Source organism: Acipenser ruthenus, chromosome 41, assembly GCF_902713425.1.
Source record: "Acipenser ruthenus chromosome 41, fAciRut3.2 maternal haplotype, whole genome shotgun sequence".
Lineage (NCBI taxonomy): Eukaryota > Metazoa > Chordata > Actinopteri > Acipenseriformes > Acipenseridae > Acipenser > Acipenser ruthenus.
This window is the reverse complement of record NC_081229.1, coordinates 8657866-8801533: the sequence shown is the minus strand read 5'-3', so window position 1 is coordinate 8801533 and position 143668 is coordinate 8657866. Positions and strand designations below refer to the sequence as shown.

Here is a 143668-nt window from a genome sequence, read left to right as displayed (position 1 = left end):
GGGAGGAGTGAGAGGATGGGAGTGAGGACCAGGGGAGATGATGAGGGGAGGAGTGAGAGGATGGGAGTGAGGGTCAGGGGGGGATGATGAGGGGGGGAGTGAGAGAATGGGAGTGAGGGCCGGGGGGGATGATGCGGGGAGGAGTGAGAGGATGGGAGTGAGGGCCAGGGGGGATGATGAGGGGAGGAGTGAGAGGATGGGAGTGAGGGCCGGGGGGGATGATGAGGGGAGGAGTGAGAGGATGGGAGTGAGGACCAGGGGGGGATGATGAGGGGAGGAGTGAGAGGATGGGAGTGAGGGTCAGGGGGGGATGATGAGGGGAGGAGTGAGAGGATGGGAGTGAGGGTCAGGGGGGGATGATGAGGGGAGGAGTGACAGGATGGGAGTGAGGGTCAGGGGGGGATGATGAGGGGAGGAGTGAGAGGATGGGAGTGAGGACCAGGGGGGGATGATGAGGGGAGGAGTGAGAGGATGGGAGTGAGGGTCAGGGGGGGATGATGAGGGGGGGAGTGAGTGAATGGGAGTGAGAGCCGGGGGGGATGATGAGGGGAGGAGTGAGAGGATGGGAGTGAGGGCCAGGGGGGATGATGAGGGGAGGAGTGAGAGGATGGGAGTGAGGGTCAGGGGGGGATGATGAGGGGAGGAGTGAGAGGATGGGAGTGAGGACCAGGGGGGGATGATGAGGGGAGGAGTGAGAGGATGGGAGTGAGGGCCAGGGGGGATGATGCGGGGAGGAGTGAGAAGATGGGAGTGAGGGCCAGGGGGGATGATGCGGGAGGAGTGAGAGGATGGGAGTGAGGGCCAGGGGGGATGATGCGGGGAGGAGTGAGAGGATGGGAGTGAGGACCAGGGGGGGTGATGAGAGGAGGAGTGAGAGGATGGGAGTGAGGGCCAGGGGGGATGATGCGGGGAGGAGTGAGAGGATGGGAGTGAGGGCCAGGGGGGATGATGAGGGGAGGAGTGAGAGGATGGGAGTGAGGGCCAGGGGGGATGATGAGGGGAGGAGTGAGAGGATGGGAGTGAGGGCCGGGGGGGATGATGCGGGGAGGAGTGAGAGGATGGGAGTGAGGGTCAGGGGGGGATGATGAGGGGAGGAGTGAGAGGGGGTGACGGTTTGGGGAGTGAGGGTCAGCGGGGAGGGTGTGGGAGGAGACAGTGCTTTTAAAGGGGAGCTCACTACAGGTCTGAAACATTCCAGTCTTCACAAGCGTCTTCATCTTCTTCTTTGCATCGTTTTCAGTGTCAGTTGTCACACCCTGGGAGTTTTTTAAGAAGTTTAAAGCACCTCTGTGTCTCACTAGAGCTCTCAGAATCATGTCTGCACTCTGCTTCAGGTACACCAGAATGGAAACATTAACAACCTTCCCCCCTCCCCCTGAAACACGCTTTCAAAAAGTCTCCAGGATGTGACGACTGGCACAGAAAATGAGGTTGGCGTCCAGACCTCCCCCAGTGCACACGACAGTGTATAGGAGCTGCTCGAGTGTCCCAGGAACGTTATTGTTAGGCGTTGGGGTCGTGGTTAGGTCACAGTGGTAACCAGGCCTGACTGAACATGGCTTCTAACATAATAGCTCTCTGTAGCAGAGCAGGAGAGAGCACACAGGCAGCCAGCCTCTCCATGGAGTCCAAAACAGAACTAACTGCAACGCAAAGGGCCAGGCTTCAATACAGGAGGGACAGGCTCAATTAACAATCAGTTAAGCAATTCAGCCTGACCAGCTGCTTTCACAGGAACATTAACAGATCATTAAAGCTCAACATTAACTCTTTACTGGGAACATTTATAAAGTAATACATTTAACACATTTAAACATGACGATAAATATAATACTGATGCTGGTGTAGCTGTGGAATTAAACACATTTATACATGGAGATACAGAGAATACTGATGCTGGTGTAGCTGTGCAATTAAACACATTTATACATGGAGATACAGAGAATACTGATGCTGGTGTAGCTGTGCAATTAAACACATTTATACATGGAGATACAGAGAATACTGATGCTGGTGTAGCTGTGCAATTAAACACATTTATACATGGAGATACAGAGAATACTGATGCTGGTGTAGCTGTGCAATTAAACACATTTATACATGGAGATACAGAGAATACTGATGCTGGTGTAGCTGTGCAATTAAACACATTTATACATGGAGATACAGAGAATACTGATGCTGGTGTAGCTGTGCAATTAAACACATTTATACATGGAGATACAGAGAATACTGATGCTGGTGTAGCTGTGGAGTTAAACACATTTATACATGGAGATACAGAGAATACTGATGCTGGTGTAGCTGTGCAATTAAACACATTTATACATGGAGATACAGAGAATACTGATGCTGGTGTAGCTGTGCAATTAAACACATTTATACATGGAGATACAGAGAATACTGATGCTGGTGTAGCTGTGGAGTTAAACACATTTCTATTGCAGAATGTGAATGAAGGAAACGAGCACCAGTACAAAATAGGTGAATTCAAAATAAACACACAAATAAACACTATTTACAAGAGGGGCGGTCGGGGTCGGAGTTGGAGTTGGGGTTGGGGTTGGGGTTGCAGTTGAGGTTGGGGTTTGGGGTTGGGGTAAGGGTTAGCGTTGGGGTTGGGGTAAGGGTTGGGGTTGGGGTAAGGGTTAATGTTGGGGTTGAAGTTGAGGTTGGGTTTGGGGTTAGTGTTGGGGTTGGGGTAAGGGTTAGCTTTGTGGTTGGGGTTAGCGTTGGGGTTGGGGTTGAGGTAAGGGTTAGTGTTGGGGTTGGGGTTGGGGTTTGGATAAGGGTTAGCGTTGGGGTTTTGGTAAGGGTTAGCCTTAGGTTTGGGGTTGGGGTAAGATTTATCGTTGGGGTAAGGGTTGGGGTTGGAGTTGGGGTTGTGGTTGGGACTGCAGTTGGGGTTTGGGTTGGTGTTGGAGTTGTAGTTGAGGTTGGGGTAAGGGTTAGTGTTGGGGTTGGGGTAAGGGTTAGGGTTGGGGTTGGGTCGTGGTTAGGTCACAGTAGTAACCAGAGCTGACCTTACTGCTGCTCCTGAGTTTATCTTTCTGTGAGCCCAATCCATGAGATGTCTTTGGTATTTAAGTTGCTCAATAACTTGAGCTTGTTTTCTGTGACTGTGTTCCGTGTTCCTGATTTCACAGTTTGTGTGCTCTCTTTCAGAACGGCTACATCAACTTCGACAAGCGCAGAAAGGTGACTTTTTCATTTTGGATCATTGCAACTCATACTAACACACATGCCACATGACCCTTATAAAAGTGTCCCTCAGTAAAAGCACAGCAAAGTGTAATAAAGCACAGAAAAAGCATGGTACAGCACAGACAAGCAAGTGTAAAGCACAGAGAAGTATGGCATATTATGTAAATGTATTATTGTAAATGCACAGTATAACCATGAGAAAAACATGGCGGGGAAAATTCTAAATTACTGCAAATTTACTGTGGTGAACTTTCATAATGGTGTAGCTTACACTTGTCTTTCATTCCTCACATGATTGGCTCATCAGTGTTGCTGATGGAATGTATAAGAGCTGCATGTCCCTGTTGACAGGACTGTAGTGCTCTTTTACATACACACTGCCTGGCCACTTTATTAGGACCTGTCTGTCTGGGTGTGTTCTCCTCGTATACCCTGGGTCCCTTGATTTACTCTGGAAGGTGAGTGAATAGATTACTAGCAACAACCCTCCAGGCTACTTTCAGGAAGACACTGAGCCAGAATCATGAAGTTAGAGGAGCGAGACAGAGAGACTGCAGCCCCACAGTGATCTCAATGAGACAGAGAGATGCCACAGCCCCCACAATGATCTCAATGAGACAGAGAGACTGTGCAGCCCCACAGTGATCTCAATGAGACAGAGAGACTCTGCAGTCCCACAGTGATCTCAATGAGACAGAGAGACTCTGCAGCCCCACAGTGATCTCAATGATAGAGAGACTCCGCAGCCCCCACAGTGATCTCAATGAGACAGAGAGACTCTGCAGTCCCACAGTGATCTCAATGAGACAGAGAGACTGTGCAGCCCCACAGTGATCTCAATGAGACAGAGAGACTCTGCAGCCCCACAGTGATCTCAATGAGACAGAGAGACTCAGCAGTCCCACAGTGATCTCAATGAGACAGAGAGACTGTGCAGCCCCACAGTGATCTCAATGACAGAGAGACTCTGCAGCCCCACAGTGATCTCACTGAGACAGAGAGATGCCACAGCCCCCACAATGATCTCAATGAGACAGAGAGACTGTGCAGCCCCACAGTGATCTCAATGAGACAGAGAGACTCTGCAGTCCCACAGTGATCTCAATGAGACAGAGAGACTCTGCAGCCCCACAGTGATCTCAATGAGACAGAGAGACTGTGCAGCCCCACAATGATCTCAATGAGACAGAGAGACTCTGCAGTCCCACAATGATCTCAATGAGACAGAGAGACTCTGCAGCCCCACAGTGATCTCAATGACAGAGAGACTCTGCAGCCCCACAGTGATCTCAATGAGACAGAGAGACTGCAGCCCTGTCACAAAGACGGCCAGAGTGGGTGGCGTCAGACCAGAAGCAGGAAGGAATACAAACACAGAGACTTGGATTTTGGTTAGGCTGAGCGCGTGATCGCGTTCAGCATTTAATAAACAGCCAGAAAATAAAAGGTTTGAAACAACAAAACACAGGACACGGCACTTGTAGCCAAAATAAAAGGACAAACAAAAACGGACTAGACAGACAAAACACGGTGAGCAGATTTAACTATTACTATTATTATTATTATCTTTACCTCCGTCTCCAATCCCGTTCTCCACTCACCGAACACCAACCCCGACTGAGTGAAACTGTGCATCTATATATACTGTTGTGCTGGGATTCAATTACTAATTAATTACTCACTTGAATCCCAGCACGTGAATTCATTACGTGCAACCCCGTGCCACACATTATACACATTTTATCTGCACGTGAAGTGATGTGCCATCCTCGTGCCTAAATATAATTATACACTTTAAACACACGTGAAACACAGACCCGTTTATATCCCGTGTACCAATCTATACACCAACATTAACATACGCACGCAACATACATACACAGAACACACAAATGCACACAGGGGCGGGGCACTTTGCCACATATACCCCCCCTTGTGCGCAGCACACATGGCCTCAACGGCCACCTCCCCCCTTAAAAATCCAGCAGTCCAGGACAAAGTCTCGGGCTGGGAAGGGAGGCTCCAGTGGGCCCATGGCTGGCCATGCTGTCAGCACCCCTGCCGGTAGTGGCACGGCTGACAGCCTGTTGGTCCCGTCCTGCAGCGAAAAAGCTGCGGGGGCAGGTGGTCCCCCGACCTCCCCCTTCTTCATAGCCGGCAGCTCCCTCCTGTGGGGCTCCGACCACAAGAACTCCTGCAGCGAAACTGCTGCTGGGGAAAGTGGTCTCCAGACCTCATCCCCCTTCTTCGTGGCCGGCAGCTCCCCTTTCTGGGGCTCCGGCCACCGTACTCCCTGCGGAGGTACGGGCAGCAGAGGCAGCTCCAGCTCCTCTGCTCCAGGCGGTGGCGGAGGCAGAGGCAGCTCCAGCTCCTCTGCTCCTGGCGGTGGTGGTGGCGGAGGCAGCTCCAGCTCCTCTGCTCCTTGCGGTGGTGGTGGCGGAGGCAGAGGCAGCTCCTGCTCCTCTGCTCCTTGCGGTGGTGGTGGCGGAGGCAGAGGCAGCTCCTGCTCCTCTGCTCCTTGCGGTGGTGGTGGCAGAGGCAGCTCCAGCTCCTCTGCTCCTTGCGGTGGTGGTGGCGGAGGCAGAGGCAGCTCCTGCTCCTCTGCTCCTTGCGGTGGTGGTGGCGGAGGCAGAGGCAGCTCCTGCTCCTCTGCTCCTTGCGGTGGTGGTGGCGGAGGCAGAGGCAGCTCCAGCTCCTCTGCTCCTTGCGGTGGTGGTGGCGGAGGCAGAGGCAGCTCCTGCTCCTCTGCTCCTTGCGGTGGTGGTGGCGGAGGCAGAGGCAGCTCCTGCTCCTCTGCTCCTTGCGGTGGTGGTGGCGGAGGCAGAGGCAGCTCCTGCTCCTCTGCTCCTGGAGGTGGTGGAGGCAGAGGCAGCTCCTGCTCCTCTGCTCCTGGAGGTGGTGGAGGCAGAGGCAGCTCCAGCTCCTCTGCTCCTGGCGGTGCTGGCTCCCTCTGTTGTGGCGGCTGGGCATGTGCACGCCGTGCTGCCTTCAGCAGCATAGCGAGAGGCTGCTGGGGGACACCAGCATCCTGCCCTTCTCCCCCCCAAAAATTTTCAGGGGGTTGAGCCTGTAACTCCTCCCCTTCTGGCTCCTGGGGCTGAACCAGCAGGCATTTTCCCTCTGCTGGTGGCTTGGGTCCCAGGGCTGTGGAAGCCCCGACTTGCCTCCCTTTGGGCTGTGGACGCCCCGACTCCTCCCTGTTGGGCTGTGGACGCCCCGACTCCTCCCTGTTGGGCTGTGGACGCCCCGACTCCTCCCTGTTGGGCTGTGGACGCCCCGACTCCTCCCTGTTGGGCTGTGGACGTTCGGGCTCCCCCCACTCAGGCGTAGGACGTTCGGGCTCCTCCCACTCAGGCGTAGGACGTTCGGGCTCCTCCCACTCAGGCGTAGGACGTTCGGGCTCCTCCCACTCAGGCGTAGGACGTTCGGGCTCCTCCCACTCAGGCGTAGGACGTTCGGGCTCCTCCCACTCAGGCGTAGGACATTCGGGCTCCTTCCGCTTGGGCTCCTCCCATTTGGGCTGTGGATGCTCAGGCTCCTCCCATTTGGGCTGTGGAGGCAAAACCAGCAGGCATTCACCCTCTGCTGGTGGAGATGGGGACAGCAGGTACTCACCCTCTGCTGGTGGAGATGGGGACAGCAGGTACTCACCCTCTGCTGGTGGAGATGGGGACAGCAGGTACTCACCCTCTGCTGGTGGAGATGGGGACAGCAGGTACTCACCCTCTGCTGGTGGAGATGGGGACAGCAGGTACTCCTCTGCTGGTGGTCCTGCTACCTGGGCTGCTGTTCCATTTATGGTTGCCTCCAGGTAGCCGAGGACAAACTCCACACCTTCCTCCAAGGTGTTTGGGGTGTGTTCCTCCTGATATGCCTCCCATCTCTCACAGTCCATCATCCACAGGGCCTGGACGACTATGGGCAGAGACTGGGCCTCCAGCCCAGCATTCTCCAGGAACCAGCCCCGCAGTTTGATGGCGTCTTCTGCCATTGACTCTCTTTTTTTTCTTTTTTTTTTTTCCCCCAAAAACAATATTTGTAATCCTTTTTTTTTTTTTTTTTTTTTTTTTTTTTTTTTTTTAAACAAAACCCCTCCTGGTCTGACGCTTGGAGGCGCGGCTATCCCACTTCTGACACCACGTGTCACAAAGACGGCCAGAGTGGGTGGCGTCAGACCAGAAGCAGGAAGGAATACAAACACAGAGACTTGGATTTTGGTTAGGCTGAGCGCGTGATCGCGTTCAGCATTTAATAAACAGCCAGAAAATAAAAGGTTTGAAACAACAAAACACAGGACACGGCACTTGTAGCCAAAATAAAAGGACAAACAAAAACGGACTAGACAGACAAAACACGGTGAGCAGATTTAACTATTACTATTATTATTATTATCTTTACCTCCGTCTCCAATCCCGTTCTCCACTCACCGAACACCAACCCCGACTGAGTGAAACTGTGCATCTATATATACTGTTGTGCTGGGATTCAATTACTAATTAATTACTCACTTGAATCCCAGCACGTGAATTCATTACGTGCAACCCCGTGCCACACATTATACACATTTTATCTGCACGTGAAGTGATGTGCCATCCTCGTGCCTAAATATAATTATACACTTTAAACACACGTGAAACACAGACCCGTTTATATCCCGTGTACCAATCTATACACCAACATTAACATACGCACGCAACATACATACACAGAACACACAAATGCACACAGGGGCGGGGCACTTTGCCACAAGCCCCCACAGTGATCTCAATGAGACAGAGACACTCCGCAGCCCCACAGTGATCTCAATGAGACAGAGACACTCCGCAGCTCCACAGTGATCTCAATGAGACAGAGAGACTGTGCAGCCCCACAGTGATCTCAATGAGACAGAGAGACTGTGCAGCCCCACAGTGATCTCAATGAGACAGAGAGACGCTGCAGTCCCACAGTGATCTCAATGAGACAGAGAGACTGTGCAGCTCCACAGTGATCTCAATGAAACAGAGACTCCACAGCCCCACAGTGATCTCAAAGAGACAGAGAGACTCCGCAGCCCCCACAGTGATCTCAATGAGACAGAGAGACTCTGCAGCCCCCACAGTGATCTCAATGAGACAGAGAGACGCTGCAGTCCCACAGTGATCTCAATGAGACAGAGAGACTGTGCAGCCCCACAGTGATCTCAATGAGACAGAGACTCTGCAGCCCCACAGTGATCTCAATGAGACAGAGAGACTCAGCAGTCCCACAGTGATCTCAATGAGACAGAGAGACTGTGCAGCCACACAGTGATCTCAATGAGACAGAGACTCTGCAGCCCCACAGTGATCTCAATGAGACAGAGAGACTCAGCAGTCCCACAGTGATCTCAATGAGACAGAGAGACTGTGCAGCCCCACAGTGATCTCAATGAGACAGAGAGACTCTGCAGCCCCACAGTGATCTCAATGAGACAGAGAGACTCCGCAGCCCCACAGTGATCTCAATGACAGAGAGACTCTGCAGCCCCCACAGTGATCTCAATGAGACAGAGAGACTCTGCAGTCCCACAGTGATCTCAATGAGACAGAGAGACTCTGCAGTCCCACAGTGATCTCAATGAGACAGAGAGACTGTGCAGCCCCACAGTGATCTCAATGAGACAGAGACTCTGCAGCCCCACAGTGATCTCAATGAGACAGAGAGACTCAGCAGTCCCACAGTGATCTCAATGAGACAGAGAGACTGTGCAGCCCCACAGTGATCTCAATGAGACAGAGAGACTCTGCAGCCCCACAGTGATCTCAATGAGACAGAGAGACTCCGCAGCCCCACAGTGATCTCAATGACAGAGAGACTCTGCAGCCCCACAGTGATCTCAATGAGACAGAGAGACTCAGCAGCCCCACAGTGATCTCAATGAGACAGAGAGACGCCACAGCCCCCACAATGATCTCAATGAGACAGAGAGACTCTGCAGCCCCACAGTGATTTCAATGAGACAGAGAGACTGTGCAGCCCCACAGTGATCTCAATGAGACAGAGAGACTCTGCAGCCCCACAGTGATCTCAATGAGACAGAGAGACTCTGCAGCCCCACAGTGATCTCAATGACAGAGAGACTCTGCAGCCCCACAGTGATCTCAATGAGACAGAGAGACTCAGCAGTCCCACAATGATCTCAATGAGACAGAGAGATGCCACAGCCCCCACAATGATCTCAATGAGACAGAGAGACTCCGCAGCCCCACAGTGATCTCAATGAGACAGAGAGACTGTGCAGCCCCACAGTGATCTCAATGAGACAGAGAGACTCTGCAGCCCCACAGTGATCTCAATGAGACAGAGAGACTCTGCAGCCCCACAGTGATTTCAATGAGACAGAGAGACTGTGCAGCCCCACAGTGATCTCAATGAGACAGAGAGACTCTGCAGCCCCACAGTGATCTCAATGAGACAGAGAGACTGTGCAGCCCCACAGTGATCTCAATGAGACAGAGAGACTGTGCAGCCCCACAGTGATCTCAAAGAGACAGAGAGACTCTGCAGCCCCACAGTGATTTCAATGAGACAGAGAGACTGTGCAGCCCCACAGTGATCTCAATGAGACAGAGAGATGCCACAGCCCCCACAATGATCTCAATTAGACAGAGAGACTCTGCAGCCCCACAGTGATTTCAATGAGACAGAGAGACTGTGCAGCCCCACAGTGATCTCAATGAGACAGAGAGACTCTGCAGCCCCACAGTGATCTCAATGAGACAGAGAGACTGTGCAGCCCCACAGTGATCTCAATGAGACAGAGAGACTGTGCAGCCCCACAGTGATCTCAAAGAGACAGAGAGACTCAGCAGCCCCACAGTGATCTCAATGAGACAGAGAGACTCTGCAGCCCCACAGTGATCTCAATGAGACAGAGAGACTCTGCAGCCCCACAGTGATTTCAATGAGACAGAGAGACTGTGCAGCCCCACAGTGATCTCAATGAGACAGAGAGACTGTGCAGCCCCACAGTGATCTCAAAGAGACAGAGAGACTCAGCAGCCCCACAGTGATCTCACTGAGACAGAGAGACGCCACAGCCCCCACAATGATCTCAATGAGACAGAGAGACTCTGCAGCCCCACAGTGATTTCAATGAGACAGAGAGACTGTGCAGCCCCACAGTGATCTCAATGAGACAGAGAGACTGTGCAGCCCCACAGTGATCTCAAAGAGACAGAGAGACTCAGCAGCCCCACAGTGATCTCAATGAGACAGAGAGACTCTGCAGCCCCCACAGTGATCTCAATGAGACAGAGAGACTGTGCAGCCCCACAGTGATCTCAAAGAGACAGAGAGACTCAGCAGCCCCACAGTGATCTCAATGAGACAGAGAGACTCTGCAGCCCCCACAGTGATCTCAATGAGACAGAGAGACTGTGCAGCCCCACAGTGATCTCAATGAGACAGAGACACTCCGCAGCCCCCACAGTGATCTCAATCTGACGAGCATCTCTTGGATGAGCTTGAATCGTGTGCCTGCCTCTCTGCAGCGACTGAAACATTACTGAGTGAACGGATCCTTCGAAACACCTCCCAGCACCTTGTGCAGACTGAGATGAGCTTGAATCTCTTGTGCAGTCTGGGATGAGCTTGAATCTCTTGTGCAGTCTGGGATGAGCTTGAATCTCTTGTGCAGTCTGGGATGAGCTTGAATCTCTTGTGCAGTCTGGGCCACGTCAAGCTGTGATCAGGGAAGTGGAATCCAATATTAGGGACAGGTCCTAATTAACTGAACGGGCAGTGTATATCTAAAGAACCTCTTGCCCATGAATACTTGGTAAGGACAGTTCAGCACAAAGTGTAATAAAGCACAGAGAGGTATGGTGAAGCACAGAGAGGTGTGGTAAAGCATAGACAGAAGGTTCTGTAATGATATTTCTGCAATAAAGTTGCTGTATTATTCTACCAAAAAGGGATCGCTGGACTTAAAAACCTACATTATCTTTAAAATTCAGACACAGCATTTACTGTGCAGAATGACTGCGCTAAACTGTTATAGGGGAACCTACCTGAAATTCACATTGTTAGATCCGTTCAGTTCAAGTGGAATCTGTGTGTTTCAGGAGTTTGAGATCATCGCTCAGATCCGCCTGCTTCAGTCATCCTGCAAAAACAGCACCTTCCAGACTGATGAGAGCTTCATGCACTGGTACAGCAGCCTGCCCAGACTGAGTGAGGCAGAGAGGTAACACTGTACAACACTGCTGCAACCAGCTCCACACTGCACCATACAACACCATACACACACAGTACAGCTCCACACTGCACCACACGCACACAGTACAGCTCCACACTGCACCATACACACAGTACAGCTCCACACTGCACCATACACACACAGTACAGCTCCACACTGCACCATACACTTGATTGCTGTGATTGTGTCTTGTTGCTGTGATTGTGTCTCGTTGCTGTGATTGTGTCTTTTTGCTGTGATTGTGTCTTTTTGCTGTGATTGTGTCTTTTTGCTGTGATTGTGTCTCGTTGCTGTGATTGTGATTGTCTCGTTGCTGTGATTGTGTCTTGTTGCTGTGATTGTGATTGTCTCGTTGCTGTGATTGTGTCTTGTTGTTGTGATTGTGAGTGTCTTGTTGCTGTGATTGTGTCTCGTTGCTGTGATTGTGATTGTCTCGTTGCTGTGATTGTGTCTTGTTGCTGTGATTGTGAGTGTCTTGTTGCTGTGATTGTGATTGTCTTGTTGCTGTGATTGTGATTGTCTTGTTGCTGTGATTGTGTATTGTTACTGTGATTGAGTGTCTTGTTGCTGATTGTGTCTCATTGCTGTGATTGTGTCTCGTTGCTGTGATTGTGTCTCATTGCTGTGATTGTGTCTCGTTGCTGTGATTGTGTCTCGTTGCTGTGATTGTGTCTCATTGCTGTGATTGTGTCTTGATGCTGTGATTGCGAGTGTCATGTTGTGATTGCGAGTGTCTCATTGCTGTGATTGCAAGTGTCATGTTGTGATTGTGAGTGTCTTTTTGCTGTGATTATGTCTTGTTGCTGTGCTTGTCTTGTTGCTGTGATTGTGTCGTTAATGTGATTGTGAGTGTGTGATTGGTTGATTTCTGATTCACTCAACCTCCCCTATGTTCTTGTGTTTTTGTTGACAGCTACCGGCTCTCCTGTGAAATCGAGCCTCCTGGGGAACTAACCACTCCCACCAGGACTGTGAAACCAACCGTGATCATCACACACTGCACTGAGTGAGAGAAACTAAAATACAACGAGAATACTGAGTGTGACTGTGTGTGTGTGTGTGTGTGTGTGTGTGTGTGTGTGTGTGTGTGTGTGTGTGTGTGAGACTAGCATGATAATACTAACACTGAGTGTGTGTGTGTGTGTATGTGAGACTAGCATGATAATACTAACATTGAGTGTGTGTGTGTGTGTGTGTGAGACCAGCCTGACCATCACACACTGCACTGTGTAACACAGTGATTGTCTCTCTGTGTTGGTAGCCCTCTCTCCTCTCCCACTAGTCCTCTCTCTGTGTGTTGGTAGCCCTCTCTCTGTGTTGGTAGCCTCCTCTCCTCTCTCATTAGTCCTCTCTCTCTGTGTTGGTAGCCTCCTCTCCTCTCTCATTAGCCCTCTCTCTCTGTGTTGGTAGCCTCCTCTCCTCTCCTCATTAACCCTCTCTCTCTGTGTTGGTAGCCTCCTCTCCTCTCTCATTAGCCCTCTCTCTCTGTGTTGGTAGCCTCCTCTCCTCTCTCATTAGTCCTCTCTCTCTGTGCTGGTAGCCTCCTCTCCTCTCTCACTAACCCTCTCTCTCTGTGTTGGTAGCCTCCTCTCCTCTCTCTCTAACCCTCTCTCTCTGTGTTGGTAGCCTCCTCTCCTCCATCGCTAGTCCGGCTGGGGCAGGAGGGTTCAAGGCCTGGGACAAGCTGGGGTCCCCGCAGGGCGCAGGTGAAGGGTGGTCCGAGTATCTCGAGGGATCGGACAGCCAGCTGAAGCCAGTTAACCCCTTGCTGTCCAGAATCACCAAGGTAACTGTGTTATACTGTGCATTTATCACAGCTTACCATTGTGTAACATGTTTTTTGATATGCTTTTCCATGCTTCTCTGTGCTTTGCCATGCTTCCCTGTGCGTTACCATGCTTTCACTTTGCCATGCTTTCACTTTGGGAAACTTTTAAAATGTGTGTTTCTAAGTGTTGGGCGGCTCCCTCTAATCAAGTTGAGAGTGTGTTTGCTTCTCTCGCACTCTTTACTGTGTCAGGGGGGGTCTGTCATACAAAGAGTGCAACTTGATTAGAGGCAGACAAAGGTGCAGCAGATTTCAAAGCAAGTACAGGCACATTTACGAGGAACGTTTCAGTTCAAACACACACTACGTTATCCCAGGTTTTCCTGGATGTTTAAATCTGTGTTTTTGCTACTGTTGCGATCTCAATGGTAACGTCAATGTAGCCTTTTCCATGTAGAGTGCTGTTTTATAGGCTTTAGAACAGTGGTACTCAAACCTGGCCCTCGAGATGAAGTCCAGTCCTGGTCTTTATTTCAACCAGGTCCTCAATGAGTTAATTACCTCTTAGCACAGGGGTGGGCAATCCTGGTCCTGGAGGGCCGGTGTCCCTCCTGGCTTTTGTTCCAACTGTGCTCTAAATTACTTAATTAGACCAATAATTGGTAATAATCAGTACAATTAAGTAATTTAGAGCACAGTTGGAACAAAAGCCAGGAGGGACACCGGCCCTCCAGGACCAGGATTGCCCACCCCTGTCTTAGCAGCTTCAATGAACTACATTAGAACCTGCTTGGAGTAAAAACCTGGACTGGCACGGAATGGAGTTTAGAACCATAACAATGAGTATTGCATTGCTGTGCTGTATCCTGGAGTGCGTTCACTGAGCAGAGCGCTCCAGAGCGTTAGGGGGCGTTTCCTATTGAACGATGAGCAGCCTCCAGCGCTTCCTAACAGCAGCGAGTCGAGCTCAGAGCTGCCTCGCTGGAGGGCCAAAACGGACGACCTGCATTATCAGTGCGGTGGCTGCAAAATGATTGTATGACCAACACATAAGTAATGTTTTTGTTGTCATTTTGGCTTTTTAAAACTGATTATGATTATGATTATGATCCTTGTATTGGAAAAGGAAACACTGACTATTTATAACTTGACGAATCTGACCCGCGCCTCAAGATGTTAAATCAAAAGAGTCAGTAACTTCATCACACAAATACAGTGGTAGTAATTACATTTTTTTTTAAAACTTGTTTAAAGCAACTGTTTTAATACACAGCGGTGTCTTGCCTGCTATTAAGAAACTGCTCGCTCCTAACAGACCATTCTATAACTGCTAACATACGGTGTGCCACAAGAGAGCGCTCTGCTTATTACCCCTGTATTATTCTCCAGATCGAGGGTGTAGATAGCAGGTGTGCACATTTATTAAAACCATTGCAAACTCATTTTCAGAGTTAGGGACATTTTAGACTTACGAACAGCCTCCCTTCCCAAGGTGTGCGTAACTCTGAGGTTCTTCTGTAGTACATCAATTTGATATGATTCTATTAGTACCCGTGTATCTATATAATATAATCTGATCTCCTCTCTCCTCTCAGCACATGAAATCTCCCTCAGTTTCCTGTCTTGATGCTGTAGCCAACGCCCCTGGTTCTAACCACACCCCCTCATCCCCACCCTCTACTCTGACTCCTCCTCTGGGCTTTGTGAAGTCACACCGTCGCTCCGCCTCCTGTGGCTCGGCCCCGCCTCCTGGCGCTGTGAAAGCAGAGTCAGACATGCGCATCATCAGAGTGGAGATGGGCCTGGAGGATGGGAACATGTACCGGAGCATACTGGTGAGAGAGGGGTTTACAATTCAACACAAATTCATGAAAACCTTCTGCAGCAAAAAATACTCCTCCAGTCCTTTCATACAGCTTCTTAATGTATCTTCTATGGGTCTCCCTCCCCTTATCCTTTTAAAAAAAAAACAATCCCTCTCCCAAGCCCATCTTTCTGCCCCCCCTCCGCCCCCTCTTCCAGAATCCTGGAGTCACTAGGAGAGAGAGAGAGAGAGAGAGAGAGAGAGAGAGAGAGAGAGAGAGAGAGAGAGAGAGAGAGGGATAGGGGTGGAGTGAGGAGAGGAGAGGAGAAGGGAGGGATTGGGGAGAGGGGAGGGGAGGGCAGAGAGGGGGAGCAGAGGAGAGGGGGAGGGATAGGGGAGGAGTAAGGAGAGGAGAGGAGAGGGCAGGGGAGGGATAAGGAAGGAGTGAGAAGAGAGAGGGATAGGGGTGGAGTGAGGAGAAGACAGGAGATGAGAGGGGAGGAGAGGAGGGGAGGGATAGGGGAGGAGTGAGGAGAGGAGAGGGGAGGGATTGGGGAGAGGGGAGGGGAGGGCAGAGAGGGGGAGCAGAGGAGAGGGGAGGGATAGGGGAGGAGTAAGGAGAGGAGAGGAGAGGGCAGGGGAGGGATAAGGAAGGAGTGAGAAGAGAGAGGGATAGGGGTGGAGTGAGGAGAAGACAGGAGATGAGAGGGGAGGAGAGGAGGGGAGGGATAGGGGAGGAGTGAGGAGAGGAGAGGAGAGGGGAGGGATTGGGGAGAGGGGAGGGGAGGGCAGAGAGGGGGAGCAGAGGAGAGGGGAAGGGATAGGGGAGGAAAAAGGAGATGAGAGGGGAGGGGGAAGAAAGAAGAGAGATGGGAGAGGGGGAGGAGTGAGGGGAGAGGGGGAGAAGAGAAGAGAGGGGAGGAGTGAGGAGAAGAGAGGGATCATGTATTATTGTTGTTGTTATTCTAATTCTTCTTGTTTGTTGCCCCCAGGTCTCCAGTAATGACAAGGCCCCCACAGTGATCAGTAAAGCCTTGGAGAAGCACAACCAGGATCCCAGTAAAGCATCCCAGTATGAACTAGTCCAGATGCTGCCCGAGGGGAAAGGTGAGCCCTCCGACCTTCGACCCCCCCCCACCCCCAGTACAGCTGGTACCCCAGAGTGCATCCATGAACCGGTCAGCAATCCTGTTCAGTTTGACACGACAGCAGAGTTCCTTGGTTTACTGCATTCTTCCAAAGTTTAGTTTCAGTTTTACTTTTATTTCAAATGAATACAATGAAAATGACTGCTGTCTCTGTTGTTTTAATACATCTTTTCTTCCTTTCCTCCCCTCTTCTCTCTCTCTCTCTCTCTCTGCCCCCCTCTCTCCCCTCTCTCCCTTCCTATCTCTCTTCCCCCTTCCCTCCCCCTCTCACCAGAATTGACGATACCCAGTACAGGAAATGTTTTCTATGCGATGACATCATCAAGCGTGGACTTCCTGTTGCGCAAGAAGGGCATGGCCTCGCCCCAGGTTCGACCAGTGAGCTCGGACCTGAGTGCCACCTTCCCGCGAATCAAATCCAAGGGGCTGAAAATCGCGCGTGCATTCTTCTGACCTCACTTCCTGTCTGCTGAGCCATCATCGCAGGCGTGTAATCTGTGAACTCTGACCTCCAGTCCGTATTGACAGTACCTGACTGACCCAGCAAGCGGAGGAGGAGGAGGAGGAGGAGGAGGAGGAGGAGGAGGAGGAGGAGGAGGAGAAGAATAAGAAGCAGTGCTGACCAGGCCTGACCCTGAGACTGCTGCTGAACTTCATGAGATCAGAGCCAATCACAATCCAAGAAACTGAGACACAATGAGACACAGACTGAGAAACACACAGAGACACACACACTGAGAAACACACAGAGACACACACACTGAGAAACATACTGAGACACACAGATACAAACGAGACACACACATACACACAAATGCACAGACACACACACACACAGATACACACACAACCACTGAAACACACACTGGTACATGGACACACAGATGCACACACAACCACTGAAACACACACTGACACACAGACACAAATACACACACAGAGACACACACTGACACACAGATTCTTACAGACACACACACACACTTTGCAATAACGAGCGGTTGAGTCTTGCCGCTCTCTCTCTATGCAATCGGAGTGACTCTGGGTCAGAACCCCGCTGGACAGGCCCGCAGGGACAGAGGCTTCTAGTCTGCAGTAGTTAGCTGGACTCTGCAGTTTGTTAAGAGGAGTCGATGCCCTTGGCTCTGGCACTCACAGTGATGAGCCGCATCGAGGCACTTTGAACGTCACACACTAAAACTAAACAAAGAACTTTATATGAGAATGCTTGAGGACTGTGTGTTTATTAATAATGACCATGTTTGCTTCTGTTTATCAAATAATGTGCAATGCAGGCAGACAGACTGGTGCACTACACTGTCACAATGTCTGTATATTACTGAGGGGCAATGGTAGTGCAGGGCAGCTACAATGGCATGAGTCCTACAGTACCTTAACTTCACCCTTCCCAAATGATCTTCAAAGGTAATGCAGACAGTGGCACTACAGTGGCAATAACGGTTCTGTGTTATACAAAGGGGCAATGGCAGCACAAGTATAGGGCAGCTACAATGGGGTGAGGCTGGTAGAATGGGATCGCAGTGTTCCAGCTGTTGTAGAATTCAGAAAGTTAAAGTTTGTTGTCTGACTTCTGTTTATACATCCATGAGTAGAAATAATTGTGATTCCGAACTCTGTTGCAGATTTCAACAAAGATATTTTATTAGATAGAGTAGTGCAGCTGGGGGTGCTCTCGTTTCCTTAAGTGAACATCAAAGCCTCCACAGGAAACCAGAATGTAAGGAAGGAATTGTAATTCTTTTGAAGGTTTTAGCCCCAGAATGTTATCTCTGAGAAAACACGGGATCTCCTTTAAATTGCCATATGATGCATTTTAAAGCTTTCCCCTTGCCATCTGTCCTTCCTCCTCCAGCAATTAATATTAAACTCAAAATTGTCTAACCAACTGACTAACTAAATCTAAAACTCAGTTAATTTTGTAAACTATAGTTTCTCGTAAAGTGTATGTTTCTCCAACAGGTATCCCCTTCCTAAATGATCTTCCATCGCAATGCAGACAGCCAGTGGCACTGCAATAATTCTTCTGTATAATATTGTTCAGGTGTGTTATTGAAATGAGCAGGTAGGTGCAGGAGGTTGAGAAACGAGCCCCCTGGTAAATCTGCTGTGAATGAACTGAATCTCATCACAGCATCAATACGTCTCACCTGTGAGTCTGCAGGGTTACTAATAGGAGTTTGAACAATCAGCTCCCTGGTAAATCTGCTCTGAATGAACTGATTCCCATCATACACAGAAAGAGTACTTGGAACTGCAAACGCAAGTCAAAAAGGAAGTTAGAAAGTCCAGGAGAGAGATAGAAATGAACATTGCTAAGGGGGCTAAAACCAATTCCAAAATGTTTTTCCAATATTATAACAGCAAGAGAACATTCAAAGAGGAGGTTAAATGTCTAAGCGATACAAATGGCAAAATCACAGACGAAGAGAAAAAAATAGCAAATATATTAAATTATTTATTTTCACAAGTTTTTACAAAGGAGGATATGGACAACATGCCCCACATGTCGACCTGTTCCTATGCAGTTTTAAATAACTTTAGCATAACAGAGGCAGAAGTGTTAAAGGGACTAGGAGCTCTTTTAATAAACAATTCCCCTGGGCTGGATGAGATCCTCCCAATAGTACTGAAAGAAGTTATTTACAAACCGCTAACCAAGATCATGCAACAGTTTCTTGACACAGGGGTTGTACCGACAGACTGGAAAATAGCAAACGTAATACCGATCCACAAAAAGGGAGACAAAACCGAACCAGGTAACTACAGACCAATAAGCCTGACTTCGATTATATGCAAACTTATGGAAACTGTAATAAGATCCAAAATGGGAAATTACCTATATGGTAACAATATCCTGGGAGACAGTCAGCATGGTTTTAGGAAAGGGAGATCATGTCTAACTAACCTGCTTGATTTTTTTGAGGATGCAACATTGAAAATGGATATCTGCAAAGCATACGACATGGTTTATTTAGATTTCCAGAAAGCTTTTGACAACGTCCCGCATAAAAGATTAATTCTCAAACTGAACGCAGTAGGGATTCAAGGAAATGCATGCACATGGATTAGGGAGTGGTTAACATGTAGAAAACAGAAAGTACTGATTAGAGGAGAAACCTCAAAATGGAGCGAGGTAACCAGTGGTGTACCACAGGGATCAGTATTAGGCCTCTGCTATTCCTAATCTACATTAATGATTTAGATTCTGGTATAGTAAGCAAACTTGTTAAATTTGCAGACGACACAAAAATAGGAGGAGTGGCAAACACTGTTGCAGCAGCAAAGGTCATTCAAAATGATCTAGACAGCATTCAGAACTGGGCAGACACATGGCAAATGATATTTAATAGAGAGAAGTGTAAGGTACTGCACGCAGGAAATAAAAATGTGCATTATAAATATCATATGGGATATACTGAAATTGAAGAAGGAATCTATGAAAAGGACCTATGAGTTTATGTTGACTCGGAAATGTCTTCCTCTAGACAATGTGGGGAAGCTATAAAAAAGGCCAACAAGATGCTCGGATATATTGTGAAAAGTGTTGAATTTAAATCAAGGGAAGTAATGTTAAAACTTTACAATGCATTAGTAAGACCTCACCTAGAATATTGTGTTCAGTTCTGGTCACCTCATTACGAAAAGGATATTGCTGCTCTAGAAAGAGTGCAAAGAAGAGCAACCAGAATTATCCCGGGTTTAAAAGGCATGTCGTATGCAGACAGGCTAAAAGAATTGAATCTATTCAGTCTTGAACAAAGAAGACTACGCGGTGATCTGATTCAAGCATTCAAAATCCTAAAAGGTATAGACAATGTTAACCCAGGGGACTTTTTTGACCTGAAAAAAGAAACAAGGACCAGGGGTCACAAATGGAGATTAGATAAAGGGGCATTCAGAACAGAATATAGGAGGCACTTTCTTACACAGATAATTGTGAGGGTCTGGAACCAACTCCCCAGTAATGTTGTTGAAGCTGACACCCTGGGATCCTTCAAGAAGCTGCTTGATGAGATTTTGGGATCAATAAGCTACTAACAACCAAACGAGCAAGATGGGCTGACTGACCTCCTCTCCTTTGTAAACTTTCTTATGTTCTTATGTTCTTGTGATTCTAACTCCTACTGCTCCGACTGGAACTTCTGATCAAGAAGCCAAGACCGCAGAGGACACTTCAGGAACGGTGGTCAGCAAAGATCCATCTGATGCTCCTTCCTGAAGCGATATCCATCCAGAGAGAGAGACATCCACCACAGCACATGGTGGACTTTGTGACATAATAACAGGTACATTTAGATAACACTGAGTGAGTTATTCAGGGGCAGAATAATCCCCACACTCTGCAGGAGGTTTAGGCAGTCTACCCCATCCTTCTATAGTTTAGTTAAAATATACACTGTTATCCTGTTTGCAGTGTGGTTCTGTTAAAAAATAAAGGTATGGACAATGGGGGGTAAATAGGAAAACAATAATATGCCAATTAGTGTAGTTTTCTTCAGCTCAGAAAGGGAGGTGTAATAGGAGTTAGCAGTGGTACGTTTGTGCCACCTACTGGAGGCTGGAGAGAAATGTCAAGGTGGCCACTGAATAAAACTTCTGTCTGATATATATATATACTTGAAGTATAATACAGTAGTACACAATTGAAACAAGATAAGATTTTAACTGAACTGATGATATTGTGTGTATTTAAAAACAACTGCAAACGTCAGAACCTAATACTAAATGCAATTAAAACTACTTCCAAACTGAACTTGTTGAAACAAAAATGCAGTCTTTATTCCAACCAACACACCACACGCTGCCTAACCCTGTCACTGTACGTAATGTGCAGGAATCCTGTGCGCATGTATATGTAACCACACTGAATCCTGCGTGCACGTGTATGTAACCACACTGAATCCTGCGTGCACATGTAAGTAACCACACTGAAGCCTGTGTGCACATGTAAGTAACCACACTGAATCCTGCGTGCACGTGTACGTAACCACACTGAAGCCTGCGTGCACGTGTACGTAACCACACTGAAGCCTGTGTGCACATGTAAGTAACCACACTGAATCCTGCGTGCACGTGTACGTAACCACACTGAATCCTGTGTTCACGTGTACGTAACCACACTGAAGCCTACGTGCACGTGTACGTAACCACACTGAAGCCTGTGTGCACATGTAAGTAACCACACTGAAGCCTGCGTGCACGTGTACGTAACCACACTGAATCCTGCGTGCACGTGTATGTAACCACACTGAATCCTGCGTGCACGTGTACGTAACCACACTGAAGCCTACGTGCACGTGTACGTAACCACACTGAAGCCTGCGTGCACATGTAAGTAACTACACTGAAGCCTGTGTGCACATGTAAGTAACCACACTGAAGCCTGCGTGCACGTGTATGTAACCACACTGAATCCTGCGTGCACGTGTACGTAACCACACTGAAGCCTGCGTGCACGTGTAAGTAACCATAGTGAATCCTGCGTGTACGTAACCATACTGAAGCATGTGTTCACGTGTACGTAACCACACTGAAGCCTGTGTGCACATGTAAGTAACCACACTGAATCCTGCGCGCACGTGTACGTAACCACACTGAAGCCTGCGTGCACGTGTACATAACCACACTGAATCCTGCGTGGGACTGAACTGCTCCCTCCCTCCATCCCTCACCCCCCTAGAGAAAGGGTGCTCCCTCCAGTCCAGGGCAGGCTTGAGGCACAGACTGAACTGCTCCCTCCCTCCATCCCTCACACCACTAAGAGAAAGGGTGCTCCCTCCAGTCCAGGGCAGACTTGAGGCACAGAGACTGAACTGCTCCCTCCCACTAAGAAACAGAAAGAGTGCTCCCTCCTAACAAGGATACAGATTTACAGTATATGCTCACACAGCTGCTTCACTAAGGAATACAAACATGTCATGTGACCGAGGCAGCTCATAATGACGTATTAAAAGGGTGCCTGCTGCAGACATTTAAGACACAGCGTCGTTTCAAAGACAACAACAACAATAACGACACCAGTCAGAAGTTAACAACCCGACCGAGCCCCGCGGAGTTGTATTTAATTTATTTATAAATGGTGTTGGGCTCCCGTTGACAAGGCGTGGACGACAACAACAGTAAGTTGTGTTGTTTGTGACGCAGCGGTGTTGCGGAGACAGAATGAACAATCTTTGGTGTGCCTCCACAATACGGCCGATTCAATTTCCATTACAACTCAGACCTGTGACAGAAATCCTCTGCCTGCTGCTATATTATTACTGTTAGCCACAGGTTTTCAGCACGGTCCATGCTTTTTGTGTGCAGCACAGGTAGGTGATATTCTCGGTATGGGTGACCAGCTTTCCAAAGCTCAACACCGGGACACACTGTTAAATAATTTACACGTCTAATGTGTTAACCATTTAAATATAGTTTATTTAAATAGCCATCCTCTCTCTCGTGGTATTATCGGCCTTTTCGTTGTTGATGTGGTTTAACCTGGTGAACTCGGATGCGCGCAACCTCTCGATGCTCTCCTAGTGTCTGGGATAAATCCCGACTGAACTGAACAGATACTGTACGAAACTACACGTGATTGTAGATTCATATTGAATATAAACTACATGGAAACGCATTGCGCGCTGAGAGATAAGCACGTCTGTCTGTGTTAATGACTTTATAAAACAATGTTCTTGATTAAGCCCTGGTCACACCAGAACGAAAAACGGCTCCGATATATTGTACAGCAAATGCAATCAGCTTTTTAGTACACATGCCCACTTTTGTTTCCAGCAAGATGAGGAACATTAAGAAACACTTAATAAATAAGTAAATAAATAAGGGTCATAGGGGGTACGCAGGACGACTCAGAAATGCACAAATAAAAATGAAAGAGAAAATAATGATCTTGAATTTTTTTTACTGTATATATTCTCTAAACCACGATACTTATTTAATACTTGTTTAGCAGCTCAAAGTTAACCAATTTAAAAGACTAATTTCAACTTGTATCAGTGAAGCACAGTGTTTCTGCAGTTAGAAGTATAGGGCAGCAGTGTGGAGTAGTGGTTAGGGCTCTGGACTCTTGACCGGAGGGTCGTGGGTTCAGTCCCAGGTGGGGGGACACTGCTGCTGTACCCTTAAGTAAGGTACTTTACCTAGATTGCTCCAGTAAAAAACCCAACTGTATAAATGGGTAATGGTATGTAAAAATATTATGTAAAAAAATAATGTGATATCTTGTAACAATTGTAAGTCGCCCTGGATAAGGGCGTCTGCTAAGAAATAAATAATAATAAAAATATAAATGCTCTGGTAAACATTAAGGCATTGTCGACTCTTCTATGTGCTTTTAGTACTCGCACACACATGCATATATATATATATATATATATATATATATATATAGAGGTGCATTGGTCCCCCAGAAATCAGTATTTTGGAGAAATGTATTAACTTGCATCCAGTTCAGCCTTACTGTATTTAATGCTGTTTTGAGATTACTGATGCTTTTGCCACAGTGCGCACACATCAATGCCATTTCAAGGAAACATCGAAATTATTGACCAGAGCAAAAAATGTGTATCATCCTTGCAGGCAAAAGTGGAGGTGTTGAAAGCGATGGAAAATGCAGCACCGTACAAGAAAAAGAAAGATGCTGCTGCAGATTTCAACATTCCCACAAGCACTTTGAAAACCGTTCTGAAATAACGGGATACAATAATACAGGCCTGTGAACAGCAAACTGGGTGCAAGTCGTCAGCGTTTCTGATTTGCTCAATACCTGATGCTGAGGACGCCTTGCTTCTGTGTTTTAAAAATGCCTGTGATCAGAATGTGCCTGAATCTGGAATCACTATGAGACACACCCTGAGGAATGAGCACAGCAGCTGGGACATGCACATTTCAACTGCAGTTCATTTGCCATGTATACTTCTTAAAAGTTCACTTACAACTGTATTGTCAATAAAATGCACAGTACTTTTACATTTATAATACTTTTCACTGTACTGTAATTGAAATTTGATTTCAGTGTCACTGTAACTTCCAATAAAAACTCACAGTATTCATTTGGCTTTAGACCCCTGATAATCAGAATTAATGATTTTTTGGTCCCTTGAAATTCATATTAATGAGAGTTGACTGTATATATAATATATAAAAAAAAGTAACTAACATAACTGAAACAAATATGTTAGAACAGTTTGCACAAAATAATTCTACCATGACTAATATAACAGCGTTTCCATTACCTGGTAAACCTGTCAGACGGGTTCAGAAGCTAGTTGACTGGCAGAGACTGAAGCCGCTCGTCAGTTTGACTGGCAGCGATAGGTCTGTGACGGGCCTCTAGACCCCGCCCTTTAAAGGCACAGCCAATCGAATGAGTGTGTGATTGGGCAGTTCCAGGCTTGTTAACAAAGCAAGTGTGCGATGGAGGGAGGATTTGTTTATTTCCTTTTCATGCATGATTCTGATTGGCTGCCTCGTGTGTTGGTCGACATGAAAGCACAATGCAAAGTCTAGTCTAGATCTGCCAGTCTGGTCTTATGGAAGTCTCCTATCTCCTGTCTGTTCAGTACAAATGCTTTAATTCACGGAAACACTGTATATAGAATGGTTAAATAAGTTGAGTAAACTTTTTCAACAGATAAAATCCTTCTTGTAATAAGTTATTACGAGAAATTCTGTGTTCCTTCAATAGTAAAGCCACTCCTGCTATTAAGGCCAGATTGCGTTTGTCCCTTGAATGCTCTTCATAATACTGTATTTAAATAAATAAATCATTTTCTTTTTTTGGTAGCTACTAAACAGAATCCCGTGTGCTGCCATGGACAGTGTGGAGATGGAATCTGTCCAGATTAAAGAGGAGTTCCCTGAACTTGAACTTGTCCCCATTAGAGTGGAGTTCTCTAGGCTGGCTTCCCTCCCCATTAAACAGGAGCTCTGTGAGAAGCAATGTGACAGCAGTCAGTCAGAGGTCTCTGAGATTAAAGCTGAGCACAATGAATTGGAGATCCCCCAGACAGAAGAACCCCTTCCTGTTAAACAAGAAGAGGTGCTGGAAACTGTCCGTATTAAGCAGGAGCCCCCTGAAGTAGAGTTTGAGCACATGGAACCAGGGAAGGAAGAATCTGAGGACTTCAAACCAAACATCCCTGAGCTGGCGCCTGTACGCCTGCGGGAGTGTAGCGTGGTGCTGGAGAGAATCTGCGTGAGAGAGCAAGGCGCTGGAGAGGAAGGCTCTCCCAACAGCATGCAAGGAGGTGGAAAGGAAGACGGGCGCTCCCATTCAGAATGCAGTCTAGCAGGTGAGTGACTCCCAGTAGCTTTTCTTTTTTTTTTTTTTTTTTTTTTATAAATGTAGTCGTTGCCAATGATTTTTTATGATTTTCTCCCAATTTGGAATGGCCAATTATTTTAGGCTCAACTCACCGCTACCACCCCTGCGCAGACTCGGGAAGGCGAAGACGAACACACGCTGTCCTCCGAAGCGTGTGCCGTCAGCCGACCGCTTTTTTTCACACGGCGGACTCACCATGCAGCAACCCAAGAGCTACAGCGTCGGAGGACAACGCAGCTCTCGGGCAGCTTACAGGCAAGCCCGCAGGTGCCCGGCCAGACTACAGGGGTCGCTGGTGCGCGGTGAGCCGAGGACACCCTGGCCGACCTATATAGTCGGAATACACCGGAATAGTAGTACAGTATTCCATGTTTGATTTGGAAATGTCACATTGTAATACATAAGGAACAAAAAAGAAAAACAAAACAAAAAGGAATAACAGTAATTGTAATAATAACAAGAACAATACCTATAAAATAGTTTATTTAGAATAAATAAAACAGTAAAATAATTCTAAATAGTCAAATGACATTTAATATAGAAAAGTGTAAGGTACTGCATGCAGGCAATAAAAATGTGCATTACAAATACCATATGGGAGATACAATCTACATTATTGTGTTCAGTTCTGGTCACCTCGCTACAAAAAGGATATTGCTGCTCTAGAAAGAGTGCAAAGAAGAGCGATCTGAATTCTCAGGTTTAAAAGGCATGTCGTATGCAGACAGGCTAAAAGAATTGAATCTATTCAGTCTTGAACAACGAAGACTATGCGGCTATCTGATTCAAGCATACAACATTCTAAAAGGTATTGACAATGTCAACCCAAGGGACTTTTTTGACCTGAAAAAAGAAACAAGGACCAGGGGTCACAAGTGGAGCATTCAGAACAGAAAATAGGAGGCACTTTTTTACACAGAGAATTGTCAGGGTCTGGAACCAACTCCCCAGTAATGTTGCTGAAGCTGACACCCTGGGATCCTTCAAGAAGCTGCTTTTTTACGTTCTATTAAAATGCGTTTAAAACTACTGCAGCGTTGCACGCTACGAAACTGTTCTGTGTTAAATGCAGTCAAAACAGCATGTTTATTTTAACATACCAAACACAGTGCTTACCTTTAATTAGGATCTCCTCACTTGTATTTTCCCATCATTTCTTTGTAAATCAGATGTTTTGATGTTATTGTTTGTTTTCCTTCAGGATGTTTTCTGTGACACAGTTTTTGTGGCCTGCTTGTAACACGTGACACAACACGAGCACTGACACGAGACTTAGGAGTGGTGTTGGAAGGGGACTTATGATTGCAAATGCTGGGCTATAAAACAGAGTGGTTTTAGCAGCACAGAGGCGACTTTTGACATTCAGCGGGAGCTTACGACACTCTGAAGCAATAGAGAATAGTGTCAGAGGTTTGACTGTTTGACTGTTTTATGCAAGTGTTTTCTATTTACCCTTTTATTTTGTGCCTGAGTTCGACTCTGTTAGCTATTCAACGTCTCCAGTCTTGCAATAGCTGGTTTGGTACACTATTATTCAGTAACTTTTTTTTTTTTTTCTCTCTTCATTATAATCACGCCTAAGACTTGCTGTGCAGTCCAGCGTTGTATTGGTCTATTCATTTTAACTAGAAAATTTGTATTTTTAAATAGATGATAAGTATTTTTACAGCTGTTGATAGATAAATCACATCTGAAAATGTTTCCTGCAGCTATTCAAAACAAGCGCAAAGCTCTCAAGTTCAGCCGCAATAAGACAAACCCACTGTTTTTACTATGACAGTCAAAATGACAGCTGCGGTAGTTCTAGGTATAACGTATTATATCTCTATAAGTTTCTGAAACCCTGGGTCTACTGATGGTTTGAGATGTTTAATATATATTTAGGAAAAGTCAAAAAAGCACAGGTGCCTAGCTGCCAAATAAGTGGAGAAAAATGCATTTAAAAACTATGATGCGTCAAAAAGACCGCTGTTGTAGTTCTAGTGTTAAACATGCCATATAGAGACAAGAGAATATCATTTTAGATAACTGGATACGCCAGACTATAAAAATGTCATTTTTTTTTTTTTTTAATTTAGTCGTCGCCAATTTTTTACCCTGGTTTTCTCCCCAATTTAGTATGCCCAATTATTATCTGTATCCTCGGCTCACCGCTCTCAACCCCCCCGCCGACTCGGGAAACGGCGGATGGAACATGCGTCCTCCGAAACGTGCTCCTGCCAAGCTGTCATTTTTCACACTGCAGATCCACAGCGATGCCACCAGACCTATAGTGCCGGAGGACAACACAGATCTGGCGGCTCCACTGCAGAGCCACAGGCGCCCTATCGGCCACATGCGCGTGAGCCGTGGATTCCCCTGCCGACCTAAGCTCTCCTTACCCGGGCAGCGGTCGGCCAATTGTGCGCCGCCCCCTAGGAACTCCCGGTCACGGTCGGCTGTGACATAGCCTGGATTCGAACCTGCGATCTCCAGGCTATAGGGCACATCCTGCACTCCGCGCGGAGTGCCTTTACTGGATGCGCCACTCGGGAGCCCCCAAAAATGTCTTTTTAATTGAGGTTTAAAAACATCAACCGAGGGAGCTTCCTTTACAGCACTGGGCAGCTCATTCGAGGGCACTTCCCTTACAGCACTGGGCAGCTCATTCGAGGGAGCTTCCCTTACAGCACTGGGCAGCTCATTCGAGAGAGCTTCCCTTACAGCACTGGGCAGCTCATTCGAGGGAGCTTCCCTTACAGCACTGGGCAGCTCATTCGAGAGAGCTTCCCTTACAGCACTGGGCAGCTCATTCGAGGGATCTTCCCTTACAGCACTGGGCAGCTCATTCGAGGGATCTTCCCTTACAGCTGAACACCTTAACCCTTTGCAGACGGCCCATTATAATCTCGATCTAAATCGATTGATGATGTAATTGCTTTCTATGTGGTGACACGTGTGTTATTTTATTTTTTAAATTAGCATAAAAACCTTCGTCTGACTTCAGACAAACAAACAAACAACAGTTAGTCCGGTCTCTAGTTCAAGATCAATATTTTTATTTCATTTTTTATCAATGTGTTTTTTTATTTTTTTCTGCCGAACGAGTCAGCAACCACAATGCGTTCTGCAAGTACAGAGAATTACCTGACAGCATACTAAACTACCCAAAATGTTCCTAACAGAACAAAACCTTTACTGTTGAGAAATGTCTGTGCGACAAACTTCAGGCATGATAAACCAATCAAAATGTATTTCACTAAAGCCCCTAACCAATAGAGTTGAGTTTTTGGACGCAGTGCAGCATTTCAGTATCTGTGGTTGCAGTTGTTATTTGAGATTACCGTAGAACACGGGATCAAAGAGCAAGACCCCGAACGCTTACTGAGCCAAAAGAAATACGATGGAAGACATTTTCATAGAAGATGTTGATGGAGTGAATGCCAGGAGAAGACTATCCCCTGGATTCCGAGCTTCTCCTCACGGATATGAAGATTCTGCAGTGCATGAGTCTGGGAACGCTCTGGTTCTGCTTGTTGAGTTTTCAATAGATGTTAGTTATGTGAAATAAGCCCTGGTTGTAAATAGACTAATGTGTATAAGGATAGTACACTGTCCAATTGTTTAGTGTAGGCTAATGTGTTACGCTTTCAATTTTTCATCAGACTTTGGTGTTGTTACCCTTTATTTTTATTTATTTATTTATTTATTTATTTATTTTACATTATTGGTTACTTTTTTCATTTTGCCATTTATGAATTTGGTCCAATGTAGTATATTACTTGTATACTTATTAATTAGTTATTATAATTTATTTATTTATATTGAAAACATGTTTTTTTTTATATTTTACAGGCAAAGTGCACTAGTATTTTTCTGAAACCAATTTTTCTTTTAAAATCAGAAATATATATATTTTTTTTGTTTGCTGTTGCTCAGACATTATTCATATTCTAACATATGTATGTACATAAGTATACAGACTACATTTGTTAAGAATTAAAAATATTTTTAAAGCAATTAAAAAAAAAGACGAAGATGTGTGTGTGTTTTCTGCTTTTTGTTTTGCTTTCTAGTTGGGTAAATTCAGATTTGACTGAATATCAGAGTGTAACCCCTGGTATGTCCAGGTTTTACAAACACTCAGCTTTTAAAAAAGGTTTCACACTCGATGCTTTAAATGGATATATACATTAACTCACATAATAATCTAAAACCCTGCCATTTGAGGACATTTGTAAAAGATTATCTTTCCAAGTTAGATAATGTACCTGAAGTCCTGTAGCTCTCATCTGCGTTCTAGTTTGCGACTCAGCAGTGTGTGCGTGTTGTATCATTGAACCAAGGAGATAATCTTTTTGTAGATCATTTCTTCAGTTTATAGGGTGCAGTAGTATCCAAGGTGATTGTTAGAGTGGCATTACAGTTATCTACCAACTCTCTGACCGCTCCAGAGTGAGCACAATCTAAAACAGACAAACTTCCAGGATCTTTTTAGAAGTTTATAAATTTAGAGATCTAGTTTTAATACTGCATGGTGGCTGTTTCATAGAGTCGGGAAATAACATTTCAAAGACAACCGCATAGGAGTCTGAAATCGTTAGATCATTGATGGACAGATTCTGAATAATTAGACCACAAGAGATAACCAAGTCTAATGTATGGCCATGAATATGAGTAGGACCAGTAACATGTTGAATAAAACCCAAGGACTCAAGCAATGCCAGAAAATCTCTATCAAGAGGGTCTCTAGCGACATCAACACGTACATTAAAATCACCTAAAAGGAACATCCTCTCATGTTTAACAATAATCGTTGGGATTCAATTCAGTTCTAAAATCTAATGCTGATATAATTGTAATCTGGGTTTGTCAGGGGCAATAGACCTGGAACATTACAGGAGAACTTCAGAGTCAGATTTTGATCCCAGGGCTCGGTTTCACCAGCATCAGTCTTTACTGACTTTGCTTTCACACAGAAAGGCTTTATGTTTAACTTTGCATTTTTAAACTGGTGTAACCCAGAGCAAACCCCACAGCTAAAATGCACACACTTTAATCCACTTCACCACCTAGCCACATGCCCTAAGCCTACAAGCAGTACCTCTTACTTTCTTTCCTGTTCATATTTTCCAGGTTCCAGTCCAGCAGCTAAAGCGAGGGCGGGCACTGGAGAATATCCTGACAGTGGGAAAGGTTTAACCCAGCTAGGGCATTTAAAAATACACCAACAAACTCACACAGGAAAGAAACAGTATTGCTGCTCTGACTGTGGGAAGAGTTTCAGTTATTCAGGACACCTGAAAACACACCAGCGAATTCATACAGGAGAGAAACCGTATCACTGCACTGACTGTGGGAAGAGTTTCAATGTGTTGCAAAACCTGAAAACACACCAGCGAATTCACACTGGAGAGAAACTGTGTATCTGCACTGACTGTGGGAAGAGTTTCAATGTCTTACAAAATCTGAGAAGACACCAGCGAATTCACACAGGAGAGAAACCGTATCACTGCTCTGATTGTGGGAAGAGTTTCAGTGTGTTACAAAACCTGAAAACACACCAGCGAATTCATGCAGGAGATAAACCGTGTCACTGTTCTGACTGTGGGATAAGTTTCAGTCAGTCAGCACACCTGAAAACACACCAGAGAATTCACACAGGAGAGAAACCGTATCTCTGCACTGACTGTGGGAAGAGTTTCAGTGTGTTACAAAACCTGAAAAGACACCAGCGAATTCACACAGGACATAAACCGTGTCACTGTTCTGACTGTGGGAAGTGTTTCAGTCAGTCATCACACCTAAAAACACACCAGAGAATTCACGCAGGAGAGAAACCGTATCTGCTTTGACTGTGGGAAGAGTTTCAGTCACACACAATCCCTGAAAGCACACCAGCACATTCACACAGGAGAGAAACCCTAAGGACAATGTTCATTCAGAAAAAACAATAACTTTGCATTATGAATCCCTGTGTGATTACTGTGTTGTGTATCGCTTTTAAGAACATACATTTTAACCACCCAGCTGCCCATTTATTTTGGCAATTCCCCCAATGGCAGCATTATATAAGTATAAATATATTCTCACAAGAGTGACAAATTTGGACTTGCATGCGCTCCACATGGAAATCGCGGCATAAGCAGCTAGGTGGTTAAATGGTAAAAATGCTCTTCCACTCTCTTGCACTCTGATTGTGTCAGAAAGTGGGCGGAGACGCGGACACGTCACAAGAGGCTTCTCTGCTGTCAGTTTAACTCAGGCTGTCAATGCAGTCAGTGCCTGGGAGCGGGAATATGCAGAAAGGAAACTATTCTGCACCTCATCTGATGGACGAGTCAGGAGAAATTGATAACTCAGTGTGGGGAATGAGTTTCAGGGTTTAGCATTTAAACTGCATAGACTTGAAAATAAATAAATTGATGGAACGAGTATCCCGACCCCGGTATGTAGCATCCCAGAGACAAGACTGCACCGTCCTTACTGGACAACCGCCTGGAGGGTTTGTCTTGTAAATTCATCATGATTCTAAAACTAATAAATGATTATGGCCTATAATGCACCTGGATTCTGTGGGAGACATTTGTAGTTGTAATTTAATGTACCGTACCATGACATTTCAATTATTAACCCTATGAGACTTGAGATGCTGTGATGTTAATGAAGTTTGTCTTTCCCTTTCCTCCCCCCAAAACAGCCTAAAACTACTTCAAAGGACTAGATATCAGTAACCTGCCAGTCTTGCCTAAACAAACAAAGCTGATTCTTCTCTTTTAATTAAGAATGTCTGTCTGAAAGAAGAAGGGGAGTTGGTGACCTGTGTAGCTGCGTAGAGTAGGTTCCGTTAGCATTACAGATTCAAGATTGACTCAAAACCTCAACATAATTAAAGAAATTTAAAAAAAAGTAAAACGAAGAGCTAGAGACTGCGTTTTGGCTCGGTGGGAACCTGCCTGCAAGTCTAAAACAGCGTTTCATTCGGTTTGTACCCTCTGCTACTTGGATACCAAGACCAAAATCGCACAGTGAGTGCTGAAGCTGCGCGGGAATCGGATCCACGCGCTGTGACTGCTGAAGCTGCGCGGGAATCGGATCCACGCGCTGTGACTGCTGAAGCTACACGGGAATCGGATCCACACGCTGTGACTGCTGAAGCTGCGCGGGAATTGGATCCACGTGCTGTGACTGCTGAAGCTGCGTGGGAATCGGATCCACGCGCTGTGACTGCTGAAGCTGCGCGGGAATCGGATCCACGTGCTGTGACTGCTGAAGCTGCGCGGGAATCGGATCCACGTGCTGTGACTGCTGAAGCTGCGCGGGAATCTGATCCACACGCTGTGACTGCTGAAGCTGCACAGGAATCGGATCCACGCGCTGTGACTGCTGAAGCTGCGTGGGAATCGGATCCACGCGCTGTGACTGCTGAAGCTGCGTGAGAATCGGATCCACGCGCTGTGACTGCTGAAGCTGCGCGGGAATCGGATCCACGTGCTGTGACTGCTGAAGCTGCGCGGGAATCTGATCCACACGCTGTGACTGCTGAAGCTGCACAGGAATCGGATCCACGCGCTGTGACTGCTGAAGCTGCGTGGGAATCGGATCCACGCGCTGTGACTGCTGAAGCTGCGCGGGAATCTGATCCACACGCTGTGACTGCTGAAGCTGTGCGGGAATCGGATCCACACGCTGTGACTGCTGAAGCTGCGCGGGAATCGGATCCACGTGCTGTGACTGCTGAAGCTGTGCGGGAATCGGATCCACGTGCTGTGACTGCTGAAGCTGCGTGTGAATCGGATCCACGCGCTGTGACTGCTGAAGCTGCGCGAGAATCGGATCCACGCGCTGTGACTGCTGAAGCTGCACGGGAATCGGATCCACGCGCTGTGACTGCTGAAGCTGCGCGGGAATCGGATCCACGCGCTGTGACTGCTGAAGCTGCGTGGGAATCGGATCCACGCGCTGTGACTGCTGAAGCTGTGCGGGAATCGGATCCACGCGCTGTGACTGCTGAAGCTGCGCAGGAATCGGATCCACGCGCTGTGACTGCTGAAGCTGCGTGGGAATCGGATCCACGCGCTGTGACTGCTGAAGCTGCACGGGAATCGGATCCACGCGCTGTGACTGCTGAAGCTGCGCGAGAATCGGATCCACGCGCTGTGACTGCTGAAGCTGCGCGGGAATCGGATCCACGCGCTGTGACTGCTGAAGCTGCACGGGAATCGGATCCACGCGCTGTGACTGCTGAAGCTACACGGGAATCGGATCCACGCGCTGTGACTGCTGAAGCTACGCGGGAATCGGATCCACGTGCTGTGACTGCTGAAGCTGCGCGGGAATCGGATCCACGCTCTGTGACTGCTGAAGCTACGCGGGAATCGGATCCACGCGCTGTGACTGCTGAAGCTGCACAGGAATCGGATCCACGCGCTGTGACTGCTGAAGCTGCGCGGGAATCGGATCCACGCGCTGTGACTGCTGAAGCTGCGCGGGAATCGGATCCACGCGCTGTGACTGCTGAAGCTGCGCGGGAATCGGATCCACGCTCTGACTGCTGAAGCTGCGCGGGAATCGGATCCACGCGCTGTGACTGCTGAAGCTGCGCGGGAATCGGATCCACGCTCTGACTGCTGAAGCTACGCGGGAATCGGATCCACGCGCTGCATGGGAATCGGATCCATGCACTGTGACTGCTGAAGTTGCGCGGGAATCGGATCCACACGCTGTGACTGCTGAAGCTGCGCGGGAATCGGATCCACGCGCTGTGACTGCTGAAGCTGCGTGGGAATCGGATCCACGCGCTGTGACTGCTGAAGCTGCGCGGGAATCGGATCCACGTGCTGTGACTGCTGAAGCTACGCGGGAATCGGATCCACGCGCTGCATGGGAATCGGATCCATGCACTGTGACTGCTGAAGTTGCGCGGGAATCGGATCCACACGCTGTGACTGCTGAAGCTGCGTGAGAATCGGATCCACGCGCTGTGACTGCTGAAGCTGCGCGGGAATCGGATCCACGTGCTGTGACTGCTGAAGCTGCGCGGGAATCGGATCCACGTGCTGTGACTGCTGAAGCTGCGCGGGAATCGGATCCACGCTCTGTGACTGCTGAAGCTGCGCGGGAATCGGATCCACGCGCTGTGACTGCTGAAGCTGTGCGGGAATCGGATCCACGCACTGTGACTGCTGAAGCTGCACGGGAATCGGATCCACGCGCTGTGACTGCTGAAGCTACACGGGAATCAGATCCACGCGCTGTGACTGCTGAAGCTGCGCGGGAATCGGATCCACGCGCTGTGACTGCTGAAGCTGCGCGGGAATCGGATCCACGCGCTGTGACTGCTGAAGCTACACGGGAATCAGATCCACGCGCTGTGACTGCTGAAGCTGCGCGGGAATCGGATCCACACGCTGTGACTGCTGAAGCTGCGCAGGACATTTTTCATCTAAAAATACTGTTTCCCAGTTCAAAGACTGTGAGTAAAAATGACTCGTTTTTATTTCACTGCATCCATTTTAAATAATTCTATCCAAAAATTAAATCAAATAAAATGTCCGACGGGTGGAGATTTGGGACTGTGTAATTGATATATTAGTTCAGGGACTGTTTAATCTGAACTGTTCATTTGCATTAAACAAAGTGGGTTTTTTGGATTTTGCTTTAAACCACTGCTTTTGGATGTTGTTTTTTTGTCTTTCTACTCAAATACTACGCAGCAAGCGCGCCATCTTAAAAGTACTTGAACTATGTAAACTTATAATAAGATCCAAAATGGTAACAGTATTCTGGGAGACAGTCAGCATTGTTTTATCAAAGGGAGATCATGTCTAACTTACCTGCTTGATTTTTTTGAGGAATGGATAACTGCAAAGCATACGACATGGTCTATTTAGATTTCCAGAAAGCTTTTGACAAAGTCCCGCATAAAAGATTAATTCTCAAACTGAACACAGTAGGGATTCAAGGAAATGCATGCACATGGATTAGGGAGTGGTCAACATGTAGAAAACAGAAAGTACTGATTAGAGGAGAAACCTTGAAATGGAGTGAGGTAACCAGTGGTGTACCACAGTGATCAGTATTAGGTCCTCTGCTATTCCCAATCTACATTAATGATTTAGATTCTGGTATAGTAAGCAAACTTATTAAAATTGCAGATGATATAGGAGGAGTGGCAAACACTGTTGCAGCAGCAAAGGTCATTCAAAATGATCTAGACAGCATTCAGAACTGGGCAGACACATGGCAAATGACATTTAATAGAGAAAAGTGTAAGGTACTGCACGCAGGCAATAAAAATGTGCATTATAAATATCATATGGGAGATAGTGAAATTGAAGAAGGGAACTATGAAAAAGACCTAGGAGTTTATGTTGACTCAGAAATGTCTTCATCTAGACAATGCGGGGAAGCTATAAAAAAAGGCCAACAAGATGCTCGGATATATTGTGAGAAGTGTTGAATTTAAATCAAGGGAAGTAATGTTAAAACTTTACAATGCATTAGTAAGACCTCACCTAGAATATTGTGTTCAGTTCTGGTCACCTCGTTACAGAAAGGATATTGCTGCTCTAGAAAGAGTGCAAAGAAGAGCGACCAGAATTATCCCGGGTTTAAAAGGCATGTCGTATGCAGACAGGCTAAAAGAATTGAATCTCTTCAGTCTTGAACAAAGAAGACTATGCGGTGATCTGATTCAAGCATTTAGAATTCTAAAAGGTATAGACATTGTCGACCCAGGAGACTTTTTCGACCTGAAAAAAGAAACAAGCACCAGGGGTCACAAATGGAGATTAGATAAAGGGGCATTCAGAACAGAAAATAGGAGGCACTTTTTTACACAGAGAATTGTGAGGGTCTGGAACCAACTCCCCAGTAATGTTGTTGAAGCTGACACCCTGGGATCCTTCAATAAGCTGCTTGGTGAGATTCTGGGATCAATAAGCTACTAACAACCAAACGAGCAAGATGGGCTGAATGGCCTCCTCTTGTTTGTAAACTTTCTTATGTTCTTATGTTCTTGAACTGAAACAAGAAAGGGGTCTCCATGTTGAATATACTTAATTTAAAATAGTATCTGTAAAGTCGTTTTTAAGTTTCCTTTTTCATTGTTTATTTGTGTGGTTACTATTATAATTTTTTTTAAATTATAATTATAAGTAATAATTGAATTTTGTCACCGTTCTATTATATATTGTGTGAATGCGTGAATGATTGCATTTTTATTTAGAAAACTTCTGATTTTTGGTTTAATTCCTATATAATATATATTACTGTGTTATACATTGAAATACATTTGTAATTGTCCAATTAGTGTGTATCTACAAATTATAATTAAATATAGCGTTTTATTTATTTTTTATTTGAACTAGTCAGTGACTTCACTATATTGTGTGGGTACATGTTATGGAGCCACCTAGTGGTAGACATCTGAGTATTGCAGGCTGCGCTTACCATTTCTATTAAAATACATTTATTTTCATTCAGTTTGTTCATTTCATGTTCTTGAGTCCATTCTGAATTACTAGTACAATTGCACTGCTGGGTATTTAAAAATGAGTTTCCTGGAGAGCATTCCTGGGCATGCTGGTAGGTGTGCACAGTCTTTCCAGGATGGAGGCACCGTGCTATTGTGAACCATTCAAGATTAAACCAAATAGGAATAATAACCTGGTGGACGACAAGACCTGCTACCACTGAACTCAGGAATCATCTTCTAGAACCCGCGGTGTATTCAGTGGGTGTGCTGAAGAAGATAGGCACATCTTCCATTGGATAGCTCGGGTGGAAGTTACATAATCTTGCAGAGTTGTTTTAAGTATATTTTCTCAATAAAATGGAAATGTTTATTGTGTTTTGAATGAAGTTTCATTGGCTGTAGTTCACGCTCTTCCTATAAAAACTCACTAAAAATCAATTGTTTACAGTAGCATCTTGCGAATGGTGTCTTTTTTCAGAACACTCTGGGGAGCATTAAAGTACTTCAGAAACCATACAAACCTTTTTTTTAAGTAATTTTTATTAAGTATTCTCCTTAGAGATGCCTGTATGAAACACGTTCTTCTCTGACCAGAGGGACCTTACAATACTTCCTGAAAGTTTTGTTGAAAAATTTTGATGTTATTACAAGACATTGTTTCACCTGAGTGATTGCAATGACATAACACACGTTTTTTTCTCAGGGACTTTATAAGCAATGCTACTCTCGATTTTTTATTTTCTCAAAATAAATATTTATAAATAAAATAAGTTGCTCATTTCATTATTATCAGTAATAAGGGAAAAAAACGTACCCGATACATTTATTTGATGACATAGTATATGCTTAGATCCACTCGTTACTTGATATTTATACGTGGCGGCCATGACCTCTTCTACTTAACTGTCCAGGTCATTATCCAAACTACGCCATCAATAATTTAATGAGGAACAGAACCTACAATAACCTTATCTATATACCAACAATATTTGGGTACCCCACATAGAGCCCCTCTGAAATAAATGGAGAGACAAAAGAATGGAAATTGGTTGTGCTCTTTTCAGCAAAATATAATAGACAACAAAATAACAAAACTAAAATCAGTAATTGCTGCAGTGCAATAGAACAAAAACACAATCTTAACCATATATCCTGGACTAAAAATAATTGTTTACTTATTGTCCCCAGCGACACCTAGAGGAGAGATAGAGAAACGTCAATCCAGTTAATGAATAATATTGGGCTGCTCCACCCACTAAAGCCCAGAAGGGCAGTCAAACACCACCTGTGATAAAATAAACAAAAAGAAATCACACGTGAATAATTAAGTAAATATATGAAAGTGTACTTACAAAACAAATCACCACACCAGACTTAATAGTGCACAATTCAAAAGGAAAACACAACCCAGCACCCGACTTGATAAAATAGCGATGCTCTTCCTCGCAGCTCCTATAAACACACACACTAAAAGCTAGCTAAACACTGCACGGTACTATTAAAACTGTAAAGACATAAAACCGTGCGTATACACAAACTAAAATGAAGGGGACAATAATTACAAAAGCAATGTGCAAGATATAAAACACAGGGAAAGAAAACTACCGGAAACAGTGACTGGCAACGTTCCACTTCCTACAGCAAACAAAAGAAACCCGGTTACACCACACCACCACAACAAATCTAACACAGCAATTCCATTTCAAACACAGTTTACATTACCACGGGAGAGTCCGGAATACTGACATCCAGAGCATGTGCGCCGACTCACCCTGCACTCTACCAATAAACAAAACAATGAAACCAGACCACCACAAGAGTACTGTATTTAACAAAGATTAAGAGGGAGCAAAACAATAGTGCAACCAGCTTACCTCATCACGGGGGAAACATGGGAACACCAAAACACAGCTACATTCTACCCCCCCTATTTTGCGTCGACGCCCCCGTCACCAACACTTTTAACAACCACTGCCAGAAATACCAGGTAGTGACTCGACTATGCAACTGTCGATGCCTAACCTAGTAAGATTCACAGTCCTTACTGCTGGACCTGGAACGTCTTCAATGTGCTGGACTACAGACCTAGAAAGGTTGTGGGGATTAGAATGATGACCCGCAGTACTCCGTACGGTCTGTCGTAAGACCTCTTCTATCTCTGAGGCCGTCTCCTCATGTGCCACTAGAGACAGCTGTTCCAGTTTCTCTTCCTCATGTGGTAGAATAGGGGCCTCCTGAGGTACCGGGACTCTGCTACACATCATGCTCTCCCCATCCTCTGATGATGTATCTTCTCCTGCAGTGGGAAACTGTGAGGGGAACAGGCCAAAATCGAGGTTTACAGCAGGTGATATTACTTCCACAACATTGAAGTGGTCTTAACTCCCCTCGATGGACATGCCGAAACGTCCCAGTTCCATCCACAGGGGCAACAGAATAAGCTGCCCCCTGTCCTTGAGTGGACTGTACCACTTTATACACCATAGGGTTCCAAATATCCTGAATTTTATTCAGTCCTCTGACCCTGTGGTTCTTCAAGTACTCTGCATCTCCAAGTAAGAGATGTGCATGTCAATACCTCCCTGCATTGCTTGCTGTTCTCTGCTTAATAAAGTATTGGTATTAAACTCTTGTACTGAGTGCATCATTCTGCGTTAACCCATTCCAGAGACTCAGACCCAAGTGTTTAGTTCCTGCATTTTCTCCCCCTCTTCCTCCCCCATCGCTGATCTCTCTCTCTCTATTCCTCTTGAATCCCCCACCCTCTCTCCCTCCTCATCCACCAAGAACCTCGGTGTCACCCTCGACCCCTCCCTCTCCTACTCTCAGCACATCTCTACTCTGGCACCCTCCTGTCGCTTCTTCCTCAGCAACATATGCAAAATTGAGGGACGGCCTTTTCTTGGCAGTACCTGGGCGGTGTGATGCAGCTTCCACTTCCTGATTATTGATCCAACTGTGCTCACTGGGATATCCAAACACTTGGATATTATTTTGTACCCTTTCCCTAATCTATGCATTTGTATTACTTTATCTCTAACTTCTGTAGAATGCTCTTTGGTCTTCATTTTCCTTCAGATTCACAGCCTGACCAATGATCCTTCAACAGTGGGGTTTTTATCCAGAAAATGTGACAGCAACTTTAATGGTTCACAGGTGGAGGCCAATGGGAAGGTAATTGTGTCCTCGTTAGGGCAATTTCTTTCATCGATGTAAAATGGGAGCTTCCACAGCACAGGGGTTGAATACTTATGCAAGCAAGATATTTCAGTTTTTTATTTTTCTTAAAAATAATTCCCAACATAAAACCAGCGTCACCTTACAATAATTGATTTTGAGTTTCAGTGTTTTAAAATAAAATATCAAACAGAACGAAATTTCAGTGTACCATTTGTAACACTTTTGCAAGGCAAACTTACATTCATTTATAACATGATCATTTATATAAAGTAATACTCCCTCATAGTTTTATATTAGTACCGCAAAATAGCGTATTATATTTGAATTGAAAGGTTCTGGAGAGCAGCTCTCTCTCTCTGATCAAAATGTTATCCACCCCACGTCGTGTTGACGTCATATTCCTTCGACAGACAAGAACCAATCAAAACGCGAGACTGTTAAGTCGTTCCATCCCAAACACCGGACCTACGTCACACCTCAGCGTCTTTTCAAAGAGAACAACAAACAAACAAAAAAACCTGATTGAGCTCCGCAGAGTTGTTTTTAATTTATTTAAGATTTTGTTGCGCACCAGTTGACAAGGCGTGGGCGATAAAAAAAAAAGTAAGTTCCATGTTGTTTTTAATTCATGTTTCGTTGTTTGCGACGCAGTGGTGTTGCAGATCCTGAATGAACAAGCCATGGCGAGCCTCCTCAGCAAGACCGATTCAATTAACATTCAACTCAGACCTGTGACAGAAAATCTAACGGGACAGGAAGCCTCTGCCTGCTGCTATATTATTACTGTTAGTCACAGGTTTTTCAGCACGGCCAATTTTGTGCTCTCCTACTGGGCTAAATCCCGACTGAACTGAACAGCTACTGTACGAAACTACATGTAATTGTAGATTCATATTGAATATAAACTACATGAAAACGCATTGCGTGCTGAGAGATAAGCACGTCTGTCTGTGTTAATAACTTTATAAAACAATGTTCTTGATTACAATAGTACTTTTTAAAAATGTTATCTTGTTTTTACTGCAGGTGCCTTAAACTAAATGATATAGACGCGGTTGTTTTAAACTAAATGATACAGACGCGGTTGTTTTAAACTAAATGATACAGACGCGGTTGTTTTAAACTAAATGATATAGACGCGGTTGTTTTAAACTAAATGATACAGACGCGGTTGTTTTAAACTAAATGATACAGACGCGGTTGTTTTAAACTAAATGATATAGACGCGGTTGTTTTAAACTAAATGATATAGACGCGGTTGTTTTAAACTAAATGATATAGACGCGGCTGTTTTAAACTAAATGATATAGACGCGGCTGTTTTAAACTAAATGATATAGACGCGGTTGTTTTAAACTAAATGATATAGACGCGGTTGTTTATGTTATTTTGACAAAAGGTATTTAGAGTGTCGCGCTACAGGAAGTGGCTGAAAACCAGTGTAGGTGCAGAACGTGGTACATCATCAGAATGTGGTACTGGTACCAAAACTTGACCCGTGTGACATCAAAAAATGGTACGCTGTCAATGTTGTGATTGACTGCTGCACAAATCACTAGGAACAAGACAAATTTGTGGTTCACCCACAAAATGGTATATGTTTACAATGTTAGATAACACAATGTGTTGCTCATTAGTTAGTCACATACATTTGCTGAATTGGTAGAAAAAAATGATATTAAAATGAACTTTAAAGGTCAAACAGTACTTTGTATTTGTTCAGATGGACGGTTCCTTGTTTTCTGAGCTGAAATTATTTGCACAGCCCGGGCAAGCTCCGTACATGGAGTACCACGTTTTAACATGTACTGCAAAATAACATGACCTGGGACAATTTTAAAAGATTGAGAAATGTCGGGGCACTGGGATGCCTGGTCACCATGTTTTATTTATATATATATATATATATATATATATATATAGTAAGACAGCAGGGGGGGGTTAATTCCTCCCTGCTGGGTAACAAACTAGGATCCCTGCTGATGAGACGCTTTTTTTGTTGTTGTTGTTGCTGGTCCCTTGAAATTTCTATTAACGAGAGTTGACTGAATACATAATATATAAAAAAGTGACTAACAAAACTGAAACAAATATATCCGAACAGCTTGCACAATCTACAATAAAGCTAGTTGACTGGCAGAGACTGAAGCCGCTCGTCAGTTTGACTGGCAGCCATAGGTCTGTGACGGGCCTCTAGACCCCGCCCTTTAAAGGCACAGCCAATCGAATGAGTGCGTGATTGGGCAGTTCCAGGCTTGTTAACAAAGCAAGTCTGCGATGGAGGGAGGATTTGTTTATTTCCTTTTCATGCATGATTCTGATTGGCTGCCTCGTGTGTTCGTCGACATGAAAGCACAATGCAAAGTCTAGTCTAGATCTGCCAGTCTGGTCTTAGTTTAATAAAATGTATGTGGAAATACATTTTATTAAAGTAACAGATAAAATCCTATGATATTATAAATTTATTACAAGAAATTTTATGTTCCTTCAATAGTAAAGCCACTCCTGCTATTAAGGCCAGATTGTGTTTGTCACTTGAATGCCCTTCATAACAGTGTATTTAAATAAATACTTTTTCTTCAGCAGCTACTAAACAGAATCCCGTGTGCTGCCATGGACAGTGTGAAGATGGAATCTGACCAGATTAAAGAGGAGTTCACTGAACTTGAACTGGTCCCCATTAGAGTGGAGTTCTCTGGGCTGGCTTCCCTCCCCATTAAACAGGAGCTCTGTGAGATGCAATGTGACAGCAGTCAGCCAGAGGTCTCTGACATTAAAGCTGAGCATAATGAATTGGAGATCCCCCAGACAGAAGAACCCCTTCCTGTTAAACAAGAAGAGGTGCTGGAAACTGTCCGTATTAAACTGGAGCCCCCTGAAGTAGAGTTTGACCACATGGAACCAGGGAAGGAAGAATCCGAGGACTTCAAACCAAACATCCCTGAGCTGGAGCCTGTGTGCCTGCGGGAGTGTAGCGTGGTGCTGGAGAGAATCTGCGTGAGAGAGCAAGGCGCTGGAGAGGAAGGCTCTCCCAACAGCACGCAAGGAGGTGGAAAGGAAGACGGGCGCTCCCATTCAGAATGCAGTCTAGCAGGTGAGTGACTCCCAGTAGCTGTGACATTGTCATTCTAGATTGCGTGAAATCCACAGTGTGGTTGAGAGGGAGGGATCATATTGGTTAGATTACTTTAACCTGTCCAATCCGGCATCGCTTGGGACTGGAAAGTGGTGCCGGATTAGAGAGTTACTGTAAAACATTGAATACTGACCTACTGAACACTAAACAACTGTTTTACTGTACATTCACAGTGTAATAAACACAGTAATGCTTCAGCAAATTCTTCACCTGTTATTATCACAAGCCTGTTTAACCCATTCCCATAGAAAGACCTTCATGTGCTCGTACTGTACCTGCATGAGGATTCAGGTGCTTTCTGCTGCATTCAGGGTTACTCAGTGTTAGCTCTCTTGAGTTGGTGTTTGTTCAGCTTTTCTTTCACTTTGTAGACTTTTGACATTTTATTTGTTGTTCAAGAACTGCACGATTGAGAATGGCACCTGCTGGACGTGGTAGCATATACACAACACCTTGCTTTTGTACAGTAATCCGTCACATATCCACCCTAACCGTTTATCTGCCACGATCAATCTCTTCAGCAATATTTGTTTATTATTAAACAGAGAAGATTAGTTCAGAGATTGTAGATTCCACCAAAGTTTTCGGACACTGTGTTGTATGTGCTCCATACGCAACCATTGCTGGTTGTGTCATGTGAGCTGTTCAGTGTGTTTTATATGTAAATAAATCCTGATTGCCTGCAGGGCGTATCAACTTCAACCTTGATCTCTTGTCTGTCACTCAGCAGTGAGTGCAAGCACAGACGGCTACTCGCTCACAAGCATTAATACCCTGTATTTTCTAAACAAGGGATTTAGTGGAACTCCCTAATAAAATCTGAATCTCAAAACAGTAATTGTGCAATAATAATGCATCCTAGACGCAAAATAATCCATTGGACGGAAAAATATTTTGTCTTGCGTTCATGGGACTCACAGAATGGGAAAGGGACGCAGACATGCATATTCATGGTAATCTATTACGCTGCAACAAAATAACTGTAAAATACTTGCTTGTTCAAAAAAAAAAAAAGACTGTTCAGCAATATAACAGCCTTGATTGAGGTACTCTCCAGTCCTGTAGGTGGTAGCAATAAGCCACATGTTTGGCTTAAGCAGCACTGTGTTAAAAACGATAGTTAGTTTTAGACATTTCTGGTGCCAGACCACTGTCTGTGACAATATGTTGAAGCAGTTGTCAATTGTTTTTTTTTATGCTAAGCAGTCATCATGTTCTGACTGTACATGTACAGTAGTCTCTGTGGCACCTCCTAGAGAGGAAACACACTTTGGGTGAAACTGATTTTCCCCATTGGCTTAAGGAACAGGAACTTCGCTTAAAAGAACACCTGTAGTGATTTGTAACCTGATAACTCATTATCATTAAATTAAAATGTTTTATTCAGTCTTTTCAAAGGCGACTTGTCATCGCGAGAGTGTGTTGTGGTGCACTGATTTAGTTTATTAAATATTAAATCCTATCATTGACTCGCTTTGTATTTTATTTCCACGAGTGCACCTCGCTGCTACAAAATGGCATGCAAACAAAATCATGAAATGCGCCGCTGTTTCTCTTGCTGCAAAAAGTTGGAAACTGTTCGAGCTCTTGAAAAGAACCTGAAATCAGACACAAGTCGCAGAGCAGTCTGGTGTTCCCCGTTCTGGTGAGTTGCTTCACCATTCTGTTAAATAATGTGCATGTCTTGTATGTTGCTGCTGCATTTTCTTTCACGTGTGTAGGGGTGCTGTCAGTTTAGTTTGACAGTTTATTAACGTTAGTTTGTCTGTTACTTTATTATTATAGTTTATTACCATACACATACTTACTCAGTTCATGTCGTATGTTGATGCATCATGAGCAGTAATACATATGTATTTACTGATTCATGTTGTGTCTGGTGGTCAGCTCCGTCTTGAGCACTTCGCTTGCTTCCCGAGGGGGGTTCTCTGAGCCGGAGACTGCACTACAGTGACCAAAGACAGAAAGCATCGCAAGCAGTAGTAATGCAGAAAAACACAAACGGAAAATCCGTTCTTATAATTATGAATGGGAGATAAAGTACCCGTGGCTTGTTTATCGAGACGGCAAGATGTACTGTAGTGTGTGTGTGAAAAAGCTGCTGGGCAAAAAAATGCATATACATGCAGATGTACAGATTTTTAAGAGTCTTCGCTTAAGACACAGACGTGGCGATGCTGTTACTGGAATGCAGAAGATGATGAAGACAACAAACACTGCTTAGAATCCTGTCTCGTTGTCATAGAAACGGTCTACTGTTAGTATATACTAGCATGAAGAAGTGTGTCAGTATTCATATGCATATCTATACACAGACAGAGATCGTTTAAACTGTGATATAGCAGAGCATTTAAAAGTTCATAAAAATGTACCAAAATGCACCTTCCTGGAGTTTATTAGCCTCTGTGTTAACTGATCATTTAGTATCTGATGGATGGGGCGCAAAAATTTGGGGCATGTGCGTTTCAGGAACGCATGAACAGAAAAGCGAACGCGACCTCTGTATAATGGTATATAAAACAATATTAATTTATCTGCCTTTTTACATATCCGCCCTTACTCTGGTCCCATCACAGTTAGATATGCAACGGATTACTGTGTTTATTTTGTTTTACAGACTAGTTTTAAAGATAGAAATGAAAAATCACATGAGTCGATGCTGTAGTCAGATATACATTGATTTTAGGCAGAAGGGACAGATTCCAGAATAGCCAGGCTCTGGATTGTAGAGGGGATCACACCATTCATTTCAATAGGGATTTGATCGGGACCCCAAAATCATACCGAATTAGAATGCTGGTTTGTAGAGGGGCTGGATTAGACAGGGCTCTACAGCTATGGACAAAAGCTTTGTATCTCTTACAATTGTAGGATTGAGGCAGCATTTAAAAAATATATAAACATAATTTAGACCCTTTGTTTAGCATCATGTAAACAAAGAAACTACTAAATTACAGTACATTGCAAGATTCTACCGGAAGCCAGAATATTAGTACAGTATTTCAAATAGAGAGAATTGAATTAACAAAACACATAAACCCTGCATGTGTAATGTAATGCTATGGCATGGGGCTGCACATTTCTAATGCACCGTGATGTATATCTGTACAACAATAAACAAGATGATTCCAAACAGAGAGAGGGAGGGAGCCGTTCCAGTCTCCAAGCACATCATTGACAGCTGATGCGGATTACACTGCAGTTCAGTGTATGCATCTGTACAGACCCCAAGATTAGAAAAAACTCCATGATGAGAGAGATATCATTGTAATCTAATGCTGAGGAGAAAGATATATTGTAGGGTTTGTCAGGGGCAATAGACCTGAAACATTACAGGAGAACTTCAGGGCTCAGCACAGGGCTCGGTTTCACCAGCATCAGTCTTTACTGACTTTGCTTTCACACAGAAAGGCTTTAAGTTTAACTTTGCATTTTTAAACTGGTGTAACCCAGAGCAAACCCCACAGATAAAATGCACGTACTTCAATCCACTTCACCACCTAGCCACATGCCCTAAGACTACAAGCAGTCCCTCTTACTTTGTTTCCTGTTCTTGTTTTCCAGGTTCCAGTCCAGCAGCTAAAGCGAGGGCGGGCGGTGGAGAATATCCTGACTGTGGGAAAGGTTTCACCCAGTTTGGAAACCTGAAAACACACCAGCGAATTCACACAGGAGAGAAACTGTATCGCTGCTCTGACTGTGGGAAGAGTTTCAGTCGGTTAGGAAACCTGAAAAGACACCAGCGAATTCACACAGGAGAGAAACCGTATCGCTGCTCTGACTGTGGAAAGGTTTTCAGGGATTTAGGAACCCTGAGACAACACAAGCGAATTCACACTGGAGAGAAACCATTTAATTGCTCTGACTGTGGGATGAGTTTCAGTCATTCAGGACACCTGAAAGCACACCAGCGAATTCACACTGGAGAGAAACCATATTGCTGCTCTGACTGTGGGAAGAGTTTCAATCAGTCAGGATCCCTGAAAGCACACCAGCGAATTCACACAGATAAACTGTATCGCTGCTCAGACTGTGGGAAGAGTTTCAATGTGTTTCAAAACCTAAAAAGACACCAGCGAATTCACACTGGAGAGAAACCATATTGCTGCTCTGACTGTGGGAAGAGTTTCAATCAGTCAGGAGACATGAAAAAACACCAGCGAATTCACACAGGAGAGAAACCATTTTGGTGCTCTGACTGTGGGATGAGTTTCAGTTACACAGAAGCCCTGAAAGCACACCAGCAAATTCATCTAGGATATAGCCTGTATTGCTGCTCTGACTGTGGGAAGAGTTTCAGTTTTTCAGGGTACCTGAAAACACACCAGCGAATTCACAAAGGAGAGAAACCGTATTGGTGCTCTGAATGTGGAAAGAGTTTCATTAACATAGGAAATCTTGAAAAACACCAGCGAATTCACACAGGAGAGAAACCATATCTCTGCTCTGACTGCGGGAAGAGTTTCAGTCACACAGAATACCTGAAAGCACACCAGCGAATTCACACAGGAGAGAAACCGTATCGCTGCTCTGACTGTGGGAAGAGTTTCCGTTTTAAAACCAACCTTCATACACACCAACGAATACACACAGGAGAGAAACAGTATCGCTGCTCTGACTGTGGGAAGAGTTTTCGTGCTAAAAATGACCTTCAAGTACACCAACGAACTCATACAGGAGAGAAACCGTATTGGTGCTCTGACTGTGGCAAGCACTTCCGTCAGGCAGGAGCTCTGAAATCACACCAGAGACGAAGCCCATGTTCATTCAGAATGAAACCTTAACCTTGCATTATGAGTCCCTGTGTAATTTACTGTTTTGTGTATCGCTCTAGAGCTTGAATTTTAAATGGTCAGAGTGCTCTTCAACAACTTGCACTGTGATTGTGTCAGAAAGTGGGCGGAGACGCGGACACGTCACAAGAGGCTTCTCTGCTGTCAGTTTAACTCAGGCTGTCAATGCAGTCAGTGCCTGGGAGCGGGAATATGCAGAAAGGAAACTATTCCGCACCTCATCTGATGGACGAGTCAGGAGAAATTGATAACTCAGTGTGGGGAATGAGCTTCAGGGTTTAGCATTTAAACTGCATAGACTTGAAAATAAATACATTGATGGGAACGAGTATCCCGACCCCGGTATGTAGCATCCCAGAGACAAGACTGCACCGTCCTTACTGGACAACCGCCTGGAGGGTTTGTCTTGTACATTCATCATGTTTCTAAAACAAATGATAGTGTCCCAGTGATTGAATATTTTGCAATATGCATTGTCCATGCTTTTATTTTACCCTGCTTTTGTAAACTGCATCATATAATACAAGTGTAGCACGCATGTGTACGGGTCATAGGTACAGAAACTCAGACAGGTTTTATCCCGGCTCTTTCTTGCTCTTTTGCAGTGTTGGACCATAAGAGTAGTTAAAGGGCTCCTCTGTGGTATGATTGTGTGGCACCTGCAGATGTACAAGGGAGTGGAGAAATGTGTAACATTGTAGAGCTTACCAGGAATCGGCCCCGGTAGCCATGGCGACTTGAGGTGAAATGGCCTGATCACCATAGTAACACCAATATGTATTGGGGGAGAACGCCTCTCCCGAATTCCTGAGCTTTGGAGGCCCTGAATAAACAAGATCGGATTGCACCTGGACTCCAAGGTGAGAGGTTGAAGATGAAAAGTCCTTTGTGCTAGGGTTAGGTTTTCATTTAGAAGAGAGAGCTACGGGTAACAGCCTTACGAGAGCTCTTCACAATATTCAACAGGGACACCCCATAGTTTGATCAACATTATAAGAAACTTAAATCAAAAGGACATAAAGAGAAACTCGACCAACTGGGTTGCAATCGAAGAAAGGAAAAGTCAACAAATGTTGAACCAATAATGAATGAACTGATTCAGCCTGCTGCCACTGGTCAAATTTACAGCAAGAGTTTTCCAATCCACTGAGCGAGTCTGGGTTGTGTGACCAGGAATACAAGCAAATCCTACAGGCCTCTGACGCTGGGAAATTGAACCTCAGACATAATACATGTAACGGTGTTCAGTTTAAGGGCCGTGGATTCTAACTGAAGGATGTATAAATAAACAACAGATTGCTAAAGAATGAATTACGATTTCATAATATCCTATTAGAATTTACTGAGTTTATTGTTCTTTCCTGACTCATATATATTGAAACAATTCTAACCTGCATCGACTGCAAGACAAAGGAAACTTCTGGAGTGGAAATGTAGCTGTGCTGGACAGCAGCTGGAATTGAGTTCAAAACCAGTATAAATATGAGTAGTGTTAGAGCTCTTGTGAGATCAGAGAAAGAATAGAACACTGCACCCCTCTGCATCTCCAAGTAAGAGATGTGCATGTCAATACCTCCCTGCAGTGCTTGCTGTTCCCTGTTTAATAAAGCATTGGTATTAAACTCTTGTACTGAGTGCATCATTCTGCGTTAACCCATTCCAGAGACTCACCCCCAAGTGTTTAGTTTAGGCTCAAACTTCTTCCACACATTGTAATTGTTATATAAACAGAATACCACTTATGTAATCACAGAAGGGTTTTGTCCACTGGAGTTAGGATGTGTTGCAATGGAGCTGCACTGACTCATGCTGGAGGCTCATTGCACCATTATTAACATATGGATGCAGTGTCCAGTGTAATAAGAGATAACAGAAGACTGTTGCTAGACTGTTGTAGTGTTTTATTATTATGATGATGATGATGATGATGATGTTAGTGCTCTGTGCAGTAAAGGGTTACCTGGAGGTGTTTTGTGCAACCGGTCCCTGGTTTTCATGAATTGTGAGTGATGACATTTAGAATGAATTAAAAACACACAAAACAAATGCACTGACTGGCTTCTGTAATATCACAAAAAATACAACACAAAACAGACACATATAAAAAGCATCATTGCATTTAGATTTGAATACAACACAAAACAGCCACATATAAAAAGCATCATTACATTTAGATTTGAATACAACACAAAACAGCCACATATAAAAAGCATCATTGCATTTAGGTTTGAATACAACACAAAACAGACACATATAAAAAGCATCATTGCATTTAGATTTGAATACAACACAAAACAGACACATATAAAAAGCATCATTACATTTAGATTTGAATACAACACAAAACAGACACATATAAAAAGCATCATTGCATTTAGATTTGAATACAACACAAAACAGACACATATAAAAAGCATCATTACATTTAGATTTGCTTCCCCAGCCTTACATTTATATTAATACAGTTAAGAATAAAACGTGTTAGAAAACAATGGATCACCATCTCAAATTCACAACCAAAGAACATTCTGCATTGAAATGGAGTTAAAAAATGTTTTACTGACTATACCTTACTACTTCATATCGTTTGCATGATTTATTTTAATTGCAAATCTATATACTGCACTGTTTCAGTTTTGTTACAGGATACATTAGTTTATCTCTAATGTAATCACAGTTCTACATATACACTGCCCCTGTTCTGAGGCTATGTCCCAAATTCTGGGCTTCTCTGCTGTTCCGAATTCAGCTGAGTTTATGGGATGTTCAGCTCTACAGATGACAGCCCAGTTTCTAAGTCATGCTCAGTTTACCATAAAAATGTTCAACAGAACTGGATCGTGAATTCATTTAAGAGTAACCTTTAGTACATGAATCAAAGTTGACAACTTTTTTTTGACTCTCCCCAAATTTGAATTAGAAACAGAAATAACATTTAAATGTAAAAAAAAGCTTATTTCTTTATTACAATGAAGAAACTGCTTTGCACTGAAATAGATACAGTACATGAAAATGCAGGTGTTTTCCTTTATTAAAGGTTAATATCAAAATACATTTTGAGAAGGAACATGGTATTTCAAAAAAAGGACATCTCATTAGCTTATGTAATGTCCATCAATATACAGTCATGTGTAGCGGTTTATCAGACCTCAATATGAATAGAATAGTGGAATTCAACATATTTTATAAACCTATCACATGCAAATAAATAAATAAAAAATACAAAAAGGCCTATATCTGCTCTTTAGCTTATGGGTTTTAAGAGACCAGCGCCCTTCAACAACTTAACATGGATATTATTGGATTGCATTGGTCAATTACTCCTCATCTATTCCTGATAGTTATACTGTAGGCTAGCGTTGCTTGCAGCATTTCTGTGCAACTGCAAGATGTTTTTGCAGAATTCTACATGTAAGATTTCTGTTGGACTTTAGTCCCAATTACTGCATTCACAGTTTAGAGTTGGGCTCCAAACTTCACTGCCGTGTAAAAGGATTGGTTGTATAATTCTCTCACAATGTTAAAATGCCTCTACGCTTTCCCACTCGTGTCAACGTCATATTCCTCCGACAGACAAGAACCAATCAAAACGCGAGACTGTTAAGCAGTTCCATCCCCAAAACCGGGGCTGCGTCATACCTCCGCGTCTTTTCAAAGAGAACAACAACAACAAACGCCAGAAATTTAAAAGAAAAAAGATTGAGCTCCGCAGAGTTGTTTTTAATTTATTTAACATTTTGTTGCGTACCACTTGACAAGGCGTGGACGATAAAAAAGAAAAAGTGAGTTCCATGTTGTTGTTTTTAATTGGTGTTTGGTTGTTCTCGACGCAGTGGTGTTTTGCTGTTAGCCGCGGGTTTTTCAGCCGGTCAGTGTTTCTGTGCAGCGCAGGTATGTGATGTTCTCGTCATGGGTAGCTAGTAATGTCAGCGCGGTGTTGATGTGGTTTAACCTGCTGAACTCGGATGCGCGCAACCTCTCGATGCTCTCCTAGTGTCTGGGATAAATCCCGACTGAACTGAACAGATACTGTACGAAACTACACGTGATTGTAGATTCATATTGAATATAAACTACAGGAAAACGCATTGCGCGCTGAGAGATAAGCACGTCTGTCTGTGTTAATCACTTTATAAAACATAATGTTCTTGATTACCCTATATATATATTAATTTGATTTATTTATTAACTGCAGAAGCCATAAAGTAAATGATAGACGCGGTTGTGTTACGTTATTTTGACAAAAGGTATTTAGAGTGTCGCGCTACAGAAAGTGGTACATCATCAGAATGTGGTACTGGTACCAAAACTTGATCCGTGTGACGTCAAAAAATGGTACGCTGTCAGTGTTGTGATTGACTGCTGCACAAATCACTAGGAACAAGACAAAGTAGTTTACACACAGAATCCTACATATTTACAATGTTAGATAACAGAAGCTGTTGCTCATCAGTTAGTCATATATTTGTTGAATTGGTAAAAAAAAAAAAAAACAATTATATTATTATTATTTGTTTATTTAGCAGACGCCGTTATCCAAGGCGACTTACAGAGACTCGGGTGTGTGAACTATGCATCAGCTGCAGAGTCACTTACATTTATGTCTCACCCGAAAGACGGAGCACAAGGAGGTTAAGTGACTTGCTCAGGGTCACAAAATGAGTCAGTGGCTGAGGTGGGATTTGAACCGGGGACCTCCTGGTTACAAGCCCTTTTCTTTAACCACTGGACCACACAGCCTCCTATTAAAATGAACTTTAGAGGCCAACAGTATCATTTGTTCAGATGAGCGTTTCCTTGTTTTCTGAGCTAAAATTATTTGCACAGCCCGGGCAAGCGCAGTACATGGAGTACCACGTTTTAACATGTACCGCAAAATAACACGACCTGGGACTTTTTTAACATAACATTTACTGTTATACAGGCTTTTCAGCACGATAGGCTTTTTACAGTATATAGCGAATATTAATGGGCTTTTCCACATGGATAGACATTCTGTAATAACACAGGGATGTGGCAAAAACAATGCTGAAGCAACCTTATATAACATTTGTTATTTTGCACAGTTTAAGCTGTGTCTGAATGAACCACTCGCAGCGAGTCCAGCCTTTGATATGGAGACACTCCGCACTCACTTAACTTGAGCTTACATTAAACTATAATGTGGGCACATTTTAAGGTCTTTATTGTAAAAAGGTCTTCACAGAATTAAAAAAAATAACTTAATACAGTCAGTAAACTTCTTTAGTAACAAAACTAATCTGTACACAAAATATTAAGGCATTGTCGGGTGTTCAATATGCTTTTAGTACTCGCATACACACACACGCGCACACACACACACACACACGTGTGGAAGGCCGTCCGGGTCAGAAACACACTATTTAGTGCATCTTCAAATATTTAGTACATGCAGAGGCACTGGCCCCTCCAATAATCATCTCCAAAATATTGATTTCTGCCCTTTCTGTCACTGACACTCACACACTAAACGTATTTCCTCATAAAGTGCAGTTATGGACGTGTGTGTACTTGGTTTGCACATGTCCCGTCCCCCCCCCCCCCCCCAATAAGAAATAAGTAATAATAATAATGTGCAGTTAAGGACTGGCGCGTGTGTCCCTTTAATGTTTGAGTCCAGCTGTAGTAGTACAATTAGTGGATAAACCGCACATTTTAAAAATGATGCTATTTTATGCTAAACTGAAAACTGTTAATATACTAAAGGGAAAGCACTTGTGAAGCTGAATCGAGAGCTTCAATGCAGAGTTCCTGAAATGCAGTGTGATTTATTCGTACACCACATTGAGCCTGTTTTAACACTCGGGAATCGGACAATGCAATTTTTAGACAATAACAAAACATCTGATTTTTTTAAAATACAAAACAAAACACAAGGCTGCGCCGTCATATTTATACATTCTATTAATAATACAGTCATATTTATACATTCTATTAATAATAGTCATATTTATACATTCTATTAATAATAGTCATATTTATACATTCTATTAATAATACAGTCATATTTATACATTCTATTAATAATACAGTCATATTTATACATTCTATTAGTAATACAAAGCCTCTATACAAGCAGGGCTGTGCCCTGCCCCCGCTAATAGTGTGCAGGGCTCTCTCCTGCTGCCCTGCTGCAGGCTCTCTTACAACCGTATTGTCAATAAAATGCACAGTATTACTACATTTATAATACTTTTCATTGTACTGTCAATGAAATTTGATTTCAGTGTTACTGTAGCTTCAGTAGAAACTCACAGTATGCATTTGGCATTATTTTATTACTGTAACGTCAAGCTTGGCAAATGTCTGTGATATTCTTTGAGCGCTGGATGCGGAAGCAGGTATCTTGTTTGTTTATGTCCGTGTTATGTCTGTGTTGAAGGGACTATCTATCTGACTATCTGTACAGATCCGCCTCCTTTTTTTTTTTTCGGCTGCTATCGGTCTCACTCAGCCATTGAAAGCTTTTCTCTGCTTTTTCCTGAGAAAAAATGACTAGAGACCTGCGCTTGACGTCTTTTTGATGATGTCGGACCGGAAAGGGAAAATTGTAATGCTGGACCTGGTCCGCAAAGGGTTAAACTTTTTCAACAGATAAAATCCTATGATATTATAAATTTATTAAAAGAAATTCTGTGTTCCTTCAATAGTAAAGCCACTCCTGTTATAATGCCAGATTGCATTTGTCCCTTGAATGCCCTTCATAACACTGTATTTAAATAGATACATAATTATTTTTTCAGCAGCTACTAAACAGAATCCGGTCTGCTGCCATGGACAGTGTGAAGATGGAATCTGTCCAGATTAAAGAGGAGTTTTCTGAACTTGAACCTGCCCCCATTAGAGTGGAGTTCTCTGGGCTGGCTTCCCTCCCCATTAAACAGGAGCTCTGTGAGATGCAATGTGACAGCAGTCAGCCAGAGGTCTCTGAGATTAAAGCTGAGCACAATGAATTGGAGATCCCCCAGACAGAAGAACCCCTTCCTGTTAAACAAGAAGAGGTGCTGGAAACTGTCCGTATTAAACAGGAGCCCCCTGAAGTAGAGTTTGACCACATGGAACCAGGGAAGGAAGAATCCGAGGACTTCAAACCAAACATCCCTGAGCTGGAGCCTGTACGCCTGCGGGAGTGTAGCGTGGTGCTGGAGAGAATCTGCGTGAGAGAGCAAGGCGCTGGAGAGGAAGGCTCTCCCAACAGCACGCAAGGAGGTGGAAAGGAAGACGGGCGCTCCCATTCAGAATGCAGTCTAGCAGGTGAGTGACTCCCAGTAGCTGTGACATTGTCATTCTAGATTGCGTGAAATCCACAGTGTGGTTGAAAGAGAGGGAGCATATTAGTTAGATTACTTTAAAACCTGTCCAATCCGGCATCGCTTGGGACTGGAAAGTGGTGCCGGATTAGAGAGTTACTGTAAAACATTGAATACTGACCTAAAGGTAAAATGACAAAACTATCTGAACACTAAACAACTGTGTTACTGTACATACACAGTGTAATAAACACAGTAATGCTTCAGCAAACTCTTCACCTGTTATTATCACAAGCCTGTTTAACCCATTCCCATAGAAAGACCTTCACGTGCTCGTACTGTACCTGCATGAGGATTCAGGTGCATCTTGCTGCATTCAGGGTCTCTCACTGTTGGCTCTTTTGAGTTAGTGGCATACATGATGTTACAATTTACTAATAATTTGAAGGTATCTGGTTTTAAAACGTCATCATTTTTTCGATGTAGTATTAGAAATTTTAGGGTTGCCTCCCGTGTGTACGATTTATTGATTTAAAGGCAGCAAAATATGGAAATTGCACGTTCCTTTTCAAGAGTATGTCAACATCATTTTAAAAGGTTTACAAAACTTGAAAATGTCGCTGAATTTGTTGCGCAAGCTTGTTTTCAAAAAAAACTTTTTGTCTGCTTCCGTTTTGCAGCCAGCACTTTTACAGAACATTGCTACGTTTTTAAAGATGGTTTCAGTAGTGTCTTGAGTTTCAATGTTTGAATGCCGTTTGACCTTTGTCGTACCGCAAAATCTTCCAAGGTTAGCTGAAAGATATTCTATTTAAAAGAATGGAAATAAATAGAATATCTATGGTTAGCTGTACATGAGGCAATGCAGTGAAAACAAGCATCCATATTTAAACGAGGTATTCTCAACGCAGTAATAAGCTTTTTTTTTTTTTTTTTTTTTTTTTTGGTATTTCCTTGACAGACAGCCTTCTGCACGGCAGCTTAGAAGTAACAAGTTATTACAAGAAGCTGAGAAACCAGCAATACAGCTGTTGTGTTTCTGTTTGTTTCTGTTTGCACTTTTTGTAACATGAAACACTTTGTGCAGTTGTTGTGCACAGTGTGTGTTTCTGTAGGTTGTGTACGCATGTTTGCTTTGTATTTGTACTGTATAGACTACGTGCAACTACTGTTAAAATATAATCTACTAAAAGTACTCACCTTCACAGCACCATACTTTTTCAGTCTTGGCTACTTTGCTCTGCTGCGTAGAGGAGGTAGAGCCAGTCTTCTAGTGCAGGCGGAGCGGAGAGGTCGAGTGGGGGTGTAGGGAGAGATGAGGGTCTGGAGGTAGCTGGGTGCAGTCTGCTCAAGGCATCTGTAGGCGAGTACAAGAGTCTTGAACTGGATGCGAGCGATGATCGGGAGCCAGTGGAGTGAGCGGAGGAGTGGAGTTGCGTGGGAGAAGCGAGGCAGAGAGAACACCAGGCGAGCAGTGGAGTTCTGGATGAGCTGAGCGGACGGGTGGTGGTAGTCTAGGCGGGAGAGTACCAGGGCCTGGACCAGGAGCTGGGTGGCGTAGTTGGTGAGGAAGGGTCGGAATCTTCTGATGTTGCTCAGGAAGAATCGGCAAGTGCGTGCCAGAGTGGAGATGTGCTGGGAATCAGAGAGGCAGGGGTCCAGGGTGACTCCGAGGTTCTTAGCGGAGGAAGAGGGAGAGAGTGTGGTAGATTCCAGAGGAACAGAGATAGAGAGATCAGAGGAGGGGGAGGAGTAGGGAGAGAAAAGGAGGTCATAAAATACCATGATGAGAGAGATATAATTGTAATCTAATGCTGATATAATTGTAATCTGGGTTTGTCAGGGGCAATAGATCTGAAACATTACAGGAGAACTTCAAACTCAGATTTTGATCCCAGGGATCGGTTTCACCAGCATCAGTCTTTACTGACTTTGCTTTCACACATAAAGGCTTTAAGTTTAACTTTGCATTTTTAAACTGGTGTAACCCAGAGCAAACCCCACAGATAAAATGCACATACTTTAATCCACTTCACCACCTAGCCACATGCCCTAAGCCTACAAGCAGTCCCTCTTACTTTCTTTCCTGTTCATATTTTCCAGGTTCCAGTCCAGCAGCTAAAGCGAGGGCGGGCGGTGGAGAATATCCTGACTGTGGGAAAGGTTTCACCCAGTTAGGAAACCTGAAAACACACCAGCGAATTCATACAGGAGAGAAACTGTATAGCTGCTCTGACTGTGGAAAGAATTTCAGTGGTTCAGGAACCCTAATAAGACACCAGCGAATTCACACAGGAGAGAAACCGTATTGCTGCTCTGACTGTGGGAAGAGTTTCATTCAGTCAGAACACCTGAAAAGACACCAGCGAATTCACACTGGAGAGAAACCATTTTGCTGCTCTGACTGTGGGATGAGTTTCAATCAGTCAGGAGACATGAAAAAACACCAACGAATTCACACTGGAGAGAAACCATTTTGCTGCTCTGACTGTGGGATGAGTTTCAGTTACAGAGGAGCCCTGAAAGCACACCAGCAAATTCATCTAGGATATAGCCTGTATTGCTGCTCTGACTGTGGGAAGAGTTTCAGTTTTTCAGGGTACCTGAAAACACACCAGCGAATTCACAAAGGAGAGAAACCGTATTGCTGCTCTGACTGTGGGAAGAGTTTCAGTCAGTCAGGAGCCTTGAAAAAACACCAGCGAATTCACACTAGAGAGAAACCATATATCTGCTCTGACTGTGGGAAGAGTTTCAGCCACACAGAATCCCTGAAAACACACCAGCGAATTCATACAGGAGAGAAACCGTATTGCTGCTCTGACTGTGGGAAGAGTTTCAGTCAGTCAGGAGACATGAAAACACACCAGCGAATTCACACTGGAGAGAAACCATATATCTGCTCTGACTGTGGGAAGAGTTTCAGTCACACAGTATCCCTGAAGGCACACCAGCGAATTCATACAGGAGAGAAACCATATTGCTGCTCTGACTGTGGAAAGAGTTTCCGTTTTAAAACCAATCTTCATACACACCAACGAATTCACACAGGAGAGAAACCGTATCACTGCTCTGACTGTGGGAAGAGTTTCCGTACTAAAAATGACCTTCGAGTACACCAACGAACTCATACAGGAGAGAAACCGTATTGGTGCTCTGACTGTGGCAAGCACTTCCGTCAGGCAGGAGCTCTGAAATCACACCAGAGACGAAGCCCATGTTCATTCAGATCGAAACCTTAACCTTTCATTATGAGTCCCTGTGTAATTTACTGTTTTGTGTATCGCTCTAGAGCTTGAGATTTAAATGGTCAAAATGCTGTTCAGCTCTCTTGCACTGTGACTGTGTCAGAAAGTGGGCGGAGACGCGGACGCGTCACAAGAGGCTTCTCTGCTGTCAGTTTAACTCAGGCTGTCAATGCAGTCAGTGCCTGGGAGCGGGAATATGCAGAAAGGAAACTATTCTGCACCTCATCTGATGGACGAGTCAGGAGAAATTGATAACTCAGTGTGGGGAATGAGTTTCAGGGTTTAGCATTTAAACTGCATAGACTTGAAAATAAATACATTGATGGGAACGAGTATCCCGACCCCGGTATGTAGCATCCCAGAGACAAGACTGCACCGTCCTTACTGGACAACCGCCTGGAGGGTTTGTCTTGTACATTTTGTCACGTTTCTAGAATAAATGAATCACATCAATGATTGAATATTTTGCAATGTGCATTGTCCATGCTTTTATTTTACACTGCTTTTGTAAACTGCATCATATAATACAAGTGTAGCACGCATGTGCACGGGTCATAGGTACAGAAACTCAGACAGGTTTTATCCCGGCGCTTTCTTGCTCTTTTGCAGAGTTGGACCTTAAGAGTAGTTAAAGGGCTCCTCTGTGGGATGATTGTGTGGCACCTGCAGATTTACAAGGGAGTGGAGAAATGTGTAACATTGTAGAGCTTACCAGGAATAGGCCCCGGTAGCCATGGCGACTTGAGGTGAAATGGCCTGATCACCATAGTAACACCAATATGTATTGGGGGAGAACGCCTCTCCCGAATTCCTGAGCTTTGGAGGCCCTGAATAAACAAGATCGGGTTGCACCTGGACTCCAAGGTCAGAGGTTGAAGATGAATAATCCTTTGTGCTAGGGTTAGGTTTTCAGTAAGAAGAGAGAGTTACGGGTAACAGCCTTACGAGAGCTCTTCACAATATTCAACAGGGACACCCCATAGTTTGATCAACATTGTAAGAAACTTAAATAAATCAAAAGGCCATAAAGAGAAACTCGACCAACTGGGTTGCAATCGAAGAAAGGAAAAGTCAACGAATGTTGAACCAATAATGAATGAACTGATTCAGCCTGCTGCCACTGGTCAAATTTACAGCAAGAGTTTTCCAATCCACTGAGCGAGTCTGGGTTGTGTGACCAGGAATACAAGCAAATCCTACAGGCCTCTGACGCTGGGAAATTGAACCACAGACATAATACATGTAACGGTGTTCAGTTTAAGGGCCGTGGAGTCTAACTGAAGGATGTATAAATAAACAACAGATTGCTAAAGAATGAATTACGATTTCGTAATATCCTATTAGAATTTACTGAGTTTATTGTTCTTTCCTGACTCATATATATTGAAACAATTCTAACTTGCATCGATTGCAAGACAAAGGAAACTTCTGGAGTGGAAATGTAGCTGTGCTGGACAGCAGCTGGAATTGAGTTCAAAACCAGTATAAATATGAGTAGTGTTAGAGCTCTTGTGAGATCAGAGAAAGAATAGAACACTGCACCCCTCTGCATCTCCAAGTAAGAGAGTGCATGTCAATACCTCCCTGCATTGCTTGCTGTTCCCTGTTTAATAAAGCATTGGTATTAAACTCTTGTATTGAGTGCATTATTCTGTGTTAACCCATTCCAGAGACTCAGCCCCAAGTGTTTAGTTTAGGCTCAAACTTCTTCCACACATTGTAATTGTTAGATAAACAGAATACCACTTATGTAATCACAGAAGGGTTTTGTCCACTGGAGTTAGGATGTGTTGCAATGGAGCTGCAATGACTCATGCTGGAGGCTCATTGCACCATTATTAACATATGGATGCAGTGTCCAGTGTGATAAGAGATTAGAGAAGACTGCTGCTAGACTGTTGTAGTGTTTTATTATGATGATGATGATGATGATGATGATGATGTCAGTGCTCTGTGCAGTAAAGGGTTACCTGGAGGTGTTTTGTGCAACCGGTCCCTGGTTTTCATGAATTCTGTCTGATGACATTTAGAATGAATTAAAAACACACAAAACAAATGCACTGACTCGCTTCTTTAATATCACAAAAAATACAACACAAAACAGCCACATATAAAAAGCATCATTACATTTAGATTTGAATACAACACAAAACAGACACATATAAAAAGCATCATTACATTTAGATTTGAATACAACACAAAACAGACACATATAAAAAGCATCATTACATTTAGATTTGAATACAACACAAAACAGACACATATAAAAAGCATCATTACATTTAGATTTGAATACAACACAAATCAGCCACATATAAAAAGCATCATTACATTTAGATTTGAATACAACACAAAACAGCCACATATAAAAAGCATCATTACATTTAGATTTGAATACAACACAAAACAGACACATATAAAAAGCATCATTACATTTAGATTTGAATACAACACAAAACAGACACATATAAAAAGCATCATTACATTTAGATTTGAATACAACACAAAACAGACACATATAAAAAGCATCATTACATTTAGATTTGAATACAACACAAAACAGACACATATAAAAAGCATCATTACATTTAGATTTGAATACAACACAAAACAGCCACATATAAAAAGCATCATTGCATTTAGATTTGCTCCCCTAGTCATACATGTATATTAATACAGTTAAGAATAAAATGTGTTAGAAAACAATGGATCACCATCTCAAATTCACAACCAAAGAACATTCTGCATTGAAATGGAGTTAAAAAATGTTTTACTGACTATACCTTACTACTACTTATCGTTTGCATGATTTATTTTAATTGCAAATCTATATACTGCACTATTTCAGTTTTGTTACAGGATACATTAGTTTATCTCTAATGTAATCACAGTTCTACATATACACTGCCCCTGTTCTGAGGCTATGTCCCAAATTCTGGGCTTCTCTGCTGTTCCGAATTCAGCTGAGTTTATGGGATGTTCTGCTCTACAGATGACAGCCCAGTTTCTAAGTCATGCTCAGTTTACAATAAAAATGTTCAACAGAACTGGATCGTGAATTCATTTAAGAGTAACCTTTAGTACATGAATCAAAGTTGACAACTTTTTTTTGACTCTCCCCAAATTTGAATTAGAAACAGAAATAACATTTAAATGTAAAAAAAGCGTATTTCTTTATTACAATGAAAAAACTGCATTGCACTGAAATAGATACAGTACTGAAAATGCAGGTGTTTTCCTTTATTAAAGGTTAATATCAAAATACATTTTGAAAAGGAACATGGTATTTCAAAAAAAGGACATCTCATTTGCTTATGTAATGTCCATCAATATATAGTCATGTGTAGCGGTTTATCAGACCTCAATATGAATAGAATAGTGGAATTCAACATATTTTATAAACCTATTACATGCAAAAAAATAAATAAATACAAACATACAAAAAAGTACTATATCTGCTGTTTAACACATGGGTTTTAAGAGACCAGCGCCCTTCAACAACTTAACATGGATATTATTGGATTGCATTGGTCAAATAGTCCTCATCTATTCCTGATAGTTATACTGTAGGCTAGCGTTGCTTGCAGCATTTCTGTGCAACTGCAAGATGTTTTTGCAGAATTCTACATGTAAGATTTCTGTATTCCAATTACTGTATTCACAGTTTAGAGTGGGTCTCCAAACTTCACTGCCGTGTAAAAGGATTGGTTGTATAATTCTCTCACAATGTTAAAATGCCTCTAGGCTTTCCCACTCGTGTCAACGTCATATTCCTCCGACAGACAAGAACCAATCAAAACGCGAGACTGTTAAGCAGTTCCATCCCCAAAACCGGGGCTGCGTCATACCTCCGCGTCTTTTCAAAGAGGAGAACAACAACAACAAACGCCAGAAATTTAAAAGAAAAAAGATTGAGCTCCGCAGAGTTGTTTTTAATGTATTTAACATTTTGTTGCGCACCACTTGACAAGGCGTGGACGATAAATAAGAAAAAGTGAGTTCCATGTTGTTGTTTTTAATTGGTGTTTGGTTGTTCTCGACGCAGTGGTGTTTTGCTGTTAGCCGCGGGTTTTTCAGCCGGTCAGTGTTTCTGTGCAGCGCAGGTATGTGATGTTCTCGTCATGGGTAGCTAGTAATGTCAGCGCGGTGTTGATGTGGTTTAACCTGCTGAACTCGGATGCGCGCAACCTCTCGATGCTCTCCTAGTGTCTGGGATAAATCCCGACTGAACTGAACAGATACTGTACGAAACTACACGTGATTGTAGATTCATATTGAATATAAACTACATGGAAACGCATTGCGCGCTGAGAGATAAGCACGTCTGTCTGTGTTAATGACTTTATAAAACATAATGTTCTTGTTTACCCTAGTTTATTATTTTTTAATTATTATTGTTTTTTTAACTGCAGATGCCATAAACTAAATGATAGACGCGATTGTGTTATGTTATTTTGACAAAAGGTACAGGAAGTGGCTGAAAACCGGTGTAGGTGCAGAACGTGGTACATCATCAGAATATGGTACTGGTACCAAAATGTGTACCGTCAAAAAATAATATGCTGTCAGTGTTGTTATTGACTGCTGCACAAATCACTAGGAATAAGACAAACTGTAGTTCAAACACAGAATGGTATATGTTTACAATGTTAGATAACACAATGTGTTGCTCATTAGTTAGTTACATATTTGCTGAATTGGTAGAAAAAAATGATATTAAAATGAACTTTAAAGGTCAAACAGTACTTTTGTTTTTGTTCAGATGAGCGTTTCCTTGTTTTATGAGCTAAAATTATTTGCAAAGCCCGGGCAAGCGCAGTACATGGTGTACCAAATTTTAACATGTACCACAAAATAACACGGCCTGGGACTTTTTTAAAAGATTGAGAAATGTTGGGGCACTGGGATGCCTGGTCACCATGCTATATATATAATTATGCTACACTTGACCATATACTGTTATACAGGCTTTTCAGCACGATAGGCTTTTTACAGTATATAGCGAATATTAATGGGCTTTTCCACATGGATAGACATTCTGTAATAACACAGGGATGTGGCAAAAACAATGCTGAAGCAACCTTATATAACATTTGTTATTTTGCACAGTTTAAGCTGTGTCTGAATGAACCACTCGCAGCGAGTCCAGCCTTTGATATGGAGACACTCCGCACACACTTAACTTGAGCTTACATTAAACTATAATGTGGGCACATTTTAAGGTCTTTATTGTAAAAAGGTCTTCACAGAATTAAAAAAAATAACTTAATACAGTCGGTAAAATTCCTTAGTAACAAAACTAATCTGTACACAAAATATTAAGGCATTGTCGGGTGTTCAATATGCTTTTAGTACACGCACACACACATGCGCACACACGCACGCGTGTGGAAGACCATACGGGTCAGAAACACATTATTTAGTGCATCTTCAAATATTTAGTACATGCAGGGGCACTGGCCCCTCCAATAATCATCTCCAAAATATTGATTTCTGCCCTTTCTGTCACTGACACTCACACACTAAACGTATTTCCTCGTGCGGTTATGGATGTGTGTGTACTTGAGACCTGAGACTTGAGACCAGAGACCTGTGCTTGACATCTTTTTGAGGGGTGTCTGACCGGAAAGGAAAAATTGTAATGCTGGACCTGGTCCAACATATAGAACAGATAAAATCCTATGATATTATAAATTTATTACAAGAAATTCTGTGTTCCTTCAATAGTAAAGTCACTCCTGCTATAATGCCAGATTGCATCTGTCCGTTGAATGCCCTTCATAACACTGTATTTAAATTGATACATAATTATTTGTTCAGCAGCTACTAAACAGAGTCCTGTGTGCTGCCATGGACAGAGTGAAGATGGAATCTGTCCAGATTAAAGAGGAGTTCCCTGAACTTGAACCTGTCCCCATTAGAGTGGAGTTCTCTGGGCTGGCTTCCCTCCCCATTAAACAGGAGCTCTGTGAGATGCAATGTGACAGAAGTCAGCCAGAGGTCTCTGAGATTAAAGCTGAGCACAATGAATTGGAGATCCCCCAGATGGAAGAATCCCTTCCTGTGAAACAAGAAGAGGTGCTGGAAACTGTCCGTATTAAACAGGAGCCCCCTGAAGTAGAGTTTGAGCACATGGAAGCAGTGAAGGAAGAATCGGAGGACTTCAAACCAAACATCCCTGAGCTGGAGCCTGTACGCCTGCGGGAGTGTAGCGTGGTGCTGGAGAGAATCTGCGTGAGAGAGCAAGGCGCTGGAGAGGAAGGCTCTCCCAACAGCACGCAAGGAGGTGGAAAGGAAGACGGATGCTCACATTCAGAATGCAGTCTAGCAGGTGAGTGACTCCCAGTAGCTGTGACATAGTCATTCTAGATTGCGTGAAATCCACAGTGTGGTTGAGAGGGAGGGAGCATATTGGTTAGGTTACTGTACTTTAAAACCTGTCCAATCTGGCATCGCTTGGGACTGGAAAGTGGTGCCGGATTAGAGAGTTACTGTAAAACATTGAATACTGACCTAAAGGTAAAATGACAAAACTATCTGAACACTAAACAACTGTGTTACTGTACATACACAGTGTAATAAACACAGTAATGCTTCAGCAAACTCTTCACCTGTTATTATCACAAGCCTGTTTAACCCATTCCCATAGAAAGACCTTCACGTGCTTGTACTGTACCTGCATGAGGATTCAGGTGCTTTCTGCTGCATTCAGGGTCTCTCAGAGTTAGCTCTCTTGAGGTTGGTGTTTGTTCAGCTTTTCTTTCTCGATTTGTATTTGTTTTGTTTTACAGACCAGTTTCAAACATAAAAAAGAAAAATCACATGAGTCGATGCTGTAGTCAGATATACATTGATTTAGACAGACAGATTCCAGAATAGCCAGGCTCTGGATTGTAGAGGGGATCACACCATTCATTTCAATAGGGATTTGATCAGGACCCCAAAATCATACCGAATTAGAATGCTGGTTTGTAGAGGGGCTGGATTAGACAGGGCTCTACAGCTATGGACAAAAGCTTTGCATCTCCTAGAATAAAAAATATATGGAAATAATTTAGACCTTTTAGTTGGATTCATGTCAGCAAAGAAACTACAAAATTCTAGGTGTTTCTAAACTTTTGGCTGTAGTGTAAGTTCCTGATGCATTTACAGTCTGTGTAACTGTATAAAATAAACTGCTTGTGTTTCTGTCTGTATACTGGAGTCCTGTAACCCACTGTGTTGGGATTCAATTATAGGAATGATAAATGGAGAGAATTGAATTAACAAAACACATAAACCCTGCATGTGTAATGTAATGCTATGGCATTGGGCTGCACATTTCTAATGCACCGTGATGTATATCTGTACAACAATAAACAAGATGATTCCAAACAGAGAGAGGGAGGGAGCCGTTCCAGTCTCCAAGCACATCATTGACAGATTATACTACATTACACTACAGTTCTATGTATGCATCTGTACATAATCCAAGATAGAAAAGTCATAAAATGCCTCGATGAGAAATAATTGTAGTGTGTTAGAGGAAATAGACCTGAAACATTGCAGGAGAACTCCCAACTCAGATTTTGATCCCAGGGCTCGGTTTCACCAGCATCAGTCTTTACTGACTTTGCTTTCACACAGAAAGGCTTTATGTTTAACTTATTTTAAACAAATGTATTTTTAAACTGGTGTAACCCAGTGCAAGCCCCCACAGCTGAAATTCACATGCTTTAATCCACTCCTCCACCCAGCCACATGCCCGAAGCCTACAAGCAGTCCCTCTTACTTTCTTTCCTGTTCATATTTTCCAGGTTCCAGTCCAGCAGCTAAAGCGAGGGCGGGAGGTGGAGAATATCCTGACTGTGGGAAAGGTTTCACCCAGTTAGGAAACCTGAAAACACACCAGCGAATTCACACTGGAGAGAAACTGTATCGCTGCTCTGACTGTGGGAAGAGTTTTAGGGATTCAGGAACCCTGAAAAGACACCAGCGAATTCACACAGGAGAGAAACCGTATTGCTGCTCTGACTGTGGGAAGAGTTTCATTCAGTCAGGACACCTGAAAAGACACCAGCGAATTCATACTGGAGAGAAACCATTTCGCTGCTCTGACTGTGGGATGAGTTTCAGTCATTCAGGAGACATGAAAAAGCACCAACGAATTCACACTGGAGAGAAACCATTTCGCTGCTCTGACTGTGGGATGAGTTTCAGTCATTCAGGAGACATGAAAAAGCACCAACGAATTCACACTGGAGAGAAACCATTTTGCTGCTCTGACTGTGGGATGAGTTTCAGTCATTCAGGAGACATGAAAAAACACCAGAGAATTCACACAGGAGAGAAACCGTATTGCTGCTCTGACTGTGGGAAGAGTTTCAGTTTTTCAGGAGACATGAAAAAACACCAGAGAATTCACACAGGAGAGAAGTCGTATTGCTGCTCTGACTGTGGGAAGAGTTTCCGTTTTAAAAACAATCTTCATACACACCAACAAATTCACACAGGAGAGAAACCATATCACTGCTCTGACTGTGGGAAGAGTTTCCGTTTGAAAACCAACCTTCATATACACCAACGAATTCACACAGGAGAGAAACCGTATCACTGCTCTGACTGTGGGAAGAGTTTCCGTTTTAAAGCCAACCTTCTTACACACCTACAAATTCACACAGGAGAGAAACCGTGTCACTGCTCTGACTGTGGGAAGAGTTTCCGTACTAAAAATGACCTTCGAGTACATCAACGAATTCATTCAGGAGAGAAACCGTATTGGTGCTCTGACTGTGGCAAGCACTTCCGTCAGGCAGGAGCTCTGAAATCACACCAGCGAATTCACAACGGTGACAAAGCCCATGTTCATTCAGAACGAAACCTTAACCTTGCATTATGAGTCCCTGTGTAATTTACTGTTTTGTGTATCGCTCTAAGAGCTTGAATTTTAAATGGTCAAAATGCTGTTCAGCAACTAGCACTCTGATTGTGTCAGAAAGTGGGCGGAGACGCGGACACGTCACAAGAGGCTTCTCTGCTGTCAGTTTAACTCAGGCTGTCAATGCAGTCATAAGAACATAAGAAAGTTTAACAACGAGAGGAGGCCATTCAGCCCATCTTGCTCGTTTGGTTGTTAGATCCCAGAATCTCATCGAGCAGTTCTTGAAGGATCCCAGGGTGTCAGCTTCAATAACATTACTGGGGAGTTGGTTCCAGACCCTCACAATTCTCTGTGTAAAAAAGTGCCTTCTATTTTCTGTTCTGAATGCCCCTTTATCTAATCTCCATTTGTGACCCCTGGTCCTTGTTTCTTTTTTCAGGTCGAAAAAGTCCCCTGGGTCGACACTCTCAATACCTTTTAGGATTTTGAATGTTTGAATCAGATCACCGCATAGTCTTTGTTCAAGACTGAATAGATTCAATTATTTTAGCCTGTCTGCATACGACATGCCTTTTAAACCCGTGATAATTCTGGTCACTCTTCTTTGCACTCTTTCTAGAGCAGCAATATCCTTTTTGTATCGAGGTGACCAGAACTGAACACAATATTCTAGGTGAGGTCTTACTAATGCATTGTAAAGTTTTAACATTACTTCCCTTGCTTTAAATTCAGCACTTCTCACAATATATCCCAGCATCTTGTTGGCCTTTTTTATAGCTTCCCCACATTGTCTAGATGAAGACATTTCTGAGTCAACATAAACTCCTAGGTCTTTTTCATAGATCCCTTCTTCAATTTCAGTATCTCCCATATGATATTTATAATGCACATTTTTATTGCCTGCATGCAATACTTTACACTTTTCTCTAATAAATGTCATTTGCCATGTGTCTGCCCAGTTCTGACTGCTGTCTAGATCATTTTGAATGACCTTTGCTGCTGCAACAGTGTTTGCCACTCCTCCTATTTTTATGTCGTCTGCAAATTTAACAAGTTTGCTTACTATACCAGAATCTAAATCATTAATGTAAATGTAAATTAATGATTTAGTTACACCACTGGTTACCTTGCTCCATTTTGAGGTTTCTCCTCTAATCAGTACTTTCCGTTTTCTACATGTTAACCACTCCCTAATCCATGTGCATGCATTTCCTTGAATCCCTACTGCATCCCTTCCTTTCTGCATATTCCCGATCCCAGTCATTGCCTGGGAGCGGGAATATGCAGAAAGGAAACTATTCTGCACCTCATCTGATGGACGAGTCAGGAGAAATTGATAACTCAGTGTGGGGAATCAGTATCAGGGTTTAGCATTTAAACTTCATAGACTTGAAAATAAATAAATTGATGGAACGAGTATCCCGACCCCGGTATGTAGCATCCCAGAGACAAGACTGCACCGTCCTTACTGGACAACCGTCTGCAGGGTTTTATTCTGTAATCCCTGATTAAAAAAGATCGTGTTGCACCTGGACTCCAAGGTGAGAGGTTGAAGATGAATAATCCTTTGTGCTAGGGTTAGGTTTTCAGTAAGAAGAGAGAGCTACTCATTTAACGCAGAAGCAAATTATTTTGGAGCCTTCCCAGGGAAGAAATGTGAATGAAATGAAACATCCTAGTTCAAACAGCTGAGTGTAAAGGATTGTTGGAAATGTATTCACTTGCATCCACATTAGCATCTCTGTTCTGTATTTTAGTGTCGTTTGGGGACTTCAGTTCCCATGATGCATTTCGAGTTGCCATGCTGCTCACACAAATACGTGCGCTCCTTGAAGACAAGTGGAGGTGCTGAAAGCGATGGATAATGCAGCACCGTACAAGAAAAAGAAAGATGCTGCTGCAGATTTCAACATTCCCACAAGCACTTTGAAAACCGTTCTGAAATAACGGGATACAATAATACAGGCCTGTGAACAGCAAACTGGATGCAAGTCGTCAGCGTTTCTGATTTGCTCAATACCTGATGCTGAGGACGCCTTGCTTCTGTGCTTTAAAAATGCCTGTGATCAGAATGTGCCTGAATCTGGAATCACTATGAGACACACCCTGAGGAATGAGCACAGCAGCTGGGACATGCACATTTCAACTGCATTTCATTTGCCATGTATACTTTTTAAAAGCTCACTTACAACTGTAATTACATTTATAATACTTTTCACTGTAGCCGACTGTAATTGAAATTTGATTTCAGTCTCACTGTAACTTCAATACAAACTGACCATATGCATTTGAGACTGCTGATAATCAGAATTACTGATAACACTTTTTTGCTGGTCCCTTGAAATTCATTTTCATGAGAATTGACAGTATGTGTATATGTGGTGTACATGCGCGTCCGCAGTTAGGAACTGGTTTAGGGTGCAATAAGTAAACTATATAACAATATATAACAAGCATCATTACATTTAGATTTGCTCCCCCCAGTCATACAGTTAATAAAGCGTTTTAAAAAACAATCACCATCTGAAATAAACAACCAAAGAACATTCTGCATTGAAACTGAGTTAAAAAATGTTTTACTGACTATACCTTACTACTTCTTATCATTTGCATGATTTATTTTAATTGCAAATCTATATACTGCACTATTTCAGTTTTGTTACAGGATACATTAGTTTATCTCTAATGTAATCACAGTTTTATATATACACTGCCCCTGTTCTGAGGCTATATGCCAAATTCTGGACCGCTTTGCTTTTCAGATAACGTCCCAAATTCTGGGCTTTTCTGCTGTTCCGAATTCAGCCGAGTTTATGGGATGTTCTGCTCTACACATGACAGCCCAGTTTCTAGGTCATACTCTCCCCAAATTTTGTTTTAAGAAGAAACAGAAATCAATTTTTTTTTTTAAAGCTTATTTATTTATTACAATGAATAAACTGCATTGCACTGAAATAGATTATTAAAGGTTAATATTAAAATACATTTTTGAGAAGGAACATGGTATTCCAAAAAAAGGACATCTCATTAGCTTATGTAATGTCCATCAATATATAGTCATGCGTAGGGGTTTATCAGACCTCAATATGAATAGAATAGTGGAATTCAACATATTTTATAAACCTATCACATGCAAATAAATAAAAAAAAAATACAAAAAGGCCTATATCTGCTCTTTAGCTTATTTGGTTTTAAGAGACCAGCGCCCTTCAACAACTTAACATGGATATTATTGGATTGCATTGGTCAATTACTCCTCATCTATTCCTGATAGTTATACTGTAGGCTAGCGTGAGCAAGATGGCTTGTGGGTGACGTCAGACCAGGAAGAGACACACAGTACTGGGAGGTATGAAGTGCTGTTGGGCGAGTTTATTGCCAATTAAAGATTTAAACAAACAAACAAAACACTTTGCAAAATAATATGGCACGGTGGCCAAAACACAAAATAAAGCGAACACTAAATAAAACGTAATGACAGTGCACGCTGGTGTAATGACAGTGCACGCTGGTGTAATGATAGCACGCTGGTGTAATGACAGTGCACGCTGGTGTAATGCCAGTGTGCGCTGGTGTAATGCCAGCACGCTGGTGTAATGACAGCACGCTGGTGTAATGACAGCACGCTGGTGTAATGACAGTGCGCGCTGGTGTAATGACAGCACGCTGGTGTAATGACAGCACGCTGGTGTAATGCCAGCACGCTGGTGTAATGACAGCACGCTGGTGTAATGTCAGTGCGAGCTGGTGTAATGACAGTGCGCGCTGGTGTAATGACAGCACGTTGGTGTAATGACAGCGCGCTGGTGTAATGACAGTGCGCGCTGGTGTAATGACAGCACGCTGGTGTAATGCCAGCACGCTGGTGTAATGACAGCACGCTGGTGTAATGTCAGTGCGAGCTGGTGTAATGACAGCACGCTGGTGTAATGACAGCGCGCTGGTGTAATGACAGCACGCTGGTGTAATGACAGCACGCTGGTGTAATGACAGCGCACGCTGGTGTAATGACAGCACGCTGGTGTAATGACAGCACGCTGGTGTAATGACAGCGCGCTGGTGTAATGACAGCACGCTGGTGTAATGACAGCACGCTGGTGTAATGACAGCGCACGCTGGTGTAATGACAGCACGCTGGTGTAATGACAGCGCGCTGGTGTAATGACAGCGCACGCTGGTGTAATGACAGCACGCTGGTGTAATGACAGCACGCTGGTGTAATGACAGCACGCTGGTGTAATGACAGTGTGCGCTGGTGTAATGACAGCACGCTGGTGTAATGACAGCACGCTGGTGTAATGACAGCACGCTGGTGTAATGACAGTGTGCGCTGGTGTAATGCCAGCACGCTGGTGTAATGACAGCACGCTGGTGTAATGACAGCACGCTGGTGTAATGACAGCACGCTGGTGTAATGCCAGCACGCTGGTGTAATGCCAGCACGCTGGTGTAATGACAGCACGCTGGTGTAATGACAGCACGCTGGTGTAATGACAGTGCACGCTGGTGTAATGACAGCACGCTGGTGTAATGACAGTGCACGCTGGTGTAATGACAGCACGCTGGTGTAATGACAGTGCACGCTGGTGTAATGACAGCACGCTGGTGTAATGACAGTGTGCGCTGGTGTAATGCCAGCACGCTGGTGTAATGACAGCACGCTGGTGTAATGACAGCACGCTGGTGTAATGACAGTGCGCTGGTGTAATGACAGCACGCTGGTGTAATGACAGTGCGCTGGTGTAATGACAGTGCGCGCTGGTGTAATGACAGCACGCTGGTGTAATGACAGCACGCTGGTGTAATGACAGCACGCTGGTGTAATGACAGCGTGCTGGTGTAATGACAGTGCACGCTGGTGTAATGACAGCACGCTGGTGTAATGACAGCACACTGGTGTAATGACAGCACGCTGGTGTAATGACAGTGCACGCTGGTGTAATGCCAGTGTCGCGCTGGTGTAATGACAGCACGCTGCTGTAATGCCAGTGTCGCGCTGGTGTAATGCCAGCACGCTGCTGTAATGCCAGTGCATGCTGGTGTAATGACAGTGCACGCTGGTGTAATGACAGCACGCTGGTGTAATGACAGTGCACGCTGGTGTAATGACAGCACGCTGGTGTAATGCCAGTGCGCGCTGGTGTAATGCCAGTGCACGCTGGTGTAATGCCAGTGTCGCGCTGGTGTAATGACAGCACGCTGGTGTAATGCCAGTGCACGCTGGTGTAATGACAGCATGCATAGCAATTGTTAATTCTTTAGTTTTAATTTCAGTTTCAATTCTTATTATCTCGCTCTCTCACTCCACCTCTGAACACCCGACCAACAGAAATAATAATGAGATACAGGGAATACACAATGATGTGTACTGCTCTGTATATTTAATTCACGGGGCATCCCCAAACATGTACACGGTATTCAAAACACATACACGGTCACCAGTCCTCAGTGAGTGCAGTAGTGCTGGTGCTGTAAATACAATTGATCATGCTCCAGTGCAGGGATGTTCCAGGTAAGTGCTGGCCTCTGACGACAGCTCCAGAACGTGTTAGCCGTCTAATAATAACAATTATACAAAACAAACAAAACACTCACGATACCATACAATACGGGTCCTTCCGGGTTCAAAGCTTTAACCAAATGAAGGAACAGATCCATCCTGTCAAGGTCTGGGGATTCCGTGTCGGTATTGTTCTGGTTACTAGATCCACAGGGAGATGGGCGTGGCATCCAAACATCACATCCTCTCTCAAAGATGCTAACAAAGACAAAAGTTTTCATTAAGTCTCTCACAAGCCCCGTTCCCTTGTGGATGGTACGGGGTAGTGCAGCTTTTCCGAAAGCCATACAACCTGCTCAGTTCTTGCACCAATTCTGACTCGAATGCAGCCCCACGGTCGGAGTGGATACGCTCCGGACATCCAAAAAGCTGAATTATGGCTTTCTATGGAGCTTTTATTATGGTCTGTGTGGTCTGCTCTCTAGTGGGTATGGCCGAGGCGAATCTAGAAAACAAGTCTACCATGACAGCAGTGTGGAGTAGTGGTTAGGGCTCTGGACTCTTGACTGGAGGGTCGTGGGTTCAATCCCAGGTGGGGGACACTGCTGCTGTACCCTTGAGCAAGGTACTTTACCTAGATTGCTCCAGTAAAAACCCAACTGTATAAATGGGTAATTATATGTAAAAATAATATGATATCTGTATAATGTGAAATAATGTGACATCTTGTAACAATTGTAAGTCGCCCTGGATAAGGGCGTCTGCTAAGAAATATATAATAATAATATAAGGGTATCTCCAGCACGGCCTAAGGACAGATAATCAATCACCACGTTCATATTTGGAAAGTATGGTACTTTCAATGGAGAGATATTGAGCACAGAGTGTAGGGTCTGTCTCAATAAATTGCAGTTTGACTAGAGGGAGAGCAAATATGACCATTTATGGGCATTTGTGTAGGGGGTTTTACAGCTCTGCTCTGCTTGCTTGCATGGGGGATGGGAGAATCTCAGAGATAACACATGCAAAGGAATGTGTGTATGAGGCCTGGAGACTTGCCACGTATAGGTATAGTGAGGAGGGGTCATAAATTACATCATTAAAATGGTGTGTTTTGGAATCTACACAACTGAAGTGAATGCATTGTGTGGTGCTCAGTTCTACCAATCTCACTGCAAAGTGATCTCGAGGAGTCGAATGGGTCAAAGTTCAAGTATATTTTCCTCTAGAGGAATTCTGACATTTTGACGTCTACTTTGATTTTATCCTTGTATTATAATATTATACGTCCCACCCATCCTAGCCCTAAACCAATTATATGGAGACATGACCCGTAGTCATGGATATGACCCACGCAAAAAAAAAATATATAGATTAGTGATTGGACGGCCGAGATATGACATAAAAGGTCAAGGATCATATCCGATCAGGACTGCCTGTCGGTCGTTACAAGTGTAAATGTCTCCAATTAGGAAGGACTTCACAGTAAATGGTTGAGGGGCTCATTTTTACACGTTGCTTGTACTTTGCACAAGAATGTCTGTAATCTCTCACTCGATGGAATCATTACTAATTTACAATGTATTTAGTTTGCATTATATTTGCATATAAAACTATTTAATCACCATCTATAGCCAGTTTAAACTGTCATGGATAGGCAAGGAATGCTTATTTGAAGCTGTTGAAGGGCATGGTCTCTTAAAACTCATAAGTGAGGTCTGATAAACCCCTACGCATGACTATATATTGATGGACATTACACAAGCAAATAAGATGTCCTTTTATAGGAATACCATGTTCTTTATCAAAAATTGGTTTTAATATTAACATTTGATAAAGGAAAACATTTGCTTTAATGAACTGCCATATATATATATATATATATAAACACGCAGCTTTTGAGTTAAGGGGAATGAAAGCAATGAATAGAGAACAAGGGGTGATTGGGAAATATGCAATAAAGCATTACAAGAGCCAATCAAATCGCGTGAAAGTCACCTAATGGCTTCTCTCTCTCTTATCACAATGTTATTATTATTTATTTCTTAGCAGACGCCCTTATCCAGGACGACTTACACATTATTTTTACACATTATTTTTACATACAATTACCCATTTATACAGTTGGGTTTTTACTGGAGCAATTTAGGTAAAGTACCTCACTCAAGGGTACAGCAGCAGTGTCCCCCACTGGGGATTGAACCCACAACCCTCTGGTCAAGAGTCCAGAGCCCTAACCACTATGCCACAATGCCTCCAAGCTTTCCCACTCCTGTTGACATCATATTCCTCTGACAGACAAGAACCAATCAAAAAGCAGGACTGTTAAGCAGTTCCATCCCCAAAATGGGACCTGTGTCATACCTCAGCGTCTTTTCAAAGAGAAGTCACTTAACCTCCTTGTGCTCCGTCTTTCAGTTGAGATGTAATTGTAAGTGACTCTGCAGCTGATGCATAGTTCACACACCCTAGTCTCTGTAAGTTGCCTTGGATAAAGGTGTCTGCTAAATAAACTAATAATAATAATAAAAAGTTCCATCCCAAAAACCAAGCCAGTTGCTGCGTTCTAGTAGCGCAAGCTTTTGGGAGCCTGCATCGACTTTGCGTCAAATGACGTGGGTCTGCGCGCACAACACCTGTCCCAGTAAGGCAAACTGCTTGGCCGCAGCCAGAACTGACAGCAGAGGTGACGCGTGCTCTGGGTGTGGAGTCTGCGCATGCGCTGCAGATTCTAAAAGGAGCTGCGCTGAAGCAGACCCGCCCTATAAACAATGGAAGAGCGCCAGCCGTGCAAGAGGGGCTTTGAGAGCCCTGTGCAGGATTAGTGAAGGGGATACCGCCACCTGGTGTGGGGTGTGAAATACATGCGAAAACAGCTTGTATAAATTGCAATGTATTATTGTAAACAACATATATGTGCATATATTAGACGTTTGCATTAAATTCTCGGACGTAACTAGTAAAACCGATGTACATAACTTAAATTGCTTGAACAGACCTATAACAAAATAATAATAACAATCTGGACACCTGCAGCAATGCAGGATTTGTTGTCTGTCCAGTTCGTTTATCTTGTCTGTCTTATTTTGTCCTGCTGCTGTCCAGATTATTTGTTGTTGCGGCCCCACAGGAATCCCCTCTTTCTTTTATTTTCAAATAAACCTGTATTAAGAATTAACAGCGTTTCCCCTGAGTCCTGCTTCACAGACATGGCAATGTTACTATATACAGTGCCTTGCGAAAGTATTCGGCCCCCTTGAACTTTGCAACCTTTTGCCACATTTCAGGCTTCAAACATAAAGATATGAAACTGTAATTTTTTGTGAAGAATCAACAACAAGTGGGACACAATCATGAAGTGGAACGAAATTTATTGGATATTTCAAACTTTTTTAACAAATAAAAAACTGAAAAATTGGGCGTGCAAAATTATTCAGCCCCTTTACTTTCAGTGCAGCAAACTCTCTCCAGAAGTTCAGTGAGGATCTCTGAATGATCCAATGTTGACCTAAATGACTAATGATGATAAATAGAATCCACCTGTGTGTAATCAAGTCTCCGTATAAATGCACCTGCACTGTGATAGTCTCAGAGGTCCGTTTAAAGCGCAGAGAGCATCATGAAGAACAAGGAACACACCAGGCAGGTCCGAGATACTGTTGTGGAGAAGTTTAAAGCCGGATTTGGATACAAAAAGATTTCCCAAGCTTTAAACATCCCAAGGAGCACTGTGCAAGCGATAATATTGAAATGGAAGGAGTATCAGACCACTGCAAATCTACCAAGACCTGGCCGTCCCTCTAAACTTTCAGCTCATACAAGGAGAAGACTGATCAGAGATGCAGCCAAGAGGCCCATGATCACTCTGGATGAACTGCAGAGATCTACAGCTGAGGTGGGAGACTCTGTCCATAGGACAACAATCAGTCGTATACTGCACAAATCTGGCCTTTATGGAAGAGTGGCAAGAAGAAAGCTATTTCTTAAAGATATCCATAAAAAGTGTCATTTACAGTTTGCCACAAGCCACCTGGGAGACACACCAAACATGTGGAAGAAGGTGCTCTGGTCAGATGAAACCAAAATCGAACTTTTTGGCAACAATGCAAAACGTTATGTTTGGCGTAAAAGCAACACAGCTCATCACCCTGAACACACCATCCCCACTGTCAAACATGGTGGTGGCAGCATCATGGTTTGGGCCTGCTTTTCTTCAGCAGGGACAGGGAAGATGGTTAAAATTGATGGGAAGATGGATGGAGCCAAATACAGGAACATTCTGGAAGAAAACCTGATGGAGTCTGCAAAAGACCTGAGACTGGGACGGAGATTTGTCTTCCAACAAGACAATGATCCAAAACATAAAGCAAATTCTACAATGGAATGGTTCACAAATAAACATATCCAGGTATTAGAATGGCCAAGTCAAAGTCCAGACCTGAATCCAATCGAGAATCTGTGGAAAGAACTGAAAACTGCTGTTCACAAATGCTCTCCATCCAACCTCACTGAGCTCGAGCTGTTTTGCAAGGAGGAATGGGCAAAAATTTCAGTCTCTCGATGTGCAAAACTGATAGAGACATACCCCAAGCGACTTACAGCTGTAATCGCAGCAAAAGGTGGCGCTACAAAGTATTAACTTAAGGGGGCTGAATAATCTTGCACGCCCAATTTTTCAGTTTTTTATTTGTTAAAAAAGTTTGAAATATCCAATAAATTTCGTTCCACTTCATGATTGTGTCCCACTTGTTGTTGATTCTTCACAAAAAATTACAGTTTCATATCTTTATGTTTGAAGCCTGAAATGTGGCAAAAGGTCGCAAAGTTCAAGGGGGCCGAATACTTTCGCAAGGCACTGTATATATGTGTGTGTGTGTCTGTGTGTGTTTATTTATACAGGCATTTCCAGTACAGCTTGCAGAGCAGGTTACATGTCTCTAGTTTATTAAATGACATGTATAGTGTTCCTGTTCTTATTGCTGTCTATTGATTAAACTACAAACAATAAAGATAAAGCAGACCTCAAATGATGCCCTTACCGGTTAACTGTTGGTTTGGAATGTATTTGGTCTAATGTACACATACATACACATATAAAATATGTGCTAATGTTGGAAGCTAAATGTCACTTTCAGAATAGATATGAAAGTACATAAGCTTTCTCCTGTGAAAGTAGTTATCCATAGTTATCACATTTAATAATATACTAACAAGTAACCCACATGTACTTAAAACACACCTGAATGGTTAAAGTGTGATAAAGCCACATTGTTATCCTGAGTGATTCATTCAACCCACCTGTGTGTATCTGTGTCTATAAAAGCTATGTTAGTGGCAGCCACTTCCCTGGTGAGCATCCATAATGGAAAAGCTGGATATTACACTCACTGATGGCATGGCAACTATCACACCCGCAGAGAAGGAAAGAATTCAGTCAAGTACGAAATATTAATACTGATAATAAACTAAACCCCATTTAAGAATGCATTATTGAAACGTACATGATGTGTATCAGTGATGTTGTGTGTTCATGTTTGATTTGTCACTATAACTACTACAACAAATATGTTCTTGAAGACATTGAAAGCTGTTATAAGGAACATGAGAGAAATGTTTTACAGAGAGCACCTGTCATCTTCACAACCCTGTAATACGATAACTACAACAACCCTGTAATACAATAACTATAACAACCCTGTAATACAATAACTACAACAACCCTGTAATACAATAACTACAACAACCCTGTAATACAATAACTACAACAACCCTGTAATACGATAACTACAACAACCCTGTAATACGATAACTACAACAACCCTGTAATACAATAACTATAACAACCCTGTAATACAATAACTACAACAACCCTGTAATACAATAACTACAACAACCCTGGAATACAATAACTACAACAACCCTGTAATACAATAACCACAACAACCCTGTAATACGATAACTACAACAACCCTGTAATACAATAACTACAACAACCCTGTAATACAATAACTACAACAACCCTGTAATACGATAACTACAACAACCCTGTAATACGATAACTACAACAACCCTGTAATACGATAACTACAACAACCCTGTAATACGATAACTACAACAACCCTGTAATACAATAACTACAACAACCCTGTAATACGATAACTACAACAACCCTGTAATACAATAACTACAACAACCCTGGAATACGATAACTACAACAACCCTGTAATACAATAACTACAACAACCCTGTAATACAATAACTACAACAACCCTGTAATACGATAACTACAACAACCCTGTAATACAATAACTACAACAACCCTGTAATACAATAACTACAACAGCCCTGTAATACAATAACTACAACAACCCTGGAATACGATAACTACAGCCTTTTGTTGTTGTGCATTTGCATTGGTATTTGTTTAGACAAACCCTAACCTTAACCCTAACCCTTTACCAGACCTGTTAGCTCCTCTTGATACAATGCATATTCCGACTTCATGTAATGCCACAGTTATATATCCACTAATCTTTGATCATCCTATTTCATGCAGATGTTAAATATGCCGGTAGGCTTTTCAGTGATGTACTGAAGAGCCAGAGCCCAGTGCACCCAAAAGGTGAGTTATGAGTGTGCATGTTTCTAAACTGTATTGTAGGGAGTGTTCACTTGTGTTTGTTTGTAATCAGAAGCCATATATATATATAGAACATATTTTAATTAAGAATGTCAGTGAACTAATAGTACCACTGGATACACTACTTTGGTTACTGGACTCCATCACCTCATGCAATTATATTTTCTGTTGCATTTTGTTTATCCTTATGGTAAATACAATCATTATGGGACGTATATGTATTTGTGTAAAATGTAGCATTTAATTAATTGTACAAAGGCTAATAAAATACTGACAACTAATGAAAAATGTATCTGTGCTGTCTGCATCGTTTTCAATGTACCTTTTCTGAGGTTGCTGTAATTGTTGAAGGTGGTGGAGCACGAAGGGAAACTCAATTGCTTCTATCTCTTCTGCAATGGCAAAATCAATGAAGTTGGTCGCTATGTTTGCTCAGTGGACCGCGCTGGGAAACCTCCTAAATCTGTCCCAGCTCCGTCTACGCAGGCGGTGACGTCAGAGGCAGACTCCCGCTGGCGACGCAGGATTTTTAGGAGTTACTAGAGCGCAGGCAGAGTCATACCTCAGCGCATTTTCAAAGAGAATAAAAACAACGACAAACGCCTGAAATTTAAAAGAAAAGAAAAAAAAAACCGACTCAGCCCTGCACAGTTCTTTTTAATTTATTTAACATTTTGTTGCGTACCACTTGACAAGGCGTGGACGATAAAAAAGAAAAAGTGAGTTCCATGTTGTTGTTTTTAATTGGTGTTTGGTTGTTCTCGACGCAGTGGTGTTTTGCTGTTAGCCGCGGGTTTTTCAGCCGGTCAGTGTTTCTGTGCAGCGCAGGTATGTGATGTTCTCGTCATGGGTAGCTAGTAATGTCAGCGCGGTGTTGATGTGGTTTAACCTGCTGAACTCGGATGCGCGCAACCTCTCGATGCTCTCCTAGTGTCTGGGATAAATCCCGACTGAACTGAACAGATACTGTACGAAACTACACGTGATTGTAGATTCATATTGAATATAAACTACATGAAAACGCATTGCGCGCTGAGAGATAAGCACGTCTGTCTGTGTTAATGACTTTATAAAACATAATGTTCTTGATTACTCTATTTTATTATTTATTTATTTATTTTAACTGCAGATGCCTTAAACTAAATGATACAGACGCGGTTGTTTTAAACTAAATGATATAGACGCGGTTGTTTTAAACTAAATGATACAGACGCGGTTGTTTTAAACTAAATGATATAGACGCGGTTGTTTTAAACTAAATGATACAGACGCGGTTGTTTTAAACTAAATGATATAGACGCGGTTGTTTTAAACTAAATGATATAGACGCGGTTGTTTTAAACTAAATGATACAGACGCGGTTGTTTTAAACTAAATGATACAGACGCGGTTGTTTTAAACTAAATGATATAGACGCGGTTGTTTTAAACTAAATGATACAGACGCGGTTGTTTTAAACTAAATGATATAGACGCGGTTGTTTTAAACTAAATGATACAGACGCGGTTGTTTTCGTTATTTTGAGAAAAGGTATTTAGAGTGCATCGCGCTACAGGAAGTGTCTGAAAGCCGGTGTAGGTGCAGAACGTGGTACATCATCAGAATGTGGTACTGGTACCAAAACTTGATCCGTGTGACGTCAAAAAATGGTACGCTGTCAGTGTTGTGATTGACTGCTGCACAAATCACTAGGAATAAGACAAACTGTGGTTCACCCACAAAATTGTACATGTTTACAATGTTAGATAACACAATTTGTTGCTCATCAGTTAGTCACATATTTGCTGAATTGGTTATATATAATAATATATATATATATATATATATATATATATATATATATATATATATATATATATATTAAAATTAACTTTAAAGGTCGAACAGTACTTTGTATTTGTTCAGATGGGCGTTAACTTTTTTTCTGAGCTAAAATTATTTGCACAGCCCGGGCACGCACAGTACATGGTGTACCACGTTTTAACTTGTACCGCAAAATAACACGACCTGGGACTTTTTTAACATAACATATCCTGTTATACAGACTTTTCAGCACGATAGGCTTTTTACAGTATATAGTGAGTATTAATGGTCTTTTTAATTAGTATTAATTAGACATTCTGTAATAACACAGGGATGTGATAAAATCAATGCTGAAGCGACCTTATATTTATATGACAATTGTTATTTTGCACAGTTTAAGCTGTGTCTGAATGAACCACGAACAGCGAGTCCAGCCTTTGATATGGAGACACCACGCACACACTTAACTTGAGCTTACATTAAACTATAATGTGGGCACATTTTAAGGTCTTTATTGTAAAAAGGTCTTCACAGAATTAAAAAATAACTTAATACAGTCGGTAAAATTCCTTAGTAACAAAACTAATCTGTACACAAAATATTAAGGCATTGTCGGGTGTTCAATATGCTTTTAGTGCTCGCATACACACACATGCGTACACGCACACACACATACGTGTGGAAGGCCATCCAGGTCAGAAACACACTATTTAGTGCATCTTCAAATATTTAGTACATGCAGAGGCACTGGCCCTCCAATAATCATCTCCAAAATATTGATTTCTGCCCTTTCTGTCACTGACACTCACACACTAAACGTATTTCATCATAAAGTGTAGTTAAGGACTGGCGCGTGTGTCCCTTTAATGTTTGAGTCCAGCTGTAGTAGTACAATTAGTGGATAAACCGCATATTTTAAAAATGATGCTATTTTATGCTAAACTGAAAACTGTTAATATACTAAAGGGAAAGCACTTGTGAAGCTGAATCGAGAGCTTCAATGCAGAGTTCCTGAAATGCAGTGTGATTTATTCGTACACCACATTGAGCCTGTTTTAACGCTCGGGAATCGGACAATGCAATGTCTTTGTCAGAACTCATGAAGCTCTGTAAAGAACACGACCTGGACTCCTGTATCCTGATGTATTCCACCTACAGGTGCTTTGGGCCGCGCTACCTGTTACAGCTGCAACTGCAGAAAGATGTGTCAGTGATAAAAAGCTCCAGAGCGTATGGAGTTTCATTGAAATGGCGAGTGTAATGCTATTTATTTATATAACCATATCAACACACACCACACACACACACACACACATTATATATATAAATTGACATCGTCGTGTTTCTTTACAAACACAAAAATAAATACAAAAACAAACATTTTAACAAAAACACTTGCTCACAGAGTGAAATCAAACAGTTAAAACAAAACAAAGTCACGAACACTAAAATAAACAAAACAGACCCTGGGTCAGTCTGGGCAGTTTCCTTCACTGTTTCTGCACAAGGTTTTTAAACAATAACAAAACATCAGATCTTTTAAAAATACAAAACAAAACACAAGGCTGCGCCGTCATATTTATACATTCTATTAATAATACAGTCATATTTATACATTCTATTAATAATACAGTCATATTTGTACATTCTATTAATAATAGTCATATTTATACATTCTATTAATAATAGTCATATTTATACATTCTATTAATAATACAGTCATATTTATACATTCTATTAATAATACAAAGCCTCTATACAAGCAGGGCTGTGCCCTGCCCCCGCTAATAGTGTGCAGGGCTCTCTCCTGCTGCCCTGCTGCAGGCTCTCTTACAACCGTATTGTCAATAAAATGCACAGTACTACTACATTTATAATACTTTTCATTGTACTGTCAATGAAATTTGATTTCAGTGTTACTGTAGCTTCAGTAGAAACTCAGTATGCATTTGGCATTATTTTATTACTGTAACGTCAAGCTTGGCAAATGTGTGTGATATTCTTTGAGCGCTGGATGCGGAAGCAGGTATCTTGTTTGTTTATGTCCGTGTTATGTCTGTGTTGAAGGGACTATCTATCTGACTATCTGTACAGATCTGCCTCCTTATTTTTTTTTTTCGGCTGCTATCGGTCTCACTCAGCCATTGAAAGCTTTTCTCTGCTTTTTCCTGAGAAAAAATGACCTAGAGACCTGCGCTTGACATCTTTTTGATGATGTCGGACCGTGTTGGAAAACATGGAACAAGTATTGAATAGCAGTTTGCTACGCATGAGGAATGACGGCTGTATTCATGTTATTTTTCTGAAAAGTGATTTAACATTGGATAGAAAAAACTGTTAGTTCCAAAAATGCAAGCACTGCTGTGATAGATGAAAGCTGCAATATGGTAGAGAAGTTACTCTGAAGTTGTAACAACTGAAAAAGATTATTTTGTGTCAAAGCAAATGGCTGGCCAGCAGCACACGGCTGTACAAACAAGTCCTTTGATCTCCAGCCCTGACATGAAAGAAGCTTGCCGTTCGGGGAGTCCACTGGGGTATAAAACTAGTTAACAGGTTTTTGCTTAGAAAATACAGCTGGTTTATGACGGGGTCATAAAGCTAGTTTTCAAGGGGACTGAAGGACTGAAGGAGCCTAAGACTTCAAATAGATCAAAAGAGAAAAGGTCTCAAGAAGATGACAAAAACCAGATGTATGGACCTTTGTGGCACCAGGGGTGTGAAGAATGCACTGAGTTCAGAGGTCTTCACACTAGATCACACACACACACTCACACACACACACACTCGCACATGAAATATATGGTAACAGGATAATGAGTTGTACCTTTTCTATTGGTTAAGTGTCAGAGAAAGAGGAGGAGAGAGACAGACACCTATGCAGAAGGGTATTTAATGTCATGCAACAATTGTAAGAACGAGTATTCTGTTTGTCCTGTACCTGGGACCAGACTCCTGATTGAAGAAAAGGACTCTGTGCAGTTTCTTGAATCTACTTACTCACCATCCTTTTTTAAGTTACATCAGACCGTAAAGGGAAAATTGTAATGTCAGACCTGGTCCAACATGGCCGCAAATGGTTAAACTTTTTCAACAGATAAAATCCTATGATATTATAAATTTATTACAAGAAATTCTGTGTTCCTTCAATAGTAAAGCCACTCCTGCTATAATGCCAGATTGCATTTGTCCCTTGAATGCCGTTCATTACACTATTTAAATTGATACATGATTATTTTTTCAGCAGCTACTAAACAGAATCCGGTCTGCTGCCATGGACAGTGTGAAGATGGAATCTGTCCAGATTAAAGAGGAGTTCCCTGAACTTGAACTTGTCCCCATTAGAGTGGAGTTCTCTGGGCTGGCTTCCCTCCCCATTAAACAGGAGCTCTGTGAGATACAATGTGACAGCAGTCAGCCAGAGGTCTCTGACATTAAAGCTGAGCACAATGAATTGGAGATCCCCCAGATGGAAGAATCCCTTCCTGTGAAACAAGAAGAGGTTCTGGAAACTGTCCATATTAAACAGGAGCCCCCTGAAGTAGAGTTTGAGGACATGGAACCAGTGAAGGAAGAATCCGAGGACTTCAAACCAAACATCCTTGAGCAGGAGCCTGTACGCCTGCGGGAGTGTAGCATGGTGCTGGAGAGAATCTGCGTGAGAGAGCAAGGCGCTGGAGAGGAAGGCTCTCCCAACAGCACGCAAGGAGGTGGAAAGGAAGACGGGCGCTCCCATTCAGAATGCAGTCTAGCAGGTGAGTGACTCCCAGTAGCTGTGACATTGTCATTCTAGATTGCGTGAAATCCACAGTGTGGTTGAAAGAGAGGGAGCATATTAGTTAGATTACTTTAAAACCTGTCCAATCCGGCATCGCTTGGGACTGGAAAGTGGTGCCGGATTAGAGAGTTACTGTAAAACATTGAATACTGACCTAAAGGTAAAATGACAAAACTATCTGAACACTAAACAACTGTGTTACTGTACATACACAGTGTAATAAACACAGTAATGCTTCAGCAAACTCTTCACCTGTTATTATCACAAGCCTGTTTAACCCATTCCCATAGAAAGACCTTCACGTGCTTGTACTGTACCTGCATGAGGATTCAGGTGCATCTTGCTGCATTCAGGGTCTCTCACTGTTGGCTCTTTTGAGTTAGTGGCATACATGATGTTACAATTTACTAATAATTTGAAGGTATCTGGTTTTAAAACTTCATAATTATTTCTACATAGTATTAGAAATGTAAGGGTTGCCTCCCGTGTGTACGATTTATTGATTTTAAGGCATCAAAATATGGAAATTGCACGTTTCTTTTCAAGAGTATGTCAACATCATTTTAAAAGGTTTACAAAACTTGAAAATGTCGCTGAATTTGTCGCTCAAAATTGTTTTAAAAAAAATCTAGTTTTGTCTGCTTCCGTTTTGCAGCCAAAACTTTTACAGAACATTGCTACGTTTTTAAAGATGGTTTCAGTAGGGTCTTGAGTTTCAATGTTTGAATGCCGTTTGACCTTTGTCGTACCGTAAAATCTTTCAAGGTTAGTTCAAAGATATTCTATTTAAAAGAATAGAAATAAATAGAATATCTATGGTTAGCTGTACCTGAGAGATTGCAGTGAAAACAAGCATCCATATTTAAACGAGGTATTCTCAACGCAGTAATAAGCTTTTTTTTTTTTTTTTTTTTGGTATTTCCTTGACAGGCAGCCTTCTGCACGGCAGCTTAGAAGTAACAAGTTATTACAAGAAGCTGAGAAACCAGCAATACAGCTGTTGTGTTTCTGTTTGCACTTTTTGTAACATGAAACACTTTGTGCAGTTGTTGTGCACAGTGTGTGTTTCTGTAGGTTGTGTACGCGTGTTTGCTTTGTATTTGTACTGTATAGACTACGTGCAACTACTGTTAAAATATAAACTACTAAAAGTACTCGCCTTCACAGCACCATACATTTTCAGTCTTGGCTACTTTGCTCTGCTCCCACCCCTGTTTAGACCTTTTATTTAGCATCATGTAATCAAATGAAATTACAGCATCATTATATTGCAAAAGTCTGCCAGTATTTCATGTTATGTCACATTATATAGTGTTGTGTTTTTTTTATTTTTTATTTATTATTATTATTTATATATTTTTTTTTTTATTATTATTATTATTTCTTTTAATGGTCTCAATCCTAAAATGTCTAGGTGATGCTAAGCTTTTGTCTGTAGTGTAGGTTCCTGATACATTTACAGTCTGTGTAACTGTATAAAATAAACTGCTTGTGTTTCTGTCTGTATACTGGAGTCCTGTAACCCACTGTGTTGGGATTCAGTTATAGGAATTGTTGGAAAACATGGAACAAGTATTGAATAGCAGTTTGCTACGCATGAGGAATGACGGCTGTATTCATGTTATTTTTCTGAAAAGTGATTTAACATTGGATAGAAAAAACTGTTAGTTCCAAAAATGCAAGCACTGCTGTGATAGATGAAAGCTGCAATATGGTAGAGAAGTTACTCTGAAGTTGTAACAACTGAAAAAGATTCTTTTGTGTCAAAGCAAATGGCTGGCCAGCAGCACACGGCTGTACAAACAAGTCCTTTGATCTCCAGCCCTGACATGAAAGAAGCTTGCCCTTCGGGAGTCCACTGGGTTATAAAACTAGTTAACAGGTTTTTGCTTAGAAAATACAGCTGGTTTATGACGGGGTCATAAAGCTAGTTTTCAAGGGGGACCGAAGAGCCAAAAAGAGATAATGAAACTGGGATCAAAGTGTCTTAGGCAAATCGGAGAGATAGGAACAAGGAAGATGACAAAAACCAGATGTATGGACCTTTGTGACACCAGGGTCTGAAGAAAGCACTGAGTTCAGAGATCTTCACACTAGATCACACACACACACACACACACACACACACATAATGATAATGAGTTGTACCTTTTCTATTGGTTAAGTGTCAGAGAAAGAGGAGGAGAGAGACAGACACCTATGCAGAAGGGTATTTAATGTCATGCAACAATTGTAAGAACGAGTATTCTGTGTCCTGTACCTGGGACCAGGCTCCCTGCATATTTCAATAAACCTAACAACTGACTGAAGAAAAGGACTCTGTGCAGTTTCTTGAATCTACCTACTCATCATCCTTTTTTTTAAGTTACATCAGGAATTATAAATAGAGAGAATTGAATTAACAAAACACATAAACCCTGCATGTGTAATGTAATGCTATGGCATGGGGCTGCACATTTCTAATGCACCGTGATGTATATCTGTACAACAATAAACAAGATGATTCCAAACAGAGAGAGGGAGGGAGCCGTTCCAGTCTCCAAGCACATCATTGACAGCTGATGCGGATTACACTGCAGTTCAGTGTATGCATCTGTACAGACCCCAAGATTTGTAAAAACTCATTATTATTATTATTATTATTATTATTATTTATTTCTTAGCAGACGCCCTTATCCAGGGCGACTTACAGTCGTCAACAATTACATTTCAAGAATCACAGTGCAAGTAATAATACAATTAAGAGCAAGACAAATACAATGATGAATACAATGACTTTGGTTCAAGCAAGTACAAGTGTGACAAAAGACAATTCAATAATACAGCAGATAACAGTGTCAGTGATAGTTACATCAGGATATAATTAAATACAAAATACTACAGATTAAACACTTGGCAGATTGCAGTAAAATAGGGGGCAGATAAGAGCAAGTAATGCGCATTTAAGGAAGGATGATATGCGTCCCAGGGGAAAAACAGGAGTTCTACAGGTTCTTTCTGAAGAGGTGTGTCTTGAGGAGGCGCCGGAATGTGGTCAGGGACTGGGCAGTCCTGGCATCTGTAGGAAAGAGATTCCACCACTGCGGGGCGAGGGTGGAGAAGGAGCGGGCTCTGGAGGCAGGGGAGCGTAGAGGAGGTAGAGCCAGTCTTCTAGTGCAGGCGGAGCGGAGAGGTTGAGTGGGGGTGTAGGGAGAGATGAGGGTCTGGAGGTAGCTGGGTGCAGTCTGCTCAAGGCATCTGTAGGCTAGTACAAGAGTCTTGAACTGGATGCGAGCGGTGATCGGGAGCCAGTGGAGTGAGCGGAGGAGTGGAGTAGCATGGGAGAAGCAAGGCAGAGAGAACACCAGGCGGGCAGCGGAGTTCTGGATGAGCTGGAGCGGACGGGTGGCGGACGCAGGGAGGCCAGCCAGGAGGGAGTTGCAGTAGTCTAGGCAGGAGAGTACCAAGGCCTGGACCAGGAGCTAGATGGCACAGTTGGTGAGGAAGGGTCGGATTCTTCGGATGTTGCTCAGGAAGAATCGGCAAGTGCGTGCCAGAGTGGAGATGTGCTGGGAATAAGAGAGGCAGGGGTCCAGGGTGACTCCGAGGTTCTTAGCGGAGGAAGAGGGAGAGAGTGTGGTAGATTCCAGAGGAACAGAGATAGAGAGATCAGAGGAGGGGGAGGAGTAGGGAAAGAAAAGGAGGTCATAAAATACCATGATGAGAGAGATATAATTGTAATCTAATGCTGATATAATTGTAATCTGGGTTTGTCAGGGGCAATAGATCTGAAACATTACAGGAGAACTTCAAACTCAGATTTTGATCCCAGGGATCGGTTTCACCAAAATCAGTCTTTACTGACTTTGCTTTCACACATAAAGGCTTTAAGTTTAACTTTGCATTTTTAAACTGGTGTGACCCAGAGCAAACCCCACAGATAAAATGCACATACTTTAATCCACTTCACCACCTAGCCACATGTCCTAAGCCTACAAGCAGTCCCTCTTACTTTCTTTCCTGTTCATATTTTCCAGGTTCCAGTCCAGCAGCTAAAGCGAGGGCGGGCGGTGGAGAATATCCTGACTGTGGGAAAGGTTTCACCCAGTTAGGAAACCTGAAAACACACCAGCGAATTCATACAGGAGAGAAACTGTATAGCTGCTCTGACTGTGGGAAAAGTTTCAGAGAAAGAGGAACCCTGACAAAACATCAGCGAATTCACACAGGAGAGAAACCGTATTGCTGCTCTGACTGTGGGAAGAGTTTCAGAGTTTCAGGAAAACTGAAAACACACCAGCGAATTCATACAGGAGAGAAACTGTATCGCTGCTCTGACTGTGGGAAGAGTTTCAGAGAAAGAGGAACCCTGACAAAACATCAGCGAATTCACACAGGAGAGAAACCGTATTGCTGCTCTGACTGTGGGAAGAGTTTCATTCAGTCAGTTCATCTGAAAACACACCAGCGAATTCACACAGGAGAGAAACCGTATTGCTGCTCTGACTGTGGGAAGAGTTTCATTCAGTCAGATCATCTGACAACACACCAGAGAATTCACACAGGAGAGAAACCGTATTGCTGCTCTCACTGTGGGAAGAGTTTCAGTCAGCCAAGAGCCTTGAATAAACACCTGCGAATTCACACTAGAGAGAAACCATATATCTGCTCTGACTGTGGGAAGAGTTTCAGCCACACAGAATCCCTGAAAACACACCAGCGAATTCATACAGGAGAGAAACCGTATTGCTGCTCTGACTGTGGGAAGAGTTTCAGTCAGTCAGGATACATGAAAACACACCAGCGAATTCACACTGGAGAGAAACCATATCTCTGCTCTGACTGTGGGAAGAGTTTCAGTCACACAGTATCCCTGAAAGCACACCAGCGAATTCATACAGGAGAGAAACCATATTGCTGCTCTGACTGTGGAAAGAGTTTCCGTTTTAAAACCAATCTTCATACACACCAACGAATTCACACAGGAGAGAAACCATATCACTGCTCTGACTGTGGGAAGAGTTTCCGTACTAAAAATGACCTTCGAGTACACCAACGAACTCATACAGGAGAGAAACCGTATTGGTGCTCTGACTGTGGCAAGCACTTCCGTCAGGCAGGAGCTCTGAAATCACACCAGAGACGAAGCCCATGTTCATTCAGAACGAAACCTTAACCTTTCATTATGAGTCCCTGTGTAATTTACTGTTTTGTGTATCGCTCTAAGAGCTTGATTTTTAAATGTTCAAAATGCATTTCAGCTCTCTTGCACTCTGATTGTGTCAGAAAGTGGGCGGAGACGCGGACACGTCACAAGAGGCTTCTCTGCTGTCAGTTTAACTCAGGCTGTCAATGCAGTCAGTGCCTGGGAGCAGGAATATGCAGAAAGGAAACTATTCTGCACCTCATCTGATGGACGAGTCAGGAGAAATTGATAACTCAGTGTGGGGAATGAGTTTCAGGGTTTAGCATTTAAACTGCATAGACTTGAAAATAAATACATTGATGGGAACGAGTATCCCGACCCCGGTATGTAGCATCCCAGAGACAAGACTGCACCGTCCTTACTGGACAACCGCCTGGAGGGTTTGTCTTGTACATTTTGTCACGTTTCTAGAACAAATGAATCACATCAATGATTGAATATTTTGCAATGTGCATTGTCCATGCTTTTATTTTACACTGCTTTTGTAAACTGCACCATGTAATACAAGTGTAGCACGCATGTGCACGGGTCATAGGTACAGAAACTCAGACAGGTTTTATACCAACTCTTTCTTGCTCTTTTGCAGTGTTGGACCATAAGAGTAGTTAAAGGGCTCCTCTGTGGTATGATTGTGTGGCACCTGCAGATGTACAAGGGAGTGGAGAAATGTGTAGCATTGTAGAGCTTACCAGGAATAGGCCCCGGTAGCCATGGCGACTTGAGGTGAAATGGCCTGATCACCATAGTAACACCAATATGTATTGGGGGAGAACGCCTCTCCCGAATTCCTGAGCTTTGGAGGCCCTGAATAAACAAGATCGGGTTGCACCTGGACTCCAAGGTGAGAGGTTGAAGATGAATAATCCTTTGTGCTAGGGTTAGGTTTTCAGTAAGAAGAGAGAGCTACGGGTAACAGCCTTACAAGAGCTCTTCACAATATTCAACAGGGACACCCCATAGTTTGATCAACATTATAAGAAACTTAAATAAATCAAAAGGCCATAAAGAGAAACTCGACCAACTGGGTTGCAATCGAAGAAAGGAAAAGTCAACAAATGTTGAACCAATAATGAATGAACTGATTCAGCCTGCTGCCACTGGTCAAATTTACAGCAAGAGTTTTCCAATCCACTGAGCGAGTCTGGGTTGTGTGACCAGGAATACAAGCAAATCCTACAGGAAATCAGCCTCTGACGCTGGAACATTGAACCACAAACAACAACTTCATTCTAACCTGCATCGACTACAAGACAAAGATTGAGTATCCCAGCTCAACTAAAGAGTGCAGAGATTGACAGAATCTATATGTGGGAATGTAATACATGTAGAATTGAGTATCCCAGCTCAACTAAAGAGTGCAGAGATTGACAGAATCTATATGTGGGAATGTAATACAGGTAGAATTGCAGAATGATGAGTTATAAAGTATAACAGGCTGTGGCTGTAAGTCGCTGGACAAGAGAAACGGGTCAGTGTAATATCTGATGGAACAATCTGACATTATGAGACGTGTAAATATTTGAAGCGATCTGGTTAATTGTGTAACAGGTGCAGGAATGAATACAGGATGGATAGTAACACATGTAACGGTGTTCAGTTTAAGGGCCGTGGATTCTAACTGAAAGATATATAAATAAACAACAGATTGCTAAAGAATGAATTACGATTTCGTAATATCCTATTTGAATTTACTGAGATTATATTTCTTTCCTGGCTCTTATACTGTATATTCAAACAATTCTACTTGCATATCTTATTCATGCTATTTTGCTTATTGACACAAGAACATTATTGTTATTATTATTATTATTATTATTATTATTATTATTATTATTATAGAATGACAAATATAGATGATTGAGCGAATGGTTGCTTTTACTTATCATTGATATTTTCCATTGCATCTGAAATAGTACCTGAATATTATCCATTGCTTAACTTCAAGTTGTGATTATTGTGATACACGTGTTCTTTCTTCCTTTTGTAGCGTATCACTGAACTCACTTTGATAAAATGGATCATCTATAGAACAGTGTCGTGGTGTTATTGTTCCACTGGGTTTCATTTTCTGGATCTTGAGCTAATTTGGAAATAATTGATGGAATCAGCATGGGGGGTCTGTAGATTACAGAGCACAGGATAATATACAATGCAGTGTGGTAATGGAATCAGCATGGGGGGTCTGTAGATTACAGAGCACAGGATAATATACAATGCAGTGTGGTAATGGAATCAGCATGGGGGGTCTGTAGATTACAGAGCACAGGATAATATACAATGCAGTGTGGTAATGGAATCAGCAAGGGGGGTCTGTAGATTACAGAGCACAGGATAATATACAATGCAGTGTGGTAATGGGAATAAGCATCGGGGCTGGGTATAGATTTTGCAAGGGATTTATTTACCATTCGTACACATAAATACATACCGATGCAACACATGCTTTCACACACAAACATTCTGCAACATCCACATTATGAGGAGTCAGTGCCACGCTTACTACTAGATCTGCATTCGGTATTGCTTACTGTAAATAATTTCTTAATACAAGTTAATTTAACACAGATGCAAATTATTTTGGAGCCTTCCCAGGGAAGAAATGTGAATAAAATAAAACATCCTAGTTCAAACAGCTGAGTGTAAAGGATTGTGGGAAATGTATTCACTTGCATCCACATTAGCATCTCTGTTCTGTATTTTAGTGCCATTTGGGGACTTCAGTTCCCATGATGCATTTCGAGTTGCCATGCTGCTCACACAAATACGTGCGCTCCTTGAAGACAAGTGGAGGTGCTGAAAGCGATGGATAATGCAGCACCGTACAAGAAAAAGAAAGATGCTGCTGCAGATTTCAACATTCCCACAAGCACTTTGAAAACCGTTCTGAAATAACGGGATACAATAATACAGGCCTGTGAACAGCAAACTGGATGCAAGTCGTCAGCGTTTCTGATTTGCTCAATACCTGATGCTGAGGACGCCTTGCTTCTGTGCTTTAAAAATGCCTGTGATCAGAATGTGCCTGAATCTGGGAGCACTATGAGACACACCCTGAGGAATGAGCACAGCAGCTGGGACATGCACATTTCAACTGCAGTTCATTTGCAATATACACTTCTTAAAAGTTCACTTACAACCGTGTTTTCAATAAAATGCACAGTACTTTTACATTTATAATACTTTTCACTGTACTGTAATTGAAATTTGATTTCAGTGTTACTGTAACTTCAGTACAAACTGACAGTATGCATTCGGAACAGACTTGTGATAATCAGAATTACTGAAGATTATTATTATTCATCAGAATAGAATGATACCAGTCTGTGTCAGGCATACCGCAAGCTTGCAACAAAGAAGGTAATTCATCTTGGTAACCCGTGCTTGTTTATAGTACCAGGCAGAGGGTGAAGTTTGGAGGTTTGGAATCCAAGGTTTATCTATTACACATAAGAAATATCTCTAGGAACAAATGAGGGAGGCCATAGCATAGGACCATGGAATGCCATACGTCTGAGAAGATGCTTACAAAAGAGTCTTCTATCAATGATGGATGACCTTGATAGAGAAGCAGGTGGTTCAGAACTTACCTGAACAGGATTTTTGTAAGAAAAAAACAGAGAGAGGTCATGTTTTTAAAGCACTGAATGGCTACAATGAGACTGTTATAGTTTGACTATGTTTCTGATAGACTGGATTTAAGTGAGAATGCTTGGATATATAGTTGCCTGCATTGAAGTTTGCTATGAGCCTTCTACCAGCCCCTATCCAATATGTTTTAGTTAATTGTTAAACCACATCTATACATGTAATAAAGCCAATCAAATAAGGAGGATGTCTTTTGATGTTAAAAGGGATATATATGTGCATATATATTTTGACCCAAGGATTGGGAATAATTACACCAAAGTAGGTGTTACATATTAAACACATCTTTCTATGTATTCTTCATATACTTGTACTGTATTCACATGCATGCTGTGTTTAGGAACTCTCTGGTACCAAGAAAGAATAACATCAGTTCAAAAGTTCACCTTGCATATTTCGGAGATGTAGGAGAGATGGACTAGGGGATGATTGCTAATTCATTTTATGGAGGGAGTTGCCGGGTGTTTTAAGAATGTTGTTGACTTGAGAGACAGGAGCTGTGGCCATCTTTAGTTTTATGCATGTGTAGCCTTAGGGCAAAACATGTTGTAATCATAAATGTATTGAAGTATTAATGCTAACACCTGTTAAGGCACTGGACTGCCCAGGTTGCCTGTCAGCTGGGATTCTACGTAGTCTGTAACTACTCAATCCATTTTTTAGCAGTTAATAAACCGAAGGGGTACTAATACTACTCTGATTCATTAAAACTTCAAATCGAATGAGTCTGTGTGAATTTCTGGATTATTAAAATTCATCTGGATACGTTGCAAGCCCAGTGCACGAACGATCCACTTACAGAAGTCCGAAACATCTTTATGTCCTCCTGAACATCTCCCCTGAGTGTAATACTGTGCTCAGAGTGTGTATATATATATATATATATATATATATATATATATATATATATACATAGCCGCCTGCCACAACCAAAGGGGCATGCAGTGACACTCTGCATGAGGAGCCACTGTATTATTTTTATATATATATATATATACAGACGTGCTCAAATTTGTTGGTACCCCTCCACAAAAAACAAAGAATGCACAATTTTCTCTGAAATAAATTGAAACTGGCAAAAGTAATTGGCATCCACCATTGTTTATTCCATATTTAATAGAAATCAGACTTTGCTTTTGATTTTTTATTCAACATAATATTGTAAATAAGCAAACAAATGAAACTGGCATGGACAAAAAAGATGGGACCGCTAACCTAATATTTTGTTGCACAACCTTTAGAGGCAATCACTGCAATCAAACGTTTTCTGTAGCTCTCAATGAGACTTCTGCACCTGTTAACAGGTAGTTTGGCCCACTCTTCCTGAGCAAACTGCTCCAGCTGTCTCAGGTTTGATGGGTGCCTTCTCCAGACTGCAAGTTTCAGCTCTTTCCATAGATGTTTGATAGGATTCAGATCAGGACTCATAGAAGGCCACTTCAGAATAGTCCAATGTTTTGTTCTTATCCATTCTTGGGTGCTTTTAGCTGTGTGTTTTGGGTCATGATCCTGTTGGAGGACCCATGACCTGCGACTGAGACAGAGCTTTCTGACACTGGGCAGTACGTTTCGCTCCAGAATGCCTTGATAGTCTTGAGATTTCATTGTGTCCTGCACAGATTCAAGGCACCCTGTGCCAGGCGCAGCAAAGCAGCCCCAAAACATAACCGAGCCTCCTCCATGCTTCACTGTAGGTATGGTGTTCTTTTCTTTGAAAGCTTCGTTTTTTTCGTCTGTGAACATAGAGCTGATGTGACTTGCCAAAAAGCTCCAGTTTTGACTCATCTGTCCAAAGGACATTCTCCCAGAAGGATTGTGGCTTGTCAATATGCATTTTACCAATTTACAGTCTGGCTTTATGTTTTTCTTTCAAAAGTGGAGTCCTCCTGGGTCTTCTTCCATGGAGCCCACTTTCGCTCAAAAAGCGATGGATGGTGCGATAAGAAATTGACGTACCTTCACCTTGGAGTTCAGCTTGTATCTCTTTGGCAGTTATCCTTGGTTCTTTTTCTACCATTCGCACTATCCTTCTGTTCACTCTGGGGTCGATTTCCCTCTTGCGGCCACGCCCAGGGAGGTTGGCTACAGTTCCATGGACCTTAAACTTCTTAATAATATTTGCAACTGTTGTCACAGGAACATCAAGCTGCTTGGAGATGGGCTTGTAGCCTTTACCTTTACCATGCTTGTCTATTATTTTCTTTCTGATCTCCTCAGACAACTCTCTCCTTTGCTTTCTCTGGTCCATGTTCAGTGTGGTGCACACAATGATACCAAACAGCACAGTGACTACTTTTCTCCATTTAAATAGGCTGAATGACTGATTACAAGATTGGAGACGTGTGTGATACTAATTAAAGAAACTAATTAGTTTGAAATATCACTATAATCCAATTATTTATTATCTTTTCTAAGGGGTACCACCAAATGTGTCCAGGCCATTTTAGAATATCTTTGTAGAATAAGCAATAATTCATCTCTTTTCACAGCTTCTTTGCTTTATTCTATGACATACCAAAGGCATGCAAGTATACATGATAAAATAGCTTTTAATTTCATCACTTTTCAGGAGGAATGAAGCATTATTTCAATGAGCTGTAAGGGTACCAACAAATTTGAGCACGTCTGTATATATATATATATATATATATATATATATATATATATATATATATATAAAAATACAGTGGCTACAAGTAATGCATTTCCTCTCCTCCCAAGTTATGCTCCTCATGCAGAGTGTCACTGCATGCCCCTTTGGTTGTGGCAGGTGGCTACGTATTGGGCAGCCAGGGGGGCTGTGTGTCCCTCCCCCAGGAGTACAGACATGGGGGCTGTGTGTCCCTCCCCCAGGGGGACTGTGTGTCCCTCCCCCAGGAGTACAGACAGGGGGGCTGTGTGTCCCTACCCCAGGAGTACAGACAGTTTTTCTGGGTCTGCCATGTTTGGAAAAAGTGGATGGGCATTTTCTGGGTAGCCAGGTCTGCCTGTGTCTGCCTGTCTCTATGGCCAGGCTGTGGTCACTGAGCCTGTACTTGGTCAGGATCTGTCTCTGCTTCGTATCTCTGACAGTGGAGAGATACTCTGCTAAGGGATAGTTTCTTTTTAGTGCCCGATAGCAATCCAGTTTATTTGGGGATTTTGTTTCTATGTCCCAATGTTTCAGATAGGAGTTTTTGGTTTGTTTTATAATTTGTTTTACTCTGCTTGGAGGCTGGTAAGCAGTGTTGACCTGAAGCTGGTTTGTGTTCGCATCAGTGGGGGTCAGTGCAGTGAGCTTGCAGGCATGTTAAAATGACTCTAAGCTTTCCCCACTCGTGTTGACGTCATATTCCTCCGACAGACAAGAACCAATCAAAACGCGAGACTGTTAAGCAGTTCCATCCCCAAAACCGGGGCTGCGTCATACCTCCGCGTCTTTTCAAAGAGAACAACAACAAACGATAGAAATTTAAAAGAAAAAAGATTGCGCTCCGCAGAGTTGTTTTTAATTTATTTAACATTTTGTTGCGCACCACTTGACAAGGCGTGGACGATAAATAATAAAAAGTGAGTTCCATGTTGTTGTTTTTAATTGGTGTTTGGTTGTTCTCGACGCAGTGGTGTTTTGCTGTTAGCCGCGGGTTTTTCAGCCGGTCAGTGTTTCTGTGCAGCGCAGGTATGTGATGTTCTCGTCATGGGTAGCTAGTAATGTCAGCGCGGTGTTGATGTGGTTTAACCTGCTGAACTCGGATGCGCGCAACCTCTCGATGCTCTCCTAGTGTCTGGGATAAATCCCGACTGAACTGAACAGATACTGTACGAAACTACACGTGATTGTAGATTCATATTGAATATAAACTACATGGAAACGCATTGCGCGCTGAGAGATAAGCACGTCTGTCTGTGTTAATGACTTTATAAAACATAATGTTCTTGATTACTCTGTTTTATTTTTTACAAATTGTATTTATTTATTAACTGCAGAAGCCATAAAGTAAATGATAGACGCGGTTGTGTTACGTTATTTTGACAAAAGGTATTTAGAGTGTCGCGCTACAGAAAGTGGTACATCATCAGAATGTGGTACTGGTACCAAAACTTGATCCGTGTGACGTCAAAAAATGGTACGCTGTCAGTGTTGTGATTGACTGCTGCACAAATCACTAGGAACAAGACAAAGTAGTTTACACACAGAATCCTACATATTTACAATGTTAGATAACAGAAGCTGTTGCTCATCAGTTAGTCATATATTTGTTGAATTGGTAAAAAAAAAAAAAAACAATTATATTATTATTATTTGTTTATTTAGCAGACGCCGTTATCCAAGGCGACTTACAGAGACTCGGGTGTGTGAACTATGCATCAGCTGCAGAGTCACTTACATTTATGTCTCACCCGAAAGACGGAGCACAAGGAGGTTAAGTGACTTGCTCAGGGTCACAAAATGAGTCAGTGGCTGAGGTGGGATTTGAACCGGGGACCTCCTGGTTACAAGCCCTTTTCTTTAACCACTGGACCACACAGCCTCCTATTAAAATGAACTTTAGAGGCCAACAGTATCATTTGTTCAGATGAGCGTTTCCTTGTTTTCTGAGCTAAAATTATTTGCACAGCCCGGGCAAGCGCAGTACATGGAGTACCACGTTTTAACATGTACCGCAAAATAACACGACCTGGGACTTTTTTAACATAACATTTACTGTTATACAGGCTTTTCAGCACGATAGGCTTTTTACAGTATATAGCGAATATTAATGGGCTTTTCCACATGGATAGACATTCTGTAATAACACAGGGATGTGGCAAAAACAATGCTGAAGCAACCTTATATAACATTTGTTATTTTGCACAGTTTAAGCTGTGTCTGAATGAACCACTCGCAGCGAGTCCAGCCTTTGATATGGAGACACTCCGCACTCACTTAACTTGAGCTTACATTAAACTATAATGTGGGCACATTTTAAGGTCTTTATTGCAAAAAGGTCTTCACAGAATTAAAAAAAATAACTTAATACAGTCAGTAAACTTCTTTAGTAACAAAACTAATCTGTACACAAAATATTAAGGCATTGTCGGGTGTTCAATATGCTTTTAGTACTCGCATACACACACACGCGCACACACACACACACACACGTGTGGAAGGCCGTCCGGGTCAGAAACACACTATTTAGTGCATCTTCAAATATTTAGTACATGCAGAGGCACTGGCCCCTCCAATAATCATCTCCAAAATATTGATTTCTGCCCTTTCTGTCACTGACACTCACACACTAAACGTATTTCCTCATAAAGTGCAGTTATGGACGTGTGTGTACTTGGTTTGCACATGTCCCGTCCCCCCCCCCCCCCCCCAATAAGAAATAAGTAATAATAATAATGTGCAGTTAAGGACTGGCGCGTGTGTCCCTTTAATGTTTGAGTCCAGCTGTAGTAGTACAATTAGTGGATAAACCGCACATTTTAAAAATGATGCTATTTTATGCTAAACTGAAAACTGTTAATATACTAAAGGGAAAGCACTTGTGAAGCTGAATCGATAGCTTCAATGCAGAGTTCCTGAAATGCAGTGTGATTTATTCGTACACCACATTGAGCCTGTTTTAACACTCGGGAATCGGACAATGCAATTTTTAGACAATAACAAAACATCGGATTTTTTTAAAATACAAAACAAAACACAAGGCTGCGCCGTCATATTTATACATTCTATTAATAATACAGTCATATTTATACATTCTATTAATAATAGTCATATTTATACATTCTATTAATAATACAGTCATATTTATACATTCTATTAATAATACAGTCATATTTATACATTCTATTAGTAATACAAAGCCTCTATACAAGCAGGGCTGTGCCCTGCCCCCGCTAATAGTGTGCAGGGCTCTCTCCTGCTGCCCTGCTGCAGGCTCTCTTACAACCGTATTGTCAATAAAATGCACAGTATTACTACATTTATAATACTTTTCATTGTACTGTCAATGAAATTTGATTTCAGTGTTACTGTAGCTTCAGTAGAAACTCACAGTATGCATTTGGCATTATTTTATTACTGTAACGTCAAGCTTGGCAAATGTCTGTGATATTCTTTGAGCGCTGGATGCGGAAGCAGGTATCTTGTTTGTTTATGTCCGTGTTATGTCTGTGTTGAAGGGACTATCTATCTGACTATCTGTACAGATCCGCCTCCTTTTTTTTTTTTCGGCTGCTATCGGTCTCACTCAGCCATTGAAAGCTTTTCTCTGCTTTTTCCTGAGAAAAAATGACTAGAGACCTGCGCTTGACGTCTTTTTGATGATGTCGGACCGGAAAGGGAAAATTGTAATGCTGGACCTGGTCCGCAAAGGGTTAAACTTTTTCAACAGATAAAATCCTATGATATTATAAATTTATTAAAAGAAATTCTGTGTTCCTTCAATAGTAAAGCCACTCCTGTTATAATGCCAGATTGCATTTGTCCCTTGAATGCCCTTCATAACACTGTATTTAAATAGATACATAATTATTTTTTCAGCAGCTACTAAACAGAATCCGGTCTGCTGCCATGGACAGTGTGAAGATGGAATCTGTCCAGATTAAAGAGGAGTTTTCTGAACTTGAACCTGCCCCCATTAGAGTGGAGTTCTCTGGGCTGGCTTCCCTCCCCATTAAACAGGAGCTCTGTGAGATGCAATGTGACAGCAGTCAGCCAGAGGTCTCTGAGATTAAAGCTGAGCACAATGAATTGGAGATCCCCCAGACAGAAGAACCCCTTCCTGTTAAACAAGAAGAGGTGCTGGAAACTGTCCGTATTAAACAGGAGCCCCCTGAAGTAGAGTTTGACCACATGGAACCAGGGAAGGAAGAATCTGAGGACTTCAAACCAAACATCCTTGAGCTGGAGCCTGTACGCCTGCGGGAGTGTAGCGTGGTGCTGGAGAGAATCTGCGTGAGAGAGCAAGGCGCTGGAGAGGAAGGCTCTCCCAACAGCACGCAAGGAGGTGGAAAGGAAGACGGGCGCTCCCATTCAGAATGCAGTCTAGCAGGTGAGTGACTCCCAGTAGCTGTGACATTGTCATTCTAGATTGCGTGAAATCCACAGTGTGGTTGAAAGAGAGGGAGCATATTAGTTAGATTACTTTAAAACCTGTCCAATCCGGCATCGCTTGGGACTGGAAAGTGGTGCCGGATTAGAGAGTTACTGTAAAACATTGAATACTGACCTAAAGGTAAAATGACAAAACTATCTGAACACTAAACAACTGTGTTACTGTACATACACAGTGTAATAAACACAGTAATGCTTCAGCAAACTCTTCACCTGTTATTATCACAAGCCTGTTTAACCCATTCCCATAGAAAGACCTTCACGTGCTCGTACTGTACCTGCATGAGGATTCAGGTGCATCTTGCTGCATTCAGGGTCTCTCACTGTTGGCTCTTTTGAGTTAGTGGCATACATGATGTTACAATTTACTAATAATTTGAAGGTATCTGGTTTTAAAACGTCATCATTTTTTCGATGTAGTATTAGAAATTTTAGGGTTGCCTCCCGTGTGTACGATTTATTGATTTAAAGGCAGCAAAATATGGAAATTGCACGTTCCTTTTCAAGAGTATGTCAACATCATTTTAAAAGGTTTACAAAACTTGAAAATGTCGCTGAATTTGTTGCGCAAGCTTGTTTTCAAAAAAAACTTTTTGTCTGCTTCCGTTTTGCAGCCAGCACTTTTACAGAACATTGCTACGTTTTTAAAGATGGTTTCAGTAGTGTCTTGAGTTTCAATGTTTGAATGCCGTTTGACCTTTGTCGTACCGCAAAATCTTTCAAGGTTAGCTCAAAGATATTCTATTTAAAAGAATAGAAATAAATAGAATATCTATGGTTAGCTGTACATGAGGCAATGCAGTGAAAACAAGCATCCATATTTAAACGAGGTATTCTCAACGCAGTAATAAGCTTTTTTTTTTTTTTTTGGTATTTCCTTGACAGACAGCCTTCTGCACGGCAGCTTAGAAGTAACAAGTTATTACAAGAAGCTGAGAAACCAGCAATACAGCTGTTGTGTTTCTGTTTGTTTCTGTTTGCACTTTTTGTAACATGAAACACTTTGTGCAGTTGTTGTGCACAGTGTGTGTTTCTGTAGGTTGTGTACGCATGTTTGCTTTGTATTTGTACTGTATAGACTACGTGCAACTACTGTTAAAATATAATCTACTAAAAGTACTCACCTTCACAGCACCATACTTTTTCAGTCTTGGCTACTTTGCTCTGCTGCGTAGAGGAGGTAGAGCCAGTCTTCTAGTGCAGGCGGAGCGGAGAGGTCGAGTGGGGGTGTAGGGAGAGATGAGGGTCTGGAGGTAGCTGGGTGCAGTCTGCTCAAGGCATCTGTAGGCGAGTACAAGAGTCTTGAACTGGATGCGAGCGATGATCGGGAGCCAGTGGAGTGAGCGGAGTAGTGGAGTTGCGTGGGAGAAGCGAGGCAGAGAGAACACCAGGCGAGCAGTGGAGTTCTGGATGAGCTGAGCGGACGGGTGGTGGTAGTCTAGGCGGGAGAGTACCAGGGCCTGGACCAGGAGCTGGGTGGCGTAGTTGGTGAGGAAGGGTCGGAATCTTCTGATGTTGCTCAGGAAGAATCGGCAAGTGCGTGCCAGAGTGGAGATGTGCTGGGAATAAGAGAGGCAGGGGTCCAGGGTGACTCCGAGGTTCTTAGCGGAGGAAGAGGGAGAGAGTGTGGTAGATTCCAGAGGAACAGAGATAGAGAGATCAGAGGAGGGGGAGGAGTAGGGAGAGAAAAGGAGGTCATAAAATACCATGATGAGAGAGATATAATTGTAATCTAATGCTGATATAATTGTAATCTGGGTTTGTCAGGGGCAATAGATCTGAAACATTACAGGAGAACTTCAAACTCAGATTTTGATCCCAGGGATCGGTTTCACCAGCATCAGTCTTTACTGACTTTGCTTTCACACATAAAGGCTTTAAGTTTAACTTTGCATTTTTAAACTGGTGTAACCCAGAGCAAACCCCACAGATAAAATGCACATACTTTAATCCACTTCACCACCTAGCCACATGCCCTAAGCCTACAAGCAGTCCCTCTTACTTTCTTTCCTGTTCATATTTTCCAGGTTCCAGTCCAGCAGCTAAAGCGAGGGCGGGCGGTGGAGAATATCCTGACTGTGGGAAAGGTTTCACCCAGTTAGGAAACCTGAAAACACACCAGCGAATTCATACAGGAGAGAAACTGTATAGCTGCTCTGACTGTGGAAAGAATTTCAGTGGTTCAGGAACCCTAATAAGACACCAGCGAATTCACACAGGAGAGAAACCATTTTGCTGCTCTGACTGTGGGATGAGTTTCAATCAGTCAGGAGACATGAAAAAACACCAACGAATTCACACTGGAGAGAAACCATTTTGCTGCTCTGACTGTGGGATGAGTTTCAGTTACAGAGGAGCCCTGAAAGCACACCAGCAAATTCATCTAGGATATAGCCTGTATTGCTGCTCTGACTGTGGGAAGAGTTTCAGTTTTTCAGGGTACCTGAAAACACACCAGCGAATTCACAAAGGAGAGAAACCGTATTGCTGCTCTGACTGTGGGAAGAGTTTCAGTCAGTCAGGAGCCTTGAAAAAACACCAGCGAATTCACACTAGAGAGAAACCATATATCTGCTCTGACTGTGGGAAGAGTTTCAGCCACACAGAATCCCTGAAAACACACCAGCGAATTCATACAGGAGAGAAACCGTATTGCTGCTCTGACTGTGGGAAGAGTTTCAGTCAGTCAGGAGACATGAAAACACACCAGCGAATTCACACTGGAGAGAAACCATATATCTGCTCTGACTGTGGGAAGAGTTTCAGTCACACAGTATCCCTGAAGGCACACCAGCGAATTCATACAGGAGAGAAACCATATTGCTGCTCTGACTGTGGAAAGAGTTTCCGTTTTAAAACCAATCTTCATACACACCAACGAATTCACACAGGAGAGAAACCGTATCACTGCTCTGACTGTGGGAAGAGTTTCCGTACTAAAAATGACCTTCGAGTACACCAACGAACTCATACAGGAGAGAAACCGTATTGGTGCTCTGACTGTGGCAAGCACTTCCGTCAGGCAGGAGCTCTGAAATCACACCAGAGACGAAGCCCATGTTCATTCAGATCGAAACCTTAACCTTTCATTATGAGTCCCTGTGTAATTTACTGTTTTGTGTATCGCTCTAGAGCTTGAGATTTAAATGGTCAAAATGCTGTTCAGCTCTCTTGCACTGTGACTGTGTCAGAAAGTGGGCGGAGACGCGGACGCGTCACAAGAGGCTTCTCTTTTTTGGATATTAATCAATAGTGGGTATTGGCCTGATTCAGCCCAGCATGCTCTCTCTCTCATCAGAATGTGTTGACGTCATATTCCTCCGACAGACAAGAACCAATCAAAACGCGAGACTGTTAAGCAGTTCCATCCCCAAAACCGGGGCTGCGTCATACCTCCGCGTCTTTTCAAAGAGAACAACAACAACAACAAACAAACGCCAGAAATTTAAAAGAAAAAAGATTGAGCTCCGCAGAGTTGTTTTGAATTTATTTAACATTTTGTTGCGCGCCACTTGACAAGGCGAGGACGATAAAAAAAAGAAAGTAAGTTCCATGTTGTTGTTTTTAATTGGTGTTTGGTTGTTCTCGACGCAGTGGTGTTTTGCTGTTAGCCGCGGGTTTTTCAGCCGGTCAGTGTTTCTGTGCAGCGCAGGTATGTGATGTTCTCGTCATGGGTAGCTAGTAATGTCAGCGCGGTGTTGATGTGGTTTAACCTGCTGAACTCGGATGCGCGCAACCTCTCGATGCTCTCCTAGTGTCTGGGATAAATCCCGACTGAACTGAACAGATACTGTACGAAACTACACGTGATTGTAGATTCATATTGAATATAAACTACATGGAAACGCATTGCGCGCTGAGAGATAAGCACGTCTGTCTGTGTTAATGACTTTATAAAACATAATGTTCTTGATTACTCTATTTTATTATTTATTTATTTATTTTAACTGCAGATGCCTTAAACTAAATGATGTAGACGCGGTTGTTTTAAACTAAATGATACAGACGCGGTTGTTTTAAACTAAATGATACAGACGCGGTTGTTTTAAACTAAATGATACAGACGCGGTTGTTTCAAACTAAATGATGTAGACGCGGTTGTTTTAAACTAAATGATATAGACGCGGTTGTTTTAAACTAAATGATATAGACGCGGTTGTTTTAAACTAAATGATACAGACGCGGTTGTTTTAAACTAAATGATACAGACGCGGTTGTTTTAAACTAAATGATACAGACGCGGTTGTTTTAAACTAAATGATGTAGACGCGGTTGTTTTAAACTAAATGATAGAGACGCGGTTGTTTTAAACTAAGTGATACAGACGCGGTTGTTTTAAACTAAATGATATAGACGCGGTTGTTTTAAACTAAATGATACAGACGCGGTTGTTTTAAACTAAATGATACAGACGCGGTTGTTTTAAACTAAATAATGTAGACGCGGTTGTTTTAAACTAAATGATACAGACGCGGTTGTTTTAAACTAAATGATACAGACGCGGTTGTTTTAAACTAAATGATGTAGACGCGGTTGTTTTAAACTAAATGATATAGACGCGGTTGTTTTAAACTAAATGATACAGACGCGGTTGTTTTAAACTAAATGATACAGATGCGGTTGTTTAAAACTAAATGATACAGACGCGGTTGTTTTAAACTAAGTGATATAGACGCGGTTGTTTTAAACTAAATGATACAGACGCGGTTTTAAACTAAATGATGTAGACACGGTTGTTTTAAACTAAATGATACAGAGGCGGTTTTAAACTAAATGATGTAGACGCGGTTGTTTTAAACTAAATGATACAGACGCGGTTGTTTTAAACTAAATGATACAGACGCGGTTGTTTTAAACTAAATGATACAGACGCGGTTGTTTTAAACTAAATGATGTAGACGCGGTTGTTTTAAACTAAATGATACAGACGCGGTTGTTTTAAACTAAATGATACAGACGCGGTTGTTTTAAACTAAATGATACAGACGCGGTTGTTTTAAACTAAATGATACAGACGCGGTTGTTTTAAACTAAATGATACAGACGCGGTTGTTTTAAACTAAATGATACAGACGCGGTTGTTTTAAACTAAATGATACAGACGCGGTTGTTTTAAACTAAATGATACAGACGCGGTTGTTTTCGTTATTTTGAGAAAAGGTATTTAGAGTGTCGCGCTACAGGAAGTGGCTGAAAGCCGGTGTAGGTGCAGAACGTGGTACATCATCAGAATGTGGTACTGGTACCAAAACTTGATCCGTGTGACGTCAAAAAATGGTACGCTGTCAGTGTTGTGATTGACTGCTGCACAAATCACTAGGAATAAGACAAACTGTGGTTCACCCACAAAATTGTACATGTTTACAATGTTAGATAACACAATTTGTTGCTCATCAGTTAGTCACATATTTGCTGAATTGGTTATATATATATATATATATATATATATATATATATATATTAAAATTAACTTTAAAGGTCGAACAGTACTTTGTATTTGTTCAGATGGGCGTTAACTTTTTTTCTGAGCTAAAATTATTTGCACAGCCCGGGCACGCGCAGTACATGGTGTACCACGTTTTAACATGTACCGCAAAATAACACGACCTGGGACTTTTTTAACATAACATATCCTGTTATACAGGCTTTTCAGCACGATAGGCTTTTTACAGTATATTGTGAGTATTAATGGGCTTTTTAATTAGTATTAATTAGACATTCTGTAATAACACAGGGATGTGATAAAATCAATGCTGAAGCAACCTTATATTTATATGACAATTGTTATTTTGCACAGGTTAAGCTGTGTCAGAATGAACCACTCGCAGCGAGTCCAGCCTTTGATATGGAGACACTCCGCACTCACTTAACTTGAGCTTACATTAAACTATAATGTGGGCACATTTTAAGGTCTTTATTGTAAAAAGGTCTTCACAGAATTAAAAAATAACTTAATACAGTCGGTAAAATTCCTTAGTAACAAAACTAATCTGTACACAAAATATTAAGGCATTGTCGGGTGTTCAATATGCTTTTAGTACTCGCATACACACACATGCGTACACGCACACACACATACGTGTGGAAGGCCATCTGGGTCAGAAACACACTATTTAGTGCATCTTCAAATATTTAGTACATGCAGAGGCACTGGCCCCTCCAATAATCATCTCCAAAATATTGATTTCTGCCCTTTCTGTCACTGACACTCACACACTAAACGTATTTCATCATAAAGTGTAGTTAAGGACTGGTGCGTGTGTCCCTTTAATGTTTGAGTCCAGCTGTAGTAGTACAATTAGTGGATAAACCGCACATTTTAAAAATGATGCTATTTTATGCTAAACTGAAAACTGTTAATATACTAAAGGGAAAGCACTTGTGAAGCTGAATCGAGAGCTTCAATGCAGAGTTCCTGAAATGCAGTGTGATTTATTCGTACACCACATTGAGCCTGTTTTAACACTCGGGAATCGGACAATGCAATGTCTTTGTCAGAACTCATGAAGCTCTGTAAAGAACATGACCTGGACTTCTGTATCCTGATGTATTCCACCTACAGGTGTTTTGGGCCGCGCTACCTGTTACAGCTGCAACTGCAGAAAGATGTGTCAGTGATAAAAAGCTCCACAGCGTATGGAGTTTCATTGAAATGGCGAGTGTAATGCTATTTATTTATATAACCATATCAACACACACCACACACATTGTGTGTGTATATATATAGATATATATATATGGTTTTTTGTTTTGTTTGTTTAATGTGTCTCCCCAATTGCGGTGTTTATTTCACATGCCCCTGAGTACACACGTTGATTTTGATCAATATATAAACTATTATTATTATTATTATTATTATTATTATTATTATTTATTTCTTAGCAGACGCCCTTATCCAGGGCGACTTACAATTGTTACAAGATATCACATTATTTTTACATACAATTACCCATTTTACAGTTGGGTTTTTATTGGAGCAATCTAGATAAAGTACCTTGCTCAAGGGTACAGCAACAGTGTCCCCACTGGGGATTGAACCCACAACCCTCCGGTCAAGAGTCCAGAGCCCTAACCACTACTCCACACTGCTGCCCGACTACTCCACACTGCTGCCCTAAACTACATGTTCTAAACAAATGTAAATGAACTACGTATTTTTCTACGTAGGGGCTGGTCATTTTACAGTCATGCAGCGTCATTACAAGAGTAGCCAGTCGCCTCTGGGATAACATCTTTTTAATTTCAGACTTTTTACGGTTAGAAAAAAAAATCAAGAATAATGAAAATTGCAAACCATGCCGGTGAGAGATTTTCTTCCACAGTGCAAATCTAGATTTGCTGAGTGCTGCCGACTTCTTGAAACAGACCGTGTTGAGCGTGACACGGTTCAGTTTGTATTGACAATGTACTAAATTGACATTGTCGTGTTTCTTTACAAACACAAAAATAAATACAAAAAGAAACATTTTAACAAAAACACTTGCTCACAGAGCGAAATCAAACAGTTAAAACAAAACAAAGTCACGAACACTAAAGTAAACAAAACAGACCCTGGGTCAGTCTGGGCAGTTTTTAGACAATAACAAAACATCAGATTTTTAAAAAATACAAAACAAAACACAAGGCTGCGCCGTCATATTTATACATTCTATTAATAATACAGTCATATTTGTACATTCTATTAATAATAGTCATATTTATACATTCTATTAATAATACAGTCATATTTGTACATTCTATTAATAATACAAAGCCTCTATACAAGCAGGGCTGTGCCCTGTCCCTGCTAATAGTGTGCAGGGCTCTCTCCTGCTGCCCTTCTGCAGGCTCTCTTACAACCGTATTGTTAATAAAATGCACAGTACTACTACATTTATAATACTTTTCATTGTGCTGTCAATGAAATTTGATTTCAGTGTTACTGTAGCTTCAATAGAAACTCACAGTATGCATTTGGCATTATTTTATTACTGTAACGTCAAGCTTGGAAAATGTCTATGATGTTCTTTGAGCGCTGGATGCGGAAGCAGCTATCTTGTTTGTTTATGTCCGTGTTATGTCTGTGTTGAAGGGACTATCTGTATTGCTCACATCCGCCTCCTTTTTTTTTTTCGGCTGCTATCGGTCTCACTCAGCCATTGAAAGCTTTTCTCTGCTTTTTCCTGAGAAAAAACGACTAGAGACCTGCGCTTGATGATGTCGGACCAGAAAGGGAAAATTGTAATGCTGGACCTGGTCCGCAAAGGGTTAAACTTTTTCAACAGATAAAATTGTATGATATTATAAATTTATTACAAGAAATTCTGTGTTCCTTCAATAGTAAAGCCACTCCTGCTATAATGCCAGATTGCATTTGTCCCTTGAATGCCCTTCATAACACTGTATTTAAATTGATACATAATTATTTTTTCAGCCGCTACTAAACAGAATCCCGTGTGCTGCCATGGACAGTGTGAAGATGGACTCTGTCCAGATTAAAGAGGAGTTCCCTGAACTTGAACCTGCCCCCATTAGAGTGGAGTTCTCTGGGCTGGCTTCCCTCCCCATTAAACAGGAGCTCTGTGAGATGCAATGTGACAGCAGCCAGCCAGAGGTCTCTGACATTAAAGCTGAGCATAATGAACAGGAGATCCCCCAGACAGAAGAACACCTTCCTGTGAAACAAGAAGAGGTGCTGGAAACTGACTGTATTAAACAGGAGCCCCCTGAAGTAGAGTTTGACCACATGGAACCAGGGAAGGAAGAATCTGAGGACTTCAAACCAAACATCCCTGAGCTGGAGCCTGTACGCCTGCGGGAGTGTAGCGTGGTGCTGGAGAGAATCTGCGTGAGAGAGCAAGGCGCTGGAGAGGAAGGCTCTCCCAACAGCATGCAAGGAGGTGGAAAGGAAGACGGGCGCTCCCATTCAGAATGCAGTCTAGCAGGTGAGTGACTCCCAGTAGCTGTGACATTGTCATTCTAGATTGCGTGAAATCCACAGTGTGGTTGAGAGGGAGGGAGCAGATTTGTTAGATTACTTTTAAAACCTGTCCAATCAGAATACTGATCTAAAAATGACTAATCTATTTGAACACTTTAAAAGTAAATGGTATTTACTCTGGTCCCACCGCAGTCAGATACGCGACGGATTACTGGATTTGTATTTGTTTTGTTTTACAGACCAGTTTCAAACATAAAAAAGAAAAATCACATGAGCCTATGCTGTAGTCAGATATACATTGATTTAGGCAGACGGATTCCAGAATAGCCAGGCTCTGGACTGTAGAGGGGATCACACCATTCATTTCAATAGGGATTAGATCGGGACCCCAAAATCATACCGAATTAGAATGCTGGTTTGTAGAGGGGCTGGATTAGACAGGGCTCTACAGCTATGGACAAAAGCTTTGCATCTCCTACAATTGTAGGATTGAGGCATAATAAAAAAACATATAAACATCAGTTAGACCTTTCATTTAGCATCATGTAATCAAAGAAACTACTGAATTATATTGGAAAAGTCCACCGGAAGCCACAGTAATAGCACAGTATGTTAGATTTCAATGTCACATTGCATATTTTTTTTATTTTTTATTGTCGCCATCCTCAAATTCTAGGTGTTTCTAAACTTTTGTCTGTAGTGTAGGTTGCTGATGCATTTACAGTCTGTGTAACTGTATAAAATAAACTGCTTGTGTTTCTGTCTGTATACTGGAGTCCTGAAACCCACTGTGTTGGGATTCAATTATAGGAATGATAAATGGAGAGAATTGAATTAACAAAACACTAAACCCTGCATGTGTAATGTAATGCTATGGCATGGGGCTGCACATTTCTAATGCACCGTGATGTATATCTGTACAACAATAAACAAGATGATTCCAAACAGAGAGAGGGAGGGAGCCGTTCCAATCTCCAAGGACATCATTGACAGCTGATGCGGATTACACTGCAGTTCAGTGTATGCATCTGTACAGACCCCAAGATTAGAAAAAACTCAATGCCATCATGAGAAAGATATCATTGTAATCTAATGCTGAGGAGAAAGATATATTGTAGGGTTTGTCAGGGGAAATAGAACTGAAACATTACAGGAGAACTTCACAGTCAGATTTTGATCCCAGGGCTCGGTTTCACCAGCATCAGTCTTTACTGACTTTGCTTTCACACAGAAAGGCTTTATGTTTAACTTTGCATTTTTAAACTGGTGTAACCCAGAGCAAACCCCACAGCTAAAATGCACACACTTTAATCCAGGGGTTCCAAACAGCACCACCTTCGGGCCGCGGGTGCAATGACATTCTATGTGTTTTTTTCTATTAATAACGATAAGCAGGCGTCGGCAGCAGCTGTAATTATAGAAAAATAAAGTGTAGCAAGGGAGTATCGGCGGCCTGTCAATCAAAGCAGAAATTCACAAATCAGAGCTAACAGATTGCCTTCCTGTAGGCGGGATGTAGAGCGAGAGCTCTGACAATAGGGTGGTGTTGAGGTCATGTGATCGCTCTGCTGGCAGATGTAAAAAGTGTGTTCAGTATTCATAACATTACAATATGTCGAATCCGCCACCAAAGAATACGTTTTGCAAAGTATAAAGAACAGAAAAGGCAGCTGCAGGAGTCTGAATTTTTAACTCTGTGCATATTCTATGTGATTTCCATCTGTCACATTATTTATTCAAATGAATAAAGGACAGTTTAGATTAGCTTTATTTATAATGTAACAGGTTTAAACATAGAAAATGTTTTTAATTCAACATTTTCCCCAGGAGTGCTAATTGTGGGCCGCAGTGCCTGATGCAGCTGAACAGGTGGGCCTCGGGTAAAAAAAATTGAGAACCCCTGCTTTAATCCACTCCACCACCCAGGCACATACCCTAAGCCTACAAGCAGCCCCTCTTACTGTCTTTCTTGTTCATATTTTCCAGGTTCCAGTCCAGCAGCTAAGAGGACGGCCGGTGGTGAATATTCTGACTGTGGGAAAGGTTTCACCCAGTTAGGACGTTTAAAAATACACCAGCGAATTCACACAGGAGAGAAACCGTATCGCTGCTCTGACTGTGGGAAGAGTTTCAGTCGCTTAGGAAACCTGAAAACACACCAGCAAATTCACACAGGAGAGAAAACATATCGCTGCTCTGACTGTGGGAAGAGTTTCATTCAGTCAGATCATCTGAAAAGACACCAGCGAATTCACACAGGAGAGAAACCGTATTGCTGCTCTGACTGTGGGAAGAGTTTCAGTCGCTTAGGAAACCTGAAAACACACCAGCAAATTCACACAGGAGAGAAACCGTATTGCTGCTCTGACTGTGGGAAGAGTTTCAGAAATTCAGGAACACTGAAAACACACCAGCGAATTCATACAGGAGAGAAACCATATTGCTGCTCTGACTGTGGGAAGAGTTTCAGAGTTTCAGAAAAACTGAAAACACACCAGCGAATTCACACAGGAGAGAAACCATATTGCTGCTCTGATTGTGGGAAGAGTTTCAGTCAGTTAAGTAACATGAAAACACACCAGTTAACTCACACAGAAGAGAAACCATATTGCTGCTCTGATTGTGGGAAGAGTTTCAGAGAAAGAGGAACCCTGACAAAACATGAGCAAATTCACACAGGAGAGAAACCATATTTATGCTCTGACTGTGGGAAGAGTTTCAGAAATTCAGGAAAACTGAAAACACACCAGCGAATTCACACAGGAGAGAAACCATATTTATGCTCTGACTGTGGGAAGAGTTTCAGGCATGCAGTCTCCCTGAATAAACACCAGCGAATTCATACAGGAGAGAAACCGTATTGCTGCTCTGACTGTGGGAAGAGTTTCAGAGAAAGAGGAACCCTGACAAAACATGAGCGAATTCACACAGGAGAGAAACCGTATTGCTGCTCTGACTGTGGGAAGAGTTTCAGAAATTCAGGAACACTGAAAACACACCAGCGAATTCATACAAGAGAGAAACCGTATCGCTGCTCTGACTGTGGGAAGATTTTTAGTCAGTTAAGTAACCTCAAAAAACACACCAGCAAACTCACACAGGAGAGAAATTGTACCAGTGCTCTGACTGTGGGAAGAGTTTCAACAAGTTAGGACATCTTCAAACACACCAGTGAATTCACAACGGAGACAAACCCTAAGGACCATGTTCATTCAGAAAGAAACATTACCTTACATCAGCGCTCCAGATAAGGTTTGGGGTCTAGGAGTAACTTACCCTCTAATTTTAACACAGAGTAAAATGTATTTTCAGTGGGTAAAATGCAACATTTCTTTGAAGTCCTGAGTAATCTCGATAAATACTGTACAATCTTTGATGCTAATGGGCAGGCATTAAAAAAAAGCCTTCCGTTTTAACTGCAGTGTTTCTTTGAACTACGGCACAACCACAGCTCTACAAGGTTCTGTATCGGCTCAGCACATTTATTTTCCAGGTATCACACTGACTCTGCAAATCAATTACATTATATTTTAACATGAACCTCTTTTGCGATACGGACGTACCTGGCACGTCATGATTAAAAACATGGTTAAAAATGTTTAAAAAAAAAATAAAAATCTGGATTGCTGTGGCTCATCGAGGAGTTATTACACAACATCTTAATGTCATTATATTACATAGATAAAATATATTTGATGTGACACAGTTGTTAAATGTAATTTACAGCCTGTTTGAATGCAAGCAGTGGCCATCTTTGGCTTGTACTGGAAACATCCAGAATGAATTTAAAACAATCTGTGTGTAACTTTTGTTTTCTTTTCAATGAGGATTGATAATAAAAAAAGTTTACCTTTTGATTAGTAGCTGTTTTATCGAGCTGTGCTTCATGAAATCAGCTTTGAAGTAACATACAACTATTTGTCTATGTCTTTTTTTGTTCATGTGACAGAGAGGAAGATACGGGACAGCAGTGTGGAGTAGTGGTTAGGGCTCTGGACTCTTGACCAGAGGGTTGTGGGTTCAATCCCCGGTGGGGACACTGCTGTTGTACCCTTGAGGTACTTTACCTAAATTGCTCCAGTAAAAACCCAACTGTATAAATGGGTAATTGTATGTAAAATAATGTGATATCTTGTAACAATTGTAAGTCGCCCTGGATAAGGGCGTCTGCTAAGAAGTAAATAATAATAATAATAATAATAATAATAATAATAATACTGACTGTCATCGTGTGACACCATTGTAATGCACCGAGCGTGTGGGAGCTACTGTATCATCGTGTGACACCATTGTAATGCACCGAGCGTGTGGGAGCTACTGTATCATCGTGTGACACCATTGTAATGTACAGAGCGTGTGGGAGCTACTGTATCATCGTGTGACACCATTGTAATGTACAGAGCGTGTGGGAGCTACTGTATCATCGTGTGACACCATTGTAATGTACAGAGCGTGTGGGAGCTACTGTATCATCGTGTGACACCATTGTAATGTACAGAGTGTGTGGGAGCTACTGTATCATCGTGTGACACCATTGTAATGTACAGAGCGTGTGGGAGCTACTGTATCATCGTGTGACACCATTGTAATGCACCGAGCGTGTGGGAGCTACTGTATCATCGTGTGACACCATTGTAATGTACAGAGCGTGTGGGAGCTACTGTATCATCGTGTGACACCATTGTAATGCACCGAGCGTGTGGGAGCTACTGTATCATCGTGTGACACCATTGTAATGCACCGAGCGTGTGGGAGCTACTGTATCATCGTGTGACACCATTGTAATGCACCGAGCGTGTGGGAGCTACTGTATCATCGTGTGACACCATTGTAATGTACAGAGTGTGTGGGAGCTACTGTATCATCGTGTGACACCATTGTAATGCACCGAGCGTGTGGGAGCTACTGTATCATCGTGTGACACCATTGTAATGTACAGAGCGTGTGGGAGCTACTGTATCATCGTGTGACACCATTGTAATGCACCGAGCGTGTGGGAGCTACTGTATCATCGTGTGACACCATTGTAATGTACAGAGCGTGTGGGAGCTACTGTATCATCGTGTGACACCATTGTAATGTACAGAGCGTGTGGGAGCTACTGTATCATCGTGTGACACCATTGTAATGTACAGAGCGTGTGGGAGCTACTGTATCATCGTGTGACTCCATTGTAATGTACAGAGCGTGTGGGAGCTACTGTATCATCGTGTGACTCCATTGTAATGTACAGAGCGTGTGGGAGCAACTGTATCATCGTGTGACACCATTGTAATGCACCGAGCGTGTGGGAGCTACTGTATCATCGTGTGACACCATTGTAATGCACCGAGCGTGTGGGAGCTACTGTATTATCGTGTGACACCATTGTAATGTACAGAGCGTGTGGGAGCTACTGTATTATCGTGTGACACCATTGTAATGCACCGAGCGTGTGGGAGCTACTGTACTTCCAACTTTTAAAAAAGTGTTGTAAACCCAGCGATCATAGGGTAAAAATAAACATTAGGAACCGTGTGTTTTTTGTATATAGCTACTCAATGCCATCATGAGAAAGATATCATTGTAATCTAATGCTGAGGAGAAAGATATATTGTAGGGTTTGTCAGGGGCAATAAACCTGAAACATTACAGGAGAACTTCACAGTCAGATTTTAATCCCAGGGCTCGGTTTCACCAGCATCAGTCTTTACTGACTTTGCTTTCACACAGAAAGGCTTTAAGTTTAACTTTGCATTTTTAAACTAGTGTAACCCAGAGCAAACCCCACAGCTAAAATGCACACACTTTAATCCACTTCACCACCTAGCCACATGCCCTAAAAACTGTATCGCTGCTCTGACTGTGGGAAGAGTTTTAGGGATTCAGGAACCCTGAAAAGACACCAGCGAATTCACACAGGAGAGAAACCATATTCCTGCTCTGACTGTGGGAAGAGTTTCATTCAGTCAGGACACCTGAAAAGACACCAGCGAATTCATACTGGAGAGAAACCATTTCGCTGCTCTGACTGTGGGATGAGTTTCAGTCATTCAGGAGACATGAAAAAGCACCAACGAATTCACACAGGAGAGAAACCGTATTGCTGCTCTGACTGTGGGAAGAGTTTCAGTTTTTCAGGAGACATGAAAAAACACCAGAGAATTCACACAGGAGAGAAACCGTATCACTACTCTGACTGTGGGAAGAGTTTCTGTTTTAAAACCAATCTTCATACACACCAACAAATTCACACAGGAGAGAAACCATATCACTGCTCTGACTGTGGGAAGAGTTTCCGTTTGAAAACCAACCTTCATATACACCAACGAATTCACACAGGAGAGAAACCGTATCACTGCTCTGATTGTGGGAAGAATTTCCGTACTAAAAATGACCTTCGAGTACATCAACGAATTCATACAGGAGAGAAACCGTATTGGTGCTCTGACTGTGGCAAGCACTTCCGTCAGGCAGGAGCTCTGAAATCACACCAGCGAATTCACAACGGTGACAAAGCCCATGTTCATTCAGAACGAAACCTTAACCTTGCATTATGAGTCCCTGTGTAATTTACTGTTTTGTGTATCGCTCCAAGAGCTTGATTTTTAAATGGTCAAAATGCTCTTCAAGAACTTAAACTCTGATTGTGTCAGAAAGTTGGCGGAGACGCGGACACGTCACAAGAGGCTTCTCTGCTGTCAGTTTAACTCAGGCTGTCAATGCAGTCATAAGAACATAAGAAAGTTTAACAACGAGAGGAGGCCAGTCAGCCCCTCTTGCTCGTTTGGTTGTTAGTAGCTTATTGATCCCAGAATCTCATCGAGCAGCTTCTTGAAGGATCCCAGGGTGTCAGCTTCAATAACATTACTGGGGAGTTGGTTCCAGACCCTCACAATTCTCTGTGTAAAAAAGTGCCTCCTATTTGCTGTTCAACAACAGATATTATTATTATTTATTTCTTAGCAGACACCCTTATCCAGGGCGACTTACAATTGTTAGAAGATATCCCATTATACAGATATCACATTATTTTTACATACAATTACCCATTTATACAGTTGGGTTTTTACTGGAGCAATCTAGGTAAAGTACCTTGCTCAAGGGTACAACAGCAGTGTCCCCCACTGGGGATTGAACCCACAACCCTCTGGTCAAGAGTCCAGAGCCCAGAGCCCTAACCACTACTACTGTTCTGAATGCCCCTTTATCTAATCTCCATTTGTGACCCATTTATTATTATTTTTTTTTTTTTTCAGGTCAAAGAAGTCTCCTGGGTCGACATTGTCTATACCTTTTAGGATTTTGAATGTTTGAATCAGATCGCCGCATAGTCTTTGTTCAAGACTGAATAGATTCAATTCTTTTAGCCTGTCTGCATACGACATGCCTTTTAAACCTGTGATAATTCTGGTCGCTCTTCTTTGCACTCTTTCTAGAGCAGCAATATCCTTTTTGTATCGAGGTGACCAGAACTGAACACAATATTCTAGGTGAGGTCTTACTAATGCATTGTAAAGTTTTAACATTAATTCCCTTGCTTTAAATTCAGCACTTCTCACAATATATCCCAGCATCTTGCTGGCCTTTTTTATAGCTTCCCCACATTGTCTAGATGAAGACATTTCTGAGTCAACATAAACTCCTAGGTCTTTTTCATAGATCCCTTCTTCAATTTCAGTATCTCCCATATGATATTTATAATGCACATTTGTATTGCCTGCATGCAATACTTTACACTTTTCTCTATTAAATGTCATTTGCCATCTGTCTGCCCAGTTCTGACTGCTGTCTTGATCATTTTGAATGACCTTTGCTGCTGCAACAGTGTTTGCCACTCCTCCTATTTTTGTGTCGTCTGCAAATTTAACAAGTTTGCTTACTATACCAGAATCTAAATCATTAATGTTAATTAATGATTTAGTTACACCACTGGTTACCTTGCTCCATTTTGAGGTTTCTCCTCTAATCAGTACTTTCCGTTTTCTACATGTTAACCACTCCCTAATCCATGTGCATGCATTTCCTTGAATCCCTACTGCATCCCTTCCTTTCTGCATATTCCTGATCCCAGTCATTGCCTGGGAGCGGGAATATGCAGAAAGGAAACTATTCTGCACCTCATCTGATGGACGAGTCAGGAGAAATTGATAACTCAGTGTGGGGAATCAGTATCAGGGTTTAGCATTTAAACTTCATAGACTTGAAAATAAATAAATTGATGTAACGAGTATCCCGACCCTGGTATGTAGCATCCCAGAGAGAAGACTGCACCGTCCTTACTGGACAACCGTCTGCAGGGTTTTATCCTGTAATCCCTGAATAAAAAAGATCGTGTTGCACCTGGACTCCAAGGTGAGAGGTTGAAGATGAATAATCCTTTGTGCTAGGGTTAGGTTTTCAGTAAGAAGAGAGAGCTACTCATTTAACGCAGATGCAAATTATTTTGGAGCCTTCCCAGGGAAGAAATGTGAATAAAATAAAACATCCTAGTTCAAACAGCTGAGTGTAAAGGATTGTGGGAAATGTATTCACTTGCATCCACATTAGCATCTCTGTTCTGTATTTTAGTGTCGTTTGGGGACTTCAGTTCCCATGATGCATTTCGAGTTGCCATGCTGCTCACACAAATACGTGCGCTCCTTGAAGACAAGTGGAGATGCTGAAAGCGATGGATAATGCAGCACCGTACAAGAAAAAGAAAGATGCTGCTGCAGATTTCAACATTCCCACAAGCACTTTGAAAACCGTTCTGAAATAACGGGATACAATAATACAGGCCTGTGAACAGCAAACTGGATGCAAGTCGTCAGCGTTTCTGATGTGCTCAATACCTGATGCTGAGGACGCCTTGCTTCTGTGCTTTAAAAATGCCTGTGATCAGAATGTGCCTGAATCTGGGAGCACTATGAGACACACCCTGAGGAATGAGCACAGCAGCTGGGACATGCACATTTCAACTGCAGTTCATTTGCCATGTATACTTTTTAAAAGCTCACTTACAACTGTAATTACATTTATAATACTTTTCACTGTAGCTGACTGTAATTGAAATTTGATTTCAGTCTCACTGTAACTTCAATACAAACTGACAGTATGCATTTGAGACTGCTGATAATCAGAATTACTGATAACACTTTTTTGCTGGTCCCTTGAAATTCATTTTCATGAGAATTGACAGTATGTGTATATCTGGTGTACATGCGCGTCCGCAGTTAGGAACTGGTTTAGGGTGCAATAAGGAAACTATATAACAATATATAAAAAGCATCATTACATTTAGATTTGCTTCCCCCAGTCATACAGTTAATAAAGTGTTTTAAAAAACAATCACCATCTCAAATAAACAACCAAAGAACATTCTGCATTGAAACTGAGTTAAAAAATGTTTTACTGACTATACCTTACTACTTCTTATCATTTGCATGATTTATTTTAATTGCAAATCTATATACTGCACTATTTCAGTTTTGTTACAGGATACATTAGTTTATCTCTAATGTAATCACAGTTTTATATATACACTGCCCCTGTTCTGAGGCTATATGCCAAATTCTGGACCGCTTTGCTTTTCAGATAACGTCCCAAATTCTGGGCTTTTCTGCTGTTCCGAATTCAGCCGAGTTTATGGGATGTTCTGCTCTTACACATGACAGCCCAGTTTCTAGGTCATACTCTCCCCAAATTTTGTTTTAAGAAGAAACAGAAATCAAATTTAATTTTTTTTTTTTAAAGCGTATTTATTTATTACAATGAAGAAACTGCATCACACTGAAATAGATTATTAAAGGTTAATATTAAAATACATTTTTGAGAAGGAACATGGCATTCCAAAAAAAGGACATCTCATTAGCTTATGTAATGTCCATCAATATATAGTCATGCGTAGGGGTTTATCAGACCTCAATATGAATAGAATGGTGGAATTCAACATATTTTATAAACCTATTACATGCAAATAAATAAATAAATACAAACATACAAAAAAGGCCTATATCTGCTGTTTAACACATGGGTTTTAAGAGACCAGCGCCCTTCAACAACTTAACATGGATATTATTGGATTGCATTGGTCAAATAGTCCTCATCTATTCCTGATAGTTATACTGTAGGCTAGCGTTGCTTGCAGCATTTCTGTGCAACTGCAAGATGTTTTTGCAGAATTCTACATGTAAGATTTCTGTTGGACTTTAGTCCCAATTACTGCATTCACAGTTTAGAGTGGGTCTCCAAACTTCACTGCCGTGTAAAAGGATTGGTTGTATAACTCTCTCACAATGTTAAAATGCCTCTACGCTTTCCCACTCGTGTCAACGTCATATTCCTCCGACAGACAAGAACCAATCAAAACGCGAGACTGTTAAGCAGTTCCATCCCCAAAACCGGGGCTGCGTCATACCTCCGCGTCTTTTCAAAGAGAACAACAACAACAAACGATAGAAATTTAAAAGAAAAAAGATCGAGCTCCGCAGAGTTGTTTTTAATTTATTTAACATTTTGTTGCGCACCACTTGACAAGGCGAGGACGATAAAAAAAGAAAAAGTGAGTTCCATGTTGTTGTTTTTAATTGGTGTTTGGTTGTTCTCGACGCAGTGGTGTTTTGCTGTTAGCCGCGGGTTTTTCAGCCGGTCAGTGTTTCTGTGCAGCGCAGGTATGTGATGTTCTCGTCATGGGTAGCTAGTAATGTCAGCGCGTTGTTGATGTGGTTTAACCTGCTGAACTCGGATGCGCGCAACCTCTCGATGCTCTCCTAGTGTCTGGGATAAATCCCGACTGAACTGAACAGATACTGTACGAAACTACACGTGATTGTAGATTCATATTGAATAGAAACTACATGAAAACGCATTGCGCGCTGAGAGATAAGCACGTCTGTCTGTGTTAATGACTTTATAAAACATAATGTTCTTGATTACTCTGTTTTATTTATTTCAAATTTTATTTATTTATTAACTGCAGAAGCCATAAAGTAAATGATAGACGCGATTGTGTTATGTTATTTTGACAAAAGGTACAGGAAGTGGCTGAAAACCGGTGTAGGTGCAGAACGTGGTACATCATCAGAATATGGTACTGGTACCAAAATGTGTACCGTCAAAAAATAATATGCTGTCAGTGTTGTTATTGACTGCTGCACAAATCACTAGGAATAAGACAAACTGTAGATCACCCACAAAATGGTATATGTTTACAATGTTAGATAACACAATTTGTTGCTCATTAGTTAGTCACATATTTGCTGAATTGGTAGAAAAAAATGATATTAAAATGAACTTTAAAGGTCAAACAGTACTTTTGTTTTTGTTCAGATGAGCGTTTCCTTGTTTTATGAGCTAAAATTATTTGCAAAGCCCAGGCAAGCGCAGTACATGGTGTACCAAATTTTAACATGTACCACAAAATAACACGGCCTGGGACTTTTTTAAAAGATTGAGAAATGTTGGGGCACTGGGATGCCTGGTCACCATGCTATATATATAATTATGCTACACTTGACCATATACTGTTATACAGGCTTTTCAGCACGATAGGCTTTTTACAGTATATAGCGAATATTAATGGGCTTTTCCACATGGATAGACATTCTGTAGTAACACAGGGATGTGGCAAAAACAATGCTGAAGCAACCTTATATAACATTTGTAATTTTGCACAGTTTAAACTGTGTCTGAATGAACCACTCGCAGCGAGTCCAGCCTTTGATATGGAGACACCCCGCACACACTTAACTTGAGCTTACATTAAACTATAATGTGGGCACATTTTAAGGTCTTTATTGGAAAAAGGTCTTCAGAATTAAAAAATAACTTAAAACAGTCGGTAAAATTCCTTAGTAACAAAACTAATCTGTACACAAAATATTAAGGCATTGGGTGTTCGATGTGCTTTTAGTACTCGCATACACACACATGCGCACACACACGCACACGCACACACACACGTGTGGAAGGCCGTCCGGGTCAGAAACACACTATTTAGTGCATCTTCAAATATTTAGTACATGCAGGGGCACTGGCCCCTCCAATAATCATCTCCAAAATATTGATTTCTGCCCTTTCTGTCACTGACACTCACACACTAAACGTATTTCCTTGTGCGGTTATGGATGTGTGTGTACTTGAGACCTGAGACTTGAGACCAAAGACCTGTGCTTGACATCTTTTTGAGGGGTGTCTGACCGGAAAGGAAAAATTGTAATGCTGGACCTGGTCCAACATAGGGCCGCAAAGGGTTAAACTTTTTCAACAGATAAAATCCTTCTTGTAATAAGTTATTACAAGAAATTCTGTGTTTCTTCAATAGTAAAGCCACTCCTGCTATTAAGGCCAGATTGCGTTTGTCCCTTGAATGCTCTTCATAACACTGTATTTAAATAAATAATTTTCTTTTTTTGGTAGCTACTAAACAGAATCCCGTGTGCTGCCATGGACAGTGTGAAGATGGAATCTGTCCAGATTAAAGAGGAGCTCCCTGAACTTGAACTTGTCCCCATTAGAGTGGAGTTCTCTGGGCTGGCTGCCCTCCCCATTAAACAGGAGCTCTGTGAGATGCAATGTGACAGCAGTCAGCCAGAGGTCTGTGAGATTAAAGCTGAGCACAATGAATTGGAGATCCCCCAGACAGAAGAACCCCTTCCTGTTAAACAAGAAGAGGTGCTGGAAACTGTCCGTATTAAACAGGAGCCCCCTGAAGTAGAGTTTGACCACATGGAACCAGGGAAGGAAGAATCCGAGGACTTCAAACCAAACATCCCTGAGCTGGAGCCTGTACGCCTGCGGGAGTGTAGCGTGGTGCTGGAGAGAATCTGCGTGAGAGAGCAAGGCGCTGGAGAGGAAGGTTCTCCCAACAGCACGCAAGGAGGTGGAAAGGAAGACGGACGGTCCCATTCAGAATGCAGTCTAGCAGGTGAGTGACTCCCAGTAGCTTTGACATTGTCATTCTAAATTGCGTGATATCCACAGTGTGGTTGTGAGGGAGGGAGCATATTAGTTAGATTACTTTAAAACCTGTCCAATCCGGCATCGCTTGGGACTGGAAAGTGGTGCCGGATTAGAGAGTTACTGTAAAACATTGAATACTGACCTAAAGGTAAAATGACTAAACTATTTGAACATTAAATAGCTGTGTTACTGTACACACACAGTGTAATAAACACAGTAATGCTTCAGCAAACTCTTCACCTGTTATTATCACAAGCCTGTTTAACCCATTCCCATAGAAAGACCTTCACGTGCTCGTACTGTACCTGCATGAGGATTCAGGTGCTTTCTGCTGCATTCAGGGTTTCTCACTGTTAGCTCTCTTGAGTTGGTATTTTGTTCAGCTTTTCTTTTGAGAGATTGCTCACTGTGTGGACGATTAGACATGTATTTGCTGTTCAACAACTGCACAATTCAGAATGGCTGTGGCTGGACATGGTAGTGTATACACAACATCAGGCAGAAGGGACAGATTCCAGAATAGCCAGGCTCTGGACTGTAGAGGGGATCACACCATTCATTTCAATAGGGATTAGATCGGGACCCCAAAATCATACCGAATTAGAATGCTGGTTTGTAGAGGGGCTGGATTAGACAGGGCTCTACAGCTATGGACAAAAGCTTTGCATCTCCTAGAATAAAAAATATATGGAAATAATTTAGACCTTTTAGTTGGATTCATGTCAGCAAAGAAACTACAAAATTCTAGGTGTTTCTAAACTTTTGGCTGTAGTGTAAGTTCCTGATGCATTTACAGTCTGTGTAACTGTATAAAATAAACTGCTTGTGTTTCTGTCTGTATACTGGAGTCCTGTAACCCACTGTGTTGGGATTCAATTATAGGAATGATAAATGGAGAGAATTGAATTAACAAAACACATAAACCCTGCATGTGTAATGTAATGCTATGGCATGGGGCTGCACATTTCTAATGCACCGTGATGTATATCTGTACAACAATAAACAAGATGATTCCAAACAGAGAGAGGGAGGGAGCCGTTCCAGTCTCCAAGCACATCATTGACAGATTATACTACATTACACTACAGTTCTATGTATGCATCTGTACATAATCCAAGATAGAAAAGTCATAAAATGCCTCGATGAGAAATAATTGTAGAGTGTGTTACAGGAAATAGACCTGAAACATTGCAGGACAACTTCGAACTCAGATTTTGATCCCAGGGCTCGGTTTCACCAGCATCAGTCTTTACTGACTTTGCTTTCACACAGAAAGGCTTTATGTTTAACTTATTTTAAACAAATGTATTTTTAAACTGGTGTAACCCAGTGCAAGCCCCCACAGCTGAAATTCACATGCTTTAATCCACTCCTCCACCCAGCCACATGCCCGAAGCCTACAAGCAGTCCCTCTTACTTTCTTTCCTGTTCATATTTTCCAGGTTCCAGTCCAGCAGCTAAAGCGAGGGCGGGAGGTGGAGAATATCCTGACTGTGGGAAGAGTTTCATTCACTTAGGAAACCTGAAAACACACCAGCAAATTCACACTGGAGAGAAACTGTATCGCTGCTCTGACTGTGGGAAGAGTTTTAGGGATTCAGGAACCCTGAAAAGACACCAGCGAATTCACACAGGAGAGAAACCGTATTGCTGCTCTGACTGTGGGAAGAGTTTCATTCAGTCAGGACACCTGAAAAGACACCAGCGAATTCATACTGGAGAGAAACCATTTCGCTGCTCTGACTGTGGGATGAGTTTCAGTCATTCAGGAGACATGAAAAAGCACCAACGAATTCACACTGGAGAGAAACCGTATTGCTGCTCTGACTGTGGGAAGAGTTTCAGTTTTTCAGGAGACATGAAAAAACACCAGCGAAGTCACACTGGAGAGAAACCATATCTCTGCTCTGACTGTGGGAAGAGTTTCAGTTTTTCAGGAGACATGAAAAAACACCAGAGAATTCACACATTAGAGAAGCCGTATTGCTGCTCTGACTGTGGGAAGAGTTTCCGTTTTAAAAACAATCTTCATACACACCAACAAATTCACACAGGAGAGAAACCATATCACTGCTCTGACTGTGGGAAGAGTTTCCGTTTGAAAACCAACCTTCATATACACCAACGAATTCACACAGGAGAGAAACCGTATCACTGCTCTGACTGTAGGAAGAGTTTCCGTTTTAAAGCCAACCTTCTTACACACCGACAAATTCACACGGGAGAGAAACCGTGTCACTGCTCTGACTGTGGGAAGAGTTTCCGTACTAAAAATGACCTTCGAGTACATCAACGAATTCATTCAGGAGAGAAACCGTATTGGTGCTCTGACTGTGGCAAGCACTTCCGTCAGGCAGGAGCTCTGAAATCACACCAGCGAATTCACAACGGTGACAAAGCCCATGTTCATTCAGAACGAAACCTTAACCTTTCATTATGAGTTCCTGTGTAATTTACTGTTTTGTGTATCGCTCTAGAGCTTGAGATTTAAATGGTCAAAATGCTGTTCAGCAACTAGCACTCTGATTGTGTCAGAAAGTGGGCGGAGACGCGGACGCGTCACAAGAGGCTTCTCTGCTGTCAGTTTAACTCAGGCTGTCAATGCAGTCATAAGAACATAAGAAAGTTTAACAACGAGAGGAGGCCATTCAGCCCATCTTGCTCGTTTGGTTGTTAGATCCCAGAATCTCATCGAGCAGTTCTTGAAGGATCCCAGGGTGTCAGCGTCAATAACATTACTGGGGAGTTGGTTCCAGACCCTCACAATTCTCTGTGTAAAAAAGTGCCTTCTATTTTCTGTTCTGAATGCCCCTTTATCTAATCTCCATTTGTGACCCCTGGTCCTTGTTTCTTTTTTCAGGTCGAAAAAGTCCCCTGGGTCGACACTGTCAATACCTTTTAGGATTTTGAATGTTTGAATCAGATCACCGCATAGTCTTTGTTCAAGACTGAATAGATTCAATTATTTTAGCCTGTCTGCATACGACATGCCTTTTAAACCCGTGATATTCTGGTCGCTCTTCTTTGCACTCTTTCTAGAGCAGCAATATCCTTTTTGTATCGAGGTGACCAGAACTGAACACAATATTCTAGGTGAGGTCTTACTAATGCATTGTAAAGTTTTAACATTACTTCCCTTGATTTAAATTCAACACTTTTCACAATATATCCCAGCATCTTGTTGGCCTTTTTTATAGCTTCCCCACATTGTCTAGATGAAGACATTTCTGAGTCAACATAAACTCCTAGGTCTTTTTCATAGATCCCTTCTTCAATTTCAGTATCTCCCATATGATATTTATAATGCACATTTTTATTGCCTGCATGCAATACTTTACACTTTTCTCTATTAAATGTCATTTGCCATCTGTCTGCCCAGTTCTGACTGCTGTCTTGATCATTTTGAATGACCTTTGCTGCTGCAACAGTGTTTGCCACTCCTCCTATTTTTATGTCGTCTGCAAATTTAACAAGTTTGCTTACTATACCAGAATCTAAATCATTAATGTAAATTAATGATTTAGTTACACCACTGGTTACCTTGCTCCATTTTGAGGTTTCTCCTCTAATCAGTACTTTCCGTTTTCTACATGTTAACCACTCCCTAATCCATGTGCATGCATTTCCTTGAATCCCTACTGCATCCCTTCCTTTCTGCATATTCCCGATCCCAGTCATTGCCTGGGAGCGGGAATATGCAGAAAGGAAACTATTCTGCACCTCATCTGATGGACGAGTCAGGAGAAATTGATAACTCAGTGTGGGGAATCAGTATCAGGGTTTAGCATTTAAACTGCATAGACTTGAAAATAAATAAATTGATGGAACGACTATCCCGACCCCGGTATGTAGCATCCCAGAGACAAGACTGCACCGTCCTTACTGGACAACCGCCTGGAGGGTTTTATTCTGTAATCCCTGAATAAAAAAGATCGTGTTGCACCTGGACTCCAAGGTGAGAGGTTGAAGATGAATAATCCTTTGTGCTAGGGTTAGGTTTTCAGTAAGAAGAGAGAGCTACTCATTTAACGCAGATGCAAATTATTTTGGAGCCTTCCCAGGGAAGAAATGTGAATAAAATAAAACATCCTAGTTCAAACAGCTGAGTGTAAAGGATTGTGGGAAATGTATTCACTTGCACCCACATTAGCATCTCTGTTCTGTATTTTAGTGTCGTTTGGGGACTTCAGTTCCCATGATGCATTTCGAGTTGCCATGCTGCTCACACAAATACGTGCGCTCCTTGAAGACAAGTGGAGGTGCTGAAAGCGATGGATAATGCAGCACCGTACAAGAAAAAGAAAGATGCTGCTGCAGATTTCAACATTCCCACAAGCACTTTGAAAACCGTTCTGAAATAACGGGATACAATAATACAGGCCTGTGAACAGCAAACTGGATGCAAGTCGTCAGCGTTTCTGATTTGCTCAATACCTGATGCTGAGGACGCCTTGCTTCTGTGCTTTAAAAATGCCTGTGATCAGAATGTGCCTGAATCTGGAATCACTATGAGACACACCCTGAGGAATGAGCACAGCAGCTGGGACATGCACATTTCAACTGCAGTTCATTTGCCATGTATACTTTTTAAAAGCTCACTTACAACTGTAATTACATTTATAATACTTTTCACTGTAGCCGACTGTAATTGAAATTTGATTTCAGTCTCACTGTAACTTCAATACAAACTGACCATATGCATTTGAGACTGCTGATAATCAGAATTACTGATAGCACTTTTTTGCTGGTCCCTTGAAATTCATTTTCATGAGAATTGACAGTATGTGTATATGTGGTGTACATGCGCGTCCGCAGTTAGGAACTGGTTTAGGGTGCAATAAGGAAACTATATAACAATATATAACAAGCATCATTACATTTAGATTTGAATACAACACAAAACAGACACATATAAAAAGCATCATTACATTTAGATTTGAATACAACACAGAACAGCCACATATAAAAAGCATCATTGCATTTAGATTTGAATACAACACAGAACAGACACATATAAAAAGCATCATTACATTTAGATTTGAATACAACACAAAACAGACACATATAAAAAGCATCATTACATTTAGATTTGAATACAACACAGAACAGCCACATATAAAAAGCATCATTGCATTTAGATTTGAATACAACACAGAACAGACACATATAAAAAGCATCATTACATTTAGATTTGAATACAACACAAAACAGACACATATAAAAAGCATCATTACATTTAGATTTGAATACAACACAAAACAGACACATATAAAAAGCATCATTACATTTAGATTTGCTTCCCCCAGTCATACAGTTAATAAAGTGTTTTAAAAAACAATCACCATCTCAAATAAATAACCAAAGAACATTCTACATTGAAATTGAGTTAAAAAATGTTTTACTGACTATACCTTACTACTACTTATCGTTTGCATGATTTATTTTAATTGCAAATCTATATACTGCACTATTTCAGTTTTGTTACAGGATACATTAGTTTATCTCTGATGTAATCACAGTTTTACATATACGCTGCCCCTGTTCTGAGGCTATGTGCCAAATTCTGGCCTGCTCTGATGTTCCGAATTCAGACGAGTTTATGGGATGTTCTGCTCTTACACATGACAGCCCAGTTTCTAGGTCATGCTCAGTTTACCATAAAATGTACAACAGAACTGGACAGTGAATTCATTTAAGAATAACCTTTAGTACATGAATCAAAGTTTGAAAATTTTTTGACTCTCCCCAAATTTTGTTTTAAGAAGAAACAGAAATCAAATTTTTTTTTTTTTTTAAAGTGTATTTATTTATTACAATGAAGAAGCTGCATCACACTGAAATAGATTATTAAAGGTTAATATTAAAATACATTTTTGAGAAGGAACATGGCATTCCAAAAAAAGGACATCTCATTAGCTTATGTAATGTCCATCAATATATAGTCATGTGTAGCGGTTTATCAGACCTCAATATGAATAGAATAGTGGAATTCAACATATTTTATAAACCTATTACATGCAAAAAAATAAATAAATACAAACATACAAAAAAGGCCTATATCTGCGGTTTAACACATGGGTTTTAAGAGACCAGCGCCCTTCAACAACTTAACATGGATATTATTGGATTGCATTGGTCAATTACTCCTCATCTATTCCTGATAGTTATACTGTAGGCTGGCGTGAGCAAGATTATTGCAAATAAAAGATTTAAACAAACAAACAAAACACTTTGCAAAATAAAATGGCACGGTGCCCAAAACAGACAAACAAAACACAAAATAAAGCGAACACTAAATAAAACGTAACGACAGCACGCTGGTGTAATGACAGCACGCTGGTGTAATGACAGCACGCTGGTGTAATGACAGCATGCTGGTGTAATGCCAGTGCACGCTGGTGTAATGACACTACGCTGGTGTAATGACAGTACGCTGGTGTAATGACAGCACGCTGGTGTAATGCCAGTGCGCGCTGGTGTAATGACAGCACGCTGGTGTAATGACAGCACGCTGGTGTAATGCCAGTGCGCGCTGGTGTAATGCCAGTGCGCGCTGGTGTAATGACAGCACGCTGGTGTAATGCCAGTGCGAGCTGGTGTAATGACAGCATGCATAGCAATTGTTAATTCTTTAGTTTTAATTTCAGTTTCAATTCTTACTATCTCTCTCTCTCACTCCACCTCTGAACACCCGACCAACAGAAATAATAATGAGATACAGGGAATACACAATGATGTGTACTGCTCTGTATATTTAATTCACGGGGCATCCCCAAACATGTACACGGTATTCAAAACACATACACGGTCACCAGTCCTCAGTGAGTGCAGTAGTGCTCGTGCTGTAAATACAATTGATCATGCTCCAGTGCAGGGATGTTCCAGGTAAGTGCTGGCCTCTGGCGACAGCTCCAGAACGTGTCAGCCATCTAATAATAACAATTATACAAAACAAACAAAACACTCACGATACAGTACAATACGGGTCCTTCCGGGTTCAAAGCTTTAACCAAACAGGAACAGATCCATCCTCTCAAGGTCTGGGGATTCCGTGTCGGTATTGTTCTGGTTACTAGATCCACAGGGAGATGGGCGTGGCATCCAAACATCACATCCTCTCTCAAAGATGCTAACAAAGACAAAAGTTTTGATTAAGTCTCTCACAAGCCCCGTTCCCTTGTGGATGGTACGGGGTAGTGCAGCTTTTCCGAAAGCCATACAACCTGCTTAGTTCTTGCACCAATTCTGACTCGAATGCAGCCCCACGGTCGGAGTGGATACGCTCCGGACATCCAAAAGGCTGAATTATGGCTTTCTATGGAGCTTTTATTGTGGTCTGTGTGGTCTGCTCTCTAGTGGGTACGGCCGAGGCGAATCTAGAAAACAAGTCTACCATGACAGCAGTGTGGAGTAGTGGTTAGGGCTCTGGACTCTTGACTGGAGGGTCGTGGGTTCAATCCCAGGTGGGGGACACTGCTGCTGTACCCTTGAACAAGGTACTTTACCTAGATTGCTCCAGTAAAAAAACAACTGTATAAATGGGTAATTATATGTAAAAATAATATGATATCTGTATAATGTGAAATAATGTATAATGTGAAATAATGTGACATCTTGTAACAATTGTAAGTCGCCCTGGATAAGGGCGTCTGCTAAGAAATATATAATAATAATATAAGGGTATCTCCAGCACGGCCTAAAGACAGATAATCAATCACCACGTTCATATTTGGAATGTATGGTACTTTCAATGGAGAGATATTGAGCACAGAGTGTAGGGTCTGTCTCAATAAATTGCAGTTTGACTAGAGGGAGAGCAAATATGACCATTTATGGGCATTTGTGTAGGGGGTTTTACAGCTCTGCTCTGCTTGCTTGCATGGGGGATGGGAGAATCTCAGAGATAACACATGCAAAGGAATGTGTGTATGAGGCCTGGAGACTTGCCACGTATAGGTATAGTGAGGAGGGGTCATAAATTACATCATTAAAATGGTGTGTTTTGGAATCTACACAACTGAAGTGAATGCATTGTGTGGTGCTCAGTTCTACCAATCTCACTGCAAAGTGATCTCGAGGAGTCGAATGGGTCAAAGTTCAAGTATATTTTCCTCTAGAGGAATTCTGACATTTCGACGTCTACTTTGATTTTATCCTTGTATTATAATATTATACGTCCCACCCATCCTAGCCCTAAACCAATTATATGGAGACATGACCCGTAGTCATGGATATGACCCACGCAAAAAAAAATATATAGATTAGTGTTTGGACGGCCGAGATATGACATAAAAGGTCATGGCTCATATCCGATCAGGACTGCCTGTGGGTCGTTACAAGTGTTAATGTTTCCAATTAGGAAGGACTTCACAGTAAATGGTTGAGGGGCTCATTTTTACACGTTGCTTGTACTTTGCACAAGAATGTCTGTAATCTCTCACTCGATGGAATCATTACTAATTTACAATGTATTTAGTTTGCATTATATTTGCATATAAAACTATTTAATCACCATCTATAGCCAGTTTAAACTGTCATGGATAGGCAAGGAATGCTTATTTGAAGCTGTTGAAGGGCATGGTCTCTTAAAACTCATAAGTGAGGTCTGATAAACCCCTACACATGACTATATATTGATGGACATTACACAAGCAAATAAGATGTCCTTTTATAGGAATACCATGTTCTTTATCAAAAATTGGTTTTAATATTAACATTTGATAAAGGAAAACATTTGCTTTAATGAACTGCCATATATATATATATATATATATATATATATATATATATATATATATAAACAAGTAGCTTTCAAGTTAAGGGGAATGAAAGCAATGAATAGAGAACAAGGGGTAATCGGGAAATATGCAATAAAGCATTACAAGAGCCAATCAAATCGCGTGAAAGTCACCTAATGGCTTCTCTCTCTCTTATCACAATGTTATTATTATTATTTATTTCTTAGCAGACGCCCTTATCCAGGACGACTTACACATTATTTTTACACATTATTTTTACATACAATTACCCATTTATACAGTTGGGTTTTTACTGGAGCAATTTAGGTAAAGTACCTCACTCAAGGGTACAGCAGCAGTGTCCCCCACTGGGGATAGAACCCACAACCCTCCGGTCAAGAGTCCAGAGCCCTAACCACTATGCCACAATGCCTCCAAGCTTTCCCACTCCTGTTGACGTCATATTCCTCTGACAGACAAGAACCAATCAAAAAGCGGGACTGTTAAGCAGTTCCATCCCCAAAATGGGGCCTGTGTCATACCTCAGCGTCTTTTCAAAGAGAAGTCACTTAACCTCCTTGTGCTCAGTCTTTCGGGTGAGACGTAGTTGTAAGTGACTCTGCAGCTGATGCATCGTTCACACACCCTAGTCTCTGTAAGTCGCCTTGGATAAAGACATCTGCTAAATAAACAAATAATAATAATAAAAAGTTCCATCCCAAAAACCAAGCCAGTCGCTGCGTTCTAGTAGCGCAAGCTTTTGGGAGCCTGCATCGACTTTGCGTCAAATGACGTGGGTCTGCACGCACAACACCTGTCCCAGTAAGGCAAACTGCTTGGCCGCAGCCAGAACTGACAGCAGAGGTGATGCGTGCTCTGGGTGTTGAGTCTGCGCATACGCTGCAGATTCTAAAAGGAGCTGTGCTGAAGCAGACCCGCCCTATAAACAATGGAAGATCGCCAGCCGTGCAAGAGGGGCTTTGAGAGCCAAGTGCAGGATTAGTGAAGGGGATACCGCCACCTGGTGTGGGGTGTGAAATACATGCGAAAACAGCTTGTATAAATTGCAATGTATTATTGTAAACAACATATATGTGCATATATTAGACGTTTGCATTAAATTCTCGGACGTAACTAGTTAAACCGATGTACATAACTTAAATTGCTTGAACAGACCTATAATAAAATAATAATAACAATCTGGACACCTGCAGCAATGCAGGATTTGTTGTCTGTCCAGTTCGTTTATCTTGTCTGTCTTATTTTGTCCTGCTGCTGTCCAGATTATTTGTTGTTGCGGCCCCACAGGAATCCCCTCTTTCTTTTATTTTCAAATAAACCTGTATTAAGAATTAACAGCGTTTCCCCTGAGTCCTGCTTCACAGACATGGCAATGTTACTATATACAGTGCCTTGCGAAAGTATTCGGCCCCCTTGAACTTTGCGACCTTTTGCCACATTTCAGGCTTCAAACATAAAGATATGAAACTGTAATTTTTTGTGAAGAATCAACAACAAGTGGGACACAATCATGAAGTGGAACGAAATTTATTGGATATTTCAAACTTTTTTAACAAATAAAAAACTGAAAAATTGGGCGTGCAAAATTATTCAGCCCCTTTACTTTCAGTGCAGCAAACTCTCTCCAGAAGTTCAGTGAGGATCTCTGAATGATCCAATGATGACCTAAATGACTAATGATGATAAATAGAATCCACCTGTGTGTAATCAAGTCTCCGTATAAATGCACCTGCACTGTGATAGTCTCAGAGGTCCGTTTAAAGCGCAGAGAGCATCATGAAGAACAAGGAACACACCAGGCAGGTCCGAGATACTGTTGTGGAGAAGTTTAAAGCCGGATTTGGATACAAAAAGATTTCCCAAGCTTTAAACATCCCAAGGAGCACTGTGCAAGCGATAATATTGAAATGGAAGGAGTATCAGACCACTGCAAATCTACCAAGACCTGGCCGTCCCTCTAAACTTTCAGCTCATACAAGGAGAAGACTGATCAGAGATGCAGCCAAGAGGCTCATGATCACTCTGGATGAACTGCAGAGATCTACAGCTGAGGTGGGAGACTCTGTCCATAGGACAACAATCAGTCGTATACTGCACAAATCTGGCCTTTATGGAAGAGTGGCAAGAAGAAAGCTATTTCTTAAAGATATCCATAAAAAGTGTCATTTACAGTTTGCCACAAGCCACCTGGGAGACACACCAAACATGTGGAAGAAGGTGCTCTGGTCAGATGAAACCAAAATCGAACTTTTTGGCAATCCCCACTGTCAAACATGGTGGTGGCAGCATCATGGTTTGGGCCTGCTTTTCTTCAGCAGGGACAGGGAAGATGGTTAAAATTGATGGGAAGATGGATGGAGCCAAATACAGGACCATTCTGGAAGAAAACCTGATGGAGTCTGCAAAAGACCTGAGACTGGGACGGAGATTTGTCTTCCAACAAGACAATGATCCAAAACATAAAGCAAAATCTACAATGGAATGGTTCACAAATAAACATATCCAGGTGTTAGAATGGCCAAGTCAAAGTACAGACCTGAATCCAATCGAGAATCTGTGGAAAGAACTGAAAACTGCTGTTCACAAATGCTCTCCATCCAACCTCACTGAGCTCGAGCTGTTTTGCAAGGAGGAATGGGCACAAATTTCAGTCTCTCGATGTGCAAAACTGATAGAGACATACCCCAAGCGACTTACAGCTGTAATCGCAGCAAAAGGTGGCGCTACAAAGTATTAACTTAAGGGGGCTGAATAATCTTGCACGCCCAATTTTTCAGTTTTTTATTTGTTAAAAAAGTTTGAAATATCCAATAAATTTCGTTCCACTTCATGATTGTGTCCCACTTGTTGTTGATTCTTCACAAAAAATTACAGTTTCAAATCTTTATGTTTGAAGCCTGAAATGTGGCAAAAGGTCGCAAAGTTCAAGGGGGCCGAATACTTTCGCAAGGCACTGTATATATGTGTGTGTGTGTCTGTGTGTGTTTATTTATACAGGCATTTCCAGTACAGCTTGCAGAGCAGGTTACATGTCTCTAGTTTATTAAATGACATGTATAGTGTTCCTGTTCTTATTGCTGTCTATTGATTAAACTACAAACAATAAAGGTAAAGCAGACTTCAAACGATGCCCTTACCGGTTAACTGTTGGTTTGGAATGTATTTGGTCTAATGTACACATACATACACATATAAAATATGTGCTAATGTTGGAAGCTAAATGTCACTTTCAGAATAGATATGAAAGTACATAAGCTTTCTCCTGTGAAAGTAGTTATCCATAGTTATCACATTTAATAATATACTAACAAGTAACCCACATGTACTTAAAACACACCTGAATGGTTGAAGTGTGATAAAGCCACATTGTTATCCTGAGTGATTCATTCAACCCACCTGTGTGTATCTGTGTCTATAAAAGCTATGGTAGTGGCAGCCACTTCCCTGGTGAGCATCCATAATGGAAAAGCTGGATATTACACTCACTGATGGCATGGCAACTATCACACCTGCAGAGAAGGAAAGAATTCAGTCAAGTACGAAATATTAATACTGATAATAAACTAAACCCCATTTAAGAATGCATTATTGAAACGTACATGATGTGTATCAGTGATATTGTGTGTTCATGTTTGATTTGTCACTATAACTACTACAACAAATATGTTGTTGAAGACATCGAAAGCTGTTATAAGGAACATGAGAGAAATGTTTTACAGAGAGCACCTGTCATCTTCACAACCCTGTAATACGATAACTACAACAACCATGTAATACGATAACTACAACAACCCTGTAATACAATAAGTACAACAACCCTGTAATACAATAACTACAACAACCCTGTAATACAATAACTACAACAACCCTGTAATACAATAACTACAACAACAATGTAATACGATAACCACAACAACCCTGGAATACAATAACTACAACAACCCTGGAATACAATAACTACAACAGCCCTGTAATACAATAACTACAACAACCCTGTAATACAATAACTACAACAACCCTGGAATACAATAACTACAACAACCCTGTAATACGATAACTACAACAACCCTGGAATACGATAACTACAACAACCCTGTAATACGATAACTACAACAACCCTGTAATACAATAACTACAACAACCCTGTAATACAATAACTTCAACAATCCTGTAATACAATAACTACAACAACCCTGTAATACAATAACTTCAACAATCCTGTAATACAATAACTACAACAACCCTGTAATACAATAACTACAACAACCCTGTAATACAATAACTACAACAACCCTGTAATACAATAACTACAACAACCCTGGAATACAATAACTACAACAACCCTGTAATACGATAACTACAACAACCCTGGAATACGATAACTACAACAACCCTGTAATACGATAACTACAACAACCCTGTAATACAATAACTACAACAACCCTGTAATACAATAACTACAACAACCCTGTAATACAATAACTACAACAACCCTGTAATACAATAACTACAACAACCCTGGAATACAATAACTACAACAACCCTGTAATACAATAACTACAACAACCCTGTAATACAATAACTACAACAACCCTGGAATGCAATAACTACAACAACCCTGTAATACAATAACTACAACAACCCTGTAATACAATAACTACAACAACCCTGGAATATGATAACTACAACAACCCTGTAATACAATAACTACAACAAGCCTGTAATACAATAACTACAACAACCCTGGAATATGATAACTACAACAACCCTGTAATACAATAACTACAACAAGCCTGTAATACAATAACTACAACAACCCTGTAATACAATAACTACAACAACCCTGGAATATGATAACTACAACAACCCTGTAATACAATAACTACAACAACCCTGTAATACAATAACTATAACAACCCTGTAATACAATAACTACAACAACCCTGTAATACAATAACTACAACAACCCTGTAATACAATAACTACAACAACCCTGTAATACAATAACTACAGCCTTTTGTTGTTGTGCATTTGCATTGGTATTTGTTTAGACAAACCCTAACCTTACCCCTAACCCTTTACCAGACCTGTTAGCTCCTCTTGATACAATGCATATTCCGACTTCATGTAATGCCACAGTTATATATCCACTAATCTTTGCTCATCCTATTTCATGCAGATCTTAAATATGCCAGGAGGCTTTTCAGTGATGTACTGAAGAGCCAGAGCCCAGTGCACCCAAAAGGTGAGTTATGTGTGTGCATGTTTCTAAACTGTATTGTAGGGAGAGTTCACTTGTGTTTGTTTGTGATCAGAAGCCATATATATATATAGAACATATTTTAATTAAGAATGTCAGTGAACTAATAGTACCACTGGATACACTAGTTTGGTTACTGGACTCCATCACTTTATGCAGTTATATTTTCTGTTGCATTTTGTTTATCCTTATAGTAAATGCAATCATTATGGGACGTATATGTATTTGTGTAAAATGTAGCATTTAATTAATTGTACAAAGGCTAATAAAATAGACAACTAATGAAAAATGTATTTGTGCTGTCTGCATCGTTTGACCTTTTCTGAGGTTGCTGTAATTGTTGAAGGTGGTGGAGCACGAAGGGAAACTCAATTGCTTCTATCTCTTCTGCAATGGCAAAATCAATGAAGTTGGTCGCTATGTTTGCTCAGTGGACCGCGCTGGGAAACCTCCTAAATCTGTCCCAGCTCCGTCTACGCAGGCGGTGACGTCAGAGGCAGACTCCCGCTGGCGACGCAGGATTTTTAGGAGTTACTAGAGCGCAGGCAGAGTCATACCTCAGCGCATTTTCAAAGAGAATAAAAACAACGACAAACGCCTGAAATTTAAAAGAAAAGAAAAAAAAAACCGACTCAGCCCTGCACAGTTGTTTTTAATTTATTTAACATTTTGTTGCGCACCACTTGACAAGGCGTGGACGATAAATAATAAAAAGTGAGTTCCATGTTGTTGTTTTTAATTGGTGTTTGGTTGTTCTCGACGCAGTGGTGTTTTGCTGTTAGCCGCGGGTTTTTCAGCCGGTCAGTGTTTCTGTGCAGCGCAGGTATGTGATGTTCTCGTCATGGGTAGCTAGTAATGTCAGCGCGGTGTTGATGTGGTTTAACCTGCTGAACTCGGATGCGCGCAACCTCTCGATGCTCTCCTAGTGTCTGGGATAAATCCCGACTGAACTGAACAGATACTGTACGAAACTACACGTGATTGTAGATTCATATTGAATATAAACTACATGGAAACGCATTGCGCGCTGAGAGATAAGCACGTCTGTCTGTGTTAATGACTATAAAACAATGTTCTTGATTACAATAGTACTTTTTAAAAATGTTATCTTGTTTTCACTGCAGGTGCCTTAAACTAAATGATACAGACGCGGTTGTTTTAAACTAAATGATACAGACGCGGTTGTTTTAAACTAAATGATACAGACGCGGTTGTTTTAAACTAAATGATACAGACGCGGTTGTTTTAAACTAAATGATACAGACGCGGTTGTTTTAAACTAAATGATACAGACGCGGTTGTTTTAAACTAAATGATATAGACGCGGTGGTTTTTGTTATTTTGAGAAAAGGTATTTAGAGTGTCGCGCTACAGGAAGTGGCTGAAAGCCGGTGTAGGTGCAGAACGTGGTACATCATCAGAATGTGGTACTGGTACCAAAACTTGATCCGTGTGACGTCAAAAAATGGTATGCTGTCAGTGTTGTGATTGACTGCTACACAAATCACTAGGAATAAGACAAACTGTGGTTCACCCACAAAATTGTACATGTTTACAATGTTAGATAACACAATTTGTTGCTCATCAGTTAGTCACATATTTGCTGAATTGGTTATATATATAATATATATATATATATATATATATATATATATATATATATATATATATATATATATATATATTAAAATTAACTTTAAAGGTCGAACAGTACTTTGTATTTGTTCAGATGGGCGTTAACTTTTTTTCTGAGCTAAAATTATTTGCACAGCCCGGGCACGCGCAGTACATGGTGTACCACGTTTTAACATGTACCGCAAAATAACACGACCTGGGACTTTTTTAACATAACATATCCTGTTATACAGACTTTTCAGCACGATAGGCTTTTTACAGTATATAGTGAGTATTAATGGGCTTTTTAATTAGTATTAATTAGACATTCTGTAATAACACAGGGATGTGATAAAATCAATGCTGAAGCGACCTTATATTTATATGACAATTGTTATTTTGCACAGTTTAAGCTGTGTCTGAATGAACCACGAACAGCGAGTCCAGCCTTTGATATGGAGACACCACGCACACACTTAACTTGAGCTTACATTAAACTATAATTTGGGCACATTTTAAGGTCTTTATTGTAAAAAGGTCTTCACAGAATTAAAAAATAACTTAATACAGTCGGTAAAATTCCTTAGTAACAAAACTAATCTGTACACAAAATATTAAGGCATTGGGTGTTCGATGTGCTTTTAGTACTCGCATACACACACATGCGTACACGCACACACACATACGTGTGGAAGGCCATCTGGGTCAGAAACACACTATTTAGTGCATCTTCAAATATTTAGTACATGCAGAGGCACTGGCCCCTCCAATAATCATCTCCAAAATATTGATTTCTGCCCTTTCTGTCACTGACACTCACACACTAAACGTATTTCATCATAAAGTGTAGTTAAGGACTGGTGCGTGTGTCCCTTTAATGTTTGAGTCCAGCTGTAGTAGTACAATTAGTGGATAAACCGCACATTTTAAAAATGATGCTATTTTATGCTAAACTGAAAACTGTTAATATACTAAAGGGAAAGCACTTGTGAAGCTGAATCGAGAGCTTCAATGCAGAGTTCCTGAAATGCAGTGTGATTTATTCGTACACCACATTGAGCCTGTTTTAACGCTCGGGAATCGGACAATGCAATGTCTTTGTCAGAACTCATGAAGCTCTGTAAAGAACATGACCTGGACTCCTGTATCCTGATGTATTCCACCTGCAGGTGCTTTGGGCCGCGCTACCTGTTACAGCTGCAACTGCAGAAAGATGTGTCAGTGATAAAAAGCTCCAGAGCGTATGGAGTTTCATTGAAATGGCGAGTGTAATGCTATTTATTTATATAACCATATCAACACACACCACACACACACACACACACACATTATATATATAAATTGACATCGTCGTGTTTCTTTACAAACACAAAAATAAATACAAAAACAAACATTTTAACAAAAACACTTGCTCACAGAGTGAAATCAAACAGTTAAAACAAAACAAAGTCACGAACACTAAAATAAACAAAACAGACCCTGGGTCAGGCTGGGCAGTTTCCTTCACTGTTTCTGCACAAGGTTTTTAAACAATAACAAAACATCAGATCTTTTAAAAATACAAAACAAAACACAAGGCTGCGCCGTCATATTTATACATTCTATTAATAATACAGTCATATTTATACATTCTATTAATAATACAGTCATATTTATACATTCTATTAATAATACAGTCATATTTATACATTCTATTAACAATAGTCATATTTATACATTCTATTAATAATAGTCATATTTATACATTCTATTAATAATACAGTCATATTTATACATTCTATTAATAATACAAAGCCTCTATACAAGCAGGGCTGTGCCCTGCCCCCGCTAATAGTGTGCAGGGCTCTCTCCTGCTTCCCTGCTGCAGGCTCTCTTACAACCGTATTGTCAATAAAATGCACAGTACTACTACATTTATAATACTTTTCATTGTACTGTCAATGAAATTTGATTTCAGTGTTACTGTAGCTTCAGTAGAAACTCAGTATGCATTTGGCATTATTTTATTACTGTAACGTCAAGCTTGGCAAATGTCTGTGATATTCTTTGAGCGCTGGATGAGGAAGCAGGTATCTTGTTTGTTTATGTCCGTGTTATGTCTGTGTTGAAGGGACTATCTATCTGACTATCTGTACAGTTCTGCCTCCTTATTTTTTTTTTTTTCGGCTGCTATCGGTCTCACTCAGCCATTGAAAGCTTTTCTCTGCTTTTTCCTGAGAAAAAATGACCTAGAGACCTGCGCTTGACATCTTTTTGATGATGTCGGACCGTGTTGGAAAACATGGAACAAGTATTGAATAGCAGTTTGCTACGCATGAGGAATGACGGCTGTATTCATGTTATTTTTCTGAAAAGTGATTTAACATTGGATAGAAAAAACTGTTAGTTCCAAAAATGCAAGCACTGCTGTGATAGATGAAAGCTGCAATATGGTAGAGAAGTTACTCTGAAGTTGTAACAACTGAAAAAGATTCTTTTGTGTCAAAGCAAATGGCTGGCCAGCAGCACACGGCTGTACAAACAAGTCCTTTGATCTCCAGCCCTGACATGAAAGAAGCTTGCCGTTCGGGGAGTCCACTGGGGTATAAAACTAGTTAACAGGTTTTTGCTTAGAAAATACAGCTGGTTTATGACGGGGTCATAAAGCTAGTTTTCAAGGGGACTGAAGGAGCCAGGCTCTAAGACTTCAAATAGATCAAAAGAGAAAAGGTCTCAAGAAGATGACAAAAACCAGATGTATGGACCTTTGTGGCACCAGGGGTGTGAAGAATGCACTGAGTTCAGAGGTCTTCACACTAGATCACACACACACACTCACACACACACACACACTCGCACATGAAATATATGGTAACAGGATAATGAGTTGTACCTTTTCTATTGGTTAAGTGTCAGAGAAAGAGGAGGAGAGAGACAGACACCTATGCAGAAGGGTATTTAATGTCATGCAACAATTGTAAGAACGAGTATTCTGTTTGTCCTGTACCTGGGACCAGACTCCCTGCATATTTCAATAAACCTAACAACTGATTGAAGAAAAGGACTCTGTGCAGTTTCTTGAATCTACTTACTCACCATCCTTTTTTAAGTTACATCAGACCGTAAAGGGAAAATTGTAATGTCAGACCTGGTCCAACATGGCCGCAAATGGTTAAACTTTTTCAACAGATAAAATCCTATGATATTATAAATTTATTAAAAGAAATTCTGTGTTCCTTCAATAGTAAAGCCACTCCTGCTATAATGCCAGATTGCATTTGTCCCTTGAATGCCGTTCATTACACTATTTAAATTGATACATGATTATTTTTTCAGCAGCTACTAAACAGAATCCGGTCTGCTGCCATGGACAGTGTGAAGATGGAATCTGTCCAGATTAAAGAGGAGTTCCCTGAACTTGAACTTGTCCCCATTAGAGTGGAGTTCTCTGGGCTGGCTTCCCTCCCCATTAAACAGGAGCTCTGTGAGATACAATGTGACAGCAGTCAGCCAGAGGTCTCTGACATTAAAGCTGAGCACAATGAATTGGAGATCCCCCAGATGGAAGAATCCCTTCCTGTGAAACAAGAAGAGGTTCTGGAAACTGTCCATATTAAACAGGAGCCCCCTGAAGTAGAGTTTGAGGACATGGAACCAGTGAAGGAAGAATCCGAGGACTTCAAACCAAACATCCTTGAGCAGGAGCCTGTACGCCTGCGGGAGTGTAGCGTGGTGCTGGAGAGAATCTGCGTGAGAGAGCAAGGCGCTGGAGAGGAAGGCTCTCCCAACAGCACGCAAGGAGGTGGAAAGGAAGACGGGCGCTCCCATTCAGAATGCAGTCTAGCAGGTGAGTGACTCCCAGTAGCTGTGACATTGTCATTCTAGATTGCGTGAAATCCACAGTGTGGTTGAAAGAGAGGGAGCATATTAGTTAGATTACTTTAAAACCTGTCCAATCCGGCATCGCTTGGGACTGGAAAGTGGTGCCGGATTAGAGAGTTACTGTAAAACATTGAATACTGACCTGAAGGTAAAATGACAAAACTATCTGAACACTAAACAACTGTGTTACTGTACATACACAGTGTAATAAACACAGTAATGCTTCAGCAAACTCTTCACCTGTTATTATCACAAGCCTGTTTAACCCATTCCCATAGAAAGACCTTCACGTGCTCGTACTGTACCTGCATGAGGATTCAGGTGCATCTTGCTGCATTCAGGGTCTCTCACTGTTGGCTCTTTTGAGTTAGTGGCATACATGATGTTACAATTTACTAATAATTTGAAGGTATCTGGTTTTAAAACTTCATAATTATTTCTACATAGTATTAGAAATGTAAGGGTTGCCTCCCGTGTGTACGATTTATTGATTTAAAGGCATCAAAATATGGAAATTGCACGTTTCTTTTCAAGAGTATGTCAACATCATTTTAAAAGGTTTACAAAACTTGAAAATGTCGCTGAATTTGTCGCTCAAAATTGTTTTAAAAAAAATCTAGTTTTGTCTGCTTCCGTTTTGCAGCCAGCACTTTTACAGAACATTGCTACGTTTTTAAAGATGGTTTCAGTAGTGTCTTGAGTTTCAATGTTTGAATGCCGTTTGACCTTTGTCGTACCGCAAAATCTTTCAAGGTTAGCTCAAAGATATTCTATTTAAAAGAATAGAAATAAATAGAATATCTATGGTTAGCTGTACATGAGGCAATGCAGTGAAAACAAGCATCCATATTTAAACGAGGTATTCTCAACGCAGTAATAAGCTTTTTTTTTTTTTTTTTTTTTTTTTGGTATTTCCTTGACAGGCAGCCTTCTGCACGGCAGCTTAGAAGTAACAAGTTATTACAAGAAGCTGAGAAACCAGCAATACAGCTGTTGTGTTTCTGTTTGCACTTTTTGTAACATGAAACACTTTGTGCAGTTGTTGTGCACAGTGTGTGTTTCTGTAGGTTGTGTACGCATGTTTGCTTTGTATTTGTACTGTATAGACTACGTGCAACTACTGTTAAAATATAAACTACTAAAAGTACTCGCCTTCACAGCACCATACATTTTCAGTCTTGGCTACTTTGCTCTGCTCCCACCCCTGTTTAGACCTTTTATTTAGCATCATGTAATCAAATGAAATTACAGCATCATTATATTGC

General features: G+C 41.9%; 8 protein-coding genes across 16 annotated transcripts in view; all 8 read left to right on the top strand.

Annotated features, from left to right (window-relative positions):
• LOC117962680 (ral guanine nucleotide dissociation stimulator-like 2) overlaps positions 1 to 18064 on the top strand; it is a 44914-nt gene extending 26850 nt beyond the window's left edge. For all 3 annotated transcript variants that reach the window (XM_059010723.1, XM_059010722.1, XM_059010724.1), the window contains 7 exons: positions 3166 to 3198; positions 11292 to 11413; positions 12339 to 12431; positions 13052 to 13211; positions 14789 to 15028; positions 15990 to 16104; positions 16420 to 18064. In XM_059010723.1, coding sequence (XP_058866706.1) covers positions 3166 to 3198; positions 11292 to 11413; positions 12339 to 12431; positions 13052 to 13211; positions 14789 to 15028; positions 15990 to 16104; positions 16420 to 16598 — 942 coding nt within the window. In that variant the 3' untranslated portion in view covers positions 16599 to 18064. The remainder of the gene's footprint in view (positions 1 to 3165; positions 3199 to 11291; positions 11414 to 12338; positions 12432 to 13051; positions 13212 to 14788; positions 15029 to 15989; positions 16105 to 16419) is intronic.
• Positions 18065 to 22095: 4031 nt separating this feature from the next.
• LOC131709109 (zinc finger protein 664-like) lies at positions 22096 to 32722 on the top strand. Of its 4 annotated transcripts, none has more exons than XM_059011035.1 (3): positions 22096 to 22285; positions 24952 to 25459; positions 30607 to 32722. In XM_059011035.1, the coding sequence occupies exons 2-3, from the start codon at positions 24979 to 24981 to the stop codon at positions 31323 to 31325; spliced, it is 1200 nt and encodes a 399-aa protein (XP_058867018.1). In that variant the 5' UTR covers positions 22096 to 22285; positions 24952 to 24978; the 3' UTR covers positions 31326 to 32722. The 4 variants fall into 4 exon arrangements, 2 of the variants coding, with proteins under 2 accessions (XP_058867018.1, XP_058867017.1); XM_059011034.1 differs by having other exon boundaries at positions 22096 to 22477; XR_009311381.1 differs by lacking the exons at positions 24952 to 25459; positions 30607 to 32722 and adding an exon at positions 23745 to 24933.
• A 7537-nt stretch (positions 32723 to 40259) lies between these two features.
• On the top strand, positions 40260 to 50202 carry LOC131709118 (zinc finger protein ZFP2-like). 2 transcript variants are annotated; one of them, XM_059011055.1, is made up of 3 exons: positions 40260 to 40732; positions 42715 to 43222; positions 46829 to 50202. In XM_059011055.1, exons 2-3 carry the CDS (start codon positions 42742 to 42744, stop codon positions 48046 to 48048), a joined length of 1701 nt encoding a protein of 566 aa, XP_058867038.1. In that variant the 5' UTR covers positions 40260 to 40732; positions 42715 to 42741; the 3' UTR covers positions 48049 to 50202. The 2 variants fall into 2 exon arrangements, with proteins under 2 accessions (XP_058867038.1, XP_058867037.1); XM_059011054.1 differs by having other exon boundaries at positions 42712 to 43222.
• A 2067-nt stretch (positions 50203 to 52269) lies between these two features.
• On the top strand, positions 52270 to 71094 carry LOC131696838 (zinc finger protein 850-like). Its single transcript, XM_059010648.1, has 5 exons — positions 52270 to 55332; positions 57432 to 58568; positions 62321 to 62570; positions 64435 to 64907; positions 66373 to 71094. The coding sequence occupies exons 1-5, from the start codon at positions 54852 to 54854 to the stop codon at positions 67452 to 67454; spliced, it is 3423 nt and encodes a 1140-aa protein (XP_058866631.1). The 5' UTR covers positions 52270 to 54851; the 3' UTR covers positions 67455 to 71094.
• An 8824-nt stretch (positions 71095 to 79918) lies between these two features.
• On the top strand, positions 79919 to 91665 carry LOC131709120 (zinc finger protein OZF-like). Of its 2 annotated transcripts, XM_059011061.1 has the most exons (3): positions 79919 to 80295; positions 84624 to 85134; positions 89174 to 91665. In XM_059011061.1, exons 2-3 carry the CDS (start codon positions 84654 to 84656, stop codon positions 90310 to 90312), a joined length of 1620 nt encoding a protein of 539 aa, XP_058867044.1. In that variant the 5' UTR covers positions 79919 to 80295; positions 84624 to 84653; the 3' UTR covers positions 90313 to 91665. The 2 variants fall into 2 exon arrangements, with proteins under 2 accessions (XP_058867044.1, XP_058867045.1); XM_059011062.1 differs by lacking the exon at positions 79919 to 80295 and having other exon boundaries at positions 84026 to 85134.
• A 5174-nt stretch (positions 91666 to 96839) lies between these two features.
• On the top strand, positions 96840 to 129194 carry LOC131709037 (zinc finger protein 616-like). Its single transcript, XM_059010647.1, has 7 exons — positions 96840 to 97536; positions 109482 to 109992; positions 111975 to 113054; positions 115857 to 116524; positions 120274 to 120510; positions 122367 to 122874; positions 124352 to 129194. Exons 2-7 carry the CDS (start codon positions 109512 to 109514, stop codon positions 125347 to 125349), a joined length of 3972 nt encoding a protein of 1323 aa, XP_058866630.1. The 5' UTR covers positions 96840 to 97536; positions 109482 to 109511; the 3' UTR covers positions 125350 to 129194.
• Positions 99765 to 104827, top strand: LOC131709123 (zinc finger protein 883-like). The gene is made up of 2 exons (XM_059011066.1): positions 99765 to 101006; positions 103096 to 104827. The coding sequence occupies exons 1-2, from the start codon at positions 100526 to 100528 to the stop codon at positions 104148 to 104150; spliced, it is 1536 nt and encodes a 511-aa protein (XP_058867049.1). The 5' UTR covers positions 99765 to 100525; the 3' UTR covers positions 104151 to 104827.
• Positions 129195 to 137027: 7833 nt separating the features above from the next.
• The window catches only part of LOC131709124 (zinc finger protein 271-like), a 23054-nt gene continuing 16413 nt past the window's right edge, over positions 137028 to 143668 (top strand). The window contains exons 1-2 of one of the 2 annotated variants that reach the window (XM_059011068.1): positions 137028 to 137642; positions 141858 to 142368. In XM_059011068.1, coding sequence (XP_058867051.1) covers positions 141888 to 142368 — 481 coding nt within the window. In that variant the 5' untranslated portion in view covers positions 137028 to 137642; positions 141858 to 141887. The remainder of the gene's footprint in view (positions 137643 to 141857; positions 142369 to 143668) is intronic. The other variant, XM_059011067.1, reaches the window with a different exon arrangement.

Bases quoted from the DNA above. Each gene is read 5' to 3' on its own strand.
- LOC131709037 (XM_059010647.1), top strand. From the start codon at position 109,512: ATGGACAGTGTGAAGATGGACTCTGTCCAGATTAAAGAGGAGTTCCCT. The intron at 113,055-115,856 runs GTAACCTCAAAA...TTAGGGATTCAG, and splicing joins GAAGATTTTTAGTCAGTTAA to GAACCCTGAAAAGACACCAG. The intron at 122,875-124,351 runs GTGAGTGACTCC...CATATTTTCCAG, and splicing joins TTCAGAATGCAGTCTAGCAG to GTTCCAGTCCAGCAGCTAAA.
- LOC131709123 (XM_059011066.1), top strand. From the start codon at position 100,526: ATGGACAGTGTGAAGATGGAATCTGTCCAGATTAAAGAGGAGTTTTCT. The intron at 101,007-103,095 runs GTGAGTGACTCC...CATATTTTCCAG, and splicing joins TTCAGAATGCAGTCTAGCAG to GTTCCAGTCCAGCAGCTAAA.
- LOC131709120 (XM_059011061.1), top strand. From the start codon at position 84,654: ATGGACAGTGTGAAGATGGAATCTGTCCAGATTAAAGAGGAGTTCCCT. The intron at 85,135-89,173 runs GTGAGTGACTCC...CATATTTTCCAG, and splicing joins TTCAGAATGCAGTCTAGCAG to GTTCCAGTCCAGCAGCTAAA.
- LOC131709118 (XM_059011055.1), top strand. From the start codon at position 42,742: ATGGACAGTGTGAAGATGGAATCTGACCAGATTAAAGAGGAGTTCACT. The intron at 43,223-46,828 runs GTGAGTGACTCC...CTTGTTTTCCAG, and splicing joins TTCAGAATGCAGTCTAGCAG to GTTCCAGTCCAGCAGCTAAA.
- LOC131696838 (XM_059010648.1), top strand. From the start codon at position 54,852: ATGGACAGTGTGAAGATGGAATCTGTCCAGATTAAAGAGGAGTTTTCT. The intron at 55,333-57,431 runs GTGAGTGACTCC...CATATTTTCCAG, and splicing joins TTCAGAATGCAGTCTAGCAG to GTTCCAGTCCAGCAGCTAAA. The intron at 64,908-66,372 runs GTGAGTGACTCC...CATATTTTCCAG, and splicing joins TTCAGAATGCAGTCTAGCAG to GTTCCAGTCCAGCAGCTAAA.
- LOC131709109 (XM_059011035.1), top strand. From the start codon at position 24,979: ATGGACAGTGTGGAGATGGAATCTGTCCAGATTAAAGAGGAGTTCCCT. The intron at 25,460-30,606 runs GTGAGTGACTCC...CATATTTTCCAG, and splicing joins TTCAGAATGCAGTCTAGCAG to GTTCCAGTCCAGCAGCTAAA.